This window comes from Martes martes, assembly GCF_963455335.1.
Source record: "Martes martes genome assembly, chromosome: 3".
Taxonomy (NCBI): domain Eukaryota; kingdom Metazoa; phylum Chordata; class Mammalia; order Carnivora; family Mustelidae; genus Martes; species Martes martes.
Window position 1 is genome coordinate 125,039,313 of NC_137890.1, and position 144,179 is coordinate 125,183,491.

General features: G+C 37.5%; 1 protein-coding gene across 1 annotated transcript; it reads right to left on the minus strand.

Moving 5' to 3' along the window:
• Window positions 1-9,977: 9,977 nt before the first annotated feature.
• MTX2 (metaxin 2) lies at window positions 9,978-85,616 on the minus strand. The gene is made up of 10 exons (XM_080798090.1): window positions 85,378-85,616; window positions 60,096-60,143; window positions 58,839-58,885; window positions 27,995-28,067; window positions 24,327-24,403; window positions 22,921-23,013; window positions 22,371-22,409; window positions 21,864-21,989; window positions 20,537-20,613; window positions 9,978-10,518 (listed from the first exon to the last, which is right to left on the minus strand). Exons 1-10 carry the CDS (start codon window positions 85,415-85,417, stop codon window positions 10,335-10,337), a joined length of 804 nt encoding a protein of 267 aa, XP_080654216.1. The 5' UTR covers window positions 85,418-85,616; the 3' UTR covers window positions 9,978-10,334.
• Window positions 85,617-144,179: the final 58,563 nt, after the last annotated feature.

Sequence of the window (144,179 nt, forward strand, 5' to 3'; positions counted from 1 at the left end):
GGGTAGAATAGTAGAGAGGAAAGAGAACTCCAGAGATCTGCAGAGGATCCCCTCTGAATATTCAGCAGGGTACTGATCAGTGCACATGCATGGGACAATTATCTGGGGTTGAGGAAAACACAAGGAAAGGATATAGGGAGCAGTACTCAGAGATCATACAAAGCTAAGAATAGTGCCTATTCCCACCATTGAGATTTTAAATGTCATAATTCACAAAATGTTAAGTGTATTTAAGAAGGGTCTTGTCTCAGAAGAGAAAATAATTAGCCCTAAATACTGTTCCTCTCATGTCTGACAAATATTAAAAAGAAGATCTAAGAGGATCAAACCATTTCCAAGTACTTTAACTGCTTCCTAGAACAAAGCTGGAGAATAGTCAAAGAAATACAAACATTTCCAGGTCCCCAAAAGATAAAATTCACAATATCTTGCATCAAATGAAAAGTTAGTAGGCATGCAAAGGAGCAGAAAGATAAAACCTATATTAAGGAAAAAAATCAGTCTATATATAGCAAAACATAGAACTTTCATGAAGTACACAAAAGAAAATCTAAATAAGGGCGTCTGGGTGGCTCAGTGGGTTAAAGCCTCTGCCTTCGGCTCAGGTCATGATCCCAGGGTCCTGGGATCGAGTCCCATATGGGGCTCTCTGCTCAGCGGGGAGCCTGCTTCCTCCTCTCCCTCTGCCTGCCTCTCTGCCTACTTGTGATCTCTGTCTGTCAAATAAATAAACAAAATCTTTAAAAAAAAAAAAAAAGAAAATCTAAATAAATGAAGAGATTTACCATGTTTTAAGAGAGGAAACTCAGTATTTTTAAAACATCAATTCCCATCTAATTAATCTACAAATAAAAAGGTCTTTTTTTAATTAAGTTAATGATGAATTTAAAAAGACATCATTAAACTTAGGAGATACCAGTTACCATAATATGACAAGAAAAAGAAACAAAAATTTAGAAGAAACAAAACTGCCATTTCCTGGGAATTGTATTCTTTTATCCATAGAAAATAAAAATGGATCCTTAGATTGTGAGAATAAGGTTTAGGGGCGCCTGAGTGGCTCAGTGTCTGTTAAACGTCTACCTTCGGTGGCGCCTGGGTGGCTCCCTTGTTAAGCAGCTGCCTTCAGCTCACATTGGCTCAGGTTATGATCCCAGATTCCTGGGATGGAGGCCATGTAGGGCTCCCTGCTGGGCGGGAAGCCTGCTTCTCCCTCACCCACTCCCCCTGTGTTCCCTCTCTCTGTCTCTCTGCCAGATAAACAAATAAAATCTTTAAAAACGTCTACCTTCAGCTCAGGTCATAATCTCCAGGTCCTGGTATGGAGCCCTGTGGCTGGCTCCTTGCTTAGCAGGGAACCTGCTTCTCCCTTTCCCCTCCACTCTATCCCTCCTTCCTGCCATACACTCTCTTTCTGAAATAAATAAATAAAATCTTAAAAAAAAAAAAAAGAAAAGAAAAGAAGAATAAGTAGGTTGAATAGGATTATTGGATAGATTTCACACAAAAGTCAAAAACATTTCTTTATACTAACAACTTAAAATTTTATTTATAATAGCTAAAAATAGAAAAAGCGAGCAAATGGCAACACCACTAACAAACAAGATGGGACTTCTATGGAGAAAAACTTTATTGAAGGACATTAAAGAAACATATGGAAGCATGACACATTTATGAATATTGACATAATTTCGTAAAGGTAGTATTTCTTCCCAAAATAACCCATTCAATGTAAATCCAATCAAAATCCTATTTTTTGCTTTTGGTGGAATTTTAAAAGTTGATTCTAATATTTTCATGCAAGTGCAAAGATCCAACTTCAATTCCTAAAGACAAAGAACAAGACAGGATATTTGCTTTATCAGATGTCAAAACTTGGTATACACTACAGTAATTATGACAATTTGATTTTGATGCAAAAGGACAATTAATAGACCAATGTAACAGGATAGCCAAGAAACAATCCTATGCGCAACGGGATAGGAAATAGAACTGAGACTATGTATCAGCCAAAAAAATTCAAGACTAGTCAAGAAGGTCAATAAACAGTGCTGGGAAAATTAATTATCCATTTTGAGAAAAGAATGGAATTAAATAGCTACCTTATACCATTAAAAAAAAGAGACAGAGATCCCAGGTACATTAAGAACTTTAATATCAGAGGCAACACTTGTATAAGAAAATGTTGAGGAGTGGCTTTATAACCTCAAAGTTGATGAATATGGTGGATTGATGTTCAACATCCATTACACCATCCTTTTAGGGTGCCTCTCTCTCTTGCAGAAGCTAGAAAGTTAAAACTTAACATTTTCCAGACTCCTTTACAAACAGGGCTCTGGATGTTATTCAGGTTCGGTCATTCAGATGCATTTGTGAAAGATTTGAAAAGTGAAAGTAAGGTGCAAGGTACAATTCTGTTTCTCTAGCAAGTGTTTTCATGACGGTTCTGTTTTTTCCATAGTAGCATCAGGAGAGGTCCCGATAATCTAGTCACTAACTCTGTCAAGAAGCAGGGTGTGGGCGTCCATCTGGCCCATGCATAGTCCAGCAGGCATTGTCTGACTCTTGCTCCGTGCTGCAGCATGGCAACAGCATCCCAATCGTGGCAGCTTCTTGATCATGGCAGGGATGGAATGGTTGGAGAGCCCATGGTTTCCTGATTATACGAGGCAGGAGCATCACTGGTGACTGAGTTCTGTGGAATCATTGCTGAAAAGTACAACCTAGAGCATTTCTTCGGTATGCTAAAAAATTCTGTAAGCCATTAATATCTTGTAATAAATTTTTTCTTGCTTAAACTACCCAGAGTAAATTCTAGTGGGATTTTGTTTAGTTTTGCTTCTTACTATTTTGGAAGAATTGTCCATTAATGTAGTCATCATAAATTATCATCAAAATGCCTTGCAAGGAACACAGGAATCAAGTAAGCAGAGTTCAGTCCTTTGCAGGACAATTCTTCATGCCAACCAGTACCTGAAGAACTTGACTTTTTCCCTGAACTTTTATAGAGGTGGGCTATGAAGGTGAAAATTGTATCTTTCTCAACATATCTCATTTCCCATTGTCTTCCTCTACAAATTTCAATGAAAAATAAAGTGAATGTGCTTAGTTAGGCATTACACACAGTGTTCTTTGCCTGTGTTACTTTGACATACAGTTTTTTTTTTTAGGTCCTCCCTAAGTGAATAAAGTAGGCAAAACTTACAAGGGAAACACTAAAATACACAGAAATATTTTACTCAATATCACACAATGCATTTAGTTTCCAATTATGGGCTCTATGACATTCAGATCCACAATAACCATATTGTTCCTCAAGACTGTGTCCACCTGGTAAGTTAAAATACAGAAAATAAGTCAGCCTCAAGGGCTTAAGGTGCACCTCCCATGGAAAACAATAAGGTGTTATTTTCACAAACGATGAGACACTAAAACTGAAGCCTGAATTATACATAAGGATTTGGAAGAGTTTCCTTTTTTATAAACAAGGGACAAAAAAACTCGAATCATAAAGAAAAAGACTGACCAACACTTCAAGTATATAAAACTTAAGAACTTTTGTAAATTAGAACACACCACAAATGGACTGAAAAGACAAACCACAAATTGGGAGTAAATATTTGTAGCACTTACAACCAAGTATGCATTAATATCTGTAATACAAATAAGACTCCCATAAATTACTAAGAACAGGCAAACGACCCAACAGAAAAACAGGCAAAGCCAACGTAAGTAGTCATATCACACACACAGAAAAGGCATTGGCCAATAAACATATAAATTTATACTAAGCCCATTGGTAATCTTGAAAATACAAATTATAGGGGCATCTGGGTGGCTCTGTTGGTTAAGCGTCTGCCTTAGGCTCAAGTCATGACCCCAGGCTCCTGGGTTCAAGCTCCAGATTGGGCTCCCAGCCCCACAACGGGCTCCCTGCTCAGTGGGGAGCCTTCTTTTCCCTCTCCATCTGCCTGCAGCTCCCCCTCCTTGTGCTGTCAAATAAATAAATAAAATCTTAAAAAAAAAAAAGTACAAATGATAACCATGTTTTAAAAAATTGTCTAATAGTTCCAAATGTTGGCAAAAAGAAAAGTTTAAACTGCAAACTGGCACAATATTTATGAAAACAATTTGGAATTACCTTGTAAAGTTAAATATATACATTACTTGACAACCCAGAAACTGGACTCCTATGAATATGCTCTGGAAAAATTGTTGCACATTTATACCAGGACAAATGTACAGGATTGTTCACAAGCAACATTTTTTATAGCAGCAAAACTTTGGACACAACCAAATGTCAACTGACAGGAAAACAGAGAAATCAAATGTTACACTCGTGAATAAAATAACTGTATAATTAACCACTGCTAAATAGAATAGAAAATATTGTGTGAAAGAAGCAAAACAGAACAATGCATATAGTATGATTTCATTTATAGAAAGACCAAAAGCAACAAAAATTAAATCAAGGGAGTGGTTAACACAAAACTCAGGAGAGTGGCAACCTCCAATTAGGGTAGGGTAAAGAGGTATGATTAGGGTAAAGAGGGTAAAGAGCTGGGCTCAGGTGAAAATAGTGTCATATAGAGGCAGTCCAGACTAGTAAATGTTCTATTAGGGTAAAGAGGTATGATTAGGGTAAAGAGGGTAAAGAGCTGGGATCAGGTGAAAATAGTGTCATATAGAGGTCGTCCAGATACTAGTAAATGTTCTATTTTTAAATCGAGGTGTGGAGATGATCTACATAGCAACAGTAGTACCAAAAAAGGAACACATTTGTATATTATATCTTAAAAAGCAAACATCTATGAACTTATGTACAACATATATTAAGTAAATAAAGCAAATAAAAAAGAATGGGATTATAGACAGCCCTCAGTTGGTAGCAACTGAGGCAAGGGAGTGGCTCATAGGTACACAGGAGTTTTTATTTTTTTCTCTCCTTTTTGCATGTTTAAAATTTTACATAATAAAACCTCTTTAAGAATTTAGCACTTTTAATTCTAAATGAGCATTTATCTCAAGATTAAAAAGCAGCCTAGATTTCCAGATTTCCATTTTTAGAATGCAGAAAGATGAAAAGAACATTGCTCCCATCCTTAGAATAATGATGAACCACCTAAAAATTCACCCCAGTTCTTGACCAACAGAGAGCTGAGACTGCAGGGCTAACTAACCCAGTCTAAGAAGAGAATATACAAAAGCATTTGTTCACTTTAAAAATACTGGTCAACGGTAAGAACTGAGCTAAAATTTCTAATTAATTGCTAAAAGCTGAGTGTGGCCTCACAAAAGACCATTAAAACCCTTGGGGCCAAAAACAAAAGAAGAATTCACATTCACTCATCGGCTCTTGTCCAAGGACCTCACAGGAAGTTTACCAAAAAAAAAAAAAACAAAACTGGAGACATGTTGGGAATCAAGAAGGTGTCCCTTGTGGTCCCTTGCAGTAACGGCACAAAAGCCCCACCTGGATCCTTCTTCCCTGTTTCTCACATGGAACAAAAGGTGCCAAACAAAAGCAATTGTATATCCATATGCAAAAAACCCCAATTTAGACCCTTACTTCATTCCACTAAAATTAACTCAATACAGAACACAGAATTTAATGATATAAGAGCTAAAACAATAAAACTTCTAAAAGAAAACAGAAGAAAATCTTTAGGACTTTGCATTAGGTAAAGATTTCTTAGATATGACAACAAAAGCATAATCCATGAAAGAAAAATTTGAGAAACTGGACTTCATCAAAATTAAAAATTTCTGCTTTTCTAAAAACATCACTGAGAATATGAAAAGACAAGCCGCAGACTGGGAGTAAAGCTAGTATATATTACTTGAACATAGGCTCTGATTAAAAAAATATATTGTAAACTCTGCGTAACCAGTATAAAAAAACTTTAATGTATAAGTAATATGCCAACAGTAGAGATAAAATGGCCTCATTTAAAAACAAACAAACAAACAAACAAACAAAAACAATCCAAAAGAAGAGTTAAAAGAAAGATGGAGCAAGTAGAACAAATAAAAAGTCCCTGGCAAGACAACATATTTGAATCCACCTACATTAATAATTACTTTAAATGTTAACACGTTAAACACATCAGTTAAAAGACAGAAACTGTCAGTAATCCAAGATCCAATTCTAAGTTGTTTATAAGAAAAACATTTTGAATAAAAGGATATAAAAAAGCTAAAAAATCAATGAAACCAAAAGCTGGATTTCTGGAAAAACAATCATTAAACTGATAAATCTCTAACCAGACTAAGAAAAAGAGAAGAAAAAAATTACAAATATGAAGAAGGAAAGAAGGGACATCACTACAGATGCTACAGACATTAAAAAGATAATGGAAAACCAAGAGCTCTATGGCCATAAATTCAACAATGTGGAGAAAAAAGGTAAGTTCCTTGGAAAGGCACACAACACACCGAAGCACACTCAAGAGGAAACATATAACCTAAATAGTCCTAAATCTACTAAATAAGTTAAAATTTTAAGTTTAAAATCTTCCAACAAAGAAATCTCTAAATCTAGACACCTGCATTGGTAAATTCTACCAAACACTTAAGGAAGAAATAATACAAATATAAACTCCTCTAAGAGGAAGGAATACATCCTGACTCATTTAATGAGGCCAGCCTTAATAGGATACCAAAACCAAGGCATTACAAGATAACTGGAGACCAACATTTCTCTGAATATAGACACAAAAATCCTTAACAACATCTAGGAAAGCACATCCTATGGGATTTACCCCGGGAAAATAAAACTGATGCAACATTTGAAAATCAGTAAATGTAACTCTTCATTTCCACACACTAAAGAAAAAAAAAATCATCTCAATGGGTACAGAAAAAGCCTTTGATAAAATATACCATTCATTCATGATTTAAACACACATACACAAACTCTCTACAAACTAGAAACAGAAAAGAACCTTCTCAACCTAATAAAGGGCATCTAAAAAAGCCTACAGTCACACTTAATAGTGGACTGAATACTTTCCCCCTAAGATCATGAATAAGGCGAAGATGTCCATTCTGACTACTCCTGTCAGAACTATACTAGAAGTCCTAGTCAGGGCTGTAGGCAAAACCAACAAATAAAATAAAACAATACAAGCAAAAGTCATATGGATTAGAAAGAATTAAATAAAACTATTCCTAGTCACAGAACACAGGACTGTTAAAATAGAAAATCCCAAAGAATCTACTACAGTTTTATCACAAATTCAATTACTGTAATTTGACAAAAACATAAGGAAAAAACAAAACCAAAACAAAACCTACAGCTAGAAATCCAATCCCAATTCTTGGGAACTTAAAAATAGATTAGGAAAATATATCAGTCTAGATATCATCAACCTTTTTAACATTTCCTTTTAAGACTCAATAAAATATATAAATTAGCTCTTAACAACTGGTTGTATAATACTTTAAAACAGTAAGTTAAAATAAGTCCAAAAAAGTTATTAAGTTTTACTTTAGAATACAGTATCTTGAAATATCTCAATGTACAGCTACATTCTACCCATTCCCATTAAATGACAATCATACAAAACAGTAAGAAAAATACTACCTGTTCACCAAAGAAGTATCAAGATGGGGGCAACTGTATCAAGATGGTGGCTCAGTCTATTAAGTGGCTGCCTTCCTGGACTCAGGTCATGATCCCAGGACCCTGGGATGGGATCCCATGTCAAGCACCCTGTTCAGTGGAGAGTCTGCTTCCCCCTCTCCCTCTGTCCCTACTCTGCTCTCAAGCAAATAAATAAAACCTTAAAAAAAAAAAAAAAAGGTGTCAAGATGTATTAAGCGAATCTCTCAGATTGACATTTTATACTACTTTTCCTGGATTTGGGCTCCTAATGAATTAATACAATGTCTACCTATCCAAGAGTCAACTGAAAAGTAAAAAGTTGTTCTAAAGGGTTTCATAGAAGATATGCTAAACCCAAAAATGCACATCATTCAGAAGTCATCAAATGACACCATGGACTGTCTCTACCCTGATTTAAAACTTTCTCACTACTCATGATTTAAATTTTAGTTTAAATAGGGGCGCCTGGGTGGCTCAGTCGTTAAGTGTCTCTTAGGTGGTGATTCTGAGGTCCTGGGATCCAGCCCAGCATCCCGCTCCCTGCTCGGCAGGAAGGCTGCTTCTCCCTCTCCCGCTCCCCTTGCTTGTGTTCCCTCTCTTGCTCTCTCTCTCTCTGTCAAATAAATAAATAGATAGATAGATAAATAAATTTTAATTCAAATAAAGGATCATGCTAGTTATTCTCAAATTCAGTACACACGTTAAGTATTTTGGCAGTAAAACAACATTTAACTTTTTAGACAGCAAACTAGCTTTTCAGTAATCATTTTTAGCTACTATGAATTGGCTTTGTGGACCCAAATTTAAAAGATAAAAGGAAGTAACTGAATCACCATAATGGGATAATCAAGGTTTCTACTTTCTAATGCATTGTTTGATGGTGATTCACTTAACGCTAGAGAAAAACAAGACCTCCCAGAGTGACCCATAGATACAGTAAGTCTTAAGGAAGAGTAAATAACTCAACTTGGAATAAATAACCATTATCTCCCAATGTTTCTCATTTTAAAATAAGAATACAGCCAAATAGTAAAGATAAAAATACCACAACTTATTTTGATGGAATATCTTAATATCCAAAAAACTCGAAGAAAAAAGTCTAGATTTTATATACTGAAGTACAAATAGTTTGGGTTCAATTAAATGAATGTTACTGTAAAAAGAAAAAGGCATCATTAAGTACAAAACAAATATACAAAAATATATACCCCCCCCCAAAAAAAACCATCATAAGAGTTCCGCAAAAACACAGGTAACTTGGGATTTTTTAATAATATACATTACAAAACTAATTAGTTTAGGAAAGCTATATAAATGGCACTATAGTCCAAAGAGATTACCCAAAGTTTACATGGGATTTAGACTAAGGTGAACCTAATATATCCCTTATATGGTATAAATCTATAATCTTAACAAAAAATATAGTATTCACTAAAAGCCAAACAGATGCCAGACTGCCAGTGTTTGAATTCCCACTCTACTACTTGCTAGCTCTATGACCTTGGGCAAAACACTATGCTTTCTGTCTACCATTCCTTCCTCTGTAAACTGGGAATATTATCGATCATAGTATCTTAGTAAGGATTAAATGAGGTAAAAATGCCTGATGTTACAAAAAAAGAAAATATAAAAGTACTATTATTCTAGGTATTTTTTTAAATGACATGATTTTCACATCTCTTTAAAGCATCCTTGGTTTTATACAAAATATTTTTGTATATTTTGAAATTTTCAAAATTTTCAAAATTTGAAAGGGACAAAATGTATGATCCTTAGTGCTTATACAGAAATTCTTGTTGATACCTCTATGAAAACTATACTCCCACCTTCCCCACAAGAGAAATAAAATATTATTAAAATGTTCTTGACTCAAAAAAATAAGGTCTCTGAAACTATCCCTTTACCAAATATAAAAATATAGCTGCTCTGATGAAATGTTTACAGATTCAATTAGGTTTAAATATGAAGAATGCTCTTAAATGGTAATCTGTTCCAGGATTTAATTGCTTTGCAATTATTTACATTTTCTAAGTGCATACTTGCAAAGAACAATTTTCCCATGCCCAGGTTCACCATGTATCTATTAAAGTCATCTTAAAAGTATGGAACACAGGGGCACTTGGGTGGCTCAGTGGGTTAAAGCCTCTGCCTTCGGCTCAGGTCATGATCTCAGGGTCCTGGGATTGAGCCCCGCACTGGGTTCTCTGCTCAGCGGGGAGCCTGCTTCCTCCCTCTTTCTCTGCCTGTCTCTGTACCTACTTGTGATCTCTGTCTGTCGAATAAATAAATGAAATCTTTAAAAATAAATAAATAAATAAAAATAAAAACCTTCAGATACTTTTTAAAAAAAAAAGTATGGAACACAAATTATCTGCCTTAGAAAAGACAGTTTATTCCATGTATAAAAGCTCAGAGTGGCTTCAGAAAGATCAAACAGAAGTAAATACACCAGCCATATAGTTCTTTGAGCTTTATTTTTATATGCATACATGTTTCAAGAAAACAAAAATTTCAAGATATCGAGTACAACATATCAAATGAAATCATTCAGAATTATTTTAACAGTATAAAGTACATGTGTAGGATGCATTATATAATTTATTCTGAGGTTTCAAAAAGCAGTGTTTTTGGTTTTAAAATTCTGATACCATTACTTACTGTAACTTTCAAGTAACATAGTTCAAGTTAAGTTTTTTTAAAAAATAATGACTAAATTAAGACATTATCTCTAAGATGATCTGATAGATGAGCTGCCTTTACCACGATCTTCAAAATAGTGCTGTTCAATTCTTCTACAGAAAGCAAGGAGGTTGCTATAGTTTTTCACCTTCTCAGAAAGTTCATCATTGGTCAACTGTGTGGTAAGAATGGTATACAAATGGCCAAATACCAGTGCATCTAGTTCAGTAGGCCTAAAACAAAAGTAGAAATGAAAGTAACATGAATAGCATTTAACTTGTATGGCAGAATATACACTACTTTTTAAAACATTTTATTCCTCTATTTAAAGGAAAAAGTCACATAAATAAATCCTACCTCAACTTGATAGAATTTATTTTCTTTTTAACTTGGAGTTTCTGTTGTAAGATATGGAAAAAAAAAACCTTTTAAATGATAATTTGCTACTTGTGTGACTTGCTTTTAAAGTGGTAATGCATTAAAGTAATATTGGTGTAACTGATCATATTCATTTTATTCATTAATTTATTCACTACATAAATACAGTAGGTCTCCAACGTGCCAGGAACTGTGCTTAGATGATAGAGATGTAAGAACATGAAAGATATCCTAAGACATGGACACAAAACATAAATTATGACATAATTTATTAAGTGTTTTAATAGAAGCAAAACCAAAATGGTATCAAAGCAGAGGATTTCACTGTGGTGCTGGGACAAATGACACCTGACTACCCAAATCATGTATTAACAACATGATTTAATTTTAACTTTACCACTTTTAAAATAATTTAGCTTTTTAAAAAAAATTTATTTATTTTGAGATGGGGAAGGGGGTGGGAAATGGAGAGGAGAGAATCTCAAGCAGACTCCCCTCTGAGGTCAGAGCCCAATGAGGAGTTCAATCTCAGGACCCATGAGATCATGACTGAGCCGAAAGCAGTCACTTAACTGAGAGCCACCCAGGCGCCCCAATAATCTAGCTTTCTGAAGGAGAAGTAAAGATGTCTTCAACAAAAAAATTCTAGGGTTTTTTTCCCTTTAATTATGTGTTAGTAACAAAAAATTGAAATTTATCTACCTCACTACTAATGGTCTATAGATGAGGCATCACCAAACTACATTATATTAAAATATTGCCAATAATATTAAAATACTACTGAAGAGAGAAAATATCACCGTAATTATGAACTATTATTGCTATCAGTCCCATAGTGATAAAATTTTTAAGAAAATATGTGTTAGCCTACATAAATGTGAAAGTATGTTTCAGTAATCTGGTTTGGAAGGACAGATTTGGGGGTCCCTCAAATCTAAGTTTGAATCCTAACTGCCACTTACTACCTATGTGGTCTTAATCACTAATAATGAATGACCTCATCCTGTTGCCTGGCTTTAAATACGTCTTTATGCCACTAATTGCCTAATATGTATCTCCAATCCCAGTCCCTCTCCTAAAGTCCAGAATCATACATTTGAATGTCTACATAACATCTCTACTTGAAGGGCACCTGGGTGGCTCAGTCAGTTGAGTGGCTGCCTTCGGCTCAGGTCATGGCGGGGAGTTTGCTTTTCCCACTCCCTCTGCCTGCCGCTCTGCCTACTTATGCCCTCTCCCTCTCTCAAATAAAGAAATAAAATCTTTAAAAAACAAAACAAAAACAAACAAAAAACAAATCTCTACTTGAATGTTGATTAAACATTTCAAACTTGCTCATCCCATATTCCCAAAATAAAAGGCACCATTATCCACTCAGCTATTTGAGCCAAAAATCTCAGGGTTACTCTTGAGTCTTCTCTTTCTCTTACCCTCTCAATTACATTAGCAAGTGTTGTGAGACAGGACTGCCAAATAAGTCCTGATTACTACCATTTATCATCCACTCGGAGCCACGATCATCTCTCACCTAGACCACTACAACAGCCTCCTAACATGCCTTCCTGCTTCTATTTATTGTCCACATAGTAGCCACAGTGATTTTTTTTTTAAATGTCACCAGACCATGCCACTCCAAGCATAAACTATTCTAATGAATAACCATTCCACTCAACACTAATATGCCAAACTCCTTACCTGAAGCATAGAAAGCCTAGATGACCTTGTCCCTGTTTCTCTCTTCAGTCTCATCTCCCGCCATTGTCAACACACAACCAATATTGGCCTTGCCTCCCCCATTTGAGCCTAACAAACTCAAGCCAATCTTAGGGCCTTGACCCAATTATTCCTGCTGCCTGGAAGACTTTTCCCTTGACTCCACATTGCTGCTCCTTCTTGTTTTTCAGAACAAGGCTTAAATGTCACATCAGAACACCAAAACTAAAGTGGACATAGAGTCACTTATTACCATGTGATCCTATCTGATTTCTCCATGTAGCACTTAATACTATCTAATATTTGTTAATTGTCTGTCTCCCTCTACCAGGATCTTCTCTACTTGTTTCCTGCTGTGTCCCTAATACTTGGAACAATGCCTGAGACAAAGCAGGGTTCTTAGTAAGTATGTTCTGAATGAATCAATAAAAAGATGATGCATTTCTCATACCACACTGTAACTGTGTCCACTTAACTGTTTCCCATCATTAAACTCTAAGCTCTTTAGAGGTGACACTGCACACATCTTTTATATCCCCACTTCTTAGAAAAGGATGAAAGGAACTGAATTGGTATTTGCTCAATGCAAACAGAGAAAGAATCCTGCCTATGGTATGTAGAATATTTAATTTTTCAATAGTAGTTACTAACATTCTTTCGAAGCCTTCCCTTTTTTGACACATTCATGAAGAATTATTAAAGTCAGATGTGCAGTCAATGGTCATGTTTAAGAGGGTAGCCAACAGGATAGTTAAAGAAAAAAAAATCACAAGTGTCCTTGGACTAAATAGCACCATGAATAGTATCATTACAAATGAAGAATCAATAACAAATGGATTCTGAGAAGAACCAGAGATGTAGAAGGTGGATAAATGTAGAGAGGCACTTCATGAGAAGTGATATAAACACTAACTCTTCCATGTCCCTAAGTATATTCCTTAAAAGGTGTAGCTTTATCTCACCAATTTAGAATTTATTTTTTTCCTAATTTTTGTGTAGGGTTAACTACTCTTTGCTTCTTGAATTAGATCATTAAAAAAGTGAATTTAGGGGTACGTGGGTGGTTCAGTGGGTTAAAGCCTCTGCCTTCAGCTCAGGTCATGATCCCAGGGTCCTGGGATCAAGCCCCACATCAGGCTCTCTGCTCAGCAGGGAGCCTGCTTCCCCTCCCACCCCCCTCTGCCTGCCTCTCTGCCTACTTGTGATCTCTGTCTGTCAAATAAATAAATAAAAATCTTAAAAAAAAAAAAAAAGTGAATTTATTTCCTGATGCAACTTCCAGTAATATAGATGGGCATCCTTTATCATTAAATGAAGGATCTGAAGGAGTTCAAGTATAAGTGTATATTCAAACTACAGTGGTCTAGAAGTAACCCTGAAGCAGTCAAAATGTTACTTGCTGCAAACGTACATCCATGTGACTCCAAAGGTGCTGAATTATATGTGTAATGAGCATACAGCAATGGCTCTCATGTTACATAAAGACAACAACTGGGTGGCAAGTTACTTTAGAACACCTAACAGGAAGTATAACACAATATACTAAATCAAATGAAACACACATACATAACTTCTAATGCATATTTTTTGTAATCCTTATAAATTTCAGCAATTACTTATATTAATTTATATATATATATGAAATATATAAATAACCCATTCCTATAATTCTTTCTTTTTAAAAAGTACACTTCTGGCAGTGGTTCCACAACTGCATACCACTACTAAAACTCAGAGCTATAAACATAAAATGGTGTCAATATTAGCATGTGTAAATATAATAAATCTGATTTTTTTTAAAAAGCAATAAACTCTGAAAAATACTTGCAATTCATGTGGGACAAGAACAAAAAAAAACCACACTTTGCCCCATATTTGTACGGAATTGTTTAATCAAGCCAAGATCTTGATTAACATCCAGTTTTTAATTACCTCTCCTATACCACATAAAGAGAGAACTAACATTTCCATTCTTATGCTTACTAAGTAGTGGGTTGAAATTTTAATACTGATAGCAACTCTCCTCCTAAGACTTTTAAGATCTTTCATATATATATTACATCTACCTTTATAGACCTTTTATTAGAAAAATACTCCAGGATCATAAATATATTTTTAAGAACCTAAGAAATGTGTTGTCTTATCTTGCATTATCATTCTTTCCACATTTGCAATGGCTATCACTATTCTTTTTTTCCCTAGTTTTATTGAGAAATAATTGACAAGTATCACTGTGTAAGTTTAAGGTATACAGCACAGTTGGGTGTGATTTACATGTATTATAACATGATTATACCAAACGGTCCAGCTAATATCCATCAGTTATCTACTGTTCTTTCATTTGAATATCAAAATAAAAATACTGTAAAATGTAAATGTTTTTCCTAATCTTTCCCATTTAAAATTTTTCTATACTCAACTTTTTTGCTTTCTTTATTATGATTGCCTATTTCTTTCTTTCTGATACCTTTTATAGTCAGTCTAGTTTCAAAAACATTAATATTGTCTCTGATCAGTAATTTTTCCTTCCCTTGCACTATTAACTTGCCATGTCTTCATACTACTAGGAGTAATTTACATATTCCCTCTTTATATACCAATCATTGATCTTAGGACTGTCATTCAAGTTTGTAAATCAAGTCCTTTGCCATCAGTCTTTTTTATATTTTTGCCTTTGAAATTTTGAGCAATTTCAATTTGAGCAACAAATTACTCAATTTTCTCAAGTGGTGATTTTTTTTTAAAAAAAGATTTATTTATTCATTTATTTGACAGACAGAGATCACAAGTAGGCAGAGAGGCAGGCAGAGAGAAAGGGAAGCAGGCTCCCCGCTGAGCAGAGAGCCTGATGCGGGGCTTGATCCCAGGACTCTGGGATCATGACCTGAGCCGAAGGCAGAGGCTTTAGCCCACTGAGCCACCCAGGTGCCCCTCAAGTGATGATTTTTTAAATTATTAAAGTATTTTAAAATTTAAATTTTAAAATTATTTTTATTTTTTTTATTTTAAAATTATTAAAGTACAATTGAGGGGAAGCTAGGTGGCTCAATGGGTTAAGCCTCTGCCTTCAGCTCAGGTAGTGATCTCAGGGTCCTGGGACTGAGCCCCGCATCAAGCTCTCTGCTCAGTAGGGAGCCTGCTTCCCCCTCTCTCTCTGCCTGCCTCTCGGCCTATTTGTGATCTGTCAAATAAATAAATAAAATCTTTTTAAAAAAGTGTAATTGATACACAATGCTAGATTAGCTTCAGATGTACAACATACTGATTCAACCACTCTATACATTACTCAATGCTCACCACAATAACCAGAGTCACCACACAACATTACTACAATATTACTGACTATATTCCCTATGCTCTACTTTTTTCTATGACATGTACCATAGTGTTTTGATTACTATAGATTAGTAGTATATCTTGAAATCTGGGGTTATGATACTTTCAGCTGTGTTCTTTCTCAAGATTGCTTCGGCTATTCGAGGTTTTTTGTGGTTCCACACATACTTTGGATATATTTGTTCTAGTTCTGTGAAAAGTATTATTGGTGTTTTGATAATGACTGCATTCAATCTGTAAATTACTTTGGGTAGTATGGACATTTTAACAATATTAATTCTTCAAATCCATGAGCACGCTATATCTTTCCATTTGCGTCATATTAAATTTCTTTCATCAATGTCTTTTAGTTTTCATAGTACAGGTTTTTCACCTCTCTGGTTAAATTTATTCCTTGGTATTTTCATTCTTTTTGTCTTAACTGTAAATTCTTAATTTCTCTGTTAGTCTTTTAGTGTACAGAAATGCAACAATTTCTATATATTAATTTTGTATCCTACAACTTTACTGAATTCATTTATGAGTTCTAATAGTTTTCTGATGGGGTCTTTACAATTTTCTATATATATTATCATGTCATCTGCAAATAGTGACAGTTTTACTTCTTCCTTAACAATCTGATGCCTTTTAATTCCTTTTCTTATCTGACTGCCATAGCTAGGACTTCCAGTACTATGTTGAATGTAAGTGGTGGGAATGGCTATTCTTGCCTTGTTCCTGATCTTAAAGGAAAAACTTTGTTTTTCACCACTGAATATGCTAGCTAGATTTTTCATATATAGCACTTATTATGTCGAAGTATGTTCCCTTTGTGCCCACTTTGTTGAGTTTTTATCATAAAGAGATGCTGTATTTTTTGTTAAATGCCTTTTCTGAATCTATTGAGATAATCATATAGTTTTTTTCCTTCCTCTTATTACCAGGATATATTATACTGACTGATTTGAGAATAGTGAACCACCCTTGCATCCATGGAATAAATCCCACTTGATCTTGGGGAGCCTGGGTGGTTCAGGCAGTCAAGTGTCCACTCTTGATTTCAGCTCAGGTCATGATCTTGGGGTCGAGAGATCAAGGCCCGAGTTGAGTCGGGCTCCACACCCAGCAGGGAGTCTGCTTCAGAATTTCTCTCTCCCTCTCCTTTTGCCCCTCACCCTGCTCACATGTGCACACACACACACACACACACACTCTCTCTCTCTCTCTCTCTCTAAAACAAACAAATCTTTTAAAAAAATAAAATAGGGGTGCCTGGGTGGCTCAGTTGTTAAGCATCTGCCTTTGGCTCAGGTCGTGATCCCAGGGTCCTGGGATCGAGCTCCGCGCTGGGCTCCCTGCTCAATGGGAAGCCTGCTTCTCCCTCTCCCTCTCCCACTCCCCCTGATTATGTTCTCTCTCTCGCCGTCTCTCTCTGTCAAATAAATAAAATCTTTTAAAAAAATAAAGTAATCCCACTTAATCATGGTGAATGATCCTTTTAATATACTACTGAATTCAGTTTGCTAATATTTTGTTGAGGATTTCTGCATCGATGCTCATCACAGATACTACCCTAGTTTTGTTTTGTTTTCTTTTTCTTTTTTTTTTTTTTGTAGTATCTTTGCCTGATTTTGGTATCAGAATAACGTTCTCCTTATAGAATGAATTTGGAAGTTTTCCTTCCTCTTCTATATTTTGGAATAGCTTAAAAAGAACAGGTATTAACTCTTCTTTAAATGTCTGGTAGAATTCACCTGTGAAACCGTCTGGTCTTGGGACTTTCGTTGGTTGATTACTGATTCAATTTCTCAACTGGTAATTTCTTTATTGAACAAACCTCAGTAAAATCCAATTCTTCCCTGAAATTTTTCATCTTAAGATTCCCATGTTTAATTTTTGCAGCATTTCCTCAATACCCTTTCTCATCAGTATATGAAGGTATATTTTCAAGTTTTACCATTTAATAGTTTATGCAGAACTCTTTCTTTTTCAAAAATAAGACCTCTTCCAATTTCTCAATTTGAGCGACTTTTAACAAACATTCACTGATCCTCTGCTGACAAGTAGGTTTTGTTTATACAGACCTGCAAGGAGCTCATAAATGCTTTATAATGGTATAATTCATTCTATTCTGATTAAGTATAGGGGGAAAAAGGTAACATAAAAATAACACAGTAAGAAAAGTTTTACTTTTTCATTCCAAGTTCATGCTCGCCACATGAAAAAGGATCTAGTAGCCTTTGGATAGGTATCTCAACAGATATCACATCAGTAAGATACCTTGTATACAACAGGAAATACAGATTTTGTTTTAGTTTCATTTCAGAAATATGATTTAAATATTTAAAAGCTACCAACCACATTATATATTATAAAAGATTAAAAAAAAAAAAAAAGACCACCAGTGTTAGTATCTATCTTATTCTGATTTCTTTCACTTTTCTAATTTTTTCTCTCCACAATTTATCTTCTTTGTCCTCTTTTCCCAATTCCTATTCCTGCTGCAGGATCTCCCTCATCTACCCATTCCCCTTGAATCAAGTAAAACTACTGGGTTTCTTCCATGAGTCCTCTCAACATCCCCAGGAGGTTAGCTAGGAGAAAAATGTATTCTACTTTTAGAGGGTAAGGGAAAGATACACAGGGAAATAAAGTAACTTGCCAAAGTCTGGTATATATCAGAGCCAAGAACCCAATTCAGGGCCACTGACCCGGAATCCAATACCACATTATCTAGACTTAAGCCAGCGCTCTAGTCACTTAAGTACAGTATCTCACAAAGTAATGATTCCTGACAGATAAAAAAATGAGAAAAGCTCTGTCACATTAAAGTAAAAATACAAACGAATTTTTCCTAATTATGGTTTGCTACTAATTAGACAATGGGATAAAACTAAAATTAAAAAGTGAAATCTATTTTTCAATCATTAGAGGAAAATTAAGTCTCATACAAGGTAAAATTATTTCAAAAACCTACATCTTAATACGGTTCTTCCATAGTAAATCTTTGGTTTTATGCTTGTTCTAAATGTTCAGTTTCTCATTATGAGCTTAAATATAACTATAATTTTATAAGAAAAAAATCTGTTTTGATATTTCCACTAAATCACATGCTGAATGATACCTGGTTATGAATGAAGTCTTTGACACTGAGTTTAAATGAGAAAAATAAGTCAGATATATTCTCCTGGCCTCCCATGAAGACAGCATGCATAACAAAACTAACTCCTAACACACAAGGATGCACTTCATAGGATACAACACACCTCTTCTGAGCTTTTCAAGCCCTAAGAATTCCTGTATCACCAAGAAAAAGGAATGACTTAGCACTAATATGTAGATACATTTCTTTTGTGTTACAGACTAAACAAATAGACTCTGCATAGCAGACATCACTAGAATTAGGAACATAGCTGGAGAAGCGTTACCTACCAGGATTTCATGGTTTGAATTCTATGACCTTTGTGCTTCAGTGATCAAGACCCCAAATTTCAGTTATATGTAGTATACATTAATATAACAAATGTTTCCAAGCTTTCATCATTGTCATTTTTGCTACTAATATTAATATCTCTACCAAAAGATGTATGATATGGTTACAGAAGATGAATGCCTATAAAGATAAAATAATAGCAAATAAACCTTTTAAAAAATTATTAATCTAAACAGGAAAATTTTTACTACAGAGCCAAAAAAAGGCTAGAATTTCTAAGTAAAACATTAAGATTAAAATGTTAATTTAGGGTGCCTGGGTGGCTCAGTGGGTTAAAAAGCCTCTGCCTTCAGCTCAGGTCATGATCCCAGGGTCCTGGGATCAAGTCCTGTATCAGGTTCTCTACTCAGCGGCATGCCTGTTCCCCCCGCCGTCTGCCTCTCTGCCTACTTGTGATCTCTGTCTGCCAAATAAAGAAATAAAAATCTTAAAAAAAAAAGTTAATTTAAACCCATCTTAAACTGGATCACAGGATGATTCTAATATATTAAAACTGTAACGTTAAAAAAAAAGGGAAATTCATTCTTTGCCTATATTATTCTTTTCCAGATTACAAAATAATTGTCTTAATGAATTATTCAACTTAGATATATGTACATATACCTTTAATCCATATCCTTCATACTAATTTCTGTGCTTTATAAAAGTTTTCATTAACTTTTAAAAGATAAGTTCATAACAGTGCTTGTCCATCCAACAAAATTGATAACTGTTTAGTTTTACTCACTTTTCTGGTCCCCAGGGTATCACCCTGTATAAACAAGTATGGTTAGACGTCATGTTTTAACAGCATTTTCCAAGTGTGGAATTTTGTTAAGATGATGTAGTTCCATACACAGCACCATACACATAGATAGTAGTACCTCTATCATATCATAAAATAATGACTGGTTTACATGTCTGCCCTTAAGAATTTTTAAGATTTTTATTTTTATTTATTTATTTGACAGACAGAGATCACAAGTGGGCAGAGAGGCAGACAGAGAGAGAGAGAGGAGGAAGCAGGCTCTCCACTGAGCAGAGAGCCCGATGCGGGGCTTGATCCCAGGACCCTGAGACCATGACCCGAGCCGAAGGCAGAGGCTTTAACCCACTGAGCCACCCAGGCGCCCCTGCCCTTAAGAATTTTTAATGGCAAGGACTGCATTTCAGAAATTTTAGTATCCGAGAGCCTAGAGCTGTGCCTGATAATCAAGAAGTGCTAAGTAAATGTTTAATGAGGGCAAAAATGAAAAATAAAACAAAATCTTATCAAAAATATTTCTTGATAAAACAATTCCTCTATGGCAAAATAAGTTTGTAACCTAACAATATAGAAAAGAAACTAAATAAAAAAAGATAAAGTTTCTTACTGCTTATTGAAGAAATATGGTTGTGTTCCCAGTCTTTGAGAAAGTGCCTGACAGCACTGGTCTACATCTTCTAAGACCTAACATAGGCAATAGACCCAAAGGAAAATATTTAAATTAGCAAAACAATGTCTAAAACTTAATTTGTATCACAGCTAATAACAAAAATGTAAATTTAGGTAACCTTTTATCATATATTTAGAATCAGATTATAGAACACATATAGAACATAAGTAATACTTTCTATATAAGAAATAAGAAGAAAATTTGAGAGAAAACTTCCTTTAAACACAAGCACATTTAAGTTACTTATAAGGATTACTATTAAGAAAGTTTCTACCTCAAAATTCTACCACCTACAAAAAAATGTTTTCCTGAATCCATAGCTTCAAATGACTTTATATATTCTTAAAAAGCTGCTTCGTAACAACACTGCTGCTGACCCACCATGAGTAAAAAGCATTTGAGTTGTTTCCTCACTAGTGGAGATGGATTTTATTTACTCGATCCCTATTCATTTCCCCAATCCCTAGTGTGGTCAGTGGCACACAGCAGTAAGCTGGCTGGCTAGGACTCCAAGTAGCCTTGGAAAAGAAACATTATTAATGATTGAATTAGTTCAATCTCATGACCTTGAAAAGCTATATATTTTTTTAATTTTGCTATTTCAATAAATTTAAAACAAACAAAAAGATATATTAAGAGCTGTATATAACAGGGTTTTTTAAAGCCCTGATACTGCAGATCTATATTTATTGACATAGATGCCCACAATATATTGGTGAATAGAAAAAAATTAGATTACAGAGTGGCAGGTATAATAAGATCCCATTTAAGGACAGAGACATCTAGAAGAATGTTCTCCAAAAAGTTAGCAGCGGCAATTTCTAGATGATAGGATCTCAAGCAATTTCTATTTCTTTTTTGAACTTTTCTGTATTAGATAGTTTGTTTTACAATAAGCATGTATGATTTTTATAAAACAAACAAAACGCACTTCATGTCAGAAAAAACAGTAAATGTTTTCCTAATTTTTTTATTGTGCTGAGATTTTTAAAGACTAAATATAACATGAATTTAATATAAATATAATATAAATTATAAATATATATAAATTATATATAAATTATATAAATTATATAAAATATATAATATATAATTTTATATAATATAAAATATATTATATATAATATATATAAAATATAATTATATATAAAACTATTTTTAAAATTATATATAAAATACATAAATTATAAATATAAAACATGAATTTCTTAATGCATTAAAGTTGAGGCAACCCCCTACTTCAATCTGAATTATCTGGATTCACCTGGTCCAGAGTCTTGTTACCCCATCCAATAGCTTTCATCTTACGTTTGACTTCCCACTGTTTCTGATAAGCCAAAATATGATTCAGAGGCCAAGGGTAAGGAGAGCCATATCTGGCATGAGTGATCTGGAGCAAAAAGATTTTGTGACAAACATGATTCTAAAAACAAAGCCTGTTTTTACAAACAGAATTCTTAGGAAAATATATATTCAGAACACAAATACAACAATCTGAAAAAAATACATAGCTTGCAATCTAAAAAATTAAAATTTCAAACCATTCCCTTTAAAAATATATAAACTTTTATGTACTTTGCAACCAGTTACATCAAACAATGACACATAGCTTCCCTAAAATGTATGTGCAAGCAAAATTAAAGTAAGTGAAAAACTATATCACTAATGGTATAAACCACAATGTTTCATTTATGAGCAGGGACTTACGATTCTGAGCAAAAGTGTTTTCTCATTAAATTTTAATTAAGATAAATGCTGCAGAACCACTCACCTCCCCTACTGTAGCTTCATCACACCACTGAAGATACAACTAGGAACAAAAGAACAGTCACGAAAACTTCAGAATACCAAAAAAAAAAAGATGGATAAAGAAAATTATTTCTTGCCATAGTTATTTTTTATAAACCAACTTTATAAAAGTCACATATATGAGAGTTTTCCCTCCTCTGGCTAATATTGCTATACAGAATTATTAAATTTAATTAATAATAATACTTAATAAAAGCATTTCCTATTCATAAAGTAGTACATCTCTAAATACCATTAAACTATTTTAGAGATATTATTTACGTAAACCTCCCAGGGCCAAAGTCAAATAATGAGTGGACAAGAATCACTCCTTTTTACAAATAGAAAAACTAGACCTGAAAATGTCAGACAACTTGTTCGAACATAATAACCAAATAATTTCAGTAACCATCCTAGCCCTAGAATTGCTTGACTATATTCCTATTTCTCAGTAACTCTGAAATAACCCATAAGAAAGATGATCGTTTGTAAGAGGAAAGTTTCTTTTCAAGGTCTATTATCTTCTATTATACCTCTGCAGTCAACAGCATATTGTTGACTAATTCCATGTAGGCTTTCATTTCTGCTTTTTGGACTTCATCCAGCCCATCACTAAGAGAATGGCCCTAAAGGGAATTTAAAAAAATTTAAAAGAGCATCATATTAAATAGACAAAAACTTTCAGTTATCTTACTACTGAGTGAATATAAATGTTTTTACTACATCAATGTTTTTACTATAAATGTCTAATAAACTTCTGAAATATCTCTAAAATTATACATTAAAAAAGTTAATAATCTATCACTACAAAATATGAATAAGCAATATTTATATGCCACTATAAAAATGTATCTTTCAATGGACAAAATCATATTATCATTTCACAAAAGAAGAAAACAGAATGGTCAGTAAACCTTATTTTTTTTAAGAGACTAACCTTATTAGTAATAAAACAAATGCCAAAAGATTGACATGTGTTGCTTATAAAGTGGTCAAAGGTGGAAAGAAAATGTTAGTAAATGTATAGGGAAATAAAATTCTAATATACTATAATAATGAGTAGATCCATAAAATGGTATAACTCTTTAGTTCAATCCAGCCATCTGTGGTAAGATTTTTAAAAATGAGTATCTTTTAATATTTTAGCATCACTCTTAGGAATTTATCTGAAGGAGATAATCTGACAAGTGTAGAAAGGTGTCTGTAGAAAAATATTTATCTTAACACATAATAAGAGCCAAACACTGACAATAATTTATGTGTCCAACAATAAAGGCTTAAGTAAATAAATTACAATACATCCATACAATAAAATACTATACAACAACTTAAAAGATAATATATTTCTATGGTCATTAACATGGAAGAATTTCCAAACGTATTTATGATTTTAAAAGGCAGGTTACAAAATAGCACATAATAGCATGATCTACATTTTTCTGTATATGCAAAGAGAAAAGTCTGGAAGGATGTTCCACAAAATGTTAATGGAGTTTGTCCTTTATAACTATTAAAACCTAAACTGAACTCAAATGTATATATTAATATGTTCAATTTCTAAATATATCCTGTATCTCTCTTCTCAAAGGTTAACCTGACATTTTATAACAACCTAAATTTTCATTTATGACCAAAACTCTCATTAACTGCAAGTTAGAAAATTATCTACCATTTTGTAAAGATCAAATTACATCTTTTGCCATTGATTTACATTATGGAGGAAAAAACTGATACTTTAGAAATATTTCTCTACTAGTTTATATTGGCATTTTTTAAAAACTAGGTTAAAATCAATATAAATATTAAGATACACTAAAGAATGATGAATGACTTATTTAAGACTAACTGTGATCTAAAAAAAATTTAAATAAATAAATAAATAAAAATTTAAAAAAAAAGACTAACTGTGATCAAATATATTTAATATCTTTTTTATTACCTTGGCTTTAACGAATTGGACTATTGGACCAAGTTCTGATACTACTTGATTTCCTACATGAATAAAAGGTACTTTACCTGTTGAGGAGAAAAAAAATGTATGAAGACACTTTCAGTAAATTAATACAAAAACAGAATGTGTTTTATTAATATACTGATTTTGTAATCCTATAACTTTTGAAAATTATAATTAAATGTGTACATTAAATTCTATAAACTTTTAAATGTTAATTTTAAAAGAAAAAGGAGATTCATTTCTAGAGTTCTCATTTGTATGTAACAACTGATCACAATATTAGCTTTTCAGAACTCACACTAACAAACTGCTATATAATATAGCAGTAAATACTAATTATGAAAATTAGATGAAGCAAGGCGGAACACTGGTTCACGACCATTGACAGATTTGAAAGAAATGTAATTGGACTTTCTCTTCAGAGTACAATGAATCAATCTATATTTTAAACTACATTTAAGAGATGACTTCTTTTTACATCCACTTTTAAATCTCAGATACCCATTAAGTTCAATATTTTAAGCACATAATGGTACAATAATAAATGTCTTTGACTCAAAAAAAAGTTAGGAATTAAAAGAATTAGCAATCTTTGAAGATATGCTAGTTTATGAATTATAACACAAAGTATGTTCCCGGACACATTTGGGGGGAAAAAAATAAGAAGCATGCTTATAAAAACTGGCTTCTGTAAATAAATGTCACATTAAAAAAGTGGGATTTCATTTTTAAAAATACCAATAGTTGGGGCGTCTGGGTGGCTCAGTGGGTTAAAGCCTCTGCCTTCGGCTAGGGTTATGATCCCAGGGTCCTGGGATCAAGCCCCGCATCAGGCTCTCTGCTCGGCAGGGAGCCTGCTTCCTCCTCTCTCTCTACCTGCCTCTCTGCCTACTTGTGATCTCTGTCTGTCAAATAAATAAATAAAATCTTTAAAAAAAAAAAAAAACCTTTAAAAAAAATACCAATAGTTGATGAAATTATCAGAGATGATAACAAAATAAGTCTCCAAATAGCAATAAAGTTCATTCCAAAAGCTAGAGGATGAAGCTTGCTATCAGACCTAGGTCAAATAGAGTTCACACTAAGAGTAGGCTGATTCGTGGTCCTTTTCAACAGATTCACTCCTCTCTGCCCCATTCAGACCAAGGGTAATGGATGAGGCCTACAGTACCAACAAGGCTTCATCTAAATCCCTAGGATAACACGCATTACAAAAGGCAAGCAGGCCTTCAGGGAAACAACTCAACAATACATTTAGAAGACATTTCCATGTTACCAATATAAAAACACTGAATTCTACATTCCTTTCTTCTACTGCTTTATAAATCTTGCAAAAAAGAAAAGAATTTATCTGGGTATTAGGCCATAATGTTTTTTAACTTGAGATAAAATCTTTGTAAGTACTCTAGTGCTAGAAATAGTACAGGTCCTCTGAGATAAAATGATCTGAGAATGAAAACTATGCGTGGATAAATGCCTAGACTGAAGGCTATTTTTAGGTTATAATATTTTGAAAGGAAAGTGTATTTCTCATTTTCAATATCCAGTCTGGCATTCTTGGAAGAAGGAGTTTGTATTTTCTTTTTAAAAATACTTTCAGTACTGTAGATTCTGAAGCAGGAAAGCAGTGTGGGTAGTCAAATGAGTACTCATGTATCCCTAAATATAAAGAAATATATAAACATCAAGGCAACAAATTAGAAGTGAATAACGTTTTTGTCACTCGCCTGACTTAAAGTGGAGCCAATGTTATATCCTTATTATTGCAGGTATCAAGAAAAGTACTGTGAGATATTTATTCCCTGGCACCAATCGAAGATAATTTAAAAAAACTAACAGAGGGCCCTATTTCTTATTTTAGGCAGAATAATCATTTTTTAGGACTTAAAGGAAGCAAGAAGAAAGCAAGGAAGTTTGTGATTCAGAAAATATTGAAATAAAAAGAGCCCAAATACCATCTAATCCAACCACCACATATTGTAGATGAAGTCACTGAAGCTCAAAAAAGAAAAGTGAAATTTCCCAAGGAAATTGTCAATATGTGACAAGGTCACAAAAGGATTAGAGTAAAAATTTCCTAACTCTTAGCTAAGAGTGACTTGATTTCTGATTATTCCACAATGTTCTCTGCTTTAAAAACCTACTACAATAAGATAAAGCAAACAAATAAAACATTCCCCTGATCCCCCCAATCATATGATGAAAGAAATAATACTAGAGTTATGATGAAATTTAAATAAATGCCTTAACAGGAAGTGCCACTTTCATCTACCTACAGGAGACTCCGATGAATGTATGTCTATATGTGTGTATTTATGTTCTGTAGCCTCTATAATAGTTATTTGTCTTTCATAGAGTCTATAAAAAGATATCTACCTGTGTGGTACTTAGTATAGTCATTTTAGGAAACAGGTGGCTAAACTCTAGGGCTTCTCCTCATTTGCCAAAGATATCAACTTTAGTATTAGATTATCAACTTTTTTACATGTAACTACACTCTTTTTGTATGACTACATAAAGGATAAAGATAGAACCCAGTATGATTCATCTCACCAGAATTCAGAAAGTTTATAAAACCTACATTCAATATTAACAGAAAATTAGTCAATTAATGGCCTGCAACAATCTAAAATATGTCTATGTTTACAAGTCTAGAAATTCTTTTATGGAGATGTTTTAGAATGTATATTCATAAATCTATAAGTGTAGATGTATGAATGTATGAATGTATGAATGTAACCAGTGTGTATGGAAGCTGTCCTCACAGCTTTTGACAATTATTACCACCTTTAAGAAACTAAGATGAAAAGAAAAAAAATGTTTTATACAAATCATTTCTAAGTTATTTTTAGAGTGAGGAGATAAATGTCTCCCTAAAAAGCAATGTAACACATTTACCAATCATTTATACTTAATGGATTTACCCATAAAGGTGTGATTCTGTGTTATTATTGGACCAGCAGAACCATAATTATAATCCATACCAATTCTAGTTAACATTTATTTATCAGCTTTGTGGCACTATATTTTGATGTTAAAAATTATCTGAACTATATTTGTTTAAAACTTTACCTTAATCTACAATATATGACACACAGAAAAGGCAATGCTGATTATAAAAAATAGGAGAAAGGCTAAAAGCTTAATAGATATCTTAAAACCTGTTAAAATAAAAATTAAACAAAAAGAAGTCATTACAAACCAAAAGCATTCAGAGATGAACTTAAGATCTTTGACAAGTAAATTTAATTATTCCACAATCTCTCTTCTTCCCTCTATATAAAAGGAGAACATAGTTTAGAGAAGTGTGTTTAATAATGAATGGATTCATTATCATCAAAATTGGTTTTCTGAAGTGGAAACGGTCCTATGTAAATAAGACTGGGGATATCTGAGATTATGTATTTTCTTACTATTTACTACTTAAAACAACTTCTGTAACTTTCCAGTAACCGACTAACACCACAGAGTTGAAACGAATAGCCATGTCCACCCAAAGACTATCAAGTTTACAACTGTTACTTCACAAAACCATGGGAAAATTATTCCAAGGGTAAACAACAAAAATGGGACTTCTAAAATAGTAGGTGCAAACTGGACCAGCACTACAATTTTATCAATGCAGAATATTAACAGAATTTTTAAAAACTTACCAGATGGAGACATATATTCTGCATTTGCCCTACAAACCACTTTGATAGGCAGATTACACATTTGCAAAAAGGCCTGCAAATCAAGAGAAGTATCGTTAGCCTAGTGAAAGTATATATAAATTGAACACAACTTTTTATTTATTTCCTAAATTTAAATAAAATCTCATATAATAACACTTTATTAGGAAAGAATGAAACGATTTAAAGTGAAAGATCTGTATTCCAAACAAAACAAAATGTCATTTCAGTACTAAAATATATATATATATATATATATATATATATATATAATTTAGACACCAGTAAAAGCTTGACACTTAATGCATTTATACACTCTTAAGAAAAAAAAATGTAAATTATCTACACTTATTTTACCACATTAGTTTGTGTAAGCCAGCAATACTAAATATTGATTTAATTTTCTTTAAGGATGACTAAAGTCCAAATTTTATAAAGTATTCCTTAATTCCACTATTCTTTACGGGATCTTTACTGTCTCAACTTAGAGAAAAACTCTCAAAATGTTATTTCTGCTACTTCCAAGTTCTCTCCTATAATACTCAGGATTCTAATGTGTAGTTTTTATGCCCACTAATTCATTTTTTAAAGACATTAAGTTGTTGATTTGTACTATGTTATAGTAAAAAAATCTTAGAAGCAACTTAAATGTCTAACAATAAGGAAGTAAGTCATTTATGGTGAATCCAAATCATGGATTGTTATGCAATCCCTTTTAAAAACCATGAATTATGGGGCGCCTGGGTGGCTCAGTAGGTTAAAGCCTCTGCCTTCGGCTCAGGTCATGATCCCAGAGTCCTGGGATCGAGCCCCGCATCGGGCTCTCTGCTCCGTGGAGAGCCTGCTTTCTCCTCTCTCTCTGCCTGCCTCTCTGCCTACTTGTGATCTCTGTCTGTCAAATAAATAAATAAAATCTTTAAAACAAAACAAAACAAAAACCATGAATTATATCTTCACACATGGCTATCTAAAATAAGCTTACAACTGGATGTGACCAATGTCTAAATTCCGGCCAAAGGGACTTAAAGTTCTGGGCCACTGCTAGAAGTTTCTTTAAAAGGAAGAGATATGGCCTCTCCTCTTTTTTCCCTTCCTGCTCACCAGAATATGAAAAAGGATGACTATAGCCACAGCAGACTGAACTATGAAATAGAAGCTGAGAGTTGAAGATGGCAGAGCCACAAGAGTGAAGAAGCCTAGTTCCTCGAGAATCATGGGAGTCATTGAACCTGATTACCTGCGCGTATAAGAAGAAATAAACTTCTACCTTTTCAAGTCTCTGGTATTTTGGGTTTTCTAGAACTCATAGCCAAACCGAATTCCAACTAATTCACCAAAAACTACTGCTTCTAGCTTTAAACACCACCTCAACCAAGAGTTGATTCTTCTCTGTGTAAGTGTACGCTGTCTTCTAAATACTATAACCTATGCTCCCAAATTATAACAATGACAGTGAACTACTTGACTGATCCACAAGTATAGACTAGGATCAGAAGCATGTGGAAGGCTTATGAAAACACAGATTGCTAGGAATGGAAGAATTAGAGACAAGAAGTATCAGCAGCTCTTTCAAAAAAAGGAAGAAGGGATTAGAAGGGTCTTGCTTCTACCATGCATATATCTGTACCTGGTGATGAAGAAAGGCTGAACTTGTTAAAACATAAATAGAAAAGAAAAAAACACACTGGAAACACTGAAATGACAAAAAAGAAGGAGGGCAACAGGCATACAAGATCCATGAGAAGGTACAAAGGGATTTTAAGAGCACAGGTATAGGTATCCGGTCTTTTGTCAGGAAACAGGACACCTTTCCCACTCTAACGCAAGGGGTGGTTGGATCAGTAATGACTGCAAGTTGATAAGCAAGAAGGACAAGAAAATGAGAGAATATTCCCATTCTATGAAATCAGAGAAGAAATCACCTTCTGAGAATGAAGGAATAAAAGTGGACTTGAGGCCTTCAGAGAAGAACAAAAAGAATCTGAAAGAACTACTTAATATTATCTTCTAAAATGTCTGGATAATATTCCCTTATTAGTCAACAATTATACTACTATAAGAATAGTAAATATTGTATATTTTGCTAAACGAAATGTACAGTGGTAACTGTACTAACCACTATTCCAAAAAGCTATATTTCACTAAAAAAGATAAAGCAAAATGATAATGTTCTGCAATCAAAGCCATGTTTCCAGTCCTGTGAACTTTTCACTTTAATAAAATACAATTGATTGCATTTGACCAATTTAGCAACACTAAACTCACCACAGACCTCAACTAATGGCATAATTCTAGTTAGCCAAAGATTAATTTTACATTTACTACAATCCCAGATTCAAAAGAAATTATGTATTAACCTGCAGTTAGTTCACAAAGAAGTCTGATATCACAAACACAGTATTTTCATTCAAACATTAAAAATGCAAAACAGAACACTACTATGACTGTCTTTGAGGATATAAAAAATGTTAAATCCAAACCAGGCTCTGAGTCAAACAGTACTTCTCCTTTCTTTTGTAGGATGGAAGAAAATTCCTGAGAGGTACCAAAATAATAATTTCAACTTTCACGTTCCGTCTCTTATCAGCCCCCAAATAAAACAGCATGATACACCAACCTAAAACAGATTTTATTTTCAGTTCTGAAATTGCAGTCTTCATATTTTTATTCTTATGTAAATCTAAAGAAAAAATGTAGTTCTAATTATAAGCAAATTTAGAGTAACTCTGCTAACTCCTTTTCTTCAGCTGGATACTTTATTCCACGCTAATTCAAGTGATTAAAAATATAATTTGCGCCAAAAACTTAGCACATACTATCAGAATCTAGAACGGTGCTGTCCAATATGGTAGCTACCAGTCACCTGTGGTTATTTAACTTAAATTTAAATAAATTAAAATTGAATAAAATTTTTAATTCAGTTTCCTAGTCACACTAGCCATATTTCAAGTGCTCTATAGCCACATGTGGCTAATGGCTACTGTGTTTATTGGACAATACAAGTAACACATTTACATCATCGCAGGAAGTTCTATTAGACAACATATATCTACAGCCATGATAATCAGTGCATAAAAGACATCTTAGCAAGACAGGCTGACATCATCTGAAAGTGACCAGGCTAAATATTATAAAAATAATCTGCACAATATTAGAGTGTCCACAAATTCTGCAAGAGATCCATTAACTTTTGATGACAGTGACACATTAAGCACCATAATATTTTCAATTTTACAAGAATGAATATAGGGTTTACTTGGGTGAGCAACTCCAACTGCTAAAATGGTCAGATAAATTTATTAACCTGTGAAAACTAAGAACTCAAGAATGAATAAATTAAAACTAGAGTCAATAAATACATTCATTCTTTGAAAGGAATTTTTTAAAATCTTTTTTTTTTTTTTTTAAGATTTTTATTTATTTATTTGACAGACAGAGATCACAAGTAGGCAGAGAGGCAGGCAGAGAGAGGAGGGGAAGCAGGCTTCCTGCTGAGCAGAGAGCCCGATGCGGGGCTCGACCCCAGGACCCTGGGATCATGACCTGAGCTGAAGGCAGAGGCTTCAACCCACTGGGCCACCCAGGCGCCCCGAAAGGAATTTTTTAAACATAGATACATACACATAGAACATAGTACCCAGTACCCTTAAATTTAATAAGCGTGATGTAGTTTCAATATATTGAATAAATTAATCAAATGCATAACATCAAAAAAACTCATTGAAGGGATGTTGACACATTTTTTTTATTTCCTTAAAAAAAAAAAGAGTAATACCAGGTCATGGATAACCAGTTAAACAGGAAGAACTGAAGTTACACATTTACCTCTGCAATCTTTCAAAAATTCTACTAAAATAAGGGCACCTGGGTGGCTCAGTCAGTTGAACATCCAACTCTTAATTTCGGCCTAAGTCATGGTCTTGGGGTCATGAGATACAGCCCCAAATCAGGCTCTGCACGCCTCAGGGAGTCTGTTTGAGATTCTCTCTCTCCCTCTGCCCATTTCCCCCACCACACACACACTCCTCTCACGTGCTCTCTCTCTCTCAAATATACAAATAAATCTTAAAAAAAAAAAAAAAAACCTCTACTAAAATAACAGTGAAGAAATAGAAAACTAATAAACCCAGAATGACACACAGAAGGGGGAGAGGTGACCGAAGCAGACCAGAGATGTCTGCCCATTTCTGTCGGATGGAGAACAGACTTAGCAGGGCAGAGGAAGCTGAAACCTATGAGTATGCAGAGAAAAAAAAAAAAATCAATGCGTCCACATCACAGAAACTAGGAGATTCCAAAACTGGAGGCACCAAGTACCACAGAAGGTGGAGATGTGGTAAAGGACTAAAAATAAGAGGAGCGGCTGAAAGTCTGTATAAGCATCACACAACTAGCCTGCCCCCAACCTGGCAGGAGACAAAGGTTCATTTTCTGAAGAAACCGAACCAGAGAGACTCCCGACCAAGTCTCAAGCATAGCAAAGGGCACTGGGTGGGTGTGGTGGGGCTGTCACACTAAAAAGAGAAAGGTTAAGGGAGAGTGCACACATCAACTGAAGAGACCCACAGCACCCTTCTCCCCCTTAGCTCCCACACACTGGCAACCAAATTAAGTCCCTCCAAGATATGAGAGGTAACTGTGGAAAAGCCCTACAAATGCTGACAGTTTAGGTCGGGGTGGGGGAGAGGAGCGTAGGAGCCAACAAAAAGAGCAGCTCACTGTGCAATCAGTCCACAGTGAAGCCGGCATGTCAAAAAGTACCCTCATCTCACCATCAGCTTTTTAGCACCTCACTCGTAAATATAAATTGTTAGTACAGACCAACATATAGTTGAGGAAAGCCTCGAACATAAAACTTGGAGCCAAAATAAGGCAAAAAAAAGGGAACTGACAGGAAAGAAAAATTGCAGGGAAAAGATAACTTCAAAGAAAAATTATAATGGTTAATATTTACTGAGCACTTACAACCCTGTGCCAGGTACTTGCATAAGGGCTTTGCCCAAGAGGTAGGTACAACAGATATGCCTATTTTAATATGGGAACACACAAACATACAAAGAGTTTAAGGAATCTGATCACAGCATATAGGAAGGCAGAAATGAAAGGAGGGAGGAAAGAAGGGAGAGAAAGGAAAGAAAAGAAACAGGAAAAAGAAAAATAAAAAGTGAAGCATACACAGGACTCAGCAAATACATGACATTCATGTCTCAAAAGCAACTCTGAAAGCTAAATGGTAATATAAGGCCTTCAAAATGCTAAGAAAAAAATCTTGCCAACCTAAAATTCTACATGAGGCCAAGGTTATTAATCAAATATGAAGAAAGAATAAAAACGGTATCATATAAGCAAGGTCTTTAAATTTTTATTTCCCATGTACCCTTTCTCAGAAAGCTAATGAAGAATGTGCTGCACAAAATAAAAATAATAAACCAAGGGAGGGAAGTGGGTGGGAAAGAATAGGGATCCAGAGAATAAGGGATCCAACGTAAAAAAAAAAAAAAAAAAGCAAAAAGAATTCCCTGGATGATGGTGAATAGCAGTCATAAGAAAACAGCTCTGAAGCCAGCAGAGAAAGGAACTGCTCCAATTAGAGAAGGAACAGAAGTTTCAAAGGCAGTATTTCTGAGAAAAAAGAAAAAAAAGTATCTGATGCATTTGACCATTGTGAGGGAGAGCATTATAGTTCAATCAAAGTTTATGAAAGAAACTACCCAAATGAATTAAATAAAACAATTACTAATCTGAGGGGGGGGGAAGCACACAGAAAGATTATGTGCATAGTACACTGAGCTACTCAACTGAGATCAGTATTTACATTCTAATTATAATATAAATACTAAGTATTAGTATTAATCTAACACAAAAAAGTGAGAACACAATTGGGAACATGGGGAAGGAAAGAAAGGTGAGTTGTAAGAGGAGAATTTCATAGTGGAATTCAATAGATACTTTCAAATTTTTAAATGTAATAGTAACACAAGCATCTTAAAAATACAGAGGTAAATACCTGGAAAAATAATACAGGTAAAAGAATTGAAAATTGGTTATCTCTGGGTATCCAGATTTGGGAATGGGGTAAGGGTGGGTCAGTAGACTCTGTGTGTGTGTGTGTGTGTGTGTGTGTATGACGAGCCTCTCATACATTACAGGTGAGAGTATAAATTAATCCAACTATCTTGACACTGTTTGGTAATTACTATTAAGCATATGCCCACCCTATCAGCCAACAATTCCATGCCCAGAACTATACCCCCCCAAAAGGCATATAGTCATTAACATACATGTACAACAATGCTCATAGAGTTTGATCCATAATAATCAAATACTGGGAACAACTCAAATGTCTATTAATAAGGTAGCAAATTTGATTCTAAAATTCCTAACCCCAAGCTAAAAAGGATATATAGGAGCACCTGGGTGGCTCAGTGGGTTAAAGCCTCTGCCTTCACCTCAGGTCACGATCCTGGGGTCCTGGGATTGAGTCCCGCATCGGGCTCTCTCCTCAGCAAGGAGCCTGCTTCCCTCTCTCTCTGCCTGCCTCTCTGCCTACTTGTGATCTCTGTCTGTCAAATAAATAAATAAAATCTTTAAGAAAATAAAATAAAATAAAAATAAAAAGAATATATAATGTCACCAACTGTTATTATGAGAAAGGAAAAAAGTATCTATAAAAGGATTATAAATTTTTCTTGACTCTGAATGCTTTAGAAAGAACATTCATTGAGAACTTTTAAATCAGAGAAATTCTAGAAACAATCCCAGAAGATGACACCTATGATACTCCATGAAGATTCTAAATTCTATTTGTTCAGTAATTACTTCTGAATCATATCTTCTGGGAACCATGGCTCAGAATTTTTTTGTAAAAAATGATTTTGAAAAATAAAATATATTTTATTTGTACATAAGTAAAACCAAAGCCAAAAGTATAAAGAACCAGAATGATCTGTTACCAGTCTATTCAACCCTTACAAATACCTTAAATCCTAGATTCAAAAGTTGTTATTGTAAATAATGCCACTGCTTTGATTAGATTATAAAACTAGCAGTTTAAATGTTGGGAAAACCCTTTTAAATGCTGTAGATAATAGAATATCAGGAATACAGACAGGGATCCTATTATAACAATCTTTCAGTAACATGGTGGCAAGCTTCTGATGCTTCTTGCTTCTCCTTTCAGATACCTCTGTCTTCTAAAACTAGCATTTACTATTGTAATACACAGTTATGTGCCAGATAATGATGATCAGCTCAATAAATGAATGAACAAAAATGAAATTCTGAAAATATATCAAATCACAAAATGAAGACTAAAGATGTCTAAAACTCAATAAATTTTCTAGTTCTAATCCTATGTGAATTTTCTTAATGAAGCAACAAAACGTCTGATAATAAAAACTTTTTTTTAAAAACTGCTTAGTCGGGGAGGAGTCAAGATGGCGGAGAAGTAGCAGGCTGAGACAACATCGGGTAGCAGGAGATCAGCTAGATAGCTTATCAAACCATTGCAAACACCTACAAATCCAACGGGAAATTGAAGAGAAGAAGAGCAACAATTCTAGAAACTGAAAATCTATCACTTTCTGAAAGGTAGGACCTGCGGAGAAGTGAATCCAAAGCGACAAGAAGACAGACCGCGGGGGGGGAGGGGCCGGCTCCCAGCAAGCGGCGGAGCAACGGAGCACAAAATCAGGACTTTTAAAAGTCTGCTCCATGGAGGAACATCGCTCCAGAGGCTAAACCGGGGAGAAGCCCACATGGGGTCAGCGTAACCCCAGGTCCCACGGGGTCACAGAAGGACCGGGGGTGTCTGAGTACTGCAGAGCTCGCAGGTATTAGAGCGGGGAAGCCGGCTACAGCGACAATGCCGAGGTGTGAGCTCTCAACCTGGGGTTACCTTCTGCCAGTTGCAGGATGGGTGGGCTCGGAGCGCGGCCGGAGGCCATGGAGACAGAAGCGAACGGGCGCTTGTTCTCCAAGTGCCAGCAATTGACTGCTTTACTCCAGGTGCGACCGGAGGTCAGGGAGGCAGAGGCGGTTGGGCGCTTTTCTCTGAGGGCGCACTGAGGAGCGGGACCCCAAGCTCTCTGCTCCTCCGGGCTGGAGATAGGGAGGCCGCCATCTTCATTGCCATCCTCCGGAACTCTACGGAAAGCGCTCAGGGAACAAAAGCTCCCAAAAGCGAACACGAGGGGATTACTTAGCCCGGCCCCTGGCAAGGGCGGTGCAATTCTGCCTGCAGCAGAGACACTTGAGAATCACTACAACAGGCCCCTCCCCCAGAAGATCAACAAGAAACCCAGCCAAGACCAACTTCGCTTACCAAGAACAGCGGAATTCTAGAGGAGGAGAAAGCAAATCATATCTGGACAAAATGACAAGGCGGAAAAACTCACCACAGAAAAAAGAACAAGAGGCAGTACCGAAGGCTGGGGACCTAATCAATACGGACATTGGTAACATGACAGATCTAGAGTTCAGAATGACGATTCTCAAGGTTCTAGCTGGGCTTGAAAAAGGCATAGAAGTTATTAGAGAAACCCTCTCCGGAGAGATAAAAGCCCTTTCTGGAGAAATAAAAGAACTAAAATCTAACCAAGTTGAAATCAAAAAAGCTATTAATGAGGTGCAATCAAAAATGGAAGCTCTCACTGCTAGGATAAATGAGGCAGAAGAAAGAATTAGTGACATAGAAGACCAAATGACAGAGAATAAAGAAGCTGAGCAAAAGAGAGACAAACAAATACTGGACCACGAGGAGAGAATTCGAGAGATAAGTGACACCATAAGACAACACAACATTAGAATAATTGGGATAACAGAAGAAGAAAGGGAGAGGGGAGCAGAAGGTATATTGGAGACAATTATTGGAGAGAACTTCCCTAGTATGGCAAAGGGAACAAACATCAAAATCCAGGAGATGCTAAGAACGCCCCTCAAAATCAATAAAAATAGGTCCACACCTCGTCACCTGATAGTAAAATTTACAAGTCTTAGCGACAAAGAGAAAATCCTGAAAGTAGCCCGGGAAAAGAAGTCTGTAACATACAAGGGTAAAAACATTAGATTGGCAGCGGACCTATCCACAGAGACCTGGCAGGCCAGAAAGAACTGGCATGATATATTCAGAGCACTAAACAAGAAAAACATGCAGCCAAGAATACTATATCCAGCTAGGCTATCATTGAAAATAGAAGGAGAGATAAAGAGCTTCCAGGACAAACAAAAGCTGAAAGAATTTGCAAACACCAAACCAGCTCTACAGAAAATATTGAAAGGAGTCCTCTAAGCAAAGAGAGACCCTAAAAGTAGTAGATCAGAAAGAAACAGAGACAATATACAGTAACAGTCACCTTACAGGGCAATACAATGGCACTAAATTCATATCTCTCAATAGTTACCCTGAATGTTAATGGGCTAAATGCCCCAATCAAAAGACACAGGGTATCAGAATGGATAAAAAAACAAAACCCATCAATATGTTGCCTACAAGAAACTCATTTTAGATCCGAAGACACCTCCAGATTTAAAGTGAGGGGGTGGAAAACAATGTACCATGCTAATGGACATCAGAAGAAAGCTGGGGTGGCAATCCTTATATCAGATCAATTAGATTTTAAGCCAAAGACTATAATAAGAGATGACGAAGGACACTATATCATACTCAAAGGGTCTGTCCAACAAGAAGACCTAACAATCTTATATATCTATGCCCCTAACATGGGAGCAGCCAACTATATAAACCAATTAATAACAAAATCAAAGAAATACATCGACAGTAATACAATAATAGCAGGGAACTTTAACACTCCCCTCACTGAAATGGACAGATCATCTAAGCAAAGGATCAGCAAGGAAATAAAGGCCTTAAATGACACACTGGACCAGATGGACATCGCAGATATATTCAGAACATTCCATCCCAAAGCAACAGAATATACATTCTTCTCTAGTGCACATGGAACATTCTCCAGAATAGACCACATCCTGGGTCATAAATCAGGTCTCAACCGGTATCAAAAGATTGGGATCATTCCCTGCATATTTACAGACCACAATGCTCTGAAGCTAGAACTCAATCACAAGAGGAAATTTGGAAAGAATGCAAATACATGGAGACTAAACAGCATCCTTCTAAAAAATGAATGGGTCAACCAGGAAATTAAAGAAGAATTGAAAAAGTTCATGGAAACAAATGATAATGAAAACACAACGGTTCAAAATCTGTGGGACACAACAAAGGCAGTCCTGAGAGGAAAATATAGAGCAGTACAAGCCTTTCTCCAGAAACAAGAAAGGTCTCAAATACACAACCTAAACCTACACCTAAAGGACCTGGAGAAAGAACAACAAAGAAAGCCTAAACCCAGCAGGAGAAGAGAAATCATAAAGATCAGAGCAGAAATTAATGAAATAGAAACTAAAAAAACAATAGAACAAATCAACGAAACTAGGAGCTGGTTCTTTGAAAGAATTAATAAGATTGACAAGCCCCTGGCCAGACTTATCAAAAAGAAAAGAGAAAGGACCCAAATAAACAAAATCATGAATGAAAGAGGAGAGATCACAACCAACACCAAAGAAATACAAACAATTATAAGAACATACTACGAGCAACTCTACGCCAACAAATTTGACAACCTGGAAGAAATGGATACATTTCTAGAGACATATAAACTACCACAACTGAACCAGGAAGAAATAGAAAAACTGAACAGACCTATAACCAGTAAGGAGATTGAAACAGTCATCAAAAATCTCCAAACAAACAAAAGTCCAGGACCAGACGGCTTCCCAGGGGAATCCTACCAAACATTTAAAGAATTAATTCCTATTCTCCTGAAACTGTTCCAAAAAATAGAAATGGAAGGAAAACTTCCAAACTCATTTTATGAGGCCAGCATCACCTTGATCCCAAAACCAGACAAGGATCCCACCAAAAAAGAGAATTACAGACCAATATCCTTGATGAACACAGATGCGAAAATTCTCACCAAAATACTGGCCAATAGGATCCAACAGTACATTAAAAGGATTATTCACCACGACCAAGTGGGATTTATTCCAGGGCTGCAAGGTTGGTTCAACATCCGCAAATCCATCAATGTGACATAATACATTAATAAAAGAAAGAATAAGAACCATATGATACTCTCAATAGATGCTGAAAAAGCATTTGACAAAGTGCAGCATCCCTTCCTGATTAATACTCTTCAAAGTGTAGGGATAGAGGGCACATTCCTCAATATTATCAAAGCCATCTATGAAAAACCCACTGCAAATATCACTCTCAATGGAGAAAAACTGAAAGCTTTTCCGCTAATGTCAGGAACACGGCAGGGATGTCCGTTATCACCACTGCTGTTCAACATAGTACTAGAAGTCCTAGCCTCAGCAATCAGACAACAAAAAGAAATTAAAGGCATCCAAAACGGCAAAGAAGAAGTCAAACTATCACTCTTTGCAGATGATATGATACTATATGTGGAAAACCCAAAAGGATCCACTCCAAAACTGCTAGAACTTATACAGGAATTCAGTAAAGTGTCAGGATATAAAGTCAATGCACAGAAATCAGTTGCATTTCTTTACACTAACAACAAGACAGAAGAAAGAGAAATTGAGGAGTCAGTCCCATTTATAATTGCTCCCAAAACCATAAGATACCTAGGAATAAATCTAACCAAAGAGGCAAGGAATCTATACTCAGAAAACTCTAAAGTACTCATGAAAGAAATTGAGGAAGACACAAAGAAATGGAAAAATGTTCCATGCTCATGGATTGGAAGAACAAATATTGTGAAAATGTCTATTCTACCTAAAGCAATCTACGTATTTAATGCAATCCCTATCAAAATCCCATCCATTTTTTTCAAAGAAATAGAATAAATAATCCTAAAATTTATATGGAACCAGAAAAGACCTCGAATAGCGAAAGGAATATTGAAAAAGAAAGCCAAAGTCGGTGGCATCACAATTCCAGTCTTCAAGCTCTATTACAAAGCTGTCATCATCAAGACAGTATGGTACTGGCATAAAAACAGACATACAGATCAATGGAACAGAATAGAGAGCCCAGAAATAGACCATCAACTCTATGATCAACTAATTTTCGACAAAGGAGGAAGGAATGTCCAGTGGAAAAAAGACAGCCTCTTCAACAAATGGTGCTGGGAAAATTGGACAGCCACATGCAGAAAAATGAAATTGGACTATTTCCTTACACCACAGACGAAAATAGACTCAAAATGGATGAAGGACCTCAATATGAGAAAGGAATCCATCAAAATCCTTGAGGAGAATGCAGGCAGCAACCTCTTTGACCTCAACCGCAGCAACTTCTTCCTAGGAACACCGCCAAGGGCAACGGAAGCAAGGGCAAAAATGAACTATTGGGATTTCATCAAGATCAAAAGCTTTTGCACAGCAAAGGAAACAGTTAACAAAACCAAAAGACAACTGACAGAATGGGAGAAGATATTTGCAAACGACATATCAGATAAAGGGCTAGTATCCAAAATCTATAAAGAGCTTAGCAAACTCAACACCCAGAGAACAAATAATCCAATCAAGAAATGGGCAGAGGACATGAACAGACATTTCTGCAAAGAAGACATCCAGATGGCCAACAGACACATGAAAAAATGCTCCACATCACTCGGCATCAGGGAAATACAAATCAAAACCACAATGAGATACCACCTCACACCAGTCAGGATGGCTAAAATTAACAAGTCAAGAAATGACAGATGCTGGCGAGGATGCAGAAAGAGGGGAACCCCCCTACACTGCTGGTGGGAATGCAAGCTGGTGCAACCACTCTGGAAAACAGTGTGGAGGTTCCTCAAAATGAAAATAGAGCTACCCTATGACCTAGCGATTGCACTACTGGGTATATATCCTAAAGATACAAACGTGGTGCTCCGAAGGGGCACGTGCACCCGAATGTTTATAGCAGCAATGTCCACAATAGCCAAACTATGGAAAGAACCTAGATGTCCATCAATAGATGAATGGATAAAGAAGATGTGGTATATATACACAATGGAATACTATGCAGCCATCAAAAGAAATGAAATCTTGCCATTTGCGACGACGTGGGTGGAACTAGAGGGTATTATGCTTAGCGAAATAAGTCAATTGGAGAAAGACAACTATCATATGATCTCTTTGATATGAGGAAGTGGAGATGCAAGGCGGGGGGGGTTGGGGGGAGGTAGGAAAAGAAAAAATGAAAAGATGGAATTGGGAGGGAGACAAACCATAAAAGACTCAATGTCAAGAAACAGACTGAGGGTTGCTGGGGGGAGGGGGGACGGGAGAGGGTGGTGGGGATATGGACATTGGGGAGGGTATGGGCTATGATGAGTGCTGTGAAAGGTGTAAACCTGGCGATTCACAGACCTGTACCCCTGGGGATAAAAATACGTTATATGTTTATTAAAATAAATAAATAAATTTTTAAAAAAATTAAAAAGAAACTGCTTAGTCAAATTTCAAAACACAAAACTGATACTCAACCAGTGCTTGGAGTATAAATCAATGCAGTCTAATCCACTGTTAGTTTGGAAACAGCTACAAAAATCCTAAATGTACATATCCTTTGACCCTACAAGTGTACGGCTAGAAAGAGATGAACATCTTCATATAATATTTTATAAGATATATGTAACAACATTCATGCCTAAGCCCTATTATAGTTATAATATTTATACTTCTAATAATAATAACAGTAGCCTAATACCCATGAATAAGAGACTGATTGTATAAACTGCGATGACTCCATCAACAGAATATTTGTAGTCTTCAAAAAAGAATGGGGTCACTCCTCAACTGAACTTCTCATACTGAACTCCAAAAGACATTTCTCATCTGGAATCTTCTGTAAGGGCTACTGAATGACATGAGGCAACATATGCCAAATGAAGAACTGCTTTTTGTATTATTTTTCTTCAAAAGCCCTGGAGCAAAACATTAAAACAAACTCAATTAAGTCCTGCAAAAGGCTAATTTATTTGGCCCAATGCATAGCTTCTTGTGAACTAACTGGACAGGAAGACACAATTCTGATTATGTAGAAGAATGGATGGAAAGCATTTATGCATTCATCCACATACTTGATACAGTAAGCAGCTATTATGTATCACAACTGTTCCGAGGCACTGAGAACAGAGCAGTGAACATAAAGTCTAGGCCTTCATGAAGTTTACATTCCAGTGGAGAAAGAAGACAAGCAAATAAACTAGAAAATATGTATAGTGATCCCTGCTACGATCCCTTCGTACAAAGCAGTACGAAAGTCTTGCTGTTATATGCAGAGTGGTAAGATAAGGGCTCACCAGTAAGGAGACATTTGAGCATAAACCTGAAGAAAGTTAGGGAGCAAACCACGTATCTTATCTAAGAGAAGAGCAGTCCAAGTTCAACAGAGCTGACGCAGTCTTATGCGTCAACTGGTATGTCTGAGGAACAAGACCAGTCTGACAATGCAGATTAAGGAAGTGAGTGGTTAAGTGATGACATCAAAGATAACCAGGAGATCATGTAGGACTTACAGATAATTTTAAGGATTCGACCGTTACTTTGAGTGAGACGAACAATCTTAGGAAGGTGCTGAGCTGAAGACTCCAAGAATCTGACTAACATTTTAAAGGATTACAAGCAGCTATACAGAGATTAGACTGTAGAGAGTAGGAGAATAGAAGCAGGAGCACTAGTTAGAAGGATTCTGCAACAATCCAGGCAAGAAATGATGGTGGCCTGAATCAAGACAAGAGTGCTAAAGGGAACAAGAAGTCAGATTCTGGCTGTATTTTTAAGCTAGGGCCAAAAGGTTTTGCTGACAACTGGATGTGAATACAGGAAAAAGAGAGGACTCCAAAGATGGCTCAAAGTTTCTGACATAAACAGCTAGAATGATGGAACTGTCATTTACCAAAATAGGAAAAACTGTGGGACGAGCAGGTTTTGGTGGTCTCTTCCCAAAAGACTTGGGAGTCTTTAAGAGGGACTTCTCTAATATCATTTAGCAGACAACTCTGCTCTCCTTTCAAAGACCTGGTCACTAAGGCACTGTTGTATGTTCTGAAACCATATAAGCAACTCTACTCAAATGCTGAGAAGCCCAACCTTAAAGGCCATCTCCATTTCTTTTGTGGAAGAGGTGACAAAAGTACCTACAAATTAGTATAATCTTTGTCAATATTTTCCTGCAAGTATGGCAATACTGAGACGTTAAGAAAAGGAGAGAGGTAGGGGAGTCTGAGTGACTCAGTCATTACGCGTCTGCCTTCAGCTCAGGTCATGATCCTGGAGTCCTGGGAGACAGCCCTTTATCAGGCTCCCTGCTCGGTGGGGAACCTGCTTCTCCCTCTCCCACTTCCCCTGCTTGTGTTCCCGGTCTCACTGTATCTCTGTCAAATAAAGAAATAAAATCTTAAAAAAAATAAAAAAGAAGAAGAAGAAAGGGTAGAGCTATAATTATTATGCAGAATAAAAACACAACCAAGAAGAGCTGTTATCTTTGATCTCTTCTGTCCCCTCCATCTATAGCCCACCACGTTTAAAAACTGAAAAGTCCATATCCAAAACATAAAAGAACTGACATAAGTCAACACCAAAAAACCACCCAAATAATCTGGTTAAAAAGTGAGCAGAAGGGGAACTTGGGTGGCTCACTCAGTTAAGTGTCTGACTCAATTTTGGCTCAGGTCATAATCTCAGGGTTGTGAGATGGAGACCCATGTTGGGCTCTGCACTCTGCAGGGAGTGTGCTTGGGATTCCCTCCATCTCCCTTTCCCTCTGCCTCTCCCCTCACTCGTGCACACACCTGCTCTCTCTAAAATAAATAAATTAATAAACCTTAAAAAAAAAAAGTGAGCACAGGACTTGAATAGATATTTTTCCAAAGACATCATTAAAATGGCCAACAGGGGCGCCTGGGTGGCTCAGTGGGTTAAGCCGCTGCCTTCGGCTCAGGTCATGATCCCAGGGTCCTGGGATCGAGCCCCACGTCGGGCTCTCTGCTCAGCGGGGAGCCTGCTTCCCCCCCTCTCTCTGCCTGCCTCTCTGCCTACTTGTGATCTTTCTCTGTCAAATAAATAAATAAAATCTTTAAAAAAAAAAAAAATAAAATAAAATGGCCAACAGACACATGAAGTCATCAGGGAAATATATATCAAAACCACAGTGAGATTTATCACCTTACACCTGTCAGAATGGCTAGTATCAAAAAGACAAGAAATCAAAAAGTGTTGGTGAGGATACAGAGAAAAGGGAACCTTCATGTACTGCTGGTAGGAATGAAAACTGGTGCAACCATTACAGACAACAGCATGGAGGTTCCTCAAAAAACTAAAAATAGAAATACCATATGATCCTATAATTCCATTACTGGACATTTATCTGAAGAAAACAAAAACACTGATTCAGAAAGATATCTGTACACTTATTTCACTGCTACATTATTTATAATAGCGAAGATATGAAGGCAACCCAAGTATCCATCAATATATGAATGAATAAAGAAGATGTACTGTGTACACACAAACACAAAGACACATACCATGGACTATTACTCAGCCATAAAAAAAGAATGAGATCATTTATATGCAGACTCTAAAAAACAAAACAAATGAACAAACAAAAAAACAAAAAGACCCATATATACAGAAAACAAACTGATGGTTGCCAGAGGGGAGGAGAGTGGGGGTGGGGAGAGTTGGGAGAAGAAAAGCAGGAGATACAGGTTTCCAGTTACAGAATGCACAAGTCACAGGGATAAAAGGTACAGCACAGGGAATATATAGTCAATGGTATTGTAGTAGAGTTGTATGGTGATAAATGATACCTATACTTATGGTGAGCATAACATAATGTATAGAGTTGAGGAATCACTATGTTGTATACCTGAAATTAATGTAGCATTATCTGTCAGTGATACTTCAATTAAAAACAAAAACAAGGAGGCACCTGGGTAGCTCAGTCCGTTAAATATCTGCCTTCGGCTCAGGTCATGATCCTGGAGTGCCAGGATTGAGTCCATAGGGCTCTCTGCTCAGCAGTGAGCCTGCCTCTCCCTCTGACCCTACCCCCTTCTCTCATGCTTTCTCTCTCTCCCCCTCAAACAATAATTAAACAACAACAATAAAACGGACATCTAGGTCACTCCTTCAGTTAAATATCCGACTCTTGATATCAGGTCAGGTCATGATCTCAGGGTTCTGAGATCAAGCCCCATATCAGGCTCTGCACTGGGTGTGAAGCCTGCTTGAGATTCTCCCTCTCCCTTTCCCTCTGCCCCTCCTCTCTCTCTCTCTCATTAAAAAAAAAAAAAAAAAAATTACATTTTTTAAAATAAAGAAACAAAAAAACTAAAATGCCAATTTAACACACAGTTAAAGAAGAAGCAATGAGAAGCCATCAATAACAGTAGTATTATCTTCTGAAAATATACTGAGAAGTAACACAAATAGAAGCCATTGTCACCAAGAGTCCTTTAAAATCTGAGCATATGGTCCAATATTCAGGATATTTAAAATAAGCATGGAGATCTTATAATTAAGAGAAGGTAAACAATAATATTAGTAAGAAATCCAATAAAACAAAACATCTCAAAAATTATGCATATCTAGGTTTTTTTATTTTTATTTATTTATTTATTTTATTTATTTATTTATTTTATTTATTTTATTTAGTTTTATTTATTTTTAAAAGATTTTATTTATTTATTTGACAGACAGAGATCACAAATAGGCAGAGAGGCAGACAGAGAGGGAGAGAGGAGAAAGCAGGCTCACCGCCGAGCAGAGAGCCCGATGCGGGGCTCAATCCCAGGACCCTGAGATCATGACCTGAGCTGAAGGCAGAGGCTTTAAACCACTGAGCCACCCAGGCACCCCTGCATATCTAGTTTCTTCAAGTCTTTATTTCCAAAGAAATATACTAAAAATATTACAGAAAGAATCTGGAGGGGCAAACTTGATTGAAATTAAATTTATTTTTTTAAAGATTTTATTTATCTATTTTGACAGAGAGAGAGGGAACACAAGCAGAAGAAGTGGGAGAGGGAGACTCCCTGCTGAGCAGGGAGCCCAACACAGGGCTCAATCCCAGGACCCTGGGATCATGGACTTGAGCCAAAGGCAGACGCCTAATGAATAAGCCACCCAGTTGCCCCTGAGATTAAACTTAAAGCCAAAAACTTGGGGCACCTGGGTGGCTCATTCATTAGGCGTCTGTCTTTGGCTCAGGTTGTGCTCCCAGGGTCCTGGGATGGAGTCCCGCATTGGGCTCCTTGCAGCCGGGAGCCTGCTTCTCCCTCTCCCTCTGCCTGCCACTCCCTTTGCTTGTTGTGCTCTCTCTTCATGTCACATAATAAAATATTTAAAGCCAAAAATCATCAATTTCTTTTATAAAAAACAATAAATATCATGCTAACAGGGGAAAGAAAATAGAATCTATAACATTAAACACCTTGAAATATCACACATCTTGTTTGAATTGCATTATGTTAACCAAAAAACAAATGAACAAACGAAGTAGTAAATAAAAATATTCAGTTCATAAAATGATGAAAAGGGCTCAATCCTGGTTGAAGAGAAACACAGCCAGCCAACAACAGGCCTGCCCTGGTCACTACATTTGCACAGGGAGAATGCTACACATCTCACTGAGACTCTGTCTTTACCATCATTTAGAGTAGGGTGAGTTTCTGTTGCTGACTCATACACACCATACATTACTCTTAAGACTGGGTGACCCAGCACATTCCCACTCTTTAATTGTCACTGGTTAAGTCCCTAACATAATCTAATAGATCCTAACAGAATACAGACTTAAGAAACATGCTGTTGGGGCACCTGGGTGGCTCAGTGGGTTAAAGCCTCTGCCTTCAGCTCAGGGCATGATCCCGGGGTCCTGGGATCGAGCCCCACATTGGGCTCTCTGCTCAGCAGGGAGCCTACTTACCCCCCTCCCTCTCTGCCTGTCTCTGCCTACTTGTGATCTCCGTCTGTCAAACAAATAAATAAAATCTTTAAAAAAAAAAAAAAAGGAAAAGAAACATGTTGTTTAAGTAGAACACTAGAATGTCTTTTGAAAAATGGAAATCCTTGGGGGCACTTGGGTGGCTAAGCATCTGACACTTGATTTCAAATTAGGTCTTGATCTCAGGGTTGTGAGTTCAAGCCCTGTGTTGGGTTCCATGCTGGGCATGGAGCCTACTTTAAAAAAAAAAAAAAGAAGAAGAAGATGACGACAATGACGGAGGAGGAGAAGGAAGAGGAGAAGGAGAACAAGGAGAAGAAAGAGGAGGAAGAGAAGGAGAAGAAGAAGAATAGAAATCCTCTTTATCAATTTTTTAATTTTTTTATAGATTTGTTTGAGAGAGAGAAAGAGAGACAGAGTGAGCACACGGATGGAGAGGGAGAAGGAGACACCCTGCTGAGCAGGGAGCCCGATGTGGGGCTCCATCCCAGGACCCTGGGATCAAGATCCGAGCCGAAGGCAGATGCTTAACCGACCGAGCCACCCAGGCGCCCCCCTCTTTCTCAATATTAAGAGTCAGAATAGAACAGTAAGACTTAAGTCTCCCAGTGAGACATCTCTGGGTAGAATCTTGCTGACTGTTAGCTTGAGAAAGTTCCTTTACCTCATAAGCTTTCTCATTTCTAAAGTGAAGACAATTAATTAGGCAGATTAACTTAAGTACTAAGGTGTAAAACATCTTATATACTATCTGGCACATAGTAGTTCAATAAACATATTATTAAGATTAACAGTAATAATATTAGTAACAAATACTCATGTACCCATCTGCAAAGGAAGAAAGACTAACCTTGGTGATTTCAAAAGAAAGCTGACTTCACTTACTACCCTTTAACACCTCCTTAAGAGAAAAAGGTAAATAATTTTCCTTTATAATCAAAACAGTAAAATTGGGCAGAAGATTAAAAAAATCCCTAAATAGATATTAAAAGGATAAATAAGGCAACATAACCAAAAGTACTTTTTTAAAGAATAATAAGGTAAAGAATAAATAATATGATTTCTATGATCACAGTATGTACCTTATATAAAATATTTTAAACAAGGCAAAAACAAGTGAATAAAGATGTTTTGATATTAACAAATTTTTACTTTCTGAATAATGTTTCAAAGTCACACATACTGATGAAACTGATAAAAGAACTGATAAAAGGCCTCCAGACTGTAAGCTCTGTTAGCACACACTAACCACCTCCATCTTACTCACTACTTTATCCTCAGCATACTATAGGTTCTCATGTAACATTTGCTCAATGACTAAGCCACAGATATTCACCATAATAAATGAAAACATACCTAAATTTGTAGAAAACTAGTAAGCTACAAGAAAGATTAGTATTTTGTTACTTTATAGAAACAAAGCTCACTGCATTATAAAGTTAGATGTAATTCCTGTTAAATTCAGATTTTTAAAAATCAATAAAATGACAAATACGTCAATAAGCAGATATTGGTTTAGAAAAATAGTAACAGGAATTTAACTTAAAAAATTATCAGAAACATGGGACGCCTGGGTGGCTCAGTTGGTTAAGCGGCTGCCTTCGGCTCGGGTTATGATCCCAGCGTCCTGGGATCAAGTCCCACATCGGGCTCCTTGCTCAGCGGGGAGCCTGCTTCTCCCTCTGCCTCTGCCTGCCTCTCTGTCTGCCTGTGCTCACTCTCTCTGACAAATAAATAAATAAAATCTTTTAAAAAAAATTATCAGAAACACAATTCAATGAGCAAAATAGCTTCAAATAGAGCAAATTTGGTATCAAAAACATGAAATACTAGTAAGAGCACAAACGAGACAGATCACATCAGAGAACAGATCTCCCTTCACACAACTCTCACCTGATAACTACTTTTGGAATATCTAACTCAACTTTAGATATATCAACATCTGACAGCTATAGAAAAAAAATCAAGTTCAGAAGGAAAGCAACAAAAAAAGATGACCAGAATAGGAAAAGGTACAAGCTCTCCCTGTTAGAATTAAATGTAAATAAAAGTAAGCTGTAAGGTCGATACTAAGTATCAGGAACTATGAAAGAGTCACAGAGACCAATTCATATAATTCAAGAACCTAAAGCAATACCAGTCAGATATTTGGCACTCAATAATGAACAGTTTGGGAGTAAACAAAGGAAACTACTTTTTTTGAGCTCTTATAAATGATTGTTTCATTATTTACAGATAAATATTCCCAACTGAGAAAAATAACGACAACAAAAAACTCCAACAAATTTTAAATTCTTAAGATAAGCTAAATAGCAGATGGCAGGGATATAAAACATATTCATTTTGATAAACTAATAGTAACTCAATACTGGATCATTTACCAATAAACAGCACCAACTATCTTCTTTCCTCTTCTTTATTCCAAAAACAAAATGAACATTTACTTGTCTTACAAGTTAAATACATTAGAAATCTTATGCATTTAAGCAATAAAATCAACATTGCTTGCCAATGAAAATATAAAAACACTACAAAATTGTAAAGAATTGTTCTTGAATGTTTAAAAGATTAGGTGCCTCACACGGAGTAATACTATGGAATTTAAGGGACTATAAACATAGCTTCTAAAGTATGTAGATCCCATTAACAAAGTTATCCAAATTCTAATAGGGAACAAGCAATTTTCAGCCTAACCATGCAAAGCTATCCTTAGACAGCAGACCTTGGGTTTTCTTCTTTAGGACAAAGCTTCTATTCATCTCATAATTAAATTTGAAATATTTCACATAAGAATTCACTAAGGACTATTCTAAAGCATGCAATACCATTTTCAGGGCACAAAATGAAAATGGTTCTGAATTTTAATTCATATCTCATTTTACCAGGACACAAAAGAAAATCTGTGACGACAACCAAAGAATTATTTTTCACCTTACTGAAGATGCATGTTTTAAAATTAAAAACCATGAATAATCTACCTATAAAATGATTCATTTTTTTATATCAAACAGCTACAGACCCTGTAATTGAAATAATGTATCTAAGGTTACAAATGAAAAGTGTTAGGTATCATTCCTGAAGTGACAGATTAAGTTCCTAATCCAGTTAAAGTAATAGCCATATTTGTAGTTTAACATAAATTAAGACCTTAATTATATTTGTGACTATTTTAAACAAAATAACAAATTCCTTTGTACCTGAGAATGTAATTTATAGCAAAGCCAGGTTCATTTTCCAAACCAATCTATTTCACACTGCAGAAGTACTCTCATATAATGGTGTAATGTAATTCTTGTTGTGGAATGTTGAAAGAGTAGATACACTAAGAGCACAGAAGAGGTTTGAAGATAAATGAAGATGCTATTCATTCAAGGGTAATTTCATCTTAGAACTATATGAAAGATGTTTTGTTCACACAGGCTAGTGTATGGCCTCAAATTTAAGTGTATTTTCAGCTCAAATATAATGCTGCTAGATCGATTATGCTGATACTGTATATCTAATAATGAAGAATTCTAGCACTTTTCTGTATAAAAAAATAGTCTGTCATTTTTTCATCCTACTGCTATGTCTTCATTGTTCTGTTTAACAGCAACAAATTTTAAAATCCTGCTCACTATTTACTTTTTAAGCAGAAAAGTATATGGTTGATATTCTAACTTGAAATCTCTCCTGACTGCAGCAAAGTGTATTTTTGCTATATTAACTAGATACACATGTTAGCAGACCATTACCCTCCAAAACCATTTTATTTCACTAGTCACTAAAAATGACAACTCTAATAGCCACCGAATTCTATTTTGAATATGCTTCATTTGCACAAATCCTGTAACACAAATTTAAATGTTTTGTATATACCACACCATTTATGTTGAGGAATTAATACTGATACTGAAAATGTTTTTAATCTGTTAAATTGTTTGCAATTTAAGTTCAATTTTAATTATCTCAATTTAAATTATCTTTTCTGAAGATCATCTTTTAAGTATTTAAATCCTGCCAAGTTTTATAAGCATAAATCACCAAAATACTTTAATACTGCTGGCATACAAAAGGTGATAGAAGACAGTCAATCTGAAGACTTTAAATTCAGTGATATCAAGAAAACATCCTACAGCCTCCATTTTTCTCATTTTACTAAAATACTGAAAAGATTTTATAAGTCTCCTATGTAATAAATATTCCCTAAATTTCTCTACCTCTAAACGCTCCTTTCCTTCTTCTATTCCTGAAAGTAAATACAGAAGCCTCATTTTGCAGAGGATGATCAAAGTGAAGGGATGAAAAAAACCTCAAAAAACTTTTATAGTCTATGAAACTTAAAGCTACATCAATTTTAAAAATTTTTTTCGTAAAAGAGTATTCTCTTAATTCTCTATTAATACGCACACACTGACGGCATCCTGCTTGGATTTTTATCAGGTTTGAACAGACACTTAAAAAAAAACTGCAGACAACCATGAATAACTTGTTTAAAGAAAAAAGGTATCCAACCAAACTGAAAATTCAAAATCATTTCCTCTACAATTCTCAAGGTAAACTGTCCACAGCAGCCACCTCAATGACAAGACATGTTTACAGCGGATGTATTTTCATAAGCACTGTTATTTCTCCAGTGGCACAAGTGACTCACAGTCCGAAGGAGAGAGAGTTCCTCCTCTCTCCTGCTCTTCCCAATCACTACAGGAGGATATTATCATCTAACTGCTAATTAATACACCTACCTAAAAAGCATCGTTTGCTAAAAGGAAAAAAGCAAGGGTCAGCTAACAATTTATCAGCAGATGTGACATGTAAGTGTTCATGGCCCAGAATTAATAGGGCCTATAAAAATGCTGACTTTTTTAAATGATATAATATATTCAACAGAAAAAAATAGTTTATTTTTGTTTTCTGCCCTTTCATTTTTAAAGACAGAGTATTCATTCACGAGAAGGGGAAAATGAGAATACTAAGTAGAATAATGATGTTTCCCTTAATCTGAGCTTAAATGTTATTCTTACTGGAAGTGAGTATAAAAACTGAGTAAGTAAAAGGTAGCATTCTCTTGTATGCAGCATTCTAATTATTACCATCAGTTCAAGAAACTTTCTAAAAGTAAATTCAAACTTTTGCAAAAGACTAAGCCATACAAAAAAGGAAAACAGGTTTCTTTGTAAGTTGGCTTCCTATAATAAACAACATTCTTTCTAAAACTTACTAGAAAGTAACAATTTTATTATATGCATTCATAAAATATGTATATAGGCACTAATTCAGCATTCAACATCATCTTGTATTTCTAATGCTATTTCTATTGCTTTCACTTTTTAAAAAAATTTTCTCATTTATTATCTAACTTGAGCTTCACAATAACTGAAAACTTAGGTAAGACTGCCTTTATCACATTTCAGAGATCCAAAAGCTGAGACACATTTATCTTTTACATCTTAAAGTAATCTATAAATTTGAAGATACAACTTACTAGGAAATGTCAGAAATGATTTTTGAATTTAAATGTCCACTTATTTTTGAATAAAAATTCAAAGATCTGTGTCCCTGGACTGAACTGATATGCAACAAAGTGTTGTAAGCATGGATTCTTGACTCTAGACTCCCTGGGTTTGCATTCCAGCTCTGCCAAGTACACCCATGTAAGTTTGAGAACCTCTCCACTTTAACTTGCTACTTTGTAAAATGGGACTACTACTACTATCCACCTCCTAGAGTTGCTGTGTGTGAAAATTATCTATGACATGTAAGGTACATTTAACAAGACCTGGCACATGGAGTAAGTGCTGTGTACATTTTAGTTTCAGTTATTATTGCTGTTCTTACTAACACTACCTGCAGAATGTGGATTATAATAGCACCTAAACTTCAAGTTGTTTTAAGGATTAAATGAATTAATAAGAATAAAGTGCTTAGCATAGTAATGAGCACATGATAGGTACTCAATCATTATTGTCTGTTTACCTCCACAGTCTGTGGGCTCTATGACCTTGGGCAAAGCTCAGTTCCAGTTCCCACATCTCTAAAATGAGGTTCGTAACAGTCCCTTACACCAGGGTTATGGTAAGGATTAAATGAGATACTTCATATAAAAGCTCTCAGTAGAATGCCTTAAATAAAAGTCTTCAATAGAAACTCACTTTTAAAACAAATCTTATTCAGAATTTAAAAAAAATACTTTGAATTAAAGCATTCAATATTGCTATTTTTTAGGTATGGCGTGAATGATTACAAAAATTAATAATGTTCACACAAATTCAAATATGTCCCTCCCCCCAAATTTTTTTTTTTAAGATTTTATTTATTTATCTGAGAGAGGACACGAGTTGGGGGAGGAGCAGAGGAGCAGAGGGGGAGGGAGAGAGACAAGCAGACTCGGGCACTGAGTGCAGAGCCTGACACAGGGCTCCATGCCAGGACCCCAAGATCATGACCTGAGCCAAAACCGAGAGTTGGATGCTTAACTGACTGAGCCACCCAGGCAACCCTCCAAAAAAATTCTTAAACCTAACATTTATTTTAATTACTCCCAGGTATTTAGGCATTATAAAGCCTGCAAGCTTCCATTCCTCCTGCTGATACTGATTATACACACTTCTGTCAATGAATAAGAGAGAAGGAAATAATAACCAACATTCACTGAATATTTACATTGTGCCAAGTACTTTTCTAAGTACTTTATATATATTAATACATCCAATCCTCATGACATCCAATAAAATAGCTTCTTTATATCTCCATTTTACAGAGGAACAACAAAGAGTAATGTTTACGGTATGCTGTATTTGGAAGAGACCAACTCCCATTTCATTTGTGGAAGCTGCTATATAAGACAGCATATACCAAACCAGTAAAGTCATAAACTTCTTCAAGAAAATAAGACATTTTACTCAGAAAAATTGCAGGGGAGTTCATATACATTGGCTCATACTATATTTCTAGACATGTGCTGTTCAATACAAGTAGCTACATGTGGCTACTGAGCACCTGAAATGTGGCTAGTACAAATTAAGATGTGCTCTAAGTGTAAAATACACATATTTTGAACTTAATATAAAAAAGTAAAACATCCCATTAATCAATTTTATACTGATCACATGGTAAAATAACATTTGGATACAATGGGTTAAATAAAACATGATTAAAATTCATTTCATCGGTTTCTTCTTACATTTTTTAATAGGTCTACTACAAAAATTTTTCTTAATTTTATGTATTTATTTGACAGAGAGAGAGATCACAAGTAAACAGAGCAGCAGGCAGAGAGGGGGAAGCAGGCTGAGCAGAGAGCCTGATGCAGGGCTCGATCCCAGGACCCTGAGATCATGACCTGAGGCGAAGGCAGAAGCTTAACCCAGCCACCCAGCTGCCCCCAAAATTTTTAACTACGTATGTGGCCAACATTATATACATTATACATCTGCTGGACAATAGTTCAGGTTTAGGAGGTGACAGCAGTAACAGAGAATTATTATTTTTTTAATTAGAAAGAATAACTGAGGGGCACCTGGGTGGCTCAGTGGCTTAAGCCTCTGCCTCCTGCTCAGGTCATGATCTCAGGGTTCTAAGATCAAACCCTGCATTGGGCTCTCTGCTCAGCAGGGAACCTGCTTCCTTTTCTCTCTCTGCCTGCCTCTCTGCCTGCTTGTGATCTCTCTGTCAAATAAATAAATAAAATCTTAAAAAAAAAAAAAAGAATAACTGATTTATAGACATATAATTTATATACCAAACAATTCATCCTTTCATTTAAGAGTCCAATTCAATTTTTAGTATATTTATAAAATTGTGCAACTATTACCACTGTCTAATTTTAGAACATATTCATCACCTCAAAAAGAAACCCTGTACCCATTACATTATTCCCAATACCTCTCACTTCCTATTTCTACCTCTCCTCAGCTCCTGGCAACCACTAACACACTTTCTCTCTCTGTGGATTTGCCTGTTCAGTAACAGAGATTATCAAAGCTCTTTTCCCAATTACACATACATGTATGTATATACCACTACACACATGCACACACACAATGCTCATGAGAACCAGAGGAACATGCTACACTAATACTTCACCCTATTCAACATACAGGACTGTTATATGACCAGACAAACACTGCTGGTTAATACCAGTACTTTGTGGATGAGGAGGAAAAAGCAAACCTAAGAGTAAATAATAGCCATGGGAAAAAAATTTATTTTCTTTTAAACTGAAATCATAAGGGTTCCTTTAATCAAAAAAGATCTAACCACTTAGTTCCAGGACTATAATAAATGCCAAGTCTATGCTGTAGGTAAAATTTAAATTTCCTGATGGCTTAACTGGCAGACTATTAAAATATCTGATGCCTGATATCTGGTATCTTCTAGAAAATATCCAGTTTATGGATACCTGTCATATTGTTTTGATCAATTTTACACATTTAACTGATTCTTCTAAACGGATACTGGTCCACTATATAGAAGAAAATTACTCCATAAAGTTTACATCAGATATCTAGAAAAGTCGCATTTATAGTCATGGCTACTATCAGCTGTCAAGTCAAAGAATATTGAAGAAAACTAAGAATTTTTAATATATGCTGGTTAATTTATCATCTAAGTGACATATGTAGGATAACAAAAAATTGAAATGGTTAAGCAAATTCTGCATTTTAAAAGGTTCTCTTTCTTTCTGGTTTTACTATTAATTACAACTATATTTTGAGAAGCCATGGAGAGAAAGTAAATTAATAGGAACCATAAAAACAGAGTTGCTAAATAAAGTGTATACTAAGGTTTCTTTTATCTTCCCTTCCCCAGATTACTTAAAACATCATCATTATTATTATTATTATTATTATTATTATTTTAATGGTAACATACTGATATCTCTGTTTGTACTAAAAACTAGTTCATTCCAGGGCTTCTCAACATTGACACTATTTACCTTTGGGGCTGGGTAATTCTTTGTTGTGGAGGGACCATCCTGTGCGCTGAAAGCTGTTTAACAGCATCCCTGGCCTTTACCCTGTAGATGCCAACAGCACCCTCCCCAACAGTTATGACAACCAGAAATGTCTAAACACTGTCAAATGTCTTCTGTCGGGTAGAAATCTCCTTCAGTTAAGAACCACTGCTCTAGGGACGCCTGGGTGGCTCAGTTGGTTAAGTGGCTGCCTTCAGCTCGGGTCATGATCCCAGGGTCCTGGGATCGAGTCCCACATCGGGCTCCTTGCTCAGCAGGGAGCGTGTTTCTCCCTCTGCCTCTGCCTGCCTCACTGTCTGCCTGTGCTCACTCTCTCTGACAAATAAATAAATAAAATCTTTAAAAAAAAAAAAAAAAACCACTGCTCTATTCCTTCTCAAAATACCTTTTAATTGGTGAAAATGACTTCAATAATTTTTCACAGGGGATCCCCAAACAGCTTCAGCAAGGAGATCCATAAACCCCCTGAAACCATATGCAGAAAAGCTGATGTATGTGTCTATTTCATGTGTGCATGCTGGAATGTTTTCTGGAGAAATGGTTTATAGTTTTTGTGAGGTCCTGAAAGTTATCCCAAAAATGGCAATTTAAAAAGGGTTAAGAATTAGTGCTTCAATGAACTTATTCACTGTGCTATGAAGTTATTTTTTTCAAAGATAAACATTGAAAAATACTATTTTATACACAGCAAATAATTTCCTTATGCGTTCAGTTATCAGGCGAAATTGCTTTTACCACACTTATGAATCTTTTACTCAACAAACATTTACCTAGTACACCTGATATGCTACGCAGTTTGTTATTAGTATCTGAAAGCTAAATTTAAATTCACCCTCACCAAAAAAAGAAAAAAAAATTAATAGCAGTATAAAGTCAACATTTATTGCATAAAATCAACTGAATTTTTGCTTCTCAAAAGTTAATGTAAGAAAAAAAATACACAAGTTGTAATAGTAGTATCTAAAGATAAAATGGGGGGGGGGTGCCTGGGTGGCTCAGCTGGTTAAGCATCTGCCTTCAGCTCAGGTAATGATCTTAGGGTCCTAGGATTGATCAAATCCCCTGTCAGGCTCTCTGCTCAGTGAGAGTCTGCTTCTCCCTCTCCTTCTGTGCTCTCCCTCTCACTCTCTTAAATAAATAAATAAAATCTTTTAAAATATGAAGATAAAACAAGGGTAAATAAACAAAACATACGTAATTTACATTTTTGGTAAAAAGATTTAAAATAAATCCTAAAGACAGGATGCCTGGGTGGCTCAGTCGTTTAAGCCACTATCTTCGGCTTTCAGGTCATGATCCCAGGGTCCTGGGATCAAGTCCCACATCCAGCTCTTTGCTCAGTGGGGAGCCTGCTTCTCTCTCTGCCTCTGCCTGCTTGTGCACTTTCTCTCTCTCTGACAAATAAATAAGTAAATAAAATCTTTAGAATAAATCCAAAAGAAAGAAAGTCATATGAATAAATTATTGTCCAAATACGTTTCTTCTTTCCATCTTTTCCTTCTTTCCCTGCCTTAATGAAAGCAAAGATATACTAAATGACATGCTATCAGACATAGTAACCAAATGCAGAGAATATCAAGTTGAATAAAAAATGTGAGATGACCAAGTGCTTACCATCATGCCTAGAACATAGCAAAAGCTCACAGGCTTTCTCTTGCCTTTCTTTCTGTCCTCCAGAAGCTCATCATCCCATCTCCAAAAATGCCACATGTCTTAGTTTCTCTTTTAAGTTATCTTTTAGTGCTGCACAATAAAATCCTCTTTGTGATTCAAACTATGTAAGCTAACTAAATAAATAACAGCTACATATGCAAAATGTTTGAATAACTTTAATTCTATAATCTCCATAGGCATTTCTCTCCCTTCTTCTTTAGTAAATTGTGGTGTATTCATACAGTGGGATAACACACATCAATAAAAATGAGTAAATCAGAGGTATATCTATCAATATGGACAAATATAAAAAACAAAGTCAATTACCAAAAAACCAATCAAACAACATATACAATTTGTTAAATTTACATGAATTAAAAAAGCAATCTATAATACCAGTTATTTTTGTTCTCTTTTTTTTGTATGCATAAGTTATCTGTAGTCCCATCATATGATAAGCAAATTCAGGATAATGAAAGAGAAGAGAGAGGGAAATAGAATCAGTGAAGGTTATATAGAGCCCTGTAAGCAGTATCTGTAAGGGCTTGGTTTATTTATTTATTTATTTATTTATTTATTTTAGTTTTTAATTCAATTCCAGTTAGTTAATATACAGTGTTTTTAGTTTTTAAAGCAAATAATCCCCAAGTATTCTATTCTTCCTGTGGCGCAGTTTAAAGTTTACAGGACCACTAACCGTTTTTTGGATTGCACAACTGTGATATACAATGTGAAGAGCTATTGCATTCAATAAGTGGTTTGGGAATAAGAGACACTAATGTAATCAATAAATATATAAGAAACAGCTAGAGAAGAGAATGTCTGCTTTAAGATTAATAAATGGATTAGACTAGAATGAGCACAGTGAAAGAATGATGCTTAAAAATATATGGTAAATAAATCTTTACAAATAAGTTAATAACTGTGTCCATAAATGAACGTATCACCACAAATAATCAATACCATCATACCTAGCCAAAAGCTAAACTATTAAGAGAATAATCTAGCATATTAAGTGATTTAAAAAAAAAAGAATGAAGACTTTTATTTTATATACTGACAATAACTGAAAATATTACATAATAAAATCACACTTCACAGAAAAGATGTTATATTGATAATGGTAAATCACACAGAAAGATCATAAATATATAACATCGAAGACTGCCCAGAGAGAAAAAAATAGTTGTAACTCAAAGTGAAAATTATTACATTATTTGCATATTTACCTGCACAGCAAGAGAAGCTGCATTGTCAGAAAGCAAAATTTGCTCCCCTGTGGAAATACAATGAAAAGTCTGAGTCAAAAGTGAGACTGCTAAACAAGCAAAATATACTTGTAAATATTTTTATTTTAAAGCACTATTCCTATTTTTAAAAATAAGAGGTATAGATTTTCACCACAGGAACTATGAAGTTCTATATCAATACAATTGGGTAATCATAATTTTTGATTAAATTATCACAATATGTACATAACACAGACTATTTCCTCTAAAACTATTTGATCATTTTTTGTATTTTATCAACAATATTTAATTAAAATCACTCACTTAAAAACAAATTCATTTTTCAACTTTTCAAGAAATATTATTCCTCTTCTTTTCATTAAAATTAAGTAAAATAGTATGTGCTCAAACCCTTCTAGTTAAAAGCATTCAAAATCATATAAAACCAGCTTGCAGTTAATATTGCACAGTGTGTCTAGGTCTGTCACACAAAAGAAAGATGACAAGTTTGCTGCAATAAAAATTCCATGCTTAGAAGACTAGGGCTGCTGCCTATTAGTCTTCATTACTTTGCAGTCTTCTGACAACTGCAGCAGGCTGCTGAGCCCCAAATGGGGTCCATAATGTGATCTGATGATATATGAAGAGCTGCTAGAGGGAGCCTGAACCATCCTAGCCTATACATTTTAACAGTTCCTTTTCACTGAGAGCCCACTTTACCACAGGACTTCAAAAATCTGCTGTGTCAGCTACTGGTGCAGTAAATCTGCCAACTGCTCCTGCAGCCACATCATTTTACACTGCCTACAGCAGCCAATATAATGAGTCAATAATAAACTAAGAACCTTATAGGCCATGAATAGTTGGTTTACACTGGCAGATTCAAGTTTAGGTAAAATCTCCTAGACAAATTGCACAAGAGAATCCCTTCTTTATGTTCTCTCAGAAGTAAGTGATGTTGAGGGGTTGTGGTTTTTTTGGTAACAATATTTTTGTTTTATAAAAGGATTTTATTTATATATTTGCAACAGAGAGCACGAGGCAGGGGTGGGGGCGCAGAGGGAGAGGGAGAAGCAAGCAAACTTGCTACTAAGCAAGGGAACCTTGATGCAGGGCTCCATCCCAGGACCCTTAGATCCATGACCTGAGTTGAAGGCAGACGCTTAATGGACTGAGCCACCCAAGCACCCCTAGATATATTTTTATATGAGCCTTTTTTTAAATATGAGCCGTTTTTAATTGTGAACAAGTACCTACCTTTCAGTTGCTGATACAAGGTAGCATTTTCAGGCCAAGGCTCTGCAGCTATGGAAACAAGGCAGTGATAATTAGGTACATAAAGCAAAAACGTATCAATAACCCAATTAATAAGCACAAAGATTTGCCTAGAGAATTTAATTAAAGTCAATTGCCAAGGTTACTTTAAATATGGCAACCAATCACACTACCTTAGGTTGTATGGTATATGGTATAAGTAGGTTAGATAACTTCTTTTAAATGCATGTTTGGTTTATTATTTGGTAGGGAGTTGTACTGCTGTTGTCATTTCAACAGAGAAGAGGTAGAAGACATCCTGTCCAAACAAAAGTGAAAATTTAAAAACTAAAACAGCCTATATGCTACTATTCCTTTAGCCTCCAAACACAGACACTCCAAAATGTTACTTATAAGATACTTAATTTGGGGGTGCCTGGCTGGTTCAGTCAGGAGAGCATGTGACTCCTGATCTCAGGGTTGTGAGTTCAAGCCCCACTTTGGTGCAGAGATTACTTAAATAAATAAATCAATCTTTTAAAAAATGAGATACTGAATTTGATTCACTATCAAAAAAAAAAAAGTGAAACAGTATTTTACTATAAACTTTAACAAAGTAAACTTTCAAACAAGTAACAGTATATGAAAGAATCAAATGTATCTCTTTAAGCTACATATCTTTCTTGATAAGCTGGTAGTATTTAAACATACGGAAGAACCATGTTGTATTATAGAACATTCCGTTACCTTGAACCCACCACCACCACTCCACAAAAACAAAGTCAAAGAGCACGATGAAGCAGTAAGTACCTACAGTGTGAAATAAAGCTAGTAAAACTAATTTCAGGCCTGAAGCCAGGCTTGACCATAACCCTTAACCTCTCGTTCAGATGCGCTGAACAGTCCAGGGAGTGCAGGGGAGGAACCCTTTATTTGCTTTAACTCATACTTCAGAATGAAAAGGAACAAAATCATATTATTATAAATTATAAATGCTACTTTTCATTTGGTTTGGGCTACACAAAATTAGACTCGTATTTAGGGATACCATGAAAACCTCGAGCAAATAATGCACCATATATAGTTTTGTATGCTATCGCTCATAATATTATACACATAAACAAAAACTACCGAGTTTCAACTCATATACCAAAAAGGCAATAAAACTAAATATTTATTATATGATACTGTAAACTTTTAACAAAGCAGAATTTTACTAAGAACCCAGTTAACCTGTGTAACATAGTTTTTTAAAATAAAAGTCAAGGAAACAAAAACAAGCTGACATCAGCAAATTACCAAAAAATAACCTTTTAGGCTAAACTGTATGGTCAGCACACCTATAACGTTTACATCTATATGAGAAACAATACAATGAGCTTCATTTGTTGTAAAATCCTACATCATTGAAGATTCAATTAATTTTAAAAAGATTCAATTATATGTATCTAATCTAATTAAAGCAATAAAGCATAAGAATAAAATTAACAAAAATTTCAAAGATACTGAAACTAAGTTTCTTGAGGACACAGATGTGTCCCATCTATGTATGCTACCCTGTAGCATGTTTTGCATATGTTAGTTGTATGCAGAAAGAAAGATGGGGGTATTTGATTAAACCTACCATTCTGTTCCCTAAATATTCTGGCTAATCAAAGTTTTACTGAACCTAGTATTATTAACTTTGTTAAAGCAATGGGATGTTCTAATTAAATATTGTAGTAATTTTAACTTCGGTTAGCTAGGTTTTGTAGGTACTAGACATGGATTACAAGTTTTCAAAACAATGAATAACATACACTTAGCATTAAACATCTGCTCAATATAATTTAAGTATTCTCTGATTAATCAGAAGCTACTTGACCACTCAGCAATATCGCAGAGTTTCATATGAGCAGCAATTTATGTGTTCCATGGAAAAGTTAATTTATTATCACCACCATGGATTCTCCAGACTTATTACAAAAGACATATATGAAAATAAAGAAACCTTGAGACCTACTACCTGATCACAAAAAGAGAAGTTGCCTACAAATACTAAAATTTCTGTTATTAATAGAACCTAAAGATGGAAACTAGGTGGGAGGGGGCTGTTTTCCTTGATCCAGAATACAAAATATATTCAACTCAGAAATTACTGTCAAAAATAAATTCTCGAAAAGTAACTCTGCCAAAACATCTGAGGTTATCTTCACAAATAAAACCTATCATTTAAAAAGAGAAGGAACTGGGTTGATACAACTACGTATGTATATACAAATACGTATTTGTGTGTATATATATATAGTATATATATTTTGTACATATATATATATTGTGTGTATATATATATACAGTTATATATTTATATGTGTGTATATATATATATATATCAATTTAGCAGCATGGCATGCCAGTGTATCCATGGACCAGGAGGCAAGAAATGGTAGAGTATGCAAAGAATGATCAACTACCTATCTCACCCATGAGCAGCTCAAAGTATACAAACATCACTGATTTAAGTGCATCCCCTACATGAACCAGCTCAAATAATTACATTTTAAATATGACATGGGAGAAGAAATAGCTAGAGTGTTATTCAATAGAGTGCCAAAAGTGAAAATCCTAAGTTGTGTGGCATGGCAATGGATCTACAAACCAACCATGCAAGTATCTTTCTAGGAAATGAACTCTATTAACTGCCTTCATAAGTAAATCCATGAATCATGAACACTATTATCCACACATGACAAAGAACACTTCTATTTCTATTTCTTGGTTTGGATAATATTAACTGAAGTTTTCTTTACTGAGAACACTATTACGGGAAAGACAAAGTCCAAAAATGCAACTGCTTCCCTATTCCTCTTTCCCAAGGTTAGGCAAGTCAATACCCACCCCTTGCTCCTGCCATGTGAAAAAGAGAGGGAGATTAAGAACTTATAATTATAGTGCTAACAACAGACCTTAAAAATCTGTAGCATTTCAAAAGAAACATCTTAAACAAAAATAAAACATTTTTTATCCCGTGCTAGTTTTACTTCCATTGACCTAAAATGTTTTAGACCATGAACTAATTCAATAGTGAATAAAATTTCAGGACTCATCTATGCTATTTTCAATTTCTACCACCAAAAACACTCCCAGTATGAAGTATCTTTTTAAACTTGCCTTTGGGAAAGACTGGCCTTGGAATACATATAGAAGGTGAAACTCAAATTTTCTGTAAAAATTTTGGTAGGATTGGGGACTGAGAGAGACCACTGTGCAATGTTGTCAAGGTGCAAGTTACTGGTATTATTAGCACATTAGAAGTAAATTTTATGCTTCCCACACATCAACAGTTGGTGTGACTCCTGTAATAAAGATCAGATTCCTCAACTTGGCCTTACACCCCTCCCTCTCTACCTCTCTGGCCTTCTGGCCTCATCATAACTCCCCTCCGCCTACTTGTACACTCCAGTCACACTAGCCTTCAGTCAGTTTCTGGATGCACCATGTTCCTTCCTGCCCCAGAGATTCATTTGTGCTGTATCCTCTGACCTAGAGCTATCTCCCACCCCTGCAGTGTCTCAGCTCAAACATGCTGAGATGTTGAGCCAGTTTCCTGGACATGCTACCTGAGCAACTGCACAGGGCCAGTGCTTAGAAGGGCTCCACACTCAGTTTCACGTTCTGCCATTAGTCTTGGAATTCTTTAGAACAAGGGGCCTCATGTCATCATTCTGCACTGGACCCTACACATTCTGTAGCCGGTCCTGTCCTCAGGGAAGCCTTATTGACCCTCCCTGAATAGTTCAAACACTCTCTTTACAAGCTTGACAGCATGCATTATCCTTTGTACCACTTATCACAGACAATAGTTTTACACCAATTTGAGGACTAGCTGATTGTTTATCTCCCCTAAAGAACATAAACACCATGAATCCAGTGTTCAGTTCTGATCTTTGCTTACCATTTCATCCCCAGAATTAGTACCTAATCAGTAAATGCTGACTGAATAAATGTTTTTATTATTACCACTATTAGTACCGTTATTACTCTGTACTGTTTAGGCTTAGAATGCAGTAGACAAGATAAGGAAATTATACAACACGGCCAAAAAAGGGAAACTTGACCAGGAAAACTTAAACACTACAACCAATAACACAAATATAAAAATATCAAACAGCTGCCTAAATAGTAGGCAGAATCTAATTCCATAAGTTCACCCCTTCACTGACCCTAAACCTAGAAATGTGTTTCTTTGCTTCCTACCAAATGCACAGTTCCCACTTGGTATTACTGTTGCAGTTCTCCTAAGACTAACCCCAGGCCTTGACTTATCTGACATGTCATCTCAGTACTCCCCTTTCCACAGCATACAATTCTAACCCAGGCACCATCACTTTTTAAAATCTAACATCCCCAGCAGTAAAACATTTGGGCATTCAGGCCCAGATAGATTTAGATATCATATGAGTACTTCTAAGCTAACAAATCATGCACATTATAAAGCATACATTAAAAAAGAAAATAGTTAGGGGTGCCTGGGTGGCTCAGTGGGCTGAGCCTCTGCCTTCGGCTCAGGTCATGATCTCAGGGTCCTGGGACTGAGCCCTGCATTGGGCTCTCTGCTTGGCAGGGAGCCTGCTTCCCCCTCTTTCTCTGCCTGCCTCTCTGCCTACCTGTGATATCTCTCTCTGTGTCAAATAAATAAAAAAAATCTTAAAAAAAAAAAAGTTAAAAAATAAATTGAAGTCCAAGGTCTAGGACTTTCTTCTTGTACTTCAAAGGATTGTCTTATGTAACACAGGGGATACATACCCCACTCCACTCTGAAAAACACTGTTCTAATTAAATGACTACTTATCTGACATTTAGCAGGGAACCCAGCCATTCACACACCCTTAAACAAAGATGAGTCCACCTCTATTCTAGTGAAATCATCTTTTTTGATGATGAGAAAAGGTTGGAAAGAACACACACAAATTAATGGGGGGGGGATACAACAAGACCCTCCTATCCTACCTAAAATTTCCCCTACGTACTTCATACTTTCTCACCTTTGTGACTTTGCTGAACTTCTTCCCGTCTGTCCAGAATACACCAGGCACCACCACATACCCAAATCCTATACCTTTTTCAACACCAAGGTTAAATGCCACCTACATCAAGAAGGCTTTTGAACTGAACAAATCTAATTTCTTTTTTATCTACACTGTCCATAGCAGTTTGTACTTGTCTTATATCATATATTACTTTCTACTCTATTCTATTATTATGTCAATATCTTATCTCTCTTTCTAAACAATAAGTCCTTAGAATGTGAAAAATCCTATGGACCTGAGATTATTTATTAAAGACTTGGCTTCCCAACTGCTCCAAACTGAATGTGATGTGTATAGTAATATATGCTAAAATATGAAATACAAATTAAGTTAGATTTAATTTTTTGTTTAAGTATCATTTAAAGTTAATATCTTTATTTCAAGAGTTTCAAAGTAAAACTACCCACCTTTCAGAAACTCTTTCATAATAAGAAACTACTACATCATTTTCATAACACAACCGTTAACTTACTCTAAGGTACTTAGTGACACACATTAATCCATTATCTCAAATTAGAATGACTTCTCATTCCTTAGCGAAAGACCCATGAAACTTTTTATTATTTTTATTTAAAAAAATTTCTATTTTATAGATATAAATAAAAGAACATCTAAAAATAAAGCTCAGAGCACCTCATAGCTAAGTTTCTATCTGACAAACTGTTGTCTTACCTACTTAGCCTTTTACCTATCTTCCAATTCTGCAAAGGCAAAATTGCCATGATTGTTTTACATTTAGTGTCTTTTTACCAGAAGCAAAGGAGACGTCTCCTAAATTTTCAGTCTTCAGTGGAACAGGAGTTTTTTCATCCAAATGAGTGTTTTTAAATTTTCAAAGACATTTTTCTCCACTCCTGTTTAAGTTGGAGAAGAACAAAGCTAAAAAAGAGAGTGGGGTGCCTGGGTGGCTCATTCGGTTAAGTGTCTGACTCTTGGTTTGGGCTCAGATCATGACCTCATGGATCATGAGATGGAGCCCCATGTGGGGCTCTGCATTCAACAGGGAGTCTGCTTGAAGGTTCTCTCCCCCCTATCCTTCCCCCTACTGATGCATGTACACACACACTCTCTCTCTCTCTCAAATAAATGGGTAAATCTTTTTTTTAAAATAAAATAAATAAAATTTTAAAAAATTAAAATTAAAAATTTTTAAATTAAAAATTTGACTTTTGAAAGCTGTAAGATAAAATAAACAAAAGCATAAAGAAATAAATTAGTGTTAGAAATGCACACAGGGTAAAATATTACCCACAGCCCCCCAAAATGCATATTTGCTTCTCATTTAATTATCTTTAAGGTACCCATTATTTTTAAGTTTTACTAACCAAGACAATATAACAACAACAACAAAAAAATCTAGTAGTCCATTATAACTTATAGAGAAATAACCACTGGCCCATAAATTCACATATATATAGGCCTACATCTCTAAACATGCTAAACATGCTACATTTTACCTGCATTATTCTTTCAAGTATCAAATTCAGTCATTCGAGGGGCAGATAATCTATCTATGCCATTCAATACAGAGTATTCTATAGTATGGAAGTGATATGACCTAATAAACAAGTCTAATTCCAAAGTCTATTTCTTGATGATCTAATCTAAGAGGACAAGAGAAGGGCCATGGAAAGAAGTGCCCTCTGTTGTTGTTTTTTAAGTTCTGCATTCTTAATGCATAACATGACTCTTCTGGCATATGAATGTAGGTGAAGACATAATTTGTAGAATAATAGGCACTAATATTACATGCTGCTTCAGTACTGTCATATTTCCAATCCATCAAATTGATTAATGCTATAATAACTCTACACAACCCCATCATTTGTGCACTAATGAAGTCAAAGCCAGTGTATCCTTAGGCAACTACATTCCAAAAGCTCATAGATGTCATCTCTTCAGCTTCCTAAGACTATTTAGACAGTGTTATACAAATGGACTAAGAAACATGTATAACCTAACCCCAAATTTGGATGGCTTTCTGCCAAAGGTATAAATGCAATACTACTGAGATAACAAATATTCCAAAAGCATTTGGCAGCTCACAAACATGAGCAAGGTACTGCAAGACACAAAGAGAAAAGAAGGAAATAAGTTTACTAGTTTGACATAATTACTATGCTGATCATCTCCGTGATATCAACACAGACACCTATCAAGTTTTAGGCAGTTATGATATAAAGCTTTCATTTAAAATGGATTTCTAAGATCTCTAGACTTTCAATATGATGGCATGGGACTTTATCAAAACTAGAATTTTAAGAACTATGTGTTAGACTTAAAACAATTCAACCTGCAGACTATAGTACAATTCAAAGATAACACTGTATCCAAGGAAATACAGACCAAGAAAGTATTAAATAGCAATGTCCCCTGAGCTACTGTTTCATAGGGGATGTTTAAAGATATTACACAGAATATGTAAGCAGGAAGTGACTCTTCCCACAAACGGAGTTTAATACCATTCTCCCATCACCTCAACAGTCTGATATCAATGTTCATGTCAGAAAATGGCTCATGTTGGAGAACTGAAGTGTAATGTCATGGTGACACTTCCATAAACTTAAAAACACTGGCGGGTAAGCTTTCTGTAACGTGGTGGTAAGACTACTGTCTTAGTTCATTTGGGCTGCAATAATAAAATACCATAGACTGGGTGGCTTACAAACAACAGAAATTTCTTTCTCACAGTTCTGGAGGCTGGAAGTCTGAGATCAGGATGCCAGCATGATCAGGCTCTGGTGAAGGCCCTCTTGTGAGTCTCTGACTTCTGACTTCAGTTCTCAAATGGTGTAAGGGGCTAAGGAACACTCTGGGATCCCTTTTATAGGGGCAATTAAAATGACCCAAAGTGAGGGTACATGAATGCATGATAGAGTAGAATTACTATGCAAGGCAAATGAGTTCTAATAACCTGCCACTCAGAAGGCGGAAGATAGAAAGCAAACAAATTGGAAATTCAAGAAAACTAGTAGAGGGCAGAACATTCCCCCTCACAACGTTAGGCCCTGAATGAAACTAGAAAATAATGAGAATCTATCTCCTTCTGGTCAAACACTACTTAAACTTCTATCTAGGTAGACAATGATAATGGTGATGACAGTGATAACAGCTGAGATTCCCCAAGACTCATAAATCTTATACCCAGAATACAGAAAAAACTATTACAACTCAATAATTAAAGATAAATAACACAATTTTTAATAAGCATAGGATTTGAACAGACTTTTCTCCAAAGAAGATCTATGAATAACCAACAAGCACATGAAAACATACTCAATATCATTAGTCATTAGTCAATGTAAGTCTAATATCATTAGTCAAATGTAAGTCAAAATTACAATAATGAGATACTACTTCATACCCACAGAATGGCTATCATCAACAAGACAGAAAATAAAAAGTGTTTAAAAGATGTAGAGAATTTGGAACTCACACACTGCTGGGAGGAATATAAAAAGTCTGGCAGTTTCTCAAAATGTTAAATATAGAATTACCATATGACTCAGCAATTCTACTAGGTATTCACCCAGGAGTAGAGTATGAAAAAAACATATATCCATGGGAAGACTTGTATATGAATGTTCATACCAGCATTTTTAACAATAGTCAAAAAGTGGAAACAACCCAAACGACCAACTATTGATGAATGAATGAACAAAATGTGGTATATCCATACAACAGAATAAAAAGAACCAACTATTGATACATGCTATAACAGGGATGAACTTCAAAAGCATTAGGCTCAGTGAAAGAAGCCAGTCACTAAGGAAAACAAACTATTATTCCATTTATATGGCATGTTCAGAATAGGCAAATCTACAAAGATAGAAAATAGAGTAACAGTTGTTTCAGGCTGGGAATAGGAGGTGACTGTAAATGGGCAAGGGACTTCTTTGTGGTAATAATCACAACTCTGTAAATATCCCAAAAAATCGCTGAATTATATACTTTAAAAGCATATGTTAACTATACCTCAATAAAGTTGAGGTAAATAGAAAATTTAAGCTCTCTTACTGTGCTTATTGTGCACTTAAGTCCTTGACATGTTAACTATTTCACTTTATGAGGTAGACACTATTATTACTATTTTACAGTAAGAAAACGGAGGCACAAGCATAAGGAATTTGCATAAGTCACAGTGTTAGTAAGTAAGTATTAGTAAGTAACAAGAGCCAGGGTCTGACCCCAGGTAGGCTGGCTCCAGTCAGTGAACACACAGCTGTCACCAGCTAACCTCTTACACATTTAAACCTCTTACACAGGGGCGCCTGGGTGGCTCAGTGGGCTGAGCCTCTGCCTTCGGCTCAGGTCATGATCCCAGGGTCCTGGGATGGAGCCCTGCATGGGGCTCTCTGCTCAGCGGGGAGCCTGCTTCCCTCCTCTCTCTCTGCATGCCCCCCCCCACTTGTGATCTCTGTCCATCATATAAACAAATAAATGTTTTTTTAAAAATTTAAAAAAATAAACTCTTACACAAATAAACAAATCAATAATAATTAATTATTAGAATTAAAGTAATTATAATCATCCTACAACAGTAGTTCTCAACCCTTAATAAGAATCATCTATGGAGGGGCGCCTGGGTGGCTCAGTGGGTTGAGCTGCTGCCTTCGGCTCGGGTCATGATCTCAGGGTCCTGGGATCGGGTCCCGCATCGGGCTCTCTGCTCGGCAGGGAGCCTGCTTCCCTCTCTCTCTGCCTGCCTCTCTGTCTACTTGTGATCTCTGTCTGTCAAATAAATAAATAAAATCTTAAAAAAAAAAAAAAAAAAGAATCATCTATGGAACTTCATAAACTTACGTATTTCCACCAAAGTCTAAACTCTGAGATTCTGATACTGTAGAGATGAGGACCAAAAATCCAAACACGCCACAAGCACTCCCGTAAATCTGAAGCAGATGGTCTATAAATACCGCAAAAAAAGACTGTCGCTGGGACAAAGAATATACCTGATAGAAGATTTAAGTTCTTTTCAGCACTTTCATTCATTTGCCTCAGAGAATGTGGTAGTAAGGGCCTGTGTGGTTTAATTTATTCAAGAAGATTTTTGTCCATCTTATTCTACTTAAATATTTGCACATATGGCTTAAAGCCATGTTTTAAAGCATGTCTTAGTGGCATGTTGCAATTTTACAGTGTTCCAGAGTAAGCCTTTAAGATTAATGAATGAAGCCCTCACTTTTTTTGGAATCAAAGTGGTTAAATGATAGTTTTCCCATTAGATGTAATCAATAAGGAAAGTAAAATTAAGTTAGTCATTATGAGACTTGACATGAGCCATCCTAAACCTATCTATGTGAAACTGGAAATCAATTTCAAAATGGCATTTAAGGATCAATTTCATAAAACTAACAAACTTCTGGAGGTTAACTAGGGTCAAGAAAACTAATTCACAGCAACAACAAGCCACTAACTGAGGCTAAAGTGAATACAAGTTAAATTTAAAATCCTACATCCTTTCTTAGTAAGTACACATCATCTTCTCAAATGGTCATATTTAGACTTTGTCACATTATAAACATAATCAGCCATTTTTCATTAATTTCCAATAGAAAGCAGGCCAACTACGTGTGATTATGAATAGATACGAACTTGGTAGCCAGGATTCAAAATTTGCATTCTCTTCTAAAAAATGGTAATCTGAAATTCATAAAGAAGAAACACTGACACCATGTCTGAACTTTTCTCAGAAATGGAGATGCGTATGAGACCAATAGCAGAACTATACAAAAACAGCTGGTTATGATGAAAAGGGCAATTTCTGGCCAAAAAAAAAAAAAATCAGAGAAGACAAACAACCCCACACAGGTATCAGACCTCAACAATGTTAACAATGTTAATACTCAAGGTATAATAGTTCCCCAAATCTAATCCTAGAAAATGGAAAATAGATGTCCCTCAAACTAAAGAACAATTCTCCCACTACTTTAAATCAAACACAATCACTGTAGTAATAGTACCTATGTTTTTAAATATCTACTATGTGCTTACTACTCTCAGTACTCTCCATATACTCAGTCTCTCACATCAAGCTAGGTAACCATTCCTTTCCAACCCCTTTCCATTCCTCCTCCCTCACTCCTTTCAGCTAGCCATGAAACAAATGATCTTACAGAGGATTTAATGTGTCATTATACCTTCTAAAATCTTGGCAAAACTGCAAGATTCCCCAAAAACAAAAACAAAATACAAAAACAAGCAAACAAACAAAACCCAAGAAAAAAGATAACATAGCCCAACCATCACAGAATCTCTTTATGAATAAGAGTGCAGAGATAGAAAATCCCCAGACAGGGAAAATACATATGAAATGCATTTAACTAAACAAACATAGGTTTTTATAAACTACCAAACTACCAAAAGATGATGAAAAGACAAATATGAACATAAGACTATCACTGCTCTCTAGGGTCTAACTTTGTTGAGTGGGTAAGGGAGAACAGAGCATGGAGAAGGGGTTGGGGAGAGAAGAACAAGTGACTGAGATACATATAACCACTTAGACTAGATAAGTGAGGGCACCTGATTGGCTCAGTCCATCAAGCATTCAACCCTTGGTTTAAGCTCAGGTCATGATCTCAGGGTTCTGAGGTCAAGCCCCGTGACAGGCTCCACACTCAGAGTCGTTCAGCTCAGAGTCAGCTTGTCTCCCTCTCTCTCCCCCTTTGCCCCTCCACTCCCCTCCCCCATGTGCACAGATACACGCTCTCTCTCTCTCCGCTGCTAAAATAAATAAATAAAATCTTTTTTAAAAATTGTTTTAATGCAGTAACGAATATAGTTAGTGTAGGGAAAAACATAGGTCTTAAAGTCAGACATATCTGAGTTCCCCTCCTAACTCTACAGCTTTTTTATCGGAGTGATCTTCACCAAGTTGCTTAACCTACTCTTGCCTCAATTACTTCACCTGTGAAAAGGGGAAATATTACCTACCTTGTAAGGCTGTTGGAAGAATAAAATTTGATAAATCATGTAAGTGCCTTATACAGTCTCTAGCTTACAGAATATATCAGTAATTACTATTAACATTAGTGTCAAACCAAAAGTACATATTCTGCCTGAGGAAGACAAGAAGGAATGCACAAGAAGAGATAAAATCGGAACTGGTCCAAAATATTAATCAGAAGTGGGCCACAGAGAAGGTGAGGGACAGGGAGAGGAGCTGAGATGTTTACTAAAAATCTAACATCCCAATTCAGTTTGAGAAGGGACAAAACGTGCTCAGTAAACACTTCCTAAATTACCATTTCTATTAAATACACCACTTTATACTGAAATTACCCATTTCAATGGATGTGCCCTACAAAAGAATGTAAGTTCATCAAAGGCAAGAATTGTTTTACTCTTCTAGGTAACTCAGCACCTAGCAGAGGACCTAGCACAAATTAGGTAATCAACAAATAAATATATTCTGTAGGAAATCAAGTAGGTCTTTTGCTATCTAAAGCCTGAAAGATATCTCACCACAAAAAATTCCTGTAACTCTGGAAATAAAACCATCAAAGCAAATTAAGGAATGATAACATCTCAATAATATGTACTAAATTGAACAGTGGAAACTCATAAACTCGCTTTCTCTCCAAATTGTTTAATGGTTCCTAACAAGAGTTGCACAGCCCAATCATCTATGGAATATTTTAAAAATATACTTGCCCTAGGGTGCCTGGGTGGCTCAGAGGGTTAAGCCTCTGCTTTTGGCTCAGGTCATGATCTCAGGGTCCTGGGATCGAGCCCCGCATCAGGCTCTCTGTTCAGCAGGGAGCCTGCTTCCCCCTCTCTATCTGCCTGCCTCCTCTCTGCCTACTTGTGATTTCTCTGTCAAATAAACTTTTTTAAAAATCTAAAAATATATATATTATATTTGCATATTTTATATACATATATATAAAATATTTGTATATATAATATATATATATACTTGTCCTAGAGCTGCCCTCAACCTTCACATGTAACAGGCTTTTGGTGAGAAAAAACAGTGTGCAAGTGTGAGCATGAGGTTTGAGAAATGCCTTACAATACAGGCATGGCTTGTTTTAGAGAGCTCCACAGATAATATATTGTAATGTGCAGTAACACCCTACCACCTTTACACACCATTCTACCTACACCCACCTCTCATCCACCCCATCTTGTTTAGAACCTATGTAAACGGGACTACTCCATTCCCAGATCTAATTAAAACAGACTCAGGTGACCCCTCTGCACCAGTATATTACCACCTTGTCCACTGTGGCATATTACATTCTTAAAAATGGCCACAACAATATAACCTGCCCTACAAGTTCTTCTAGAACCTCACCAACACCCCCACCTACCCCATCCGCCCATTAAAAGGTGAAGTCAAATCCCCTCCCCTTGAATCTGGGCAGACTTGTAACTCTGTTGTGACCAACAGAATATGGCAGTAGTGATGCTTCAAGACTTCCAAGGCAAGGTCATAAAAGGTGATGTATCTTCTCCTTTGGTAGCTTGAACACATGCCTTTGGAGCACTAAGTAAAATGTCTGACTAGTCGGAGGCTCCTAGGCTCCAAGAAGCCCAGGCCACATGGAAAGGCCATATATGAATATTCCAGAAGACAACCACAGCTGAGTTCTTTGTCAGCAATTCTTAGACATGTGAGTGAAGATGCCTCCAGATGTTTCCAGCCCTCCATTGTTGGATCCCTAGCCTTAGAGTCTTTCCAGGTGAGGATCCAGACATTGTGAAGTAGAAGCAAGCCATCTCTCCTGTAATCTGTCTGAACTAATGCACAGGATCCATGAACATAATAAAATGGCTGTTACACATCCCTAAGTCATGGTGTGATCTGTATATTACAACAGTAACTGAACAGTTACAGTTTCGACAGTTACTGTTAGTCACAGATCTATCATTAAAGACAGAATTCAATATTAAACCATTTGAGTAAAGCTTCAGAATTCCATCTAAATCAGCTACCAAACTGACTCCTGACCATGTTATATTTATAAATTCCATTTACTGCTTCAGGCATAGATTTTGACATTTCCACCCTCCCTCTAGAAGGAAATATACCTTCCTGAAATCTCACTCTCCAACTTCCTGACCACATCACGGCTTCCTGACCTCCAGTCCCCAGAATTTGGAACCCAGTGACTACAATGGCTTACCTCCATCAGAAACTCTTTTCTGTTGGTAGTTGCTACATTATTCAGGAAATGAGGGAAAAAAAGAATCCAAGAAAAAAAATGATGTAATTATGCTGGCTAAACCCAAAGCTTACTATAATCTTTTTATAAAAAGCAGACCAGTAAAGCCATTTAGCTATGATACAAAGATAATCCAAAACAGTAAATAATGAAATACTTTACATGTACCTTTAAACTGCACTCTATCATTTCTAGAACATTATCTACCTTTTGAAATATTTAATATCAAAATTATTTTACCTTTTCCAGACAGCCACAAAATGACAGTATGGAAAATCAGTACAAGTATATATGACAAGAAGAAGAAATCTGTCTGAGAAGAAAATACATCAAGACTAATTCACAAGTGGCTCAGTCAGTTAAGCATCTGCTTTCAGCTCAGGTCATGATCTTGGTGTCCTGGCATCCAGCCCCAGTAGGTCGGGCTACCTGCTCAGTGGTGAGTCTACTTCTCCCTTTCCCTCTATCCTTCCCCCCAACCTGCTTGTGCTTGCTTTCTCTCTCTCTCTCAAACAAGAAAAAAGAATAATTCACAATCTCAAAAAAAAAAAAAGAATTTACAGTTTCAACTAAGAAATAAATATAAATTACCACATAAATAGTTAACATTATATAACCAGTTCTCATCCACTAGCCAAACTAGGATGTTAAACTGATGGACAGTAAAAATTACAATTATGGGGTGCCTGGGTGGCTCAGAGGGTTAAGCCTCTGCCTTCAGTTCAGATCATGGTCTCAGGGTCCCGGGATCGAGCCCCATGTTGGGCTCTCTGCTCAGCAGGTAGCCTGCTTTCCCCTTTTTCTCTCTGCCTGCCTCTCTGCCTACTTGTGATCTCTGTCTGTGAAGTAAATAAATAAAATCTTTTAAAAAAATTACAATTATATCAATGTCTAATGAAAAAAAGTAAGTAGCTTTTATTTTTACATTCTTATTAACACATCTTTTTCAAATTTATCAAATAAAAAAATCAGAAGCTTATCATTCATGATGCCAAAACATTCCTCTATAATGTAAAGACTAATGATCAAAAGAAAAGGAGGTCAACAAAAGGCCAAATCATTAAAGCATCAGCTGCCAATATTAGCTTACAGAAATAAATGCTGGAATAATTAAGCCCCTCTTCCTGTCTAACAAATGATACAATTTATTTGTATGAAGTTCTAGTCAGTGTTCTAGTTTGTCCAGGTAATAGAATATGACATGGGGCCAATTCCAAGACAATATCTAAGGATACTTATCCCCTGGAATATATATACCCAACAAACTTTTTTGAAAATCCAAATGCGGATTAAGCCATGAAGAAACTTCTTTGGCTTTTAAAAGTTCTTAAAGATAAAAATATATAATCAGCACAAAAACACAGCTAAGTGTATAAGTACAATGAAATGCTTTTTACGGTTTCTATTTTGCTAACACAGTTACAGTTAATGGGAATTGCCATGACAAAATGATTGCTTTTATGAAAAGAAACCTCTTTATCACTAACCAATCAAATTTCATTTTTATTACTGATGTAGAAAAGTTCAAAACCATGATTCATTTATAGAGCGTACAAAAATAAGAAGAGTGTTCAAGAATAGAGGGATCATTTACAAAGCAATAAAAAATTAAAACATGCATTTCTCTTACTGGCAAGGCAAATACTTCTACACATAAATGTCTGTAACTGCATTTGCTGAATATTATAATTTCTGTCTTTGAACAAAAAATGAGAAGCCTTAATTTAATAGCTCATCTCCATTTGGTATCTTCAGTCCATCTGATAACTGCTTATCAAGAAATTTCAAAAACGTTTGAAAAATGTTAAATAAGTTTGATGATATTTTCTTTCAATTTTCACTCAAATGTGGAAGGCTTGAGCTAACGTTAATAACTCAAAAGTCTTCACAGAAATAAGACTAGCAAATCTTTATGGGATACCCATCACCAAATATTTTACATTAAAAGCTAAAAATCATGTCATTTCAGAGTATGGAGTGTTAATAAAGCATAAAAGAAAATTAAAACTCACATTATGATTAACTATGGACTACTTCAAGATCAGAAACTCAAATTTTTCTGATTTGAAAGTTTTTTAAAAGGCAGCATATCAAAGTTTTTTAAAAGGCAACAAAACGCTGCCTCTGAGAATTCAGTTTCCAACCTATTCACAAATTTAAGTATGATAAAATAAAATAAGCCACACTGCTCTCAATAAATTGTACGTTGCCTTTACTCTGAAGTAGAATCTATTTTATCTTTGGCTTTGCTTTTCCATCTGCCCCTTCGATATCCCCTTTACATGTGCCAAGTGATAAGCACAACAGTATGAGACCATTCACATGACAAATATAAACGAAAGAATATTCTCTGAATGTGATGGCCAGTTCAGTAACTTCTCAATAATTCCTCAGTGCCTTCCTCAATCCTGGAGAATCCTCAGAATACTAAGTAAAACAAACAATATATCTTTATTTTCAAGAACAAGAATTGAATGCACTGTATTTTTTCTTTTTTCTTTTTTTTTTAATTTTTTCTCTTTTTTTAAAGATTTTATTTATTTATTTGACAGGGACAGCTCACAAGTTGGCAGAGAGGCAGGCAAGAGAGAGAGAGGGAAGCAGGCTCCCCCCTAAGCAGAGAGCCTGATGCGGGACTCGATCCCAGCAACCTGAGATCATGACCTGCGCCGAAGGTAGAGGCTTAACCCACTGGGCCACCCAGGCGCCTCCTGCATTGTATTTTTTCAATTCTCTGCTACAATCATCATCATTAGATAGTCAGGCATGCGGATATAAGAGCTCTTTCAGATATAATAGCTCTATCACTCTCTGCGTTCTCAATAAACCTTGTGAGCAATAGCATCACTTCTATTTTACAAAGGACTTTTAAACTATGTTTTCCACTTCTTTGAGCTTCTGGTACTCTTCCGAACTGCTTTTAAAGTCCACATTTCCGGGGCGCCCAGCTGGCTCCATGAGTTAAATGTCTGACTCTTGATTTTGGCTCAGGTCATGATCTCAGGACTACGAGACTGAGCCCCGACCTGTGCTAAATGCAAGGATGATTAAGATTCTCTCTCTCTCTCCCTTTCTCTCTGCCCCGCCCTTCCCCACCCCATGCTCTCTTTCTTAAATAAGTAAGTCTCTCTCTCTCGCTCTCTCTCTCTCTAATAAATAAATAAAGTCTACATTTCCTAGTACTTAACATGGAAGAGGGATGAAATAAAAAATACTTTATTGATGATAAAAAAACAAAATGTTATAAACATGCCTTTTTTTTTTAAAGATTTTATTTATTCATTTGACAGACAGAGATCACAAGTAGGCAGAGAAGCAGGCAGAGAGAGCGGAAGGGAAGCAGGCTCCCTGCTGAGCAGAGAGCCCTACACGGGGCTCATCCCAGGACCCTGAGATCATGACCTGAGCCGAAGGCAGAGGCTTTAACCCGCTAAGCCACCCAGGTGCCCCAAACATGCCTATTGTGATAATACTTTCAAGATGCTTATATACAGGTTCCATGGAACCCATAAAACTACTTTTTCAGATCATAATATAAATTAATGCTACTCCTAGAATGACATTATTAATAAATTTAAATAATTAAGCACCCACATGCCCACAATGAGATAAATGAAATATTGCAAGTCTTTTTTTTTTACGCTTTATATAGTTTACTGAGCTTCTAAATAAAGAACAGAACAGATATTGTACTGATTTCAGAAGATTAATAATTACAGTATGACGAAATTAACTGATATGCTTCAAGTATAGCAAGGTACTGGGGAAGTAATAAGGTCATTCAGAAAAATGGTATAGAGTTACTAGAAATCAAGACACTTTTGGACTTTTGCTGTCCAAAATAGCAAAAGAATAAAATTACAAATATAACATCCTCAAAGGCTCTCAGGCAATGAAAGTTGTAACAGAAACTACCACGTACCAGTAAACTAGATGCATGAAACACGTTATAAAACATATTACCACTTTTACAAATAAGGAAACTGTGGCCCAGAAAGTCTGCCCAAAATCACAGAACAAGAGGCAGAGCTGAACTTAGAACTCAGTTTTGTCTTACTCCTATGGCCCGGTTCCTAACCTTTATGTTCTATTACCTAAGCTTCAATTTCCTCACCTATAAAAGAAGAATAATATCTATCAAGCAGGATCAAATTGTTAATATTAGCGATTATATATCTAAATCATCTAGAATAGTGGCTCGAAAAGAGATGCTTACTCTTATTATCAATAACTAGATAATTATCAGCTAAGTTTTAAGGCTAAAACATTTTGGCAATGTCTAATAAACAGACCACCAGTCACTCCATTAGGGAGTGGTAAAAGAGAAAAACTAACAAGGTAAACAGCTAAAAATGACATTAATGAATACTTATGGAGTGCTTACAGTGTGTCAGACACAAGGCTAAGCACTAGTATCTTTTCTCATCATCTTTAAAATATATAAAATTATCTTCGCCATTTTACAAATAAAATAAAGATCACATATTTAGTAAGTAGCCAGGTCTGACTTACTCCACAGTCCACCAGAAGTGTAAAAGCAAGGTGAAAGAAATGACTGATGGGCACCTGGCTGGCTCAGTCAGAGGACCAGGTGACTCTTGATCTCAGGGACTGGATGTTTGGGCCCCATGATGGGTATAGAGAATACTTAAAAATAAAAGCAAAACAAAACAAAAAAAAAAGTGATTGACACTGTGGGAGATTTCTGCTGTTTGGTGCTCAACACCTCTCTCTCCTTTTGTGTGTTTCTGGGGGCTCTGTGGAGCCCTAGAGCCTGGAGCTACTCCCAACACAGGGATAAGCAAGGGGGTCAACCCTATCCACCACAGTACCCCATCCTTTCTGGCTACAGTGACTGCTCCACATGTGCTCACACAACCCAAATGGGGATATTCCACCCTCCCCTAGGATACATACCCCAGTGACGGTAAAAAATTTAAAAGATAAATAAAAATCTCATGTAATGTCCTGGAAAACCTTGCCATTAGAACACACACACACACACACACACACACACACACACAAGCAAATGAAAATTTAAAACACACAGGCTGTTATAAAAAATTTTGAGAGCGCCTGAGTGGCTCAGTCAGTTAAGCGGCTGCTTTTCGCTCAGGTCATGATCTCAGCATCTTGGGATCCTACATCGGGCTCCTTGCTCAACAGGGAGTCTGCTTCTCTCTCTGCCTCTGCCACTCCCCCTGCTTGTGCTCTCTCTCCCTGACAATAAATAATGGGTTATTATTAAAATATCAAAAATGGGTTACTATTAAAATAAATAAAATGGGTTTTTTGGGAGCGCCTGGGTGGCTCAGTCGTTAAGCATCTGCCTTCGGCTTGGGTTGTGATCCCAGGGTTCTGGGATCAAGCCTGCATCGGGCTCCCTGCGCAGCAGGAACCCTGCTTCTCCCTCTCCTACTCCCTCTCTGTGTCCCTCTCTGTCAAAAAAATAAATAAAATCATAAAAAAAATATTTTTAATGATTCAATACTCAGGATTATTTTTATCCCTCTTCAAAGTTCTAAATCAAGCATATCATCATCTAAAGATCCAAGCTATTAATTCAAAAATTAAAAAGAAAATTCAAAATCACAATTTACCCTTCCTTTACATATTATTAAATAACAAAAACAACTCAAAATCCTCTTCCACTTTAAGAAATTTATGAAAGAAACTATGCAGTAGATCCACAAATATGTCTATGAAAGCACTGCTCACATCAGAGAAAAATAATATATACCAGGGATGGCTTTAGGATCCATCAACTTGGCTAGACTGAACTACAGCTGCCAGAATTCCCTTTCTCCTGTTTCTGGTTATAGTGAGCTACAGGGACATTCTCTAGCAGGCTCTGGGAGGACAAGAGAAGCAACAGCCATTTTGTAGCTCACAAATACCTTCTCCCAGTTATCCAAACAGTAATTTAGATGTTGCTGTGAAGGGATTTTGCTGATATAAATGAAGTCCCTAATGAGTTGACTTTACATTCATCTAAAGGGAGATTATCCTGGGTGTGCCAGATTTAATCTGTTGGAGGTTTTTTTTAACAGAGGGCCTATGAGTTCATACACTGCAAGCAGCACCTGCTACATGTGCCTCTTCCTCTTCCTTTTCCTCCTCGATCTCCCCTTCCTGGCTGCCTACTCTGTGGACGTGGTCCTTGGTTGGCCAACCCCCACAACAGCACAAGCCAATTCCGTGTCTGTGTGTGTGGTGGGTGTGTGTGTGTGTGTGGGTGGTGGTGGGTGTGTGTGTGGGTGTGTGTGTGTGGAGACATAGATACAAAGCTAGAGCTAGAGGTCAAGATCCTCCAGTTTCTGCTTCTCTGGTTGAACTAATGTAACACACTAAATACCCACCAAAATAAGATTAGATAAATAAATTATGATTTCTTCATTACAATGAAATACTATGTAACCACTGCAAATGATGATGTGTACCTCCATTAGACAAGGAAACACATCTCAATGTTATAGGACAAAACAGGTTACAAAAAAGTATGTACATTTTGTATTATTTATGTGGTTTTTTTTTTTTTAATTTAGGGGCAGAGAACAAGTCAGCTCTGCTCACCAAAGTTTTAATGATGATGATGAAACTTTAAAGTCCTAATCTACATGTTAGATTTTAGGTGATTGCTGTTTTATTCTTCAGATTCTTTTGGATTACTTTATTATCTACAATGGCCACGTATCATAATTACTACCAGAAAAAAAAGAGAAAAAGAACCAGTTCTCATTTGACAGGACAAAATGTGAGACATACAGGTTAAAATGTGCAAACTCTTGTTTGTCCCTTAAGAGGACACTATGTGCCAAAGATGAACTCTACAAAAACAGTTTAGGAAAGTGAGAATTTAACAATGACGAGAGATGAGGCTGAAGAGATGGACTAACTTAAGACAGATCTTATGCACCATGTGACAGTTCTGAACTAATGAAGATGTTGAAAGAGGAGTCACGTTTGCATTTTAGAAAAATAATAATAAAATAACATAAACAAAAGCCCACTGAGGCTTGCAGTGTGGAGACTGTATTAGAAAGAGGCCAGACTAGACACATGGAAATCAATTCAGACACTACTACAGTAATCCAAGCGAGAAATGAAGAAGTCCTGAACTAAGGAAACAGCAGTGGAGATAAAGAGAGTAAGCCACTAAGGTACAGTAAGGAGTAAGAACTGCGGGATTTTGGTGGCGAATACACTGGTAGTAACGAGACAAAAATAGTTCCCTTCGAGTTCAGAGAGGTCTTCCTAAAAGACGGGCTCTCAAGAATATCACAGAGAGATACAACACGCCTTTAAATGTTTCTAAATATCACATTTCTAAAGAAATGTGAGTGTGTTGGCTCACAACCACTCAAAGGAAAAATAATAAGCGATACGCTAAAAATGAGAGCGCTCAACTACAAAAACCAATTCACAATTATTTGTTGTATTTATAACAGGACTATATAAATACAAATATCTAATCTCTTGAGGCTGACCTCTTCCAAGAAAATCAAATTACTGTCAGAAATAAAACACTCTGCATAGTTGCTTGATCTGAGTCACACTCATAGTCACTTGTAAATCAAACATGTTTCATATAAATTGTTATTTTAGTCACCCCTTATTTCACTGCTTGCCCAAATACAATCTTTTAAATTTCTTTAATTATAATCATGTAAACTACACAAGTAAAATATTCTCACTGTAACAATTTGAATAATTCAGAAATGTAGTTACTCTACCCTCCACCAACTCCCTACCCTTATTACTCTGAAATTACTAGTTAAAATGAGTTGAATATTCTATTTTTCTTTGCTTAAACATATACAAGTTTATATAGGATTTATTTAATAACAATGGGTTCATACAGTATATATATTATCCTATAACTTGTTTTTACTTAAGGTAATCATAAATTTCAAGCCAAAATATTTAACATTTCTATTATTTGTAATAATGTGGGCATTCTATAATTTGACATATATTTAGAACATCTGTGGTTTTTTAATACTAAAATTAATGATATAATGAATACTGCTATATATTGCTTTAAATAATGGTTCTTTTGTTTGTTTGTTTTGTTATTTTTTTATAAAAACAGTCTATTTTAATTCATTAAAACTTCAGTTTTAACATATTCTAAAACTATATACTTTTACCCTTCTCTCAAACTTTTATGTTTTTGATGTCACAATATACACCTTATTTATCTTTGTATTCCTTAACAAATTATATTTTTTTTTTACTATTTTTGTCTTTTAGACTTCATACTAGCTTACAAATGATTAACTCGCCACCTTTACATTAGATTATTCTGAACTTTCTTATAAGTTTATTTTTACCTGTAAAGTTATACTTCCAAATGTTTTATTGTTACTAATTAGTACCCTTCTATTTCATTTAAAGAATTCCCTTTAACATTTTTTTTTTCCATTTGGGATTTTTTTTTAATTTTTATTTATTTTTTAAATTTCTTTTCAGTGTTCCAGAATTCATTGTTTATGCACCACACCCAGTGCTCCATGCAATACATGCCCTCCATAATACCCACCACCAGGCTCACCCAACCTCCCACCCCCCGCCCCTCCAAAACCCTCAGATTGTTTTTCAGGTCCACAGTCTCTCATGGTTCGTCTCCCCCTCCAATTCCCCCCAACTCCCTTCTCCTCTCCATCTCCGTGTCCTCCGTATTATTTCTCATGCTCCACAGTCGCCAAACTGTGGGAAGAACCAAGATGCCCTTCAACGGATGAATGGATAAGAAAGATGTGGTCCATACATACTATGGAGTATTACGCCTCCATCAGAAAGGATGAATACCCAACTTTTGTATCAACATGGACGGGACTGGAAGAGATTATGCTGAGTGAAATAAGTCAAGCAGAGAGAGTCAATTATCATATGGTTTCACTTATTTGTGGAGCATAAGAAATAAAGGTACTTCTAATGGTATTTCTATCAGATAAATTCCCTGAAAAGTTTCTTGGTTAAAGGATAGTATTTTAATTAATATTACTATATTAAGTTCTCAAAAAGCAGTAATAATTTAGACTCACCAGCAGTTTGAGGATAGATGTTTTCCCCCATATCCTTGTCAGTTCTGGAAAATTTCATATTCACTTTTGCCCATTTGACTAAATGGAAAACTTTGTCTACTTTTAGTGACAGCATCTTTTCATGTGTTCATTGTCCACCTGCACTTCCCTATTTGTGAATTGCTTGTTCCTATCCTTTACTCTTGATCCTGTTGTCTTTTTCATTAATTTTTGTGGAAACTTATGTTTTATCATGTAAAGCTTTTTAAATTTTTCTGCAATCAAATCTGCTAATTTTTTCTCTCAGGGACTTTAGATTCTGTGTCTTGCTTAGGCCTCCTCTGCTACCCAAGATTAAACAATCGCCTGTATTTTCTCGTAATTATTTTATTACAATTTGGTTTTGTCCTTATTTTACATCTAGATCTTCAACTCATTTGGAATTTATTCTTATGGTGTTATAACTTAGAAGTTGTCCCAACAACACCTATTGAATTATTCATCTTTAAATGCCTCCTTCTAGAGTAATAAATTACAAATAGCCAAGATGGCACACAAATAAAATTCCTAGGAATTCTTAAATTTCACTAACTGAAATAAAATTCCAAACTTGTCAAAAAGTTTTTTAAAAGACATTTATCATTTTTGCTTTAAAAGAAATCACACTTTGGGACATATGCATACAGTATACCAAAAGCAGCATACAATGGTGAAATATTTGATTTTTTTTAACATAGCAGAAATGGAAATTAAATCAATGATCTAACTTTTTTAAGATTTTATTTATTTATTTGCCAGAGAGAGAGAGATCACAAGTAGGCGCAGAGGCAGGCAGAGAGAGGGGGGTGAAGCAGGCTCCCTGCTGAGCAGGGAGTCCAATGCGAGGCTCAACCACTGAGTCACCCAGGCACCCCTAAGTGAACGATCTAACTTTTAACATAAACAGAAATAATCACTGTTTGAAATCTCAAGATTATTCATTGATTCAGGTCACAAATATTTATTGAGCACCAACTAACAGGTGTTCCGGATTTAATGTGGGCCAAAACAAGTAGATCCCTACTTTCATGAAGCTTATAATCTAGTGAGAGCTTCTCTCTCGTCCAGAAACAATGTATTTAAGTGAAAAGAAGAAAAAAAAAAAAGAAAAGAAATGTACGTTCACACAAATGCAGTGCTACGAAAAACATTTTGGCAAATTTTATTACACATTCAGTACTTTTCCATTTCCAAAATACTACTTTATTTCAAATGTACCTATTTGTCCTGGTAACTGTCTCTTTACTCATGTTGAAAATCCTGCAAGAAATTAAGATTAACTCCATTTAAAGATTAGCTATTACCCATCAACCTACACCTACAATACCTATGTCTACTCTCCTCACTTCCTCAACAATATTTAATTTCTTTCACTATGGTAAATAATTCGAAAAGAGAAATCTAGTTACATCAGCCACGTTCAGTTCATCAAATCAAAGTTTTTTCTAAAAAGTATACCGAGACTGAGAGACTTTTCGGCGATTCCTACAGATCTAGCAAATAGCAATACTATGTTGCTTGGAGAGGAAGCAAGAACTTCGGTGGTCCTTACATGGCATCAGGTAACAAGGGCAACTCATTTACGACAATCACCTTAAACGTCAGATCCCACGACCGAGGCCACCGCCACTCTCAGCCTTGTAGTACCTGTCCCTTGTGGCCACGCCCCCCCATACGAACTCAGGGCCTCCTCCACGCACCCTAGCTCCTCGGGACCCAACAGCACAAAGTACTCCCAAGAGAGGGAAGACGGTATTACTGCCCCTCCGATGTGACCTTGGCTAAGTGTCTCCCCCTCACTCCCCGTGAGATGAGGCTGGTAATCCGTGCCCGCCTCTATCCCCAGGCCTGGGTTCAGCACCTAATGCCAAAAAAGGCAAAGCTGCAGCCCTAAGCTCCACGCTGTTCCCCGCGACTACCCCGCGACTACCCCGCGCCGGCCCCGCCTCCACCCGCAGCCCGAGGCCACGCGCGCTACCTGCGATCTGCGAGACGAAGGCTTCCGCCACTAGAGACATGTCTGCTGGGCGGCCCTGCGCCCGCGGTTCCTACACCCGCCGGCCCTCGGCGTTCTCTTCTGAAACCCGTGCGTCTCCTGCTGCTACGAGGCGTGATCCAGGCTGAGACTCGGACTCGCACAGCCCACCTAGGTGCCGGTGGAAGCGGTGAGAACCCCAAGGTTACCGCCAGGCCTGGCCAGGAACTTCCGGCGCAGCTGACAGTGGAGAGAGAGCACTTCCGCTGGCGTCAGCGGCGCGCTCCTCCCCTGGCGCAGGGGTTCCCGAGTCCTAATCTCATCGCGGCAGCTCCGCGGCCGGGGGGTGGGGTCCCTGGTTCCCGTTCGCTCTAGTCTCCAGCCTTGGGGGTGGAAAGAGGGATCATGGAGTTTTTCAGTATCCTTTCTGTAAGCGAGAATTTTCTAAGCAAGTTATGGGTTGTTGTTTTTTTTTTCTTTTTAAAGAATTCTTTCTTTATTTGAGAGCGAGAACCCGAGCTGGGGGAGGGGCAGACTCCCTACTGCAGAGCCAGGGAAGGGCCTGGCTGGATCTCACAATACTGAGATCATGACCTCAGTGGGGCGCTTGACCGCCTGAGCCACCCCTGCGCCCCAGCAAGTAATATTTTTAAACCAAGCCCTTTAAAAAGTGTATACAGCATTCTATTTCGTGTCATCTTCTCAATTGTTATGGCCATTTTATGGATAAGGAAACAGGCTTAGAAAGTTTAAACTGCCTCCTTAGGGAGTATGATGAGGCCCAGATTCAAATCTGAGTTGAATTTCCTGTTTCTCTATACTGCTAGGTTGATTAGTCCATGGACAGACATTAGTGTTTATTCCTTTATTCAAAGGTGTTTGGCAGAGAGGAGGCATGAGAAGCTCCTAAGCTGAGAAATAATTTGCCCTTCAATTCTGGACACCGGGAAAGAAGCTCATCTTGCAGAATAAGTTTCACACACTTCTCCCTTTGGGGGTGGGGGGTGAGAGGGGCAGGAAAAGGAGGAGACATTAAATCCATAAGTGACTTTTTATACAGTTTATACAAGCATACAATTGAAGAAACATAAGGATATGTTACAGATTTAGAGGCATAAAATATTAGAGGCATAAAATAAGTGAAACTGACTTCAGAGATCATCTGGTGAGCCAAGGCCCCCTTTCACTGCTGAGAAATTCGTAACAGATTACCACAAACTAAATGGCTTAAAAACAACAAATTTATTCTCTCCCAATTTAGAGGCTGGAAGTCCTAAGGACTCTAGCTTTTCCCTGACTCTTTGCAGCTTCTGGAGATTGCCAGCAATCTTGGGCCTTCCTTCGCTTATAGACACATCAACTCAAATCTCTGGCTTCATCATCACGTGGCAGATGTTTGTATCCAAATTTCCCTCTTCTTATAAGGACACCAGTCACTGGATTAAAGTCTACCCTTATCCAGTATGACTTCATCTTAACTTGATTTCATCTGCAAAGGCTATTTCCAAATAAGCTTACATTCACAGGTACCAGAGATTAGAAACTTGAACATGTCTTTTTTTGGGAGGAGAGGGGGATACTATTCTACCCACTACACTAAATAATAAATTTTTTTAAGAATAAATCATCAATATTTGCATCACCCTTTGCAACTAGGAAATTTGTTAAACTAATTTAAACTTACCCCAAAAAGTACCTGAACATAAATATAGCAATGTATTAAGAAACAGTATCTTCTCACTGGCTGAGATTCAGAGTTGACAAGGGGTTGAAATAATAGGTTTTTCTTGTTTGTGCTGAGGGAGATAACACTGATAGTAAAGAATATGCCCAGTTTCCTCCTCCTTATCCCATGAATGATATTGACCAAGAGAAATGAAAGGTTCCAGGATATGGGGCGGCAATTGAAAGAAAAGCTTTCAATTCCTGTCTGTTTCTCTGCACAGTGAACTAGTATAACTTGTAAAAGTGAAGATCTGTCACCTATTGAAGTTCTGTTACCAAGTTTGGTTTGTCACTTTTTAAAAGCTGGAATAAAATTTTTGACTACTTTTTGACACTTGCAGAATTTTTTTTAAGATTTCTCCATATCATAGAGATTATGTGGGAACCTGAACCAAAGGCCTTAGAATTGGACCAGGGAATCCAAAATCCAACAAGTCCAAAGGGCAAGGTGAGCCCCAAAGTGGAAGGAGAATGGCAAGATCCAGGGACTTGGCATACATGCAAGAAAAACAGAGCAAGATGAGAGGCAAAGGAGAGTGTGCCCTCAAAATTTCAGTTAGGTGTCTATGGCTTGATGCCTAACACATCGATGATCTGGACTGGCCCAAAGGTACTGGGCTGGTGATTGACACCAACTCTGTTCTAGAAAGCTTTTGAGAAAGAAACTGGGATCTGCTGGGGGCACTGTCTATACTCAACCCTTTCATCATTGTAGCTGGGGAAACAAGACTCATCAGCACCATATGGATTCACTTTTTCTCCCTGACTGATGGTTCCTTTGCTTCCCACACAGGCTAATTTAGACTGGAAAGAATCTATAATGTGGGAGGTCTTTATTACTAAAAATTAGATCCAATAAAATGCAGATGTCCTGACAGTATCCACAAACAAGCTGTCTTTGAATAAATAACCAACTGGAGTAAATGTATTTATGCATCTGTATTAGAACTGACAGATTTAAAACTGAAGATCTGTTTAAGATCACAATTAAGGAAAATACAAGAAAACAAGACACTGAAAGTTTTAAGGATGAGGTTATAAAACAGAAGTGGTAGGGAATCCATATGTTACTAAAAGGATAGTCACACAATTATTTAAAATAAAATATTAATGCATGATATGAATATTGTTTGCCCTAATAAAACCACTTTTCTTGCAAAACTGTACTACCATGAAAACAGTTTCATGTCTCTAGACTAGATTTTATATTACTATATTAAGTAGGAAACACAGAGCTGTCATCATGAATGTATACTTTATTAACATTAAAGTATTAAGGCATTTTATCTGCATTTCATTTTTCTCTGACAGAATGTTCATATTTTAAATGTAAATATTTTCTTTTTTGAAAAATGCCTCAAAGATAAAATTTAGGCTGAGATTCCTTCAAAATTGTACTATTTACTTGACAATGATAAAATAAATTCAGGCCTTATTATGAAATTAGTCCCCCCCTCTTCCTATCTCCATCAACAGAATTAATTATGGATAATTCGATCAATCCCAACAAAGTGTTAATACAACTAAAAACACCAAGGTAACTATAATATGCCCCAGAGCTTTTTTGTTCATCTGCTAACAGTTTTTACTTCTTTAAAAATAATGGAGCTGTAGGCAACTACAGGTGGTCTAATATATGGGATTTGCAAAGATACTTTTTAAAAGATACAGAAATGTGGCAGCCATTTGTCCTTACACCTCTCAACTCCTGTTTCATCCATTTTGTTTAATTCCTGAGAAATTATGATCAACCCAGAACTAAGTTCTTACCAGTTTCTCACTTTCTGATCCCACCCTCTTGTATCTTAGGCTAGCACACCCTCGAATGGACTACAGGCATATGGACTAAAACACTATACTTCAGGAAATATCTACACTATTGATTATAGTGGGCCTGGATTCTTTGAATATTAATTGATTTTCAACAGTACTTAAAAGGCTTATGGGGCGCCTGAGTGGCTCAGTGGGTTAAGCCTCTGCCTTCGGCTCAGGTCATGATCTCAGGGTCCTGGGGTTGAGCCCCGCATCATTGGGCTCTCTGCTCAGCAGGGAGACTGCTTCCCCCGTCCCCACCCTGTGCCTGCCTCTCTGCCTACTTGTGACCTCTGTCAAATAAATGAATAAAATCTTAAAAAAAAAAAGGCTTAATTTCCAAAATACGCTGCCAGTTTAGGTATTCTCATAGTTTTATGTTATTATTAGGAGCTGAGTCTTTTAACTATATCTAGTGAGGGTGCTTTTCTCGGGTTGTTGAAAAATGTCTTATCTACTGTTCCAGGAACTGAGTTAGTTAGGACTTTCCTGGCTGCAAGTTATAAAGAAACAAACCCAATTAAGCAAGTTTCAATTTATTGCCTTGTAGTGGTAGAAAATATACCAGAGTAGTTCACAAAACTGAATGAAAACCTCTAGGAACCAGAGTGTCAGCTCTCTCGTTCTCCTTCTACCTCTCATTTCTGCTCAGCTTCATTCTTTCTCACTGAAGACACACCTTCTCCCAGCAGGCAGGAAAAATAGTTGCCTAGAGCACCAACTTGACATCTTCTTAGCTTGGAAGGCTCAATTTCCATAAATTAATCTGAAGGAAGAATTATAATTGTCTGGATGTTGTCACCTTTGAATGAAACACTTTGTCCAAGTGAATGGGTTCACTGACCAAGCCGGCAAGGGAGGTACAGGATCTGTTATGAAAGAAAATGAGAGAAAAGACGCAAGGCAGCCGATATTATAGTACCCCGTCCACAAGCAGAATCGAGAGTGCTATAGTGGGGCTACCGCTTGTATTAAAACTACAAAAGTCACTCAATCTCTTTATTATTTTTATTTCTGGGGCACCTAGGTGGCTCAAGGGTTAAGCCTCTGCCTTCCGCTCAGGTCATGGTCTCAGGGTCCTGGGGTCGAGCCCCGCAGGTCTCAGGGTCCTGGGGTCGAGCCCCGCATCGGGCTCTCTGCTCCGCAGGGAGCCTGCTTTCCCCTCTCTCTCTGCCTGCCTCTCTGCCAACTTGTGAGCTGTCTCTGTCAAATAAATAAATAAAATCTTTAAAAAATGTTTTATTTCCACAAAGGGGCTAATAAAGTGTAATGATGCCTTAACTACAGCCCCTGGGGTGGGGGAGGAGGAGAGAAACTCAGATGATCATGTTAACTAAGAGGAAAAGCTGAGGAGGCCTTCAACAGAATTATTATATTTATTTATATAGCTATTTATTATATTACTATATTTATGCAAAAGTAAATACTTTCACATAAATGTAATGAGCTAACTCAACCTTAAATCACTATAGCAATGAACTTACAGCTTTTCAAAACAAAACAAAAAACCCACACACAATTGTCTCATCCCATGGTGTATATAACGCCCTTCCACAGCTGGATAACAAGGATATGTACTTTCTGAAGCTATAAATAATACGTGCGAATAAAACAACATGGAAACATGAATGATGCTATGTTAAGTAAAAAAAGCAGAATTAGAAATGTACTTTATTCTGAATATATCTACATAAAAACGTGTATATGGAAAAAAAAAAAAACATTTCTCAAATGTAATAAAGCCTTGATCCCGTAGGGTGGGATCTTGATTTTTTTTTTCTTTTTGCTGTTTTTTAAATTATCTGTACTATTTTTATGCCACTTTTACCATTGGGGGAAAAAAGTGTTTTCATCACTCTGGATAAAGGTGACTGACCTGTCTACATCTAGGCCTTGCATAATATAGACCTTATTAGACCTTAATTATACTGTCGAGAACTTATCTTGGACTAGCTCCATGTTCCATAGCAGAGATTCACTTCCGTAGTAATAGTGAGAGAAGAACACATGCAGGTAGAACCACATCCAAAATACCTTATTGTTTGTATGTCCTTTTGAAAGACTTTGTACAGCTAGGCAAGCACATCTCGTTGTGTGACTACTATTGTTTAATACTGAATGATATGTGATGGAAACTGGCAAATTTTGTGGATCGGTTATAGATACCCTTGCTTTTGCTGATAGTTTGGCATTGGTTTTAAACTTTATCAGAGTTGTCATTTTTATCTTATAACCGGTACACAAAGCTGAAGAGTCGGTGATGGTGACTAAGAAGCCTGAAGCAAGAGCGTCTACAACATGAGTGTCCAAAACGAGGTAGAGATGGGCCTAAGACAACAGAAATTTGAAAGCACTCCTGAGCACTTGGAGTCACTTTGAGAAAAAGGTTCCCATGATGGAGAACTAGGTCACCTCTGATAGAACGTCAGCATCTTGAAGATTATGCCCAATGACATGACCACCAATATTTTCCTTTGCCTTCTCTTCAAATTAGAATCTATCTTAGAGAATGAGATTCATTTCACTCATTCATTCATTCCTCAGGTAATTATTGGACCCCATTTTGCAATGTTAGACCCTCACCCAAATCTTGGAGATACTATAGTGAACAAAATTCAGTGTCTGCTCTGAATTACAATCCAGTTGAAAAGATGGTTAGGCAAACAAGCCATTTAGACACGGCGTAACAAGTGCTATGAAAAAGGGTCTGTATAGGGGCGCCTGGGTGGCTCAGTCTGTTAAGCGTCTGCCTTCAGCTCAGGTCATGATCTCAGGGTCCTGGGATTGAGCCCCATGTTGGGTCAATGATCAGTGAGAAGCCTGCTTCTCCCTTTCCCTTTGCCCCACCCCCGCTGCTTGCGTGCTCACTCTCTCTCAAATAAATAAAGTCTTAGAAAGGGATGAAGGAGGGAAGGAACAAAGAGAAGGAGGGAGGGAAGGAGGGAGGGTATCTGTACCCATTTAAAGTCATAGGCAATGTTACCTAAGAAATGTTTCAAGTTGTGTTGCCATAGCTACCACTACTCTTCAGTATAAGCAAAATGCCCTTGCCAGTATACCAAATTTAAATACATGAAAAATAACTTCTTGGGCTAGTGTGTAGTACACCTCCAGTAATCCAAAAACTTGCCAACTATTTTACACAAAACTTTATTTTGGCACATGTTTAAATCTTACAGTCTTTAAGGGGCACAACATCCTTTTTCATGGCAATTCTTAACCTTTTCCTTTCCAAATAAAATGAAAACATCTCACTCTATAATTCTTCAAAATTAAAAGCAATCTTTTATGGCTGTTTCTCAGTTCAAGTTTCAGTGTGAAATATTTGGTAATTTACCAGCTTCTTTTTATTAAGCAGTATCCCAGAACTCAAATGAAATAGAAACAATTAATATGGGTACCAGCAACTCTTAACAATCCCAGCAATGGTTTCTATTTTGTCTCTGGAAAATTTTTTATAAGTGACTGAATATTTCTCTCTTCACTCTTCAACCCAGTCATCCACATGAACCCACATGAATTTTATCTAGATCTTCAATTAGATTTTTTGAATTTTTTATTTAAATTCAATTAATTAACATATAAGGTATTATTAGTTTCAGAAGTAGAGGTCAGTGATTCATCAGTCTTATATAACACCCAGTGCTCATCGCATCACATGTCCTCCTTAATGTCTGTCCCCCAGTTACCCCATCCTCTTACCCCCTCCCCTCCAGCAACCCTCACTTCCTATGATTAAGAGTCTCTTATGGTTTGTTTTCCTCTCTGATTTCATCTTGCCTTATTTTTTCCTCTCTTCCCCTATGATCCTCTGTTTTGTTTCTTAAATTCCACATATTAGTGAGATCATATGGTAATTGTCTTTCTCTGTGGATGATTTTGCTTAGCATAATACCCTCTAGTTCCATCCATGTCATTACAAAAGGCAAGATTTCTTTTTTTTAATTCTTCTTCTTTATCCATTCATCTCTCAGTAGACATCTGGGCTCCTTGCATAGTTTGGCTATTATGGATACTGCTGCTAGAAACACTGGGGTGCAGGTGACCCTTTGGATCACTACATTTGTATCTTTGGGGTAAATACCCAATAGTGCAATTGCTAAGTCATGGGGTAGCTCTATTTTCAACTTTGTGAGGAACCTCCAAACTGTTTTCCAGAGTGGCTGCGCCAGCTTGCATTCCCACCGACAGTGTAAAAGGGTTCCCCTTTCTCCACATCCTCACCAACACCTGTTGTTTCCTGACTTGTTAATTTTAGCCATTCTGACTGCTGTGATGTGGTAATCTCATCATGGTTTTGATATGTATTTCCCTGATGCCAAGTGATGTTGAGTATTTTTTCCTGTGTTCTGTTGGCTTTGTATGTCTTTTTTGGAGAAGAGTCTGTTCATGTCTTCTGCCCATTTCTTGAAAGTTTGGATTATTTGTTCTTTGGGTATTGGGTTTGATAAGTTCTCTATAGATTTTGGATACTAGCCCTTTATTTGATATGTCATTTGCCAATATCTTCTCCCATTCTGTAGGTTATCTTTTGTTTTTGTTGACTATTTCATTTGCTGTGCAAAAGTGTTTTATCTTGAACTCCCAATAGTTTGTTTTTGTCTCTGTTTCCCTTGCCTTTGGAGATGTGTCTAGCAAGAAGTTGCTGTGGCCGAGGTCACAGAGGTTGCTGCCTGTGTTCTTCTCTAGGATATTGATGGATTCCTGTCTCACATTTAGGTCTTTCATCCATTTTTAGTCTATTTTTGTGTGCGGTGTAAGGAAATGGTCCAGTTTCATTCTTCTGCATGTGGCTGTCCAATTTTCCCAACACCATTTGTTGAAGGGACTGTCTTTTTTCCTACTGGATATTCTTTCCTGCTTTGTCGAAGATTAGTTGACCATAGAGTTGAGGGTCCATTTCTCTATTCTGTTCCATTGATCTCTATGTCTGTTTTTGTGCCAGTACCATACTGTCTTGAGAATTACAGCTTTGCAATAGAGCTTGAAGTCCAGAATTGTGATGCCACCAGCTTTGGTTTTCTTTTTCAACATTCCTTTGGCTATTTGGGGTCTTTTCTGGTTCCATAAAAATTTTAGGATTATTTGTTCCAGCTCTGTGAAAAAAGTTGATGGTATTTTGATAGGGATTGCATTGAATCTACAGATTACTTCGGGTGGCATAGACATTTTAACAATATTTATTCTTCCAGTCCATGAGCATGGAACGTTTTTCCATTTCTTTGTGTCTTCCTCAATTTCTTTCATTAGTGTTCCATAGTTTTCTGAGTACAGATCCTTTGTATCTTCGATTAGTTTTATTCCTAGGTATCTTATGATTTTTGAGGCAATTGTAAATGGGATCAACCTCATGATTTCTCTTTCATCTCTCTCATTGTTAGTGTATAGAAATGTAACTGATTTCTGTGCATGGATTTTGTATCCTGCCATGTTGCTGAATTGCTGTATGAGTTCTAGCAATTTTGGGGTAGAATCTTTTGGGTTTTCCACATAGAGTATCATGTCATCTATGAAGAGTGAAAGTTTGACTTCTTTGCTGATTCAGATGCCTTTTATTTCTTTTTGTTGTCTGATTGCTGAGGTTAGGATTTCTAGTACTCTGTCGAACAACAGTGGTGATAGTGGACATCCCCTGCTGTGTTCCTGACCTGAGGGGGAAAGCTCTTCATTTTTCCCCATTGAGAATGATGTTCACTGTAGGCTTTTAGTAAATGGCTTTTATGATATTGAGGTATATTTCCTCTATCCCTACACTGTGAGGAGTTTTAATCAGGAAAGGATGTTGTACGATGTCAAATACTTTTTTTGTATCTATTGAGAGGGTCATATGGTTCTTGTCCTTTCTTTTACTAATGTAGTGTATCACATTGATTGATTTGCGGATGTTAAACCAACCTTGCAACCCAGGAATAAATCCCACTTGGTCACGGTGAATAATCCTTTCAATGTACTGCTGGATCCTATTGGCTAGTATCTTGGTGAGAACTTCTGTTGAGTTTTGTCTGTATTTTACTGTCAGTAAAGAATCTAATTCCAAGTATAAAAATTATAAGAAACAGCTGCCTCTGCTTTGTTTAAAATTGTATTGATTTTTCTTTTTAAGATTTTATTCATTTATTGAGAGTGAGTGCAAAAGCAGAGGAGAGAGGCAGAGGAATGAGCAGACTCACTGCTGAGCTTGGAGCTGGTCCTGGGGCTCCACTTGGGTTTTTGTTTTTTGTTTTTTGTCTTGTTTTTTGTTGTTGTTGTTGTTTAAGATTTTATTTATTCATTTGAAAGAGATCACAAGTAGTCAGAGAGGTAGGCAGGGGGGTGGGGGGAGATGAAGCAGGCTCCCTGCTGAGCAGAGAGCCTGATGTGGGGCTCAATCCCAGGACCCTGAGATCATGACCTGATCCGAAGGCAGAGGCTTAACTCACTGAGCCACCCAGTCACCCCCAATTGGGGTTTGATTCCAGGACCCAAAGATCATGACCTGAGCTGAAGTCAGATGCTTAACCAACTGAACCACTCAGGTGCCCCCCACTAGTAATGTCATCAGGCTACTCTTCCAATTTCGGAAAAAAGATATGCATGTGGGCTACTCGAAGCACATTAGTTGTATGTTGACTGCAACTAAAGTATCAGAAACTCCAAAAAGAAGATCTTTCACTAGCTTAAGAAAGAGAATTCTTTCTTAGGAGAATTCAATGTCTCCACACAGGATGCCCTCATCCAGTTTTCTCCAGAGGACTTATAGCTAGATAGAGAGAAGGGAACACCCCTATCTGAATGAATAGAACCTGCCTCTATAAGATATCTATAGAAGTCTAGTTACACACATACTTACACACAAATAGGAAAAACAAAAAAAAAATCTCAGTATGTTAAAATGAGATCAAAATACAGTGAGCAAAGATGATACCTAAAAGAATAAATTTTAGGGGCATGTGGGGGGCTCAGTTGGTTGATTGACTGACTCTTGATCTCAGCTTGAGTCTTGAACTCAGGGTTATGGGTTTGGGCCCCATGTTGGGCTCCACACCGGGCATAGAGCTTACTTAAAAAAAAAAAAAAAAAAGAACAAATTTTAAAGAATTTTAAAGATAATAATAAAAAATTTACTTTGATATCTAATAACAACTTAAAGGTCATATAAATAGCCTATATGTTTTTCTCATGTTAAACTACCAATGTATCTTTGTACTTTCCTTTAATGCTCATTATTTTGTTGAAATGTATGATTACAGCAAGACATAAGTCTTTTATTTTGTTTTTTTTTAAAGATTTTGTTTTAATTTATTTGACAGAGAGATAGAGAGCACAAGCAGACAGAGCAGCAGGGAGAGGGAGATGCAGACTCTCCCACATCCCCCCGATGTGGGGCTCGATTCCAGGACCCTGAGATTACGACCTGAGCCAAGGGCAGCCGCTTAACTGACTGAGCCACCCAGGTGCCCCAAGACATAAGGCTATATTTGTATGTGTATTTGTAAAGGTAAACTATAACATAGTAAAGTTACTGAAGCCAAGAAATTAATACTGACGTGACACAATTAACTAGTCTACAGACCATATACTAATTTATCCAGTTTTCCCTCTAACTGCCTTTTCCTTTTTTTTTTTTTTCTTTTTTGAGGGGGGAGCAGGCTCCCTGCTGAGCAGAGAGCCTGATGCAGGGCTCAATCCCAGGACCCTGAGATCATGACCTGAGCCCAAGGCAGAAACTTAACCCACTGAGCCACCCAGGTGCCCCTAACTGCCTTTTTCTAATCCGGACTCCCACACTGCATTTAGTTGTCTTATTTCTAGTCTCCTCCAATACATGAGAGTTTCTCTGTTTTTATTTTTCCTCTGTCTTCCATGACTTTGACACTTTTGAAAAATTCTGTTCAGTTATTTTGTAGAATGTTTCTTAATCTGGGTTTCTCTGATATGTTCATGATAAATTGATGTTATTTGTTTTTGGTAAAAGTACCTCCAAAGCAATGTTGTGCCTTCTTCAGTCTATCACATCAGGATACAAGTCAATATATCCTATTACTGGTCATGTTAAATTTGATCCCCTCACTAAGTTAGTGTCTGTGACTTTTCTTCAATGTACAGTTACACTTTTCTTGTAAGTAAGAAGTACATCGTAAGAGATACTTTGAGACTCTACAATCTTGTTTCTGATATTTTGTCCACTAGTTTTACTATCTGTTGATGGGTCTTGCCTGCAACTGTTATTGCCTTGGTATTTGACTAATGGTGATATTCTATTTTTATCATTCCTTCTACATTTATGGATTGAATCTTACTGCAAGAAAGAGCTGTGCTTTCTCCCCTTGTATTTGCTTATTTTTTCAAATATTTATTTATTTCAGTGTGGATTCATGGATATTTATTTTATTCTATTGATTATAATCCCAAAGTGTCATTGTTTATTTTCTTGCTCAAACTTCCCCAGACTGAGTTATTGGTAAATTGTACAACTCGATTGCTGTGTCTTTTCAAAATACCTCTATCATTTTTTGAGCATTTCCTTATTTTCTGACACTAGAAGATGGTCCAGGTGCATTTTGTATTTTCCCTGCCCTAGCCCTGGAATCAGCCATTTTCCAAAAAACTCTGGTTTCTTTTAGTGGAGAATGATATTTAGAAACAAAGATCTGGTTGTTAGATAAGCCCAATCCTATTGGGTTTTCATTGCTTCCAGGCCCACTCAGTGAACAAAGATAGGAAATATATGTTTATAATAACACAAACACACACGCATCTATATTTATTTCCAAACTATTCATCTCCCTGTGTGTATGTATATGTTTTATGTCTTACACACACACACACACACACACACACACACACACACACACATATACATAAAATCATGAGTTCATACTAATACCTTCAATTTTAATCCAATACCACTAAATTCATTCTAGGTTTCCCTCCTTTTATTATTTGTAACTTCTTTCTCTGACAAGGAGAAACATGGTTCTCATTATCCACAATATATTTTCTTATTTGTTCAATTACAGCGTACACATAAAGTAGTTTCAGAATTGTAAGCTCATATCCCCATAAGAAAAAAAAATTTACTAAGAAGACTACAGTATTTCTGTGCAGGATTTTGGGTTTTGCCTTACAGTTTATGGTCAAAAACTGTTTTCCAAGGTTGATTAGGTTAGTTCTTTCCTTCCCCAACTGCTTCAGTGCAATTATGTTATTCATTTAATGCACTTACGTTTATTGTTACTTTTCATGTTCCACTTAAGGTTCCTCCCGAGTCCTGGCTGACTTTACTTATTTATTTTGCTGGGGACGGTGGAGGGAACGTGTGAAACATTGCCAAAGCGTGTGAAACATTGTCAAAGCAATACAAAAAGACAGACACAAGTAAGTGTCACTCCCTCATTCTTACTACTATTTCTACCCATTCCCACTCACTTCCTGGAGGTAACCAGTCTCATTTCTGGTTTACCCTTTCTGCATTTCGTTTGCACAAATAAACAGATAAATGTTGATTTTCTTAAAATCTCCTTCCTTTTTACATGAGGTAGTTTACCTTCTTTGGCATCTTTCTTTTCTCATAATTTTTTAATGTTATTCTGGATATTCTTTTTTTTTTTTTAAGATTTTACTTATTTATTTGACAGAGAGAGACACAGCAAGAGAGGGAACACAAGCAGGGGAGTGGGAGAGGGAGAAGCCGGTTTCCCGCCAAGGAGGGAGCCCAATGTGGGGCTGGATCCCAGGACCCTGGGATCATGACCTGAGTGGAAGGCAGATGCTAAACCAACTGAGCCACCCAGGTGCCCTGTTATTCTGAATATTCTTGCCTGTTTATTTTCCCATAAGAACTTTAGTATCAATTTATACAGCTCCATTAAAAAAAAAAAAAAACCTTGTTGATATTTTTGGGGGAATTGCATTCAATCTACAAATTGACTTAAAGACATTTTTATAATCTTGACTCATCTTATCCAAGAATAGATGATGCTTTTCCATCATTTTTGACTTTCAGGAGTGTCTACATTTTTGACTTTCAGGAGTGTTTTAAATTTTTCACATCCAGGTTTTACGCACTTATTATTATGTATACTTCTGAGTATTTAATCTTTTTATTGCTACTAATATGGGGCTTTCTCTACCTTTATGAACTGTAACAGGTTATTGTTTGTGTATGTGCACCTAAAGGGGTACATATTGTGGGAAGACAAGCTTAGACATGTTGAATTTGAGGTAACAGCAGAATATACAAGTGAAAATATTCTGGAGGAAATTTGGAATGCAGGACTAGAGCTAGGAGAGATACTAGGTCTGATTTTTTAAGAAAATCTATATGGGTATTGATTGAAACTGGAAGGTAGAATGTGATCCCAAAGGAAGAGAGTTATTTAAAAAAAATTAAAATAGAATAAAGAACTACAAACTGAGGCCCGGATGTTGGAGAGCACCCAGGTTTAGGACACAGAGAGGGGATAGAAGGAACATCAGAATAAGGGAGGCCACAAAGGCCAACAAAGAAAGATCCAGGGAGTAAAGGTGGGCCTCTGTGGCAGAAGCTACAAAGAAAATGAAGCCTGAGCAAATACCATCAGATACAGGTAATTAGTGTTTTCCAAAGCTTGGTCCCTGCCATCCTAGTTCCTTCAAGATAATAATATGTATTCTTCAAAAAATGTTATGGAGATCAAAAAGTTTGGAAAGCACTGATTGATCTAAATTAAAGAGGTTTCTCTACCAGAGGACTTCTAAGAACTATTAACATGCTCCTAGGAATTCTGAGTTTCCAAAATGGAGAGTGGCATGCAGATTTCTACACTTCTGTTTTCCAACTAACCTAGAGTTTCCTTAACCAATCTTTTTCCTTCCAAATGAATTTCTCAAGATGAGACGCATCTTGGAACGTACTCTGGACATTTTAGAGCACACTCTAAACCCATTTTCTTTAGCCTCCTCTCTGCCCTCAGAGTCAAACAACAGAATCTAGGAATTGTATTTCTGTTTTACAGGAAACAGAACTTTCTAACTCTGGAAGATTGCCACAAAGTACTGCCAGTGTTGTCACACCACAGGCACAGCCTAACAGAACACTGGAAGACACTGTAAGGCAGGCTCCCAGAGCTGAAGACAACAGGAGGGTACATTGTGGCCAGGGGTGGGGTTGGGAGGGGAGGCTCTCTTGAGGGCAGAGGGCAGCAAGGAACCATTTGAATCAAAAGGCCCAGGAGTTTCTGGAAACTCACAAGCAATCCGGCAGCACAGTTCCCAAGAGGTCTGACCCAGGAGGGTCATAAAGACTCTGGTTCTCAGAAGCAAATCCCCAACCCTGGGAATCCAGAAGCTGCAGGCTCTTTCCAGAAGTGAGCAGCTCCTGCCAAGGTCCTTCCCGACTAAGTGGGCAACAACATGGCAGCAGAGTGGGGACAGGACTGACTGGGATTCTATCTCTCCATAAAAACCATCCTAAATATTCCAACATTCTAAATGAAATTTTAAATTAAAAACTTTAAAGGAAAAGTCACTTCTCGAGAAATACTTGGTCAGAATAGGATAACGTGCTTCTCTCAAAAAACACGTAAAAGAAATTAATACAGACAGTGGAAGACAACAAAAAGTTGGATGGATTTATCATAAATCTGTTCACCGAGATGTAGCATTCACTTAAATAAGAGGTCACATGAAAAAGAAATCTGCGTGGTATTTTGTAGTAAATTAGAAGGCATGACAATTGCTTGATTATCCAATACCAATGCAATATTCTTAATTTTTTAAGGCCTCAAGGCCTTGCACAGTCTAGAGATAAGGAGATATCTAAATACAGTCAGCTGGATGGGTGCCTGCCTCATGGAATTTCAGGACCAACGTCAGGTCCTCAATTTGCTCCAGCTGTGAACAAGTCCGAACCAAGCCTGGTAGCATATTGGAAACCCCATTTCCATCAGTATGTAGGGCCTGGAATGAGTCTTGTTATTCTAACTCTGGAATCGAAGGCACCCGTACCTACCTGCCTTCCTTCTTCCCTGCTCCCATCTTCTTTGTGGATACCTAATCTGCATTATGGTACTTCTTCTCCAGTTTATTTGGTAACCCATCTCCTAGATATATATCTGTCCTAAACTCAAGCCCTTTTGACTGGGGTCTTGACAGTCACCCTAGTCCTTGTCAGTAGCTAACCTTGACACCTCCCCAACACCATCACCAGCCCTACACTCTACCGGACTGCTGGGGTCTTATTTCCAACTGGAGAGAAATCTCACAACCACTGTTCTTTTACCATTTGACTTAAATTATCACCACCTTATTGGAGATCCCTGCCACAAGGCCTCACCCCTGATACCTGACATTTTTAGCATAGGCACTAATTGAATAGGATAAAAGTTCATAGCAGTTCCCTGGACACCATGATTGGAATGCTGACAACTCCCAACCATCAGTCTTAACCATCCTATTGCCCAAATAGCTCCCTTTTCCTAATAATCTGCCCAGAATGACACCCCAAAATACTTTTTAAAAAATTTAAATAGTTTGTTCTTTTATTATGTTCTTAATGTCTTCTTTGGAGTCCACAGTTGTATAAATCAGATATTTTATAATATCTAACTGATGCTTCCATGAATTGAAGTTCTTGGGGCCTAACATGCCATATGATGTATTTGCTAAACTTCACTCATAGCAAATTATTTCCTGTGTATTTTATAATTTTAGTCTGCGAGGCTTCCTCTGTGGAAACTATGTGCCAGTATGACTAAATGCATACCCTTCCAGAAAGGTTTTCAAGCACTCCACGAGTAATATCAGCCTTGCCTAAACCTCATTTTTGGGAGGGAGGCGTTGATTTCTCAGTGTCGGAGAGTTCCTGGGCCCCTACAGATAGTATAAGTTCAAACAACAAATCCATGTGAGGACCTGTGATTACGAATTTAAAGTGAATGTGATTTCAGTTCACCTAGAATACAGGTGAAAAACTCCTGGTTGCCTCCTTGTGTTGGTAGACAGATTTTTCCTTGCTTGCCCTTTCTTTGAGGGCACAATACTTGGGAACTTTAGCACTGTGGGGGTGTCCAACTTGATACTGGCCCAAAGCCTCTCATGTTCTTGCATGGGATAATAAACCCCAGGTTCTGAGTTAACAAGACCAGTAAACTCTCCATGGCAGTCATAACATCATCCTTCACCACACTGTTTTCATTCTCAACTCAGTCTTCATTTTTGGTGTATGGGGATGCTTTATTTTACCCTGATTTCCAAGTGTTTTATAATAAGAGACTTTTTCAGATTGTCTAACCCACAATTTCGCTGGACATACAAGTATCAGTGTGCCTTTTTCAGATTGAAACGTTCTACTGGTTACTGTATCAGTATAATTATATATCATCAATGTGATTCTTATATAAATAAAAACTACCTTCAAGAAAAATAATACAAGGTCTTGCAATGATGTATTTGAGAGACTAGTCCCTGAAGTTTATGTTTTTGTTATAAATCAGAAAGCCTAGGGAATAATTTCTGCTGTGTGAAATAACAAAGTATCATTCATTTCCTGTTATCTTTTTCCATGTTCTTGGTATATCCACTACCACTCTGGGTTAGGCCATTATCTCATGCCAGGATTTATGAAATAGACTCTTAATTAATTTTCACATTTCCAGTCTCTTTCAGCTTCAAATCATGCCACAGACAACCACCAATTAATCTTCCTAAAAATGCTACTCTTGCAGTAACATTCTTTCTACATATCTCTGATACTTCTCTTCACAACTTAAGACATTTACTCACTATCCCTCCTGACCTCTTCTGATTCCTGCTTTTGTTCACGATTTTTCTCTCATCTAGAAGGCCCTTCTTCCTTTTCTCTGTCTTCCCAACTCCTGCCCACTCTTAAAGATTGTTTAAAAGTTCCATCTTAAAAAGTTCTCTCACTTACCCCTCTGTAAGCAATCTTGCCCTCCTTCATTCACTGTTAGTGTCTAGCACCTGAAATAGTCACCTAGCATTTATCACACAGAAGAGCGAATCCTCGATTTTCAAACAAGTGTGTTCCAAAGGTATTTTTGTAAATTGGCTGCTGAACACACTGAGTTCAATTTCCCTTAGAAATCAGGTTGTAAATACTGGTTAGATTTTGAAGGTAGCTCTCAGAATTCTATTCAGCCCCTGAGGAAACTGAACCAAAGCACCAATAGTAACAATTTAAGAATCTGTAGGCCAAACTTCATGCTATCTAGAAAAAGCAAAAGATGAGTATTAATTTATTTCTCCCTTTTGATAAAGCAATAATGTCCACTCTTAGGCAAATTTCTACTTTATTTAACAAATATTTATTAGACAATTACTAAGCGCCAAGTACTGTAGAAATATAGTGATCAAGACAGACACATCCCTTGGCCTCATGACAGTCTCATCTCTACCACCTTCACGTACGCCACTTTCCCCCATCTCAACGTGGCCTTCTTCTAGGACCCCAAGTTTCTAACCTGGTGACTGGGTCAGAAGGTCAATCTGGAAGTAGTGCCATTTACCAGTGTGGAAATTACTAGAGAAAGGACAGGCTTGGCTTTGCTTGCTTTGAAGTTTTTTTGGTGGCTGGCCTTCTGTGATAAAAGTGACATGAAAATGGTTTCTACTATTGTTATGTTTTATTTGAAGAGAAATGATGTGTTAGGAAAAGATGATGTGTTCTTGCAGAACTTAGAGTTTGGTATGCTATCAGACACCATGTAGAGATCTATAGAGGGGCACCTGGGTGGCTCAGTGGGTTAAGCCTCTGCCTTCGGCTCGGGTCGTGATCTCAGGGTCCTGGGATCGAGCCCCGCATCAGGCTCTCTGCTCAGCGGGGAGCCTGCTTCCTCCTCTCTCTCTGCCTGCCTCTCTGCCTACCTATGATCTCTCTCTCTGTCAAATAAATAAAAAATTTTTTAAAAAAGAGAGATCTGTAGATTAAAAAGAGAAAGGAAATACTTGTCTTCTTATGGGAATAAGAAGAGACTTGGACCCGAGCTAGAGGTTTAGATTCGTCAGTGATTTTTCTCATCCTAGGTATGAGTAAGATCATTTTTGTAAGTATAGGTTGCTTGAACGTTTATTTCTTAAAGTGCTAAATTGGCTGTATGATCTTGTATTTTATTTTGTTTTTTTCCTTGAGGGGTTTTATAACAGCAACAACAGTCTGCTCCCTTAGGGTTAGAACCTTTCCAGTCTAGCTTTATGCCTCATGAAGACTCACATACTGTATGGATTCAATAAATATTTGCCGATTGTTCCACTGTGTCAGTGTGAGATTCTGAGACACATCAATAATTTCCCTAGGGTTAATAAAAGTAATTGTAAACAGTTGGATAGTCTGATGTACCACAGGCTGGCTAAATATAGCAATAATAGCTACCACATTTGCTAAAATAACAGCTAAGCTGCTATACACAATTTGGGATTAAAGACTCATTAAATAATAATATAATTCTTTCCAGCCAAACTGGCCTGCTCACTCTTCAAAGACAAGTGTTGAATATTCCTGCTCCCATGTTTCTGATGACTCCAGTTATCCCACCTGGAAAAACCTTATCACTTTTTCCCGCAGGTCCACCCTCTTCTACCTTGTTAACCTTTCTCAAGTCCTATCTGTAAAGGCCTTCCTAAATTCTCTGGCCCTGGATCTTCATGACCACCCGATACACATCACCCTGTTTCCTTAATTTTATCCGGGTTAGCTATCTTCCCAGCCAGACAGAAGAGGAGTCTTTTTAACTTTTTGGTATCCTCTTGCCTAGTCCAATACGGCAAAATAATAGATACCCCATAACTCATTTCTGTTGATGACGATTGAGGGAAGATAGGCACCCAATAAATCATAGGATCATAGAATATTAGAATCTGAAAGAAACTTTGAGAATTCTGTGATGCCCACCTAACATCTAACAGACATTGTGTAATTGTCCTCAAATTAACCCCATAAGCTAATTGGAGGTTTCTGACGAGGATTCCCCAGACAACTTTTATCAATGAAGTCCTCTGATGGTGAAAAACAAAACAAAAACAAAAACAACAGTCTAACCCAACATTCCTATTTTGGAAATGAAAAAAACCTAGTTCCAAAAAGCTGGATTATTTTTCTGAGGTTACACAACTGGCTACTGATAGAATCTAGAAACCTAGTTTCCTGACCCTTCAAGGTTTCTGCATAACACCAAAGTATTTGGAGACTGGTACCTTAGCTATAGTACCTGTAGAAAGGGCATACATACTTAACAACTTACCCTTTCTGCTTTTGATAATGACATTTTGAGTTCAAAATCTATTTAATAATTCAATTAGACAGTGACTGGATAAAAATAGTCTTTTGAATTAACCAAAATAACTTTGGACTTAAAAATGTTCCCTATGGTTATTACCACTGAAGCTCAACTCCAAATGGAGTAAAGTAGGAGAAAACTTCCAGAATGAAACTGCTTCCACTATTTTATCCTTGCTATTAACACAAGACAAAGACGCCTTGAATTACTAAATCCTCCAAAATACTTCTGTAATGTAAATATGGCTACTTTGGTGTTGTGAAATTACATGTTTCACCTTTTTTTTTTTTTTAAAGTAGGCTCCATGCCCAGCATGAAGCCCAATTCAGAGCCTGAACTATTGACCTCGAGATAAAGGCCTGAGCTGAGGTCAAGAGTTGGATGCTTAACCAACAGAGCCACCCAGGCACCCCTACTATGCTTCATTTTGTTTTGGACATCCTTGACAGAATTCAACCAATAGCCTTAAAATACAGGAAATTGAGTATGCTGTAACATGGTCAATACTTCAAAAAGAGAGTTTACTAAGTAAATAAGCACATTTAGCTTCCATTGCATCCTCTCCAAAGTCTGCAATGGGAGTGATCAATGCTGAAATTAAAAAAAAACCAACAAAACCCTATTCATTTCATATCTATGCTTATAAAAAATTGGGGGCCTCCCCACTGAACATATGCAAAAACCCTCAACAAAATATTAGCAAACTGAATTCAACAGTACATTAAAAAGATCATGAAGAGTAAAAATCATGTGATCATCTCAACAGATGAAGACAAAACATTTGACAAAACACAACATCCATCAACATCCATTTACGACAAAAACACTCCACAAAGTGGGAACAGAGGGAATGTATTTCAACAAAATAGAAGCTGTATAGGACCAACCCACAGCTAATATCATACTCAAAAGTGAAAAAACAGAAAGGTTTTCCTCTAAGATCAGGAACAAAGTAAGGATGTGCAGTCTTGCCACTTTTATTCAACATAGTGTTGGAAGTCCCAGACAGAACAATTAGGCAGGAAAAAAGAAATAAAACCATCCAAATTGGAAAAGAAGAAGTAAAACTCACACTATTTGCAGACAACATGATTTTATATATCGAAGACCTTAAAGACACTACCAAGAACTATTAGAACCAACAAATTCAGTAAAATTGCAGAGTACAAAATGAAAATCTGTTGTGTTTAGGGGCACCTGGGTGGCTCAGTGAGGTAAGCCTCTGCCTTCGGCTCAGGGCATGATCTCAGGTTCTGGGATCGAGCCCTACATCAGTTTCTCTGCTCAGCAGAGAACCTGTTTCCCCCTCTCTCTCTGCCTGTCTCTCTGTCTACTTGTGAATCTCTGTCTGTCAAATAAATAAATAAAATCTTTAAAAAAAAATCTGTTGTGTTTCTAGACAATAACAACACACAAATAGAAAGAGAATTTAAGAAAACAATCCCATTTAAATTGCATCAGAAAGAACAAATAGCAAAAAAAGAAACAAAGAAAGAATAAAATACCTAGAAATAAATTTAACAAAGAAGGTAAAAGATTTGCACACTGAAAAATGTAAGACATTGATTAAAGAAATTGAAGAAGACACAAACAAATGGGAAGGTATTCCATGTTCATGGATTGGAACAATTCATATTGTTACCCAAAGTAATCTACAGATTCAATGCAATCCTTATCAAAATTCTAATCATATTTCTCACAGAAGTAGAACCAATAATCCTAAAACTTATATAGAACCATAAAAGATACTACATAGCCAAAGCAATCTGGAAAACAAGAACAAAGCTGGAGGCATCACACTTCCTGATTTCAAACGATATACAAAGTTGAATATAGTAATCAAAACGGAGTGGTATTGGAATGGTATTGGCATAAAAACAGACACATGGATCAATGGAACAGAAAAGAGAGCCCAGAAATAAACCCACAAATATATGGTCAATTAATTTATGACAAAAGAGCCAAAAATATACAATGAGTTAAAGACTATCTCTTCCACAAATGAATGTCCAGTTTGGAAAACTCGACAGTCGCATGCAGAGGAATAAAACTGGACCACTATCTGACATCATACACAAAAATTAATTCAAAATGAATTAAACACTTGAATTTAAGACCTGAAACTATAAAACTCCTAGGAGAAAACATAAGCAGTAAGCTCCTTGACACAGGTCTTAGAGATGATTTTTTGAACTTGACTCCAAAGGCAAAGGCAACAAAAGCAAAAATAAAAATTGGAAATACATCAAACCAAAAGCCTTCTGCCCAGCAAAGGAAACAATCAACAGAAATTAAAAAGGCAACCTACCAACTGGAAGAAGATAGCTGCAAAGCATAAATCTGATAAGGGGTTAAAATTTGAAACAAATATATAAAGACCTTACACAACTCTGTAACAATTAGAAAAGTGATCTGGTTAAAAAATGGGCAAAGGATCTGAATAGACATTTTTTCAAGGAAGACATACAGATGGCCAACAGACACATGGAAAGATGCTCAGCATCACCAATCAACAGGGAAATGCACATCAAAACCACAATGAGATAATACCTCACACCAGTCAGCATGGCTAAAGACAAGAAATAACAAGAGTTAACAAAGATGTGGAGAAAAGGGAACCCTCGCGCACTGCTAGTGGGAATGTAAATTGGTGCAGTCACCATGCAAAAGAGTATGGAATTTCCTCGAAAAAGTAAAACCAGAACTACCATATTATCCAGCAATTCCACTTTTGGGTATTCATCCAAAGAAAACAAAACACTAATTCAGAAAGATATATGCATCCGTATGTTCATTGCAGCATTATTTTCAATAGCCAAGATATAGAAACAACCTAACTGTCCATCAGTGCATGAATGGATAAAGAAGATGTGATATAGGGTGCCTGGATGGCTCAGTGGGTTAAGCCTCTGCCTTTGGCTCAGGTCATGATCTCAGGGTCCTGGGATCGAGCCCCGCATCAGTCTCTGCTCAACAGGGAGCCTGCTTCCCCCTCTCTCTCTGCCTGCCTCTCTGCCTACTTGTGGTCTCTCTCCGTCAAATAAATAAATAAAAATCTTTTTTTAAAAAAAGGAAGAAGTGATATATATACACATACACACACACACACACACACACCATATGTATGGTATACATACATATGTGTGCGTATATACATGTATACACACATACACAATGGACTACTACTCAGCCACAAAAAAGAAATTTTGCCATTTGCAACAATATGGATGGAGCTTCAGGATATGGTATAAGTGAAATAAGTCAAAGAAAGCCAAATACCATATGATTTCACTTATATGTGGAATGTGAAAACAAAACAAATGAACAAAGAAAACAAAACCGAGCTCATAGACCCAGAGAACAGACTGGTGGTTGCCAGAGGGGAGCTGGGTTGGGGAATGGGCAAAATGAACAAAAAGGGGTCAAGAGCTGCAGACTTCTAGTTATAAACTAAGTAATTTATGGGACGTCATGTACAGCATGGTGATTATAGCCAATAACATGGTATTGTATATCTGAAGTTTACTGAGTGTTAATGTTGGGAGTTCTCATCACAAGGAAAAGAACTTGTAACTATGTTAGGGGATGGATGGTAATGAGACTGACGGTGATGATCATAGTAGCAACTATACAAATATCAAATCATTATCTTATACCCCCCAAACTAATATAATGTTATAAATCAATTACACTTGAGAAAAAAAGAATTTTCTACCTCAATATGACAAAATACAATTTAATAGAAGAATCAGTTTTCTTGCTCTTTCCCTTCCCCCATCTTTTAAGCTGACAATAAAAAAAAAAAAAGAGAAATACAAGTTTTACTTTTCAGACAATTTATTCAGTCTTGCTATTGTTATATCCCCAGGGATTAGATTTACATTTTGAAAAAATACCATGGTGTACAAATGTGCATATTCTATTCAGCCAACATATCATAAGATACTATATAATAACATCTGGGAATATTAAACTTTGCCTTTACTGGCAACCCAATTGGCATCTTTAATTTATAGTGCAGATGTTTTATACTGATGTGTTTTGGAAATATTTAAAGTATTCTCTAGACAGTATTCTGAGGTTTCTGCAGTGGTCCACTTCAGTCTTTTGAAGTTCTCTATACAATAGGAGACATACATAGATTTTCCAAAACATGCTTTGGTGGGAATAAAAAAAGAAGAAAAGTCCAAGTTGGCATTATACAAAGCTTCCCTGAGTAGTCTGTACCTAATTCCTTTTTGGCACCGTTGTCTTGGCCGTCTGTGAGCTTTACGATACCCATCTGATAAAACTGTTCCTGTTCCCAGACCACTTTGTGGAATCTAAATCATTTTAATGACTCATATTTACGAAACACTCGTATTTCTAAAGTACAGATATGAAATTTTCATTTTACCTCTGGGCCCATCATATTTCGGTCGTGCACTAACCAGGGGTAGCGATTATCGTCCGTGTGTGCGAGGAGATGGCGGATGAACCTCACCTGTGATCCGGCATCGTTCCACAGCGTTGCCCCGGCATCGTTCCACAGCGTTGCCCCTGAACGTTGCCCCTTTCATCCGAGCGTTGCCCCTTTCATCCGAGGCCTCAGCCACTGTGCGTAGACCTTGCTCCTGTTCACCCCACCGGCTTCTCAACTTGAGCACAGTCTGGCGTTTGTTTATGAGGAGCTGCCTTTCAGACCATAGGAGACGCTGACCTCTAGGAAACAAACTGAGGGTTCCTGGAGGGGCGGTGGGTGGGGGGAAAGGGTAACTGGGCGATGGGCATTAAGGAGGGCACTGGGTCTTACATGCATCCGAGGAATCGCTCAATTCTACCTCTGAGACTAATAAAGAATAAAATAAAAGGAGCTGCCTTGAACCATCTCCTGCTCATGCTTACCAGGAGTCCACCACTGTGCCACATGCTTGTAACGTGGACTTTGGAACTTTTGACAGCAGAGTTTACATCTCCACTGTGTCGGTGTAATGTCGTTAGCTCATAGAAAGCACATAGACTCTGGAGACACATACGTTGGGATAGAATTCCTAGCGCCGTTATTTACTAGCCCTGTGGCTTTGGATAAGAACGCTTTGGAGCTCCCGGTTTTCCTTCCTCTGCAATGGAGACAATACTTTTGTGATTAGGCTTCGATGAGGAATAAATTAGAAGAAGCGAATAGAATACTTTCCTCAGTGTCAGACCTCTTTGAGGGTCTCTGAATTGACATTCTCTGAACTGACTTGGATTAGCAAGTATTAAAATACACCCTACTTCAGTATTCCTTTTTTTTTAATTGTCATGGTAAAAAATACACCCCACATAATTTACCATGTTAACCATTTTTAAATACAGTTCAGTGGCATGAAGGACGTTCACATTGTTGTATAAACACCACCACCATCCAGTCTCCAGAACCTTCCATCTTACCAAACTGAAACTCTCTACCCACTTAATGCTAACTTCTCTTCGTCCCCCCCAACTCCCCACAGGGCCCTGACAACCACCATTCTACTTTCTGTTTCTATGACTTCGACTATTTCAGGTAGCTCGTATAAGGGACTTTGTCCCTTTTTGTCAGTTCTTATGAAACTAACTGCTATTTGGGACTTTATTATTGATTACCTTGTCTTGGTATTAAATTATTAAGTTAAGCCTGCCATACGTATGTTGCATTAAGGGTGTTATGGTCCAACCCAATGCACCTAGGTGTAAAGGTATCTTAACTACCTGTCTAATGGGAGACTGGACTGTATGATGGTGATGATGATGATGATGTATCCTTCTACTATTACCTCCCCAGCTTTCTTCTTTCTGCCCCTTGAAGAGTAATTTCAATCCTAGCCACTTCCTCTTATTCTCAGCCTCTTCACAAAATCTCACTCCTCTCTTGCCTCTGGAGAACTTGGAAACTTTCTGTGCCCCAGCCACCCCCCTACAGCCCTGTAGAACGGAGGCTGCTCATTTTCCATCCCTTACATTCAATAAGCCTGGAAGCTGTCTTGGCATCCTCCCAACATTTCTGTTTTATAAAACATGACTCTTAGATCTTTATGCAAAACCTCTTCCTCATTTGGGTCTCCTGTACACTGAGCTAGCTAACAAGATTTGATAAAGAAATAGAGGTGGGGTATGATAGAAAAAAAAAAAAGAGGTGTCAATGATGATGCCAAGGTTTTAGGGCTTAGGGAGGATGGAGTTGCTATTTGCTGAAGTAGAGAGGACTGGAAAAGCATTTGGGGGCATAATGGACTATCTGGAGCTGTGCTTGAACTGAACATTGAGATGCTCAGGTGCTCATTAGATACCAATGGGAGGCGACAAATAGGAAATCTGAGTGAGATTCGGGGGTGAGGTTCAAGGAACTTAATTTTCATCAGTGTATAGATGGTACTTAAAGACACAAAAATGCATGTAATCATGTAGGGAATAAGTGTAGACAGAGTAGAGGAGAGGTCAAAGGATTGGATACACCAACATTTCCAGGCAGCAAGGCACCAAAGGAAACTGAAAAGGAAAAGCCAGAGAAATCAGAGGAAAAACAAACTAGAATGGTACCCTGAAGAGAGAAGAAAATGTTTCAAGGAACAGAACCATTAACAGTTGAATGTTGCCAGTGGCTCAAGGAAACTAAGGGCTGGGAAATGAATACAAATTTGGAAATGTGAAAGCCATTGGTGACCTTAGAAAAAGGGCAGTTTTAATACAGTAGTCAGGGTGAAAATTGGCCTAAAATGGGTTCAAGAGAGAATCGGGCAAAGACATTGAAGGTGGCTGGTATAAACAACTAATTCCAGGAGTTTTGCAAGAAAGGGACAGAAAGGTTAAGTGTGCAGCTGGACAGGGAGAGAGGGCCGAGAGGTTTCTACAGTGGGAGAAATAACAACATGATTGTATGTTGATGTGAGCGACAGAACAGGGTGGGGGTGGTGGATCATGATGCAAAAGGGAGGGGGAGAGTTGCCAGAGCCCCATCCCTGAGTTGAGATGGCATGACCCCAGTGTACATTGAAAGGATTAGCCTTTTCTAGAAGCATGGCAGTTCACCCATAATAACATGAGAAAGGCTGGTGTGTATGGGTACAGATAGAGGTCAGTGAGTCAACATGATGGTGAGAGCTTGTGAAATTCTCTTCTGATTCATTCAAGTGTCTCAGTGAAGCAAAATCACCAGCTGACTGAGGAAGGGTAGGCAAATAGGAGAGGTTTGAGAAGGGAGGAGAAGGTACAAAATAGTCACTTAGAGCAGTGCTACCCACAGCATAGTATGGGGACCAGAGCTTTTTCACAAAGTCTTTGTTACCAGTCCATGAAAAGACAGGTATAGGGATTACGAGTAAGCATGTAGAAGCTTTTAGAGCAATTGGATGGAATAATTTTATGACTGCTAAGTTTAATGATAAAAATTTTGGACTTGCAATTTGTCTGTCTTTGTTTTATTTCATTTTTATTGTAACTCATTTAAGTTGTATTTTACAAAAGTATTATTCTAGGGGCGTCTCAGTGGCTCAGTCGTTAAGTGCCTGCCTTCGGCTCAGGTCATGATCTCAGAGTCCTGGGATCGAGCCCGCATAGGGCTTCCTGCTCAGTGGGAAACCTGCTTCTCCCTCTTCCACTCCCCCTGCTTGTGTTTACTCTCTCACTCTCTCTCTCTCTCTCTCTCTGTCAAATAAATAAGTAAAATCTTTAAAAAAAAAAAAAAGTATTATTCCAAAATGGATTTAAAATGGTTAGAAGTTGACCCTTCACCCAGATAGTTTGAGAAACACTTGTTTAGAGTGTAGGAGAGATTGGACAAAGCAAATGCAGAAAACTGCTGGGAAGCCTTATGTCAGTAATCATGAATTTAAAACACACAAGTCGATAGAGTCGCTTTTTTCTAGTCTTATTCAACCGTACAGATAATTTTTTATTGGTTGGAGAATTGGGTTTAAGCAGGGTTTTTGTTTCTCCGGGTGAGTAAAGAAGAAGGGACAAGAGCGTTGGGGTATAGCAGGGAATCGATTATAAAGAGTGACCATTGAGGGGGCGCCTGGGTGGCTCAGTGGGTTAAAGCCTCTGCCTTCGGCTCAGGTCATGATCCCGGAGTCCTGGGATTGAGCCCCGCATCAGGCTCTCTGCTCAGCAGGGAGCCTGCTTCCTCCTCTCTCTCTGCCTGCCTCTCTGCCTGCTTGTGATCTCTGTCTGTCAAATAAATAAATAAAATCTTTAAAAAAAAAAAAAAAGAGTGACCATTGGGTTTGCCAAAACACAACAAATGTGAAATTTAGATTTATACATTCCTTTGTATGTCAATTTTACATCAAAAGAAAAAACTATAAACAAATATTGAACTCAATGATGCGCATGCTGAAAAAGAAAGTAGGGATGTCTATAATTTACTTTGAAATGCACTTTTTAAACTGCTGGATGAATGGAGGAATGGCTAAAGGGATAAATATGTGACAAAATTGAATATTACAATTTAAGTGATGGAGATATAGGTGGTCATTATAATCTCCTTCCATTTTGCTATTTGTTTGCAATTTCTCATAAACGTTGGAAAAACTATTGCCTTGAATATTTTTATGATCATTTCATGTTCCCAGATTATTATCTCCTAAAGGACAGAGAAAGTTATGTCCAGGATATCTACCCCATACTTCTTTACTTCACAGATAAGGCAACTGAGTCCCTAAGATGCTGAATGACTTTATCAAGATCGAATGCCAAGTTAGGGGCATATGTGACTCCTACTAATTCACAAGGAGCAAATAAAGGGGGCACCTGGGTGTTTCAGTCCATTGAGCGTCTGCCTTTGGCTCAGGTCATGATCCCGGGGTCCTGGGATCAAGACCCGAGTCGGGCTCCCTGTTCTGTGGGGGGTCTGCTTCTCCGTCTGCCCGTGCCCCCCAACCTGCTCCCGCACGTGCACACTCTGTCTCAAATAAGTAAAACCCTTAAAAAAAAAAAAAAAAAGCAAGTAAATTCCGTAACTCACCCCTCCAAGATCCATGGAAGAGTTTCTGGAATGCCCATAAAACCTCAAAAGCTATATGTTAAATCTTGAGTGTATATTCAAATGTACATTTTCTAAAGGAGAAAATTCATAGCTTCCAAAATACCTTAAATAGTTTATGACTGAAGAGAGATTATTCTCTCTTTAAAAGGGCAAACTTTATGATCATCCGCATTCCTTGTAAGTACAGAACACAGTGTTAAGACATTCAAGAAATATTTTTAAACCGATAGTGTTTTATTACTGACAATCAGTGTTAAAGTGATAATATTTTAAACTGATTAGTGATAACGGTGTTTAAGAAGGCTTTTTGTAATTCCGAGATTATAAAGGTGTTTATAATTTAGGACATTCAAGTGCTTTATATTTTTTAATTATTGTTGAGCTTGCTGCTTAGTGACCTTCATAAGCCTGGCTGAGTTCTGAAATCTGAAATCTGAAAAGATTTTTCTTTCTTTTTTTTTTTCTAGTTCTTTGACATTCCCAGATTGCTGTATTGTTTAGCAAAATCCATCCAAGACTTTCATTTCTTACTTTCCAGTAAAACACTTTATTGGGGACGCCTGGGTGGCTCAGTGGGTTAAAGCCTCTGCCTCTGGCTCAGTTCAAGATCCCAGGGTCCAGGATCAAGCCCTGCATCGGGCTCTCTGCTCAGCAGTGAACCTGGTTTCCTCTTTCTCTCTGCCTGCCTCTCTGCCTACTTGTGATCTCTGTCTGTCCAATAAATAAATAAAATCTTTAAAAAAAAAACCACTTTATTATATAACGTCTTTCACGTTCTGGCTATAAGCTTTCTTGCATTTGTATATGGGATGAGTAAGCAGTTGCCTTTGAGTGTAGAATTAGGCTTGTTTGTTCTCCCCTAGTCCTCTGCTTTACCATTCATTAGAGGAAAGCCATCTTCCTGACCTTTAGCTTTTTTATCTACAAATTCGATACCTCCTGAAGTATGTCACAAGGTGCTATCGGTATTTTTTTTTTAAATAGTTTGAAGAGAATGAAACAGTAAAGTATAAGTGTTCAGTACAAGTGAAGTATAAAGCATATAGTATTATATTTGGTCAAAGGAAAAAATATGTTATCGATATGGTTTTCATACTTCAAGAGATCCAAGATTCTGTATTTATAGAAGAAATGAATCATTGGGTGGAGCTGCTTCTAACATTAGGGGGAAAATATTCCTCATTTCATATAAGCATCTTTCCAGAGTGATTCTCCCATCTACTTGTGCCCACATTTGCCATCCTCTATTTTTCTTATTTGTCAATTCAGTTGATGCCTACCTCAATCTTCTAAAGGCCACATTTTAAGTCAATCAGAGAAAGACAACTATCATATGATCTCCCTAATATGAAGAAGTGGAGATGCAACATGGGGGTTTGGGGGGTAGGAAAAGAATAAATGAAACAAGATGGGATCGGGAGGGAGACAAACCATAAGTGACTCTTAATCTCACAAAACAAACTGAGGGTTGCTGGGGGGGAGGGGGGTCGGGAGAGGGGGGTTGGGTTATGGACATTGGGGAGGGTATGTGCTATGGTGAGTGCTGTGACGTATGTAAACTTGGTGATTCACAGACCTGTACCCCTAGGGATAAAAATACATTATGTGTTTATAAAAAAATAAAAATAAAAAATTAAATTAAAGGCCACATTTACTAAGCAAATATCGTAAAAGCTCATAAACACTGACTGCAACAGGTTTCTCTTGAATGCCCCAAGGATAAGCTGAACAGATAGGTTGGCATAGCTAAAACTGGACTGCTGTAAACCTGCTTGGGCTGTCAAAAGAAAGAGAAGAAGAATAGTGCAGGAAGTAAAGCAGTCAATGAGACAAATTAAAGGAAATAAAGAATTCTGGTGTGGATTGAACTGACAAGCTCAAGAACAAAATGGTAAAGACCTCTCATCACGTCAGAAAGTCTATAAAATTGTGTAAGTACAAGGACTAGAAAACGTGAATAGTAAGCCTTATCCTATTACATAAAGAGACAAAATGAACTGCCAAAACTTCAGAAAGGTCAGCTGTATCATATATGTATCTGTATTGAATGCTCGTACTGAAGACTAACTGGAAGTTTAAGAAAGACTTTGCATTGCTAAGAAAGAATGATCTTTTTAATGAGGCAGATCATCACAAATATGGAAGGCTCTTGGATCTTTGTAAAACCAGGAGAACATGCCTGGGCTAGCCTGCTATAGATTGAGACACAAGGAAGAGATGAACCATGGCCCCGGAGGAAATTCTGGATCAAACACTTAAGTTGCCCAACTAATGTGGAAACCCCCAATGGATCCAGAAAAAATCATTCAATCAAGCTCAGCCAAGATGAGCAGAATTGCCCAGCCAACCCACAGCTCAGGCCTGCATGGATAATATCCCCTGGGGGTGGGAGCAAGGGCAACGTGGGGAGACCAGTGAAGAGTCTACTGCAATATGCTATGCTAACAGCCCCTAAGCTATGGATCAGTACTAACATCACAAAAAGAGGGACAAGCAGACATTCTAGGTCTTTTGATATGATATGATGAAACTACCACTTAGGAGGTAGTCTTCCCAAACAATGGCAACTGCTCTAGGCATTCAGATCTAACCACTAATTTAGGGGCACCTGGGTGGCTCAGTGGGTTAAGCTTCTGCCTTCGGCTCAGGTCATGATCTCAGGGTCCTGGGATCAGGCCCCGCATCGGGCTCTCTGCTCAGCAGGGAGCCTGCTTCCTCTCTCTCTCTGCCTGCCTTTCTGCCTACCTGTGATCTCTGTCTGTCCAATAAATAAATAACATCTAAAAAATAAATAAATAAAATAAAATCTCTAACCACTAATTTAAAAAATATTCAGGGGACAGAAAACATGTTAAACAATAACAGAGAGATGTAATCTGTAAAATCCAAGCTATGGAAAACTCTATGGGACAAAATGCCTGGTTCCTTCAATAAATAAAGGTAAGAAAAAAATAGGGAGGAGGTAATCAATGGGCTAAAAGACAGTTGATAATCTATACAGGAGTCAACTGGAAAAACACATTTATGACACAATCCAGTGAATTTCAGCAATAATTGGATGTTTAATAATAATTAGGAGTCCTTGGGGATTTTTTTAAGATGTGATAATGTTATTGTGATTATTTTTTTTGAGTCCTTATGGGAATGCATACTGAAATATTTATGGATGAAAAGATATGATATCTGACTTTGTCCCAAAATAATTCAATGAAATGGTGAAGTGGGCAGGGTATTAACAAAACAAGATTGGACATGAATTGAGCATTGCTGAAGCTGATTGCTGAATACGTGAGGGTTCATTTTTTTTCTACCTTTGTGTATGTTCAAATTTTTCATTTAAAAAAAAGCCTTAAAATTATGAGAGAATATCATTTACATACACCATATGACAGGAAAACTTTCACAGATACTGCTCTTTCTCATGATTGACAATTAAGCCCTACTATTGCAAAAAGCCCTCCCTTTGCAGATGCCTGTTTCTCAGTGATATGGTATTAATGCAAGGATCACCCTGGGTAAAGAGGGGCTCCAACCAACTGAAGAATGAAATGAAATAATAACAGAGACCCATACGTACAATGTCTGCCTGTAGATTGCAGCATGTGTTTTAGTGCGTACTCACTGAATGACTACCTTTTTTAACTAGCCAGTTTTAAAATTATTAAAATAAAATCATACTAATAGTAAAATATCCAAACAGTACAGAAGGTGAAGGAAAGGTGAAAAGTAAAATTCGTTCTCTCAATATCTAGTCTCATTAGATAGAACCACCTAAGTAACACATTGAGTATCCTTCTGGAAATGTTCAATACATAATCACATGTGTAGGTTGTATGGGTGTGTGAGTGTGTATATGTGTGTTTGGAAAAGTTAGTGTTAAACACTACTTGAATAAACACAAGAATTATCTGGGTTTTGATTAATTTTATTAGAAAATTATTAGTGAACATGTAATACATCTTTAGTTTACGGTGACACTTTCATATTCGCTAAGTTGTACATTCATAGAACTTCATCTTAGCCCTCTTGTCACATGATTTCCTGTATCATCCTAACATAGTTATTTATATTCTATTGATCATTTGAAAACAAAGCTGAATTTTTCACCTTAATATAAAAGAAAATACTCTGGGGTGCCTGGGTGGTTCAGTGGGTTAAGCATCTGCCTTCAGCTCAGGTCATGCTCTCAGGGTCCTGAGATCAAGCCCTGCATTGGGCTCCCTGTTTGGTGGGGGATCTGCTTCTCCCTCTCCCTCCATCCCACGCCCTCCTGCTCATGCTCACTCTTGCTTGCTCGCGTGCTCTCTCTCTCTCAAATAAATATCTTCCACCCATTTTTTTGATGTGATTATCTGTTTTGTGTATGTTGAGTTTGAGAAGTTCCTTACAGATCTTGGATATAAGCCCTTTGTCTGTAGTGTCATTTGCAAATATCTTCCTCCCTTCCATGGGTTGCCTCTTTGTTTTGTTGACTGTTCCCTTTGTTGTGCAGAAGCTTTTGATCTTGATGAAGTCCCAAAAGTTCATTCTTGCTTTTGTTTCCTTCGCCTTTGGGAACATGTCTTGAAAGAAGCTACTGTGGCCAATGTCGAAGAGGTTACTGCCTATGTTCTCCTCTAGGACTAATGGATTCCTGCCTCACATTGAGGTCCTTTATCCATTTCGAGTTTATCTTTGTGTATGGTGTAAGAGAATGATCGAATTCATTCTTCTATACATAGCTGTCCAATTTTCCCAGCACCATTTTTTGAAGCGACTGTCTTTTTTCCACTGTAAATTTTTTCCTGCTTTGTTGAAGATTATTTGATCATAGAGTTGAGGGTCCATATCTGGGCTCTCTACTCTGTTCCACTGGTCTATGTGTCTGTTTTTGTGCCAGTGCCATGCTGTCTTGGTGATCACAGCTTTGTAGTAAAGCTTGAAATCAGGCAACATGATGCCCCCAGTTTTGTTTTTCTTTTTCAACATTTCCTTAGCAATTTGGGGTCTCTTCTGGTTCCATACAAATTTTAGGATTGTTTGTTCCAGCCCTTTGAAAAATGCCGGTGGAATTTTGATCAGGATGGCATTGAAAGTATAGATTACTCTGGGGAGCATAGACATTTTTTTTTAAGATTTTATTTATTTATTTGACAGAGAGAGACACAGCGAGAGAGGGAACACAAGCAGGGGGAGTGGGAGAGGGAGAAGCAGTCTTCCCGCTGAGCAAGGAGCCCACTGTGGGGGTCAATCCCAGGACCCTAGGATCATGACCCAAGCTGAAGGCAGATGCTTAACCATCTGAGCTACCCAGGCACCCTGGCAGTATAGACATTTTAATAGTGGTTTATTCTTCTGATCCATGAGCATGGAATGATCTTCCATCTTTTTGTGTCTTCTTCAATTTCTTTCGTGAGTGTTCTGTAGTTCCTTGAGTACAGATCCTTTACCTCTTTGGTTAGGTTTATTCCCAGGTATCTTATGGTTCTTGGTGCTATAGTAGATGGAATCAATTCTCTAATTTCCCTTTCTATATTTTCATTGTTAGTGTATAATAAATAAATAAAATCTTTAAAAAATATATACATTAGGATGAAAACAAGTTAATGGTTTATTTATTATTTCTTTAAGCCCTTCAAATTGAAAATATTTAGGTGGATTTTCTGTTGGGGCTATTGCAGTGCTCTCATCAATGAAACAATACAAAATTTTAGTGCATGAAAAGAACAAGGTCAGTATCATAATCTTATGTCATCTGCCTGAATCAGGAGTAAAAATAGTTATGCTATAAATGCATGCAACAAGTTTTACAAGATACTTTAAATTTTGAGAGTAGCTTTTTATATTACTTCTCTGTAATGTTTAGCCTTTTTTTGTTGTTGTAAGGGTTGCAGCAATAAACAAAAACATTTCTATTCTTTAAAAAACTTTAATTCACTAATTTTCCATACAACTATGTAATTATTGCCCTTAAGATAATTCTCAATTGAACAGTAACTACAAACTCTTTCTTTCCTGTTAATTCTTCCTTTTTTAAGTTTATTTATTTATTTATTTTCATAATTTCTACACCCAGAACTCATGGGGCTCGAACTCATGACCCTGAGGTCAAGAGTCCCATGTTCTTCTAACTGGGCCACTCGGGCGCCCTTCCTGTTAATTCTTTTACAATATAACAAGATTCATCTTAGACTTCAGTTGGCCAATACAATATTATTTTTCAATATGTCCCCTTTTGGCATGAGCCCATTTTCTTTGTGCTCTTCAAATGACTACTGGTTTTTCAAATTACTGACAAAGAGAAGAGAAGGTAACTATTACTTTGCTTACATGTGGGACTATCTTCATGTGCCCGTGACCCGTGCAGGCACACAGGGTCCCAGGCTCAAAAGAGCCCCACGTTTGATTAAATGCTGTACTATCACTGTGTTGAAATTCATAATAATTTAATCCTTGAACTTGGATGTTTTGTAAGCGAAGTCCAAAGGGACAATGTAGCATGGCATGAGCAGATAACGTATATTCCACGTGCCTTTGTCGTTTCTTGCCACCCCATTTTCATGTAGCATTTCTGAAGCTGCATGAACTGAGAATTCCAGTGGATCCGGCATGGAGCTCGACGGGACTCAAAGTAAGCACAGGGCAAGCATTTTATAGAAGCTATTGACCTCCACAGACTGCTAGGAGAATGTGCACAAATCAAGAAGCGAAAGAAAAAAAACAGGTGAGGCAGTTTTTGGCAGCATATTCAGTGTGGTGGTAAGAACAAAATACAGGGGTGCCTGGGTGGCTCAGTCAGTTAACTGTCTGCCTTCGGCTCAGGTCATAATCCTGGGGTCCTGGGATTGAGCCTACATCAGGCTCCTGAGCAGGGAGCCCGCTTCTCCGTCTCCCTCTGCCTGCTGCTTCCCCTGCTTGTGCTCTCTATCTCTCAGTCAAATAAATAAATAAAATCTTTTAAAAAAAAGAAAAAATACATATATATGTACAAGCTACAAAACATAACTGTACAATTTGGGTGATCCTGCATGCAAGTAAATGTTCTCATATAATTTGAATAAATATATTTGAATAAATTTAAAATTGGAATGCCACACTCAAAAGATGAATGGTAAAAAAAAAATGCCATTAACTTAAAATGCTTTATTCTTCTTTAATTAGGGCAGCATTAAATACATTAAAAAACAGAGATACTGTGGAAAAGGAGGAACGCTTTATATTTTAGTCCCTTTAATGACACTTCCCCCTTACTTTTGAACAAGTAGTCCTCCATTTTCATTTTGCACTGGGCCTCACAAATTCTGAAACCAGCTCTGATTACATGTTCTCTGTCTGCCCAGGAATCCTCCCGCAGGAAGCATCTGTCTTCCATTCTGAAGTCATTAGTTCACTCTGGCAGCTCAGGTTTGGCTGGAGAAAGGACATCTTTATTTTGGCAAATGGGCGGCACTAGGAAACAGAAGTAACAGAAGGAACCATCGTGTGTCCTAAAATCTAGTATGGCAAATGCTTAGGTTCTTAGAGATTAGGTTTTCTTTCCTTTGTTGTCATTTACAGCTATGAATTTTTCACACTGAAGAGCACTTGTCTAAATAAATATTTTTCCTTCACCACTTCCTTGCAAAAGCTCAAAACTTCCCAGTGCCATCTTGCTGTGAATTTTCTTTTCTCTTAGAAATACTAGGGGGGCCCCTGGGGGGCTCAGTCAGTAAGCACCCAACTCTTGATTTCGGCTCAGGTGATGATCTCAGGGTGCTGGGACTGGGGCCTTGTCTGGCTCCGGGCACAGCCCAGAGATTCTGTCTCTGCTCTCATTCTCTCCCTCTCAAGTAAATAAATAAATCTTTAAAAAAAAAAAAAAAAAAGGGTGGGGGCGTCTGGGTGGCTCAGTCCATTGGGCGACTGCCCTCGGCTCAGGTCATGATCCCAGAGTTCTGGGATTGAGCCCCACATCGGGTTCCCTGTTCAGTCGGGAGCCTGCTTTGCCCTCTGCCTGCCTCTCCCCCCTACTTGTTCTCTCTCTCCCTCTCTGTCTCTTTCTCTGACAAATAAATAAATAAATAAATAAAACCTTCAAAAAAAAAAAAAAAAAGAACTACTAGAAATGACCCAAGACTAACCAAAAATTGTGTTGCTAATTTTCATTATGTGTTTTTCTGTCCCTGTCTCTGATGAACCCTCTTCAGAATATTTCAACAAGTATTTATCATGAGCTAGCTTTGTGAGAGGCACTGGGCTAGGCACTTGGGATACCGGGTAAAACAGGAAGACTTCCCAGCCTCAAGGGATTTGGATGGAAAAATCCTCCACAGGGAGCAAATAGGGCCCAAATTTGATGGTGAGTGATCTGGTGGCTCAGAGGGTAAGTTCTTTTGTTTTGTTTTGTTTTGTTTTTTGCCCCACAAATGATTGAACTTTCTCTCTCATGGTACGTAAATCACCCCCTAACAGCTAGTTAAGCACATTAAGTTTACTTAGAGTACAGCAGATAAATAGATTAATGCTTTCAGAAATGGCAAGAAGGGGTTAAAACTGGCTCATCTGGGAAGGAAAAAAACGCTCCTTTGAAAAAAGCTGCTATCCTTATGAGTTGAAGTTTCAGTTTCTCTGATCTGAAAATCTAAATACAGACATGCTGTTTTGGAGAATCCAACCAAAACAGAACTTCCCAAGTCCCAAATCTGTGATTCGGAGTAACTCCATTGACAATGATCAAAATCATTCCTCAAGTTGGGACAGGTGCTCTTAGACTAGATTCTAGAGCCCATTTATCCATAAGCCTCTGAAGTCTTTTCTTCAACATTCACTCAGTCTTCTTCATTCTCAACACCTACGTTAGCAATAATAACTCGTGATGTGCTCTAATACCAGATTCTTGAGGTTGGCTTGTGGTTCTGTTATAGACATGCTCCCGAACATGATTTAACATAAGTTTAAAATTATTATTTAATGCTGGGAGGCAGAAATTCTTTGGAACTTGTTTTCATGAAATGCTTATGGATCTTTTGACCCTGAACAGTCCCCAACTACATAATATTTATCTATTCCCCAACATCTATTCTTTCCTTCTTCTTGGCAGTGATAGTCCTCATTTTTAGCTGAGCACATGGCCACCTGGTATAAAACCATTTCCCCACTTCCTTAGCTACTAGGAATGGCCATATGACAGTATTTTATCTAACGTGATAAAAGCAAGATATATGTATATAATATCCTCCTTTCCTGTTGGCTGGAACGCAAATGTGACAGCTGGGGGCTTAGCATTCACTTTGGACCAGGAGAGAGAACATTAAAGACAGTAAAACAGAAAGACAGGAAGAACGCAGGCACTGCTTATTTCTGGACTTTTACATGGAGAGGAATAAAGCTCTATCTTATTAAAGCGACCATTATTTTGAGTTTCTGTTACTTGCCACTAGATCTAATCCTAACTGATAGATTTTCTTCTAGATGCTTGTTTCATCTGTCTTAGGTGAACTCAGTCTATTTATACTTATAGTTTTTTCTACCTTGAAAATGATTGCTCCTTCTGCTAGAGATTCCTTCAGTAGAGTTATGCTTCTCACAACTCCAGTTAATTCTAGTTTTAAAAAGGATTCAAACAGTATAACAGCTGCAGTAGCTACAAACACCAGTTACTGGTCTTCTGCCGGTGCATATTCTAAGTCTGCTAAAGAATTCCATCTAGTCTATATTCTAATTCTATCTAAAGCACTCAGTTCTAAGACCACTTTTACCTTAGTTTCCGTTCCTATCCACCCCATCAGCTTCAACAATTTGACATTCAATTAGCAATAATAATAATAATAATAATAATAATAATAGGGGCGGCTACGTGGCTCAGATGGCTAAGCGTCTGCCTTCAGCTCAGATCATGATCCCGGGGTCCTGGGATCGAGCCCCACATTGGGTTCCCTGCTCCGTGGGGAGCCTGCTTCTCTTTCTCACTCTACTGTTCCCCTGCTTGTGCTCTCTCAGTCTCTTGTCAAGCAAATAAGTAGAATCTTAAAAAATAGAATAAAATAAAAGTTACCATTGCTTAAAAATAATAATAATGATGATAATGATAATGTTTTTAAGAATTTGTGCATCTAGATTCCACTTCAAGCCTGGACTAAGTCTGATGGAAGCATCATTTCCCTTTCTGGAGGTCGGAAGAACATTTCCTATGGCAGCCACTGAAGCTGTTGCTGGAATTGGGGGGTCCGCAGATACCAAAGTTGTGAACCAGGAGATAAGTGGTATGCTTCCAATCCAAAGGACAAGGTGAGAACCAGACAGATAATACAATAAATGGGTAAATTAGTTCTGGAGTTCCTAGAAGAGAAAGTCTCAATGAGTGGGGCAGAGGGGGGCAGGGGACCCCACTGGGTCTGAAAGAACAGTTTAAGACTTAGTCCGCAGAGGGCGCCTGGGTGGCTCAGTGGGTTAAAGCCTCTGCCTTCGGTTCAGGTCATGATCTCAGGGTCCTGGGATCGAGCCCCGAGTAGGGCTCTCTGCTCAGCAGGGAGCCTGCTTCCTCCTCTCTCTCTGCCTGCCTCTCAGCCTACTTGTGATCTCTGTCTGTCAAATAAATAAATAAATAAAATCTTTAAAAAAAAAAAAAAAGAATTAGGGGAAAGTAATTAAAAAAAAAAAAAGACTTAGTCCTGAGGCAGTGTAAGCAGTAGGGGATCCCTTTACCTAGTTCCCTGCAGACACAAGTGAGAGAAGTTCCAATGGCCTTAAAATTCAAAATAGAGTTTAAAATCATAAGGAAATTACTAAAATTATTATAAATAAGAGCTGGGCATGATAGCAGGTTAAGGTGACAATCTTAAGGAAAAGTCATAACTGTGGTTAAGATGAATGAAAATTAAGGTACCTAAATAGATAACTGCATAAAAATTAAAAATTGGAAGAAATGTATGACTGCAATTATGATTCCAGAATTGATTTAACTCTTTAATTTGAATTTTGGGGGGGTTTAGACAGAAGATGTGCTATTAATACCAAATGATAATCACCAGTGGAAGAGCTACTATCCATTTTAAGCTACTCAGTTTCCTGACAAAGAATCATTTCAAACGTCATGCAAATCCTGATGCATTCAACAAATGAAATTCATTTTAGCTGAAAGTGAAAAAACACCAAGAATATTAGAACAAACCATTCCCAAACCATCTCAGAATATACTGGTTTGAATAACTGGGCACTTTAGTCCCTAAAAAAGCAAGAGCAAAAGATATCAGCCAGTAGCAATAAATATCCAGAATTTAGCAAGAAAACTTAAGAAATGGGTTGTGACTGTACATCAGTGATCCTCAGACGGAGTCTTTCCTTTCCTGTTCCCTTTAATGAGGTGATCTGGAGAACGATTCCTTACCCCTGAGGGCCAAAGCTGGTTTGGTCACAGAGCTTTCTGTTCTCTCCTCTTTGTTCCTTTCTTTACTGGGAAATGATTCTTAGCAGCGGGCCAGGGAGGCTCATCAGTGAGGCGCACAGCTGTGTCTCCCAGAAGAAGGACTAGGATGAGGGAAGTAGCCCAATCTATTGGACATCTGGAGCTATCTGGTCTGATATGACAGCTGTCCCAGTGTAGAGAAAGAAAGAAACAAGCATCAGTTTCCAATCTGATTTCCTTCCTTGCCTCACGGCCAGTTCTGACACCTTTGACACTGAGGCAGGCAGAGTAAGAAACGCTCAACTATTAGCAGAAAATGTGTAAAACCAAGTACCTGCTGAGTGTCACCTGTGTGCTTGGATACTCCATGGATACAAACCAGGAGAGATGAATTCTGTCTTCGACTCACATAAAGTTGCAAGCCAAGGAGTGACCGTGGGTAATTATCTTTTTGTGTAACTGTATCTTCCACTAGACTAGGCTCCATGACAGTAGGGACTAACTATATTCATCATATGCACAGCTGCCCATTATTGATTGCCCCGTCCCTGGGCAATAAATACTTGAATAAATGAAAGAACATACGCTATCGAAGTAACAACAAAAGGCAGCCTCCACATAACCATGTACCAAAGCATGGGATACAGGAGAAATAAGCAAGAATCTGTTAGAAAAAGCGAAGGTAGCTAAGTGAACAGGAGAGGGGTTTGGAGATTATCACTGTGTGCAGGATAAAAGAAGCTCTCCCAGCTAACGAGAGCCTGGCAGTTCTGGGGCTCTGGGTCCTACCAAATGTATAAAGCATTCTCAAGAGAGGACATAACACAGCAAGTGCCCCAACTTCAATGTCAAAACTGTCTACCCCATATGGGACAATGGTGGTATCTTGGTACAAGTTTCTAGAATAACCTCTTCTCTGGAGTCCAGAGACCTTCAAACAAATGACACTTGCTAATGAGGCTTTCTTTGATCACTAGACTATTCTTTAAAGTACCCAAAGCCTGAAACCTTGGATATAAAGCTTAATTATAATACCATAATTTAGATGCCAGTGATGGTTCTGAAATGTGAAGATTTGGTTGCTTTTAGCTCTATGACTTTTGAGAATTGGTAAGTAGATGGCTGGGCAGCTCAGCCCTGGATGGCCTGACTACTCTTGGCAAGAGGCCAGGCCACACCCAGAGGTAGAACATAATGGCCATATCTCCAGAATGGCCCAAGGCAACAGGACATCACTTCAGTCCGGGACTCTCTTCTCAACCTGGTGAGACCCCACTGAGGGAAATGTCATCTCACCTTCAAGTAGAAGAGGAAGGAGCCAATTTTCTTGAGGATTCCGATACTGAAATAACCCCACTCACCTTCCTTTGCCATCCTCATAGGCCAAGTGGTCTGAAGTGGTGAGAAGTCAGATCCTTCTCTGGTCCAGTCACCTCCTCTTTCTTCCCCAAAAGTTCTGCTTAGTGGCCATAAAGCTTGTGTGTCAGTCAGAGGCTCATTAGAAAACGGATGGTACACTTGAAGTGGGATAATTTGAGGAGAGCTTGGTAAAGGGCCTATTTACAAAGATGTGAGCAGGGTACCGACAATCAACAAGGCATAGAACTGTAGTGCCCGGGCACTGTTACCTCCCTGCAATAACAAGGGTATATAGAGAAGTTACTGGAAACCTGAAGACTGCATACAGAGGGACGCCAGACAGGATCCAGGACACAGCCAGCATCGTGAAACCCCTCAGGGAGGAAACCATAAATACTCTCTCCCCTCTGATCTCCCTTGCCAATACCAATAGGAAGCTGGGGGCAAGGGAGCCAGCCCTTTGATGCATTCTCTACAGGTCAGTTCTGATGCAGACAGCAGGATGGAGAAGCCCAGGCACGGATCTCCGGGGGCAAACCAAAGCTCTCCAGCACAGCTGCGCTTTACTCATTCTCCTTGAGTCTGTGTCTGGGTAAAGACTCATTCCTTTCAAATAGAAAAAAACCTCCTTCTAGAATTCGTCCTTAATCACACTAATGCAGTGAGCCACAAACAAACAGAATCATGGAATCCAGATCCTAAACTGCAATCCCACGTCTGCTAATCACTGGCTGTGTGATGTTGGGGAAGTTAGTTTTCTGTATTTAGGCTTTCTCGTTTGTCTCCTCGTCACTATCTCACGAGAATATTGGGGGATATCTGCAGCACCTGACTCTATGTTGACCACAATCGCTTTCCTCAATTGCTCGATAACCAGGAGCTTCCCTGTGTCTTTCTATTCATTTCTGCAAAATCTCAGTACCTCTCTCCACCCCCACCTCTCTCATCATTGCTTGACATTCTTTCCCCCTGCATTTCATCCGATATTGAAACCTGCTCTGTGGCGATGTACTATGAATACTGCTGTGGTTTGATTCCATGTTCTTCGCATCTGTTGTTGAATTCTGTAAAAAGCTGATCCATCAGGTTTAAGGAGAGCCACACCGACAGCATCTTTTATGATCCTGATAGTATCCCAACTTGTTCAAAACACAAGTACTTTTCGCAGATATTGTTGAAAATCTCCTTCCAGAAGCCGTAAAATGCCAGAAGCCACGTATCTAAAGAGTAACTGATTCTACAGGGTCATGAATATGACGATGATAATGATCATAAATAACAGGAGTTTCCATTTACGTAGGTTTATATATTGCATGGAAATCATGGACGTTCTGTGCCAGGCACCATCCTAAGTATTTTAAACATACAATATCATACCAATTATTATTTGGTGTTATTGGGTTCCACTTTGTAGAAGAGGAACATGAGACTTAGAAAAAGTAGATTCTTTCCCCGGGTGCCTGGCTGGCTCAGTCGGTAGAGCATGAGACTCTTGGTCTCAGGGTTGTGAGTTTAAGCCCCATGTTGGATGTGGAGATTACTTAAAAAATAAAATCTCTGGGGCGCATGGGTGGCTCAGTCATTAAGCGTCTGCCTTGGGCTCAGGTCATGATCCCAGGGTCCTGGGATCAAGCCCTGCATCGGGCTCCCTGCTCGATAGGAAGCCTGCTTCTCCCTCTCCCGCTCCCCCTGCTTGTTTTCCCTCTCTCCCTGTGTCTCTCACTCTCTGTCAAATAAATACATAAAATCTTTAAAAAAACAAAAAAAAGAAAAGAAAAATTAGATCACTTCCCAAAGTTGTCAAGTATTACTCAGATTCAGGATTCAAATCCAGTTTGGTCTAATTCTATAGCCCATGTTCTTAGACACTACAATATAATTGAATTTCATAAAAGGCACACAGGGGTGCCTGGGTGGCTCAGTCTGTTGGGCATCTGCTTTCAGCTCAGGTCATGATCCCAGAGTCCTGAGATTGAGCCTGAGTAAGGAGCCTGCTTCTCCCTCTCCCTCTGCTGCTCCCCCTGCTGGTTCTCTCTCTCTCTCTCTCTTTTTCTCTCTCTCTCTCTCTCATCCAACTAAATAAATAAGTTAAATCTTTAAAAATAAAAAAAAAAAAGGACACACAATTCAAACTCTCTGACCCAGCAATCTCACTTACAAGAAGTCTTCCTGCTCCAAAAGAGTATCATTCTAGAAACGGGTAGTGGTGGTAGTTGCACAACAACATAAACGTACTTTATGTTACCAAATTGTAAACTTAAAAATTATCAAAATGGAAAATTTTATGTTATGTGTATTCTACCACAATAAAAAATATTTAAGAATTCAACCAGAAAAAAGAAGGCAGTAAATCAAAATTTTAAAAAGTGATTTTTGTAGTACGTTGATTTAAATGCTTGTGTGACAAAATTAATTATAAATATATATTACTTATATTGTTTCCATGTCTAAAATAGTCTGCTCAAGCTGGCTAAAAACTTTGAAGCTATATTCTTATTGGAGAGGTGGGATTTTTCTTAGGTTTGATATTGCCATATATTTGGGCATGGCAATATTCAACCAAAAATCAATAGCCATCTAAATTAATATTTAATGAACAGAAAAACAAAGACAGCTTTAGCATGAAGTGACTCAGAAATTTTGCCATCCACCAACCACTGAGAATTATCTGAAGAGCTACTATAGCAAATTGAGAAATGTACCAAGAAAGAGAAAGACCTGGGAAAAATTAAAGTGGTAAGAGGAAAAAAAAAAAAAAAGAACCATATCGACAAGATGATGGTTGTCACATTATTTTTAATTGCAAATTAAATAGGAAGTAATGAAAATGCCCAAAGAGAATGAGGAAATTAGCTAAATTATGAATTATGGTACTCCCTCTTGAGTGGATATTATGTAGCCATTAAAAATTGTAAGTACAGGGGTGCCTGGGTGGCTCAGTGGGTTAAAGCCTCTGCCTTCAGCTCAGGTCATGATCTCAGGGTCCTGGAATCGAGCCCCGCATCAGGCTCTCTGCTCAGCAGGGAGCCTGCCTCCCCCTCTCTCTCTGCCTGTCTCTCTGCCTACTTGTGATCTCTGTCAAATAAATAAATAAAATCTTTAAAAAAATAAATAAAAATAAAAAATAAAAATTGTAAGTACAGAAATTCTTTTTATGTTTAATTTTATTTATTTATTTTAAGTAATTTCTATGCCCAATGTGGAGCTCGAACTCACGACCCCAAGATTAAGAATCGCATGCTCTCCTGACTGAGCCAGCCAGGCACCCCTTAAGTATAAAAATTCTTATAACAATACGGAAATACTTATGGTTTAAGTGTTAAATGAAAATAATAGGAGGCAAAATCTGATTCACATTATGCTCATCAGTAATAGAAACGTATGTGTATATATGTGTGCAGATTGAAATGAAATACGCAAAAGTAAAGCCAGAGTTGTGACTGAGTGTAGAATTATGGGTGACCTCCCCACCCCCACCATTTTCTAAACTTTCTGTAATGCCATTTCATTGCTGTATCAGTTATCCATTGTTATGACACAAATTATCCCCAAATTTAAAGCCTTATGACAGCAAGCATTTGTTTCCCCACAGTTCTTGTGAATCAGAAATCCAGGCATAGCTTTCCCAGATGCCTCAGCCTCTACGAGGCCTGAGCAAGGAAAGATCCACCTCCAAGCGCCCTCAAGCAGTCGTTGACAGGATTCGGTTCCTCTGAGGTCCTGGCATTGCGGGCCTAGGTTTCAAACTCTCTGCCTGTCCCCGGGAAGCTGACTTTACTTCCTCGCCGTGAGGCCCCTCTGTAGGGCAGCTCAAAACATGGCAGCTGATTTTCATCAGAGCAAACACATGTGGGCAAGTATGATGGAAGCCAGAGACTTCCTGTGGCCTAATCTCAGAACCAAATCTCATTGTCTTTGTCAAATTTTGTTGGTTGGAAGCAAAAAGTCACTAGGTCTAGCTCACATTCAAGGAACTGGAATCCTTGGGGCCATCTTAAAGGCTGCCTACCACAGTGGTCACCAAAATAAAAGACTCGTGGGGCGCCTGGGTGGCTCAGTGGGTTAAAGCCTCTGCCTTCAGCTCAGGTCATGATCCCAGGGTCCTGGGTTCAAGCCCCGCATCAGGCTCTCTGCTCAGCGGGGAGCCTGCTTCCCCCCTCTCTCTGTTTGCCTCTCTGCCTACTTGTGGTCTCTTTCTGTGTCAAATAAATAAATAAATAAATAAAATATTTCTAAAATAATAAATAAAAATAAAAGACTTGTGAGATAGAGCTCTTCTTTTCTTTTTGTCATCCATGACCCATTATTTTTGGGGAATAGAATTCAGCAACTTCTTTTAACACACATGCCTCTAGAAACTGGAAATGACAGCAAACCTGCTTTCCCCTCAGGTCTCTAGAAAGGACCGTACCCCTGCCAACACCTTAGTTTTAGGCCAGTGAGGCCTGCATCAGATTTCCGCCTCTGGCACTGCAAGATGATAAATCTGGGTTGTTTGAAAACACTAAGTTTGTGATAATTTGCTAAGGCAGGAATAGAAAAACCAATAGAAGCCACAAGCCAAACAAATCACACAAGTGTAGCTTATTCAGTTTCCGTTAGATTGAATGCTATTTTCCTTGAAGGGTTTACGTGGAAACATAAGAATTCTTCGGGGCCTGGCTCACAGGACTCCTGTGAAAGCAGTTTAAGCCTGTCATTGCAATCATTAGAAGGAGTCACAGAAACAGTGGTCTTCAATTCCCCATTGACTTTTCATACTGAGTCGTGATAGTAACTTTCATCCAGCACAGAAATTGATTTTAGTTAGTGAAGAAATTGGAAAATATATGCTTGTTTATTTCAATAGAAATGAATGAAAAAATAAAGACATTTAACTTCTTCTGCTACGCTAGGAATACAAAGCCTGTTCCTGGCTTTAAGTCCAAGAATGCAGGGACATTTTGGCAAAGGCAAGGGCAGGCAGGCAGGCAGGAAGGAAGGAAGGAAGGAAAGAAGAGAAAAGGCTGTAAAGTCCATGTAAGTAAGAGGGATCTGGCCTATAAACTATAAACTATAGATGGAATCCCATTAACCTACGTATTCTAGAAAGATAAAGAAGCAAGCCCATCCTCCAGGGATGGGAACACATGATTCCAAATAGTTTAGCCATTTTATTTTTAAGATTTTACTTATTTGGCAGAGAGAGCGTGAGAGAGGGAACACAAACAGGGGAGAGGGAGAGGGAGAGGGAGAGGGAGAGGGAGAAGCAGGCTTCCTACTGAGCAGGAAGCCTGATTCGGAGCTTGATCCCGGGACCCTGGGATCATGACCTGAGCCGAAGGCAGAGGCTTTAACCCACTGAGCCACCCAGGCGCCCCATGGTTTGGCCATTTTAAAGCCAACACTGTAATGTGGTTGAACAGGTAAGTGCAAAGAGATAGACTTCTTTCTCTTCCTTGAAAATTCCATGGGATTTTTTTTTTTTTTCCTTTCCACTCCATGTCAAGGGTCTGTGAATGGAGACTGACAGATGAACTGGGATGTTAAGAGGTAGATTTGCCTGCTGATGGACTCGCTGAGCTTCCATTAACACTTCAGGGAATTATATGGAACTATCAGTGGGTGAATATATCCCTAATACTCTATTTCTAATTTTTTCTTCAATGAACAATTATGTTTAGTCAATCCCCAGCAGGATTTGTTGGTGAGAGTGCTGGTTTCCTAATGCAAGTTTCTTTTCAGTTAGTCAAGCTAATGCTGATGTCCTGTGTTCACTTGGTGATGTACTGTTAGATATAGTCAGTGTCTACCTAAATGCATTGGTGAATTAAATCTTGTCTGGGAAGATTTGCTCATTCAACCTAGGGATTAGAAATTATATTGACCCAAGAAGCAAGACTTGCTATATTTAGTCTGGGATCTGTGCCAAACATGCAGAGCCAGACCAAGGGATTAGGGAACCCTGACATCATTTTTACTCCAACCCCTTATAAAACATCAAGGTTAGCAATTATGTTACATCATCTGAAAGATACAACTCCCAAGTTTCAAATTATTTCAAAATTTTTTGTGTGGTGCCTCATTCTCAGATCGATAATATTCAGCGCAGGAAGGGAAAGGAAGGGCCTAGAAGGGGAAAGAAACTGCCTTTAGAAGGACTAGCTGATGTGCTTTCTCCCCTTCTGTGATGAGAAAAGCAATACACAGAGAGGCTAATTAAGTAAATTATGGAAAGGTACAATCGAATTGGTAGCAGGATTAGTATTCCAGCCCATCCCTATCTGGCTCCAGATCCCATGCTCTTATCTTGCTTCCATTCATTCTATCTTTGTGGGAGACAAAGGGGGTGTGTATGTTTCATTTCAGTTGGAGAAGTAAGTGAGAACTTTATAATAATGGAATGAATTCAGAATCTCCCAAGAAAAGCTGAATAATAACTTCTGACTCAAACTCCCATCCCTTTTTTAGACAGTCATTTCCCTCCTCTTCTGCCTTTCCTTCCTAATAAAAGCACGAATGAAATTAAACATTAAAACTCCAGCAGGAAAAATATCTCCAGGAGGGCACAGATTGTCATTTATCTTTGTATTTCCAGCGCCTTGTACTTACCTGGCCCAGATTAGGTGCTTGTCACCAGCTTGTCATAGGAAAAAGAGAATGAATTAATAAACCGGAGAAGATTGTTCTATTTATAATGCTTATTGAAACTGCTGTTTCACTTTCAAATGGTAGTAAGTAGGTAAGTATTTTGTTATTATTTTAAGCCAACTGTTTTAAATATGTTAAATACTCCAAATTTCTGAAATGTGTTACTAAAGACTGATTCTGGTCACGGGACTTTTTTTCCTCCCTCACTACACACAGACACAGGGACACATATATCTGTTGTATATTCTTATTATGCTCCCCAAAATTATTTAATTCAGTTTATATTCAGAGGTACAAACACTCTGAGCTCCAAGTAACATTCTCAGAAAGGGCCTTTTTAAGTTTCATTAATCAAAAAGATGTTCAAAAATGAAAGCATTCATAGGTCTCTCTAAACTGTAGGTGACTCTTAGGAATGATTTATAAATTGTCCAATTGTAATGTAAAACACAGTTGAAATTGTGGGTAGATGTGACAGATATCACCATTAACAAGGAAGTAGGAAAAAAACAGTAGTTTCTATTTAAAATCTGGTTGTATTTGAAGCAGCTAGATGTATATAACCCCAGACAACAGTCAAAACCTTCCAAAGTAATATGTAATGATGGGCTGAGAATTCTACCCAAAATGTACACCTAAGGTTTCCTGCATTAGACTTTTATTTAGAAGCAAGTATGGTACCTTAAGTGTCTTTTAGCAAAAAGCAAACAAATTTTAGAATTTTTCTTGTAAAGCATTCCATGAAATGCCTGGTTTCCAAGTCAAAAAAAACCTCAAGGAATTGTAATTACATGTAAATCTTGCTTCAGTGAAAAAGCCCATTTCCAGAACATTCGTTCTACCAAAAGTGGGACCTTTTCTATGCAAGACTTCAGTTTATATCCTTGAGAGTAGAGATTTTTTCCATAATTCCACCTTTGGAGGATGCACTGGTATAAAGAATGTCAATACATGTAGGTCACACATGAGGTGTGTTTGGATGTATTATATATTCCAACTGTACTTTCACACAACAAGCTCGCTCTCAACCTAAATGAAGAACATTTTTAATAAGAAGGTAATAGGACTATAGAGATCTTCGTATGGCATAAAAATACATGGGGAGGTGTATTATAATGTGAATAAGACTAATTGATCATCTTATTGGAGAAACACTTACCTCAAGATGAAAAATGGCCACATTGTTGTTTGACATTTGGATTGTCGATGACTTGACCAGAAGAAACCTTAGCCAAACACTCCAGAGACACGAACAGTTCAAGAGAGCAGCTGCTTGCCAAAGGTCACTGAGAGAATAATAGGGTTTTTCCTTCACGATCTGGAGAAAGGCCGGTGTTGCTTATATCCCAGGGAAGGGGAAATAAAATGATGGCCAAAAGTCATGCTTTTATTAAAAATACTACCACTCATGTAGCAATAGAATGACTCTAAAATTTCTCTGTAATAGAATCCCTAGATAGTATACATAGGCATGTAACTTATTCTCTGCTCATCTGATATACAACAAAAGTAAAACATTCAATTCTTTTTTGAGAGGATAGAAACTAAGAAAATACCAAGTTGATTCACTAGTCATCCAGCTTGAAAATCATTCAAATGAATAGAATTCCTCTTCTGTTTTGTTTATTTATTTATTGACATTTTACTTAAATTCAATTAACTAACATATAACGTATTATTAGTTTCAAAGGTAGAGTTTAGTGATTCATCATTTGCATACAACACCCAGTGCTCATTACATCAAGTGCCCTCCTTAATGCCCATCACCCAGTTACCACCCCCTCCCCTCCAGCAACCCTCAGTTTGTTTCCTAGAGTTGAGTCTCTTATACTTTGTCTCCCTCTCTGATTTTGTCTTATTTTATTTCATTAATTCTTAAGTTTAAAAGCCAAACTGTTTCTAACTTCCCATAATAAAAAGAGACTTTAGGTAGGCATAAAAGTATTTTAAAAAAGAGACAAAGAGCTCCAATGGGTCTCTCTTCTCTCCCATAGCAGTTTTAAGGTCGTCTGATAGAAGGGTTGGTGGATGTTCTGAGTCATTCCATGAACCTTTGCTAATTTCAGCATTTCCTGTCTGCTAAAGCTGTTCATGTGAAGAATTTTAATTTTTAAAACTGTTCAATGTGCTCTCTCTGTCTCTCTCTCGAATGAATTAAAAAAAAAAATCTTTAAAAAAGGGGAGGCGGGGCGCCTGGGTGGCTCAGTGGGTTAAAGCCTCTGCCTTCGGCTCAGGTCATGATCCCAGGGTCCTGGGTTCAAGCCCCGTATCAGGCTCTCTGCTCAACAGGGAGCCTGCTTCCCTTCCTCTCTTTCTGCCTGCCTCTCTGCCTACTTGTGATCTCTGTCTGTCAAATAAATAAATCTAAAAATCTTTTAAAAAAAAAAAAGGGGGGGAGGTACATGGGTGGCTCAGGTTATGATCTCTGGGTCCTGGGACAAGACCACGTCAGGCTCCCAGCTCAGTGGGGAGCCTGCTTCACCCTCTCCCTTTGCCTCTCCCCGGCTTGTGCTCTCTCTGTCTCTCTCTCTCTCTCTCTTTCAAATGAGTAATAATCTTTTTTTTTTTTTAAAGGAGATGGTTCTTTTTTTTTTTTTTTTAAGATTTTATTTATTTATTTGACAGACAGAGATCACAAGTAGGCAGAGAGGCAGGCAGAGAGAGAAGGGAGGAAGCAGGTTCCCTGCTGAGCAGAGAGCCCGATGCGGGGCTCGATCCCAGGATGCTGGGATCATGACCTGAGCCAAAGGCAGCGGCTTTAACCCGCTGAGCCCCCCAGGCGCCCCATCAAATGAGTAATAATCTTTTAAAAACGTTAAAACTGTTAGAGATTTCAATATCACATTAGCAAATACAACACAACTAAATTATTTCACACGATGTTGGCAACAATGCTAAGATGACTGGTAGACATGAGGTACTCCCAAACCTTGGACTTCTCATTCTTTACCAAGGAAAAGGTTTCACAAAACTACAAATTTTAACCAGTGTAGTGCCACCCCGAGAGAGATACAAAACCTAGGACCATATCATGTGAGGTTAAAATTTCCCCCACTGCATCCCTACCCCAGAATTTTTGCACAGTGGATTCAAGTTAAAATATATAGCATGGGCAGACTTGAAAGCAAAAAGAAGTCAAAACAATTTAATACAAGGCCTGAATTGCATGTACGGGAAGGAGGAGAGGCAGAACCATTGCCCTTTAACCTTGTTAACTTCAGGCTTCTTACCTGAACACTCCTCCCACACAAAAGATGTACAGACCATCCTTGCCTATCTTGATCACACTAGCAACCAAGGGCTTTCCAAACAACGGTACTCCAATTCATGCTACCCTCATAGACTGTTCTGAAACTTATCTGCTGATGCTTGTAATGGATGACAGAATTTTGGGGGGACCACACCAGTGTGAAATAAATTTTGAGTCCTTTTAGGTATGAACAGCCTCATCTTTTTAACTTAATGGCATTATTTATCAGTAGGCTCTGAAAAGTACAGTATACTGTGGGTAGAGTCAAAGACTGACCTAATAACCAAATCACCATAAGATTCAACTGCTCCCTAGTACTTCATCCCCAGGGCCTAGGTGACCCCCACATAGCTTGAAGACCATGGAAGAAGCTCAAAAACATCTCACCTGTCCTATTCAATGGGGGAAATCCATGTTTTCAAGTCCCTGGGGAAAATGCATGGATTCCCGGAAATAACTAACATTTCCCAGGTGACTACCAGTTCCACGAATTGAGTAATATTAGGTTTTCGCCAACATTACTTTTACAAGATTCTCTGCAGATGGATATATTACTTGCCATCAAAGATTGTCAAGACTCCAAAGCTTCTTATGACCTATATTGGGCGTGACTATAGGATCTTCTGCCACAGAAACATACTTGAGTCTGGAGAGCCAACCACCTTTGAAAAGCTGCAGGATTACTTGAAAACAAAGAGTCCTATAGTACCAGCTGGTTCTGGTCTACAGAAAGGTGGTAGCATCCATTCTTCTATCTGATTTTGAGGCTGGGTTGCATCCTAATCAAATCCTTCAAGCGTGTTCATAGTCGCATCCTTGTCATCTCTGAATCCTAAATGTTAAGCTAAAAATGGTGACCCAGAGCTCCCAGAAGACACCTTGTCCACAAGCGTGGCTTTTATCATTAGCTTCTGTATTGCTTTTGACTACTTCTTAAGAAGTCCATGTAAATATTCCCAACCCCCCCCTCCTCTTTCTCTTGTCCCCTACTTGTTAAAGCTTACAAGAGGCACACTATTTAATAATCAAGTCCTCAGTAACAGAAATTTTGTTAAGAATAAAGAAGTGTTCCTGAACCTTCCATTACCTAACTGTGTGATACTGGGAAAATTATTTAACCTCTCTCAGCCTGTTTTATCCATCTGCAAAATGGAGCTACTAATACCACCCTCTCCGGGGATATTGTAAGGATTAAATGAGATATAAAATAACTAGAATGTCTTAGGCGCATAAGAGATGTTAGAGTCTTTTTAACAGAAGTCCAAATTTATTTACATAGAAACCTGTAAATGGATGTGTTTTTCTTGTGCCAGCAATGTCTTTAGGGTTAAATTATCTCTTCACCATTTCATAATCAAGCTTATTTATAATCTGGGATATTAAGGATGGATTTAAAGTGTTTTTCATATTAAGGGCTGATTTAAAATGTTTATATACATACAATATTACATTCTGTTGCTACTGTCCAGTTAACTTTATATTTTTACAAATTTTATATAATTACATTGTCTTTATAATATTCATTTTGTGCATTCTCTAGAGTGATGTACCATAATTACTTATTTCTATCTTGGGACTTCTGGTTTGTTTGCATTTCTTCAGTAATATCATCAAATAGGGCTGGAAGGGAGGGAAAACTTTGTGCACAAGAGCTTTTTCTAATTTGTTAGTGTTAATGTTTAAGGATACAGTTCTAGAAATGGTATTACTGGATTGAAGTTTTGATGGTTTTGATTTGCTTTTGCTGATTTTAAGTGTGGGGAAAGAAGCTACTGTGAGGTAGGATTATCAGAGGTCTGAATAGGGAGATTTGAAAGGTGGGAAAAGAAATATTTCAGGAAGAAAAAAAATGAAACATAAACAAGTAAGAACCTAATATGGGGGGGTGGGGGAAGACCCGGAAATTAACCTGATTGAAGTACAAGGTTTTTTTGGCAATAGTGGGAAATCAGGCCAGACGAGTAGATTCTTATTAGAGGCAGCCCTTGACCTTGAGAGTGAGATAAAATAGTTAAAGCTTCCCGTTGACGCCTAGAGCCCAGGACAACAGCACAACGGAGAGGGATAGGGTTCCTGAAGAATTGCTGGACAGGACTGAGGCTGAGCTAGACGGGAAGAACACCGGAGAACAGCTAGAATCAAAGCTTGCCATGTGATGTCAAAGGAGAGGAATGTGGAAAGTGAATCCAAGTGCTTGAAGAGAAAAACGAATAAAGAAATTCATTCATTCATAACCTCTAGAAAGAGGTTAGCGTAAGAGAATGCACAAAATTGTACTTCCTCAAAATTCTCAGATACATGAGTGACTGGAAATGAGAAGTTGATGTCACTAAACTGGCAGCAGTCAGGTAACCGAGAAGGAGAACCAGTTTGCTGGAGGGGTGGACTGGGCAGGGGATATTGATTTTGAGTTGATAGTAGGATATTCAAGTGGAAATGTCGCATAGAAGCAGTTGGAAGTCCTTACATTCTTTAGGACTTTACTGGTTGAAGCTGGATACTTACAAAACAAGGAGTTTGTGTTGCAGGGTAGGACATTTTACCAGAAGATGGAAAAGGTACTGAGGAGCTTCTGAGATGGTCAGATTAGCCATGGCCTTGGACCAAGGCAGCAGGTCATCCTGAGATCTGCCCCTGGCCTCCCAGGACCCCAATGTGAGAGTCAAAATTTCACTAGAAGCCATGTTCCCTTCTCTAGTTCCATGATCAAATATGTGGTAAAAACACATTTGTGGTGAAATATCAGAGCAAAAAGGAATGAAATTTAGAATTATTTCACTTAAGGTACTATAGGCACAAAATTGGCAATGCTATTATAGGACTCAGCCCATTTCACTTGGGGGCCAATAACATAGCTTTCCTAATTTTTTACTTCACAAGATACCTGTGTGAAAAGACTCCTCTAAAATATATGGCAGAGACCCTGAAAACTCAGAAAATCTCTGAAGAGCAGTATGAATACCTTTCAAGAAACTACATGATATTGAAAATTTGGCAGGCCTCACACCTGCAAAATCTTACAGATGAGCTCCAAGGTCCGCACCAAACATTCAGAATTCCGGATTCATCTTTCAACTGTAGAAAATTCCACAAGAAGAACCTAATAATCCCCTGGGTCATCCAGAACCACTGAACACATACCCCGTATTCTAAATATAATCCTTTGCATTTTTCCTTAGAGGAATACTAATCACATGTGTGGGCCATATGTTGCAGTTTAATATCTCCCCAATCAGCAAGAAATTTCCTCAGATTTTTCACAGGATCCCTGAGGAACCCGAAATAGACAGCAGGAGAATCCAGTTTGAAGTAATCATCTTAGATTGAATTAAATATAATCATGTATGTAATGGTACCAGGATCTGCTGGAAGAATTTGGGTGTACTAAGTTTTCCTGAGCTTGTGTGTTTTATCGATTTTTAATTATCGCTTTTAAATTTCTGGGGAAATTTTCCATCGAAACAGTTTATAATTCAAGAATCATAAATAAGACTGTTGGTGTAAGGCCATAGTTAATCACCTCAAAAAATGCTCATGCTGTCTGCAAGGTAAGTTAGAGAAGGCACCAGAATAGCTCATAGACAGTGGGACTGGCTGTGGCCCAAGAGTCCCCCAATACAATCTGTCTGCCGAGGATTCTCAGTCTGCCTCTCGAGAAGGAAGGCTCTGGAAATCACTGGTGGTGAGCCACCCTAAAGCCCTGTATCAGAATCAAACCTGGAGCGTGTTGGATACATCCGTCTCCCTAGAGTCCTGAGCCATGGGCCTCCAAGGCCTTCTGAGGGTAGATGCCCTGGATTTCCTGCTTTCTCAACGTCTGTGAAGTTGGAGTGAATGCGAATGGAGGGGGGTGGTAGAGGACAGTGAGAACAATGGTTTTGATTCTTTTGAACTGACAGATGTTCACAGAATTACCTATTTTTTCTTTTTGGTAACTTCGCTAAATTTGTTCGTTGCAATCGAATAAGATTTTGCAGTCCATTACCCTGTAATGGATGTAGCCTTTGGGTATTTTTGAAAACTAAAATTAGAAGAAAAATGAGCAAGTAAATGTGTTGATTAATGCATCTATGAGGATCTTTATGCTCTCTTTTAAACAAACTAATGAATATGTTTAAGCAAAATTATAACATGAAAATAAATATACTTTGTATTTGTAATGACAAACCTAGTTTTCAGAACCACCACCAATGAATTAGTATCATCAAACCCATTTCAGAGATGGGAGACAGTAAGACCTGAAGAGATGGACTTGTGTCCCACACACTCAATATGTTGGCTAGAGCAGTAGCGGCTGTCTAAAACCCTAGCCTGGGTGCCTGGGGGGCTCAGTCAATTAAGCGTCTGCCTTGGGCTCAGGTCATGATCTCAGGTTCCTGAGATCGAGCCCCAAGTTGTCGGGCTTACTGCTTGGCAGGAAGTCTGCTTCTCCCTCTGCCTGCCACTCCCCCTGCTTGTGCTTGCTCTCTCTCTCTGTGTGTCAGATAAATACAGAAAATCCTAAAAATAAATAAATAAAACCAGTGGCCCAGCCAAGGGTTAGGGATAGGACATTTGTAAAAAGTTTCAAAGTTGTACCCGATTTGCTTGAAAGAGGAATCATTTTATCAGTATTTTCCAGGCACGAGCATGTTCCTGAGCTCTGTGGCTCCCTTCAGGGCTGCACCCTCTGGACTCAAGCTGCCCCCTGGATCCTCTGTTGGGGCAGGCAAAGGTGGATGAGGCTCGCTTCCATGTATTCCTGCCTCCCCACTCAGGGCCAATTTCAGGCCTCCCTCCAGACCTCACCCCACCCACATGCTTCTCCCATTCCTGAGGTAATTCATAACTAGAATTGGAGCTGAGGATGGGCATGGTGGCCAGCCTCCAAGGTCCTCCCTTCCTGCCCGTCACATCTTTGTGGAGTCTCCTCTCACACTGGATCAGGGCAGGCCCATGTGCCTAGTAGAACATTCCACAGTGTAGTGTGTCATTTCAGGTGTGTTAGGGTATTGAGTTTTTACCTTGCTGTCTTGAATTGCTTGTTTTGGAGGGGGCCAGTAGCCATGTCATGAAGATACTCAAGCTGGCCCACAGAGAGGCCTGCATGGAGAGCCCTGACCAGCCAAAACTGAGAGGCAGCCATGGTAGGAGTGAATCCTTCAGGCCCAGCCAAGCCGTCAGACGGCTACAGTGCAGCTGACGTCTGGCTGTACCCTTAGGAGAACTCCAGAGCCAGAACGACCCAGCCAAACCACTGCAGAATTCCTGACCCACAGAAATGGCAATATTATGGATGATGACATCGCTCTAAGCTACTAAGTTTATAAATACAGAAATGTTTTTTACGTATTGTTTTATTTAATCCTTACCATGATCTTATGAGGTAAATACCATTTTGTTCATTCCCCCAAAAGGAAAGTGAAACGCAGAGGAGGTCAAATGGCTTGCCCAAGGTCAAATAGTAAAGAGTGAAGTCTGAACTTGAACCCAGGTCCTCTGATTTCCAAGCCCATGTTTTGCGACTGGAGTGGAAAATCGCCAAGGCTCTTTCCAGCCCGAACAGAGAAGATTCTATGCTGTAAAAAGCTTCTCCTCTCCTCCTTGCTTAATGCCACCTAAAGCACCGTCCACCTTTAGTGGCCTTTGCTGGGATCATACAGCCATCCTATCTGCATGAGAGATTTGGGAGAGTCCCAAGCCTGCCCTGGCCAAAGTCTCACAACCTCTCTCTTGAAGTTTCCATTTCTGCATTGTCTCTAGGACTCACTAGGGTCCAGTAAAAAAAAAAAAAAAAAAAAAAAAAAAAAATCCCTGATTAAAACTTAAATATGTTACCTGGGAAATGTACACCAACCCGTCATCACCCTCTTCGACCTATTAGCAAAGAACAGAGCCTGAAGGAAATAGGAGACCTGGCAGATATATTGGCGCTTAGGGAGAATTTGAGAAAGATCTGAAACTGCCACATTTCCAGGCATTGGAAGGCCTCTGAGAAGTTGAATACCTAGAAGGTGAAGCAAGAGTAGCTCCTACACACACATTCCACTCACGCCCCAGACGTAGAAAAAGAAAAGTTCAGCTTCAATTATCCAAAATTTGCAATCAGAAAACCCAGAGATAGGCTTTCTTAAATATAAGCGTATGTATAGTTCGGTGTCATTTTGAAAAACACAATTTTATCTTAAATGACTCGTAATGGAGGTGAGGCACAGCAAAATCATTTCTGTTTTGAAAATATTATGCTAATTTAAATAAGCCAGACACAAAAAGATAAATATGATATGATTCCACTTATGCAACGTATCAAGAATAGGCAAATTCATAGAGACAGAAATGAGGATGGTGGTTTAGCAGGGGCCCGGGGGAGGAAGGACTGGGGAGTTAGTGTTGAATGGGTACAGAGTTTCTGTTTGGAGAGATGAAAAAGTTCTGATGATGGACAGTAGTGATGTTTGCCCAACAATGTGAATGCACTTCATGCCTTGGAATTGTGCATTTAAAAGTGGGTAAAATGATGAATTTTTTTTTAAGATTTTATCTATTTATTCATTTGACAGACAGAGATCACAAGCAGGCACAGGGGGAGGGGTGGGGGGAGGCAGGTTCCCCACTGAGCAGAGAGCCCCATGCGGGGCTGGATCCCAGGACCCTGAGGTCATGACCTGAGCTGAAGGCAGAGGCATTAACCCACTGAGCCACCCAGGCACCCCAATGAATTTTAATTTATATATATTTTATCGTATTAAAAAAAATGTTTCCCCTATCTTTTCTATTGCTAGAGCTCCAATGTTTGTATCTGGTCTTACTAACTCCTTCCCATTTTTTCCTCCAAAATGTCTGTCTGACATTTTTCCTCCTCTTTCTTGCCTCAAGCCTTCATCATCTCTCGCAAAGCCTATTGAAACAAGCTCTTAAATGGCCTTGCTGATTCCACCTCTTCTATCCAATGCTTCTCTGTCATCCCAGAGTTAAAAGTCTCTCAGGGCCTCTTGCCTTTAGAGGAAGTTTCACATATATTAAAAATCAGTTTTCTCTCCTATTCAGTGGGAAACCCAGGCTGGACGCCTGTTTCCAATGAGCATTGTTCCACTTATTTTTTGAAATCACATTTTAAGTAAACTCCATGCCACACACAGGGCTAGAACTCACCACCCTGAGATTAACAGTCACACACTCTACCAACTGAGCCAGCCAGGCACCACTCACTTATCTTGATGGTGCAATTCCGCCTCCGTGCAGAAGGGTACTTTCATGTAGGGTTTCAACTGCTCATGTAACCAGTTTTAGAGAGGACATTGACAGTTGGTGCTTAGAGCTGACCGGACAGTATGAGTAGATGGAGGAATAGCAAAACGTGCTTCAAAAAGAAGATATAGAGACAAATTTCTCTGGTTTTTATCATCTTAAACCCAAGCATGCGAGGCAGCACCTTCCAGCAGGATCAGAGTG

What these genes read in the sequence shown, in the direction of transcription:
- MTX2 (XM_080798090.1), bottom strand. Translation starts at nt 85,417, where the DNA reads ATGTCTCTAGTGGCGGAAGCCTTCGTCTCGCAGATCGCAG. An exon ending in CTTGTATCAGCAACTGAAAG is followed by an intron (nt 58,886 to 60,095) that starts GTAGGTACTTGT and finishes GTATTTCCACAG; the next exon opens with GGGAGCAAATTTTGCTTTCT. An exon ending in AGAATATATGTCTCCATCTG is followed by an intron (nt 24,404 to 27,994) that starts GTAAGTTTTTAA and finishes TCTCCTCAACAG; the next exon opens with GTAAAGTACCTTTTATTCAT.